Source organism: Oryza sativa, chromosome 7, assembly GCF_034140825.1.
Source record: "Oryza sativa Japonica Group chromosome 7, ASM3414082v1".
Lineage (NCBI taxonomy): Eukaryota > Viridiplantae > Streptophyta > Magnoliopsida > Poales > Poaceae > Oryza > Oryza sativa.
In genome coordinates this window covers 21967092-22105654 of record NC_089041.1, presented here as the reverse complement: position 1 = coordinate 22105654, position 138563 = coordinate 21967092, and the positions used below count along the sequence as shown (strand labels likewise).

Below are 138563 nucleotides of genomic sequence, written 5' to 3'. Positions count from 1 at the left end.
CGCCCATTGCGGAAAATTCCCCACTGCTGTCTCCCGTAGGAGTCTGGGCCGTGTCTCAGTCCCAGTGTGGCTGATCATCCTCTCGGACCAGCTACTAATCATCGCCTTGGTAAGCTATTGCCTCACCAACTAGCTAATCAGACGCGAGCCCCTCCTTGGGCTGATTTCTCCTTTTGCTCCTCAGCCTATGGGATATTAGCAACTGTTTCCAGTTGTTTTTCCTCTCCCAAGGGTAGGTTCTTACGCGTTACTCACCCGTTCGCCACTGGAAACACCACTTCCCGTTCGACTTGCATGTTTCCCAAGGTAAAGTTAAGGAGGAAGTCAAATGACCAAAATGTCTCTAATTAATAGGAAAGTTGTATTTATGGATGGGTAAGTGAAGGGTATTTAAAGGATAAAATTTTGTGATTTGCAAATCAGTGGTAGGTAAGAAGGTAGAAGTTAGTTTATTTTAGGATAAAATTCAAACCTAGAAGTTAATTTATTTTGGAACAGAGGGGTAAGTATTTGAGAAGTTATTGATGGAAAAAGTTTTAAAGTTTAGGCCCGGTTTAGTTCCAAAAAACTTTTTCCTAAAAACATCACATCGAATCTTTGGACACATGCATGAAGTATTAAATATATATAAATTAAAAACTAATTGCACAGTTGGAGGGGAAATCGCGAGACGAATCTTTTGAGTCTAATTAGTCCATGATTAACCATAAGTGCTACAGTAACCAATATGTGCTAATGACGGATTAATTAGGCTCAAAAGATTCGTCTTACGGTTTCCAGGCGAGTTATGAAATTAGTTTTTTCATTCGTGTCCGAAAACCCCTTCTAACATCTGGTCAAACGTCCGATGTGACACCCAAAATTTTTCTTTTCGCGAACTAAATAGACCCTTAACTGAATAATTTTTAAGCATCAAATATTTTTGACCGGAAAGAGTAGTATACCTTGCAAAAGACAAATGGCATTGTGAGGATTAATTAGTTTCTGGCAGCAATGCGAATACGGGTAAACCCATTTGATTAGCCTGGATATGCAGTTATGCACATCATGGAATCCGATGGTTTCTCCAAGAAGACAAAAACAATGGTCAAAGACGACGACGCAAAGACCATCGGTTGACGGAGTTTGAAACAGCTTCGCTTCCGGTCACGCAACTAGTCTACAATACTACAGTCCTACTCCAGCAACCATGACGAATCTCGCACCCTCCGCGCCCCCCAACTCTCCAACACCGAACGAATATTCACACACACCTCGTACCTGATTGGAACGAGACGGCCAACCGCAAAGGCCGACGTACTACACCCCAGGCTCCGCAACGCAGCAGGTGGCCCAACCAGGCAACCATCCAACTATCCAAGCCAGCCGCCACATGCAGCAACCCACCACGTCGTCCTCGTCACCCACCCATACGCCCAGCCTCCAACCTGGATGGCCTATCCTGCCGGGAGCAGCAGCCAGCAGCGGCAGCGTTGACACGAGTACACGACCGCACGCGACGCGCCCGGGGATAACGCGGCCAACCACTCCGCCTCGATCGTACGAGAGCACTATAGAATACCGCGCGCGAGAGAACCTTCGCCTCACCACCAAGTTCACCGTACGCCCCCGCGCGCGGCGCGCCCCCACAAACCCCGCGATTTTTCACCGGCTTCCAGGGGCGATTTTTCTCCTGCGCCGCTGCGCGTCGCGGTTGATAGCGCGGCCGCTTCAGCTTTTGACCCGTCCGTCCGTCGGCGCGGCGTGGCCCGTTGGTTTGGTCAGTCTCCCACCCGGGCGGCGGAGCACGTGCTCGATCGCCCTCGTCTCGTCGCGGTGACGTTTTTTACTTCTTTTCGTCGTCGGCGACCGTCGCGATCGGGCTCCTCCCGCGGCAGCGCCTGTCGCTGGACGGACTCTTCCGTGGTGGTGCATCGCATCGCATTTAGCAGCTGCGTTGCTTTCATCAACCGAGTGGAAAGAAGAAAAAAAGGAACACCGGTCAGTGATTCATGCCATGCCAGTGACACTGTTGACTGCAGCGGGGTCGTCGTTTCCAAAGGGGGTAGTGTAATTCTCGTCCCGGGGGTAAAGGCAAAACGATTTGTCGAACTGATGCCGATGGATTACGGCATTACGCACAACTTATTACTGTACCATTTACCAACCGTATAACAGCGACGGAACAAGACCATTCCTACAAGAGTAACCGAGGAGTACGGACCACTGTACCAGTGTCCTACTGTCCCGGTTAATTTATGGCGATCTCTATACTTTTCTAGCAACAGGACATGGCGGTGGACCCCAGGGGGTCAAGTGGTCAACCACCTTAGCAGCCACCTGCCTAGCGCCCTAGCCTGAGAGCTGATCTCAACTGTCGCTGGCGAATATGAAGCTGCGGTTGTGGCCGGAAGGCTTATCAGTGATCAGGTAACGGAATCTTAGATTTCATAATACATAATACGATCAATGAGTTTTAGTAATTCCTCCATTGTAAAATATATCTAACTCTTTTAATTTAATTTTAAACTAGAAAGGTAACTATATCTTAAGACGAATGGACAAATAAAATACTTCATACTGCCGTGGCTCTCGCTAGATATGCCTCCATTTCATAGCCTACTAAATCTTAACAACTACAACAATAAGCTTCCCTCACACTCAACACTGACTCATCATCCTACTCTCTTGACGCTAAGGCGGTGCCACGACCGCTTCACGGCGCCCCTCCTCAACCATCGGTCCACTGTGTACATATGTCGATGCTAAGGTGGTCATATCTCTGAGGCTGCGTTCAGGAGTGAGGGACTCCCTGACACACAAAACGAAGCATTGTTTAGCGCGTAATTAATTAAGCATTAGCTTTTTTAAAAAAATGGATTAATATGATTTTTAAGAAACTTTCGTATAGAAACTTTTTGCAAACAATACATCGTTTAGCAGTTTGAAAAGCGTGCGTGCGGAAAACGAGTAGGAGAGGATGGGAACAGGCAGCGCCGAACACAGCCTAGTCAGGAAGCACCTCCCACCTTCCTCATCCTGATCTCAACACTGAAATATAGGGTCTGTTTGGCACAGCTCCAGCTCTAGCTACACCCCTCCTGTAGCTAGAGCTCAGCCAAACAGTTTCAGCTCCACCAAAATTAGGAATATAGCTGGGTGGAGCTCTCTCACAAAATGAACTAGAGTTGTGGAGCTGGGTTTAGGCAGCTCCACAACTCCACTTCAGACCTAACTCCTGTAGCTAAATTTAGGAGTTGGAGCTGTACCAAACAGGCTTATAACCACTAGCAAGCTTGATCATTGAAGACAAAAGCTTGATCATTGAAACTTTTTTGACCTTGTGAGCATAATGAAGCAAATCACAAGGTCAAAAATTCATGTGATTTATATTCCAAAATATATCGGGTGATGTAAAGCATGTCTGCTTGTGATTTGTCTTGTAAGCTAATAAGTTATGCCCAAACAAGGAAAGTGGTATTGAGAATTTGTAAATGGCACATGAATATAACTTGAAAAGTATAAATCACATTCATTAATTGAATCTGATGAAAGGAGATTAAGTGCGCACGTAAAACGATACAAGTTATTAGCACAATAGCACATGATTAATTGAATTTTAATTGTTAGAAACTTGAAAAATGGATTCATTTGATTTTTTATAGCAACTTCTATGTAGAAAGTTTTCACACGAAACACATCGTTTAGAAGTATTCATAGAAAAATAGATTTCTTTAAGTTTGACCAAATTTATAGAGAAAATAGTAATATTTTCAACACAAAACAAATATATTATCAAAATATAATCAATATTATATTTAATGAAACTGATTCGATATTTTAGATTTTAATATTTTTTTTATAAACTTAATCAAACTTAATAAAATTTGACTAGGAAAAAAGTCAAAAATTTATAATATGAAACGGAGGTAGTAACAATTATATCTATAAAACGAACAATTAAATTAAAAGTCGTATACTAAATCTAATTTTACTTTTATCTACCATTTGTAAAGTTGTGCGGAACAATCCACTAGTTGAGGAGTTTATGAGAGGTACTCGCAACCTGGTTAAGTACTTCACCGCCCTCCTACTGCCTTCTCCGTGTGACACGTCCTGCATTTTACTGTTCTTTCTCCCCTCCAACTTGCTTTATTACCAGCTATGCATGGCTGGTTTGTTTCAGGTTCGTCTATCCGATAATGTAGCGGGTTACTGTTCCTCTCTCCTTTCTTCTTCTTCTTCTTCTTCTTCTTCTTCTTCTTCTTCTTCTTCTTCTTCTTCCTTTTTTTCCCCTGCCGACCGATGCCGTTTCTCTGTAAGATACATTTTTCTAGAAATCAAGAAAAAGAGAAGCAAAAAATGTACATATAGTCCAAGTCATATTGGTACACTACCTACCATATGAATTCTTGTAATACCCTATATGGCTATATGAGAAGAAGAAGAAGAAGAAGAAGAAGAAGAAGAACGTAACCACTACGATTTTAATCACATTGCCAGACCCGGTAACTTGCGAGTAAATCCTCTTTTGTTTTGTTCCTTAAACTGTGAGCGACTGAGCGTCTTACTCACGTTACGTGGTGCCCCTGACCAAAATCACTGAATATATATACCTGTATTACAAAACGAAGCCTTCCCATCACTAAAAGGGAAAAAAAGTTACTCTACAAAACTACTGTGCTGCATTCGTAAAACAAAGTGGGGACATATATACTTGAAAAGAAAAATGGAAATACACCAGCAGCACTTACCGCGCCGGACCTAACACGGGTTGCACACTTGAACTGCAGCCGCAGTCAGCAAAAATGTGAAAATCCAACGGTGGGCAGGTGCTGAAAGGAGTTGGAAAAACGGCAGTCTAAAAAAAAACAAAAACATTTTCTTTGTTCTAAAATATAGCAATATAAGAGAATGTACAAATAGTGAGTTTCATATAATCTCTTAGTTAATACTGTCGACGTTTGATATCGCGATTCCGGTTTTTGCATAGTATGGGGATCGTTGGTATTAGAATATATGCGAGATTGTAGTAAAAGAGATGGAGACGAGGATTTTTATACAGGTTCGGGCCCCTGAATTGTCAGGGAATAGCCCTACATCCTGTTGGCCGAAGCCGGTCGTTGCTCTTATTCATCATAATCACACCAGTACAATATTTGTGTTAGTCTATCTAACTGTTGTCGACATAGTGGTCTAAAGGTCTGACTCGTAGTCGACAAAAGGATAGCCTTCCTCCTCGAATCCGCATCCGGCGAGATCAGAGACAGCGCTATATCTCTCCTGACGGTATCCGTAGGGGACTAGCCATGCCCATCTCTGAAGTCGATATTCGGCGTCTTGTCTTGGCGTATGTTGGCTTGTATGTTGATTTTGTGTCTTGATCTATTGTTCCGTGTAGTCCTTGTCGTTTCCATGTAGAACTCTAGTCATCCTTCCCTATGCGGAACTTCTCCTATATCCGAAGGTTGTTTCCGTATAAGACATAATATGTGGTGGGTCCTGCCGAGATTTAGTCAACTACTATTAGGTATGTGGTATCCATAACTGTCGAGGAGTGATCCTCTCTAGCGGGTGATCGAGTGACCCCCCCCTTTTGTGAGTTCGGCCGGGGGAAAGGGCGCGCTGATCGAGAGCGTATATCCGCCTAGAGTCTTCCGAGACTGCGCGTGAGAGCTGGAATTATACAGGTTCGGGCCGCTACGGAGCGTAATACCCTACTCCTGTGTGTAAGATTTAGGGTTGAGTGTTACAAAGGTTCCTCAACTCCAGGGAGAACTCTAACTCTTCTTCCCCTGGGGCTTAGGCTAATCGAGAGTCGTCCCTTTTCGGTGGGTAAGGTCCTCCTTTTTTAGTTCAAGGGGATACCACATGCGCCGCCTCTACCTACTCCTTCACGGGAGGGGGACCCATGCCGCTTGGATCGGACCACCATTCGTGCCTTCGCCCGGAAGCTAAGCAGCCGTCCGTCCTCGAGTGGGGCCCAGCGCCGTCTCCCGCCTGACACAGGGGACACGCCCTTGTCATTCCCCTTTAAATGAATGGAGACTTTTGGCGGTTCAGCTCACGTGGAGGGAGCTCCAGATGATGCATTGATGGGACGGGGCATACTTGCCCCAACTCCGCCGAACACAGGGCGGAACGTGGGGGCACCGCCGCCTATCCGATCGGACGTGACCGGCCACAGACCGGTCACAATCCGGTCATGCCCGATTGACGCAGGTCAATCGGGCAGCGCCGCACGTCCGCCCTCACCACATTAAATGCGGTGAGGGACGGTTGGGGTGCTGCGCATTGATGGCGGTTCAGCTTCGACCACCGCCCCACTCACTCCTCCCGCCACGTGGCGGTCGGGCGTGGGCCATGGGGCGAGGTAGCCCGAGGGCCCGAGGGGCGTGATGTGGCACCCCGAGGCCCCCCGGGCGCCTCTGCGTCGTCCGAGATGTGGGGGGAGGGCCAGGTTGTATGGCCGCATGGCTGGACGGGAAGGAGACTTCCCCACACTTCGCATACCCCTGGGCCTATATCACCGACATGCAGCATCTAAGCTTCAGCATGCAAAATGCATTAGGTTCTTGTTCTCTTCACACTTTTATTCTCTTCCATGCAACAAAATTTTCTTTAGTAAATCCTAAGAGTCGTTGTTATGAGTAGCAATGATGTTTCCCTCCCCCCTTCTCTTTTCCACGTCACTAAGTTTACCTGTAAGCCAATAGAGAGAGCCCATTAATAAACATCATTATACATGTCTTAAGATGGGATTGGAAACAACCTAGTATAATAAATTTGGACATGAGATCCTCTTAGTTGTTATATTTTACTGAGGGATTAACTTTTTTACAAAGAGCCTTCATATTGCCCGATTGATTAGCTGTTATGTAACGATGGAGGTCTTGATGAATCCAAGCAGAAACAAACATGTAGATTATAATTTATTTTAGAATTGCTAAATAGCACTTAACAACTGTTTTGGGATATGTTTTTAGATTTTTATATTTGCTTAGTGATACATTCTCTGGTGACCCCGATGAATGGCATTGGAGTTAGGGTTTAAAGTCTCAAGTTCCAAATTGAAGTGGGGGACGGAGGAGGGATTTATTGGGCTTAGAGGGATGGTTGTGAGAGGTGTTAGCAGAGCAACGGACGATGGACATAGGTAGGCAGCGAGATGTCAACGGTAGTGCCAGAGCCATGAGGATAAAGAAGAGCGGTAGGCATTAGTGACATGGACAAAGTAAAACTTGTTTTTGGAAAGACGGGAGCTACTAGACAGTGGGACGGAGGTACCTCACCGCCACCACTTTGAGGAGGGTTTTGGGGGGTGGGGGGTGGGGCCGGGGCAAGAGGATGTCTGGCGGGCCTCACGAGCATCGTTTACGGCTTATGCCTGGGTGACGGTGTCGTTGCCTGAATGAGGGTGCCAAGAAGGAGATAAAGAGGATTCAAATAAAAGCGATCTGAAATTGTAAAATTATAAGGTGTTTTTTTTCCAAATATGCAATGGTCAGTCTTATTTTTTAACCGTTTAATCCACAAGTGATTTTACAATTCTCAAGAAAAGACCAGGAGGTATCATATTTTCTAGTGTAAAATTTGTACCTATGGTAACAGGATGTATCAAAATTTGTACTAAAAATATTGTTACGTCTTAGAGACTATAAAATTACACTTAATCTAATCCAACTGAAATCAATTAGCCTCTGCGAGTGAACTAAATCATGCAACCGTATTGCTGACCAGACCATTTTTTGCCACCATTAGTTTACCGGCCGTAAGCATGTCAACTGCCAGTTTTGTCTCTCCTGCCGTCGTTTTGTTTACGCCTTTAAACAATGTGAAGACCAGCTCTCCCGCCGTCCCCAACCTTCGCTGCCCCTTCCTTTCCAATCCCCCCGATTTCCACACCGCTTAGCCTAGTCGCGTCTCGCCTACTCGGCAAATTCGGCATCCGCTTAGTACTAGTACTAGTATAATCTTCTAGTTAAAATCTCCGGTTCAAAACCATGATGCGAACAAGTGCTCGCTCCGACCACGCCGCACCACGCGTCTCGCGCTCGCACACGTGAATACATATATTTTCTCGCGCCAAGAAGCCGCGAGCCCTCTAGCCTCTCGCGAACCTCTCGATCTTCTCGCCGCCATCGTCGTCGTCGTGGTCGATGGCTTCCACGGCCGCCATTGCTGCGCTCGCGTTGGTGTTCTTCGTGTTGCTGTGTGTGAGAGATGGTGGCGGCGTCGACGCGGCGGACACGCTGTCGCAGGGGCAGTCGCTGGGCGCGAACGACATGCTGGTGTCGGCGAACGGCACGTTCAAGGTGGGGTTCTTCACGCCGGCGGGTGGCGACCCGGGGAAGGTGTACCTCGGGGTGATGTACGCGACGTCGAACGTGCAGACGGTGATGTGGGTGGCGAACCGCGATGCCCCCGTGAGAACGGCGGCGGGGGCCGCCTCCGCCACCGTGACGGGCTCCGGCGAGCTGCTGGTGAAGGAGGGCGACCGCGTCGCGTGGCGGACGAACGCGTCGGCCGCGGGGCGCTCCAAACACACGCTGACGATCCGCGACGACGGGAACCTCGTGATCTCCGGCAGCGACGCCGCCGGCACGGACGTAGAGTGGGAGAGCTTCCACCACCCGACGGACACCTTCGTCCCGGGCATGGAGATCGCGCTCCGGCAGACCAACGGCGACCGCACGCTGTACACGTCGTGGAGGAGCGACGCCGACCCGGCCACCGGCGACTTCACGCTGGGGCTGGACGCGTCGGCGCAGCTCTACATCTGGCGGAGCCAGGGCGGCAAGAACTCAACCTACTGGAGGTCGGGGCAGTGGGCGAGCGGCAACTTCGTCGGCATCCCGTGGCGGGCGCTCTACGTCTACGGCTTCAAGTTGAACGGCGACCCGCCGCCGATCGCCGGCGACATGTCCATCGCGTTCACCCCCTTCAACTCGTCGCTCTACCGCTTCGTGCTCCGGCCGAACGGCGTCGAGACGTGCTACATGCTCCTCGGCTCCGGCGACTGGGAGCTCGTCTGGTCGCAGCCGACCATCCCCTGCCACCGCTACAACTTGTGCGGCGACAACGCCGAGTGCACCGCCGACGACAACGAGCCCATCTGCACCTGCTTCACAGGTAATTAAAAAACTCCTCACCGAATAATCCATTGATTCTGACTTTTCTCGCACATCACGTTCACATTTCACTGTACATTTTGATAGCTAAAATCCCTTAATTTTTAGTCATAACGACGTAACGTGGAGTCTGACCCACACGTCATTGACACATTATCCGTCAAATGTGTTCAGGTTTTGAGCCAAAATCTCCGCAAGAGTACAACAACGGCAACTGGACGCAGGGCTGCGTGAGGAGCGTTCCACTGACGTGCAGCAGCGAGAGGAACAACACGACCGCCGGTGGCGCCGGCGCCGGTGGCGGCGACGGGTTCACCGTCATCCGGGGCGTGAAGCTGCCGGACTTCGCCGTGTGGGGATCGCTGGTGGGCGACGCGAACTCGTGCGAGAAGGCGTGCCTGGGCAACTGCTCGTGCGGGGCGTACAGCTACAGCACCGGCAGCTGCCTCACCTGGGGGCAGGAGCTGGTGGACATCTTCCAGTTCCAAACCGGCACCGAGGGAGCGAAATACGACCTCTACGTCAAGGTCCCATCTTCTCTATTAGGTGAGAGTTTAATCTATATTTTACCAATATTTCGTACTCCTTTCGTCTAAGAAAAAACCAGCTTCTAACAACAATTTAAAAATAGATTATGTTTAGATTTATAACTAGAAGTTAGGTTTTTCTTTTCTTTTTCTTTTTACATATGGAGTATTTGTGTTGTGTGAAGTTTAATTTACAGTTTTAAGTTTTTTTTAAAAAAAATCATGAGTCGACATATAACACATACGTCGCACTCACACCATAACATACACTCACATGTGCATACACGCTTTATTAGAATTCAAAGACAGAAATTTCGCTGGAAAAATCCAAACGAGTTAAATGACTGACAGTTCCTGATCTGACAAATACACTACTAGATGCCAATTATTTGCTTGTTTTAAGAAAGAATAAGGCATCGCATTTCGTTTTCTAGAAAAATTAGAAAATTGTTCAGTTCACTGGAATCTTTGGCATGTGGTCGAACTGAAAATGGCATTAGAAAACGCAGCATCAATCCGGTGCAGATGCGTGTGAGGTTGTTGGATCCTGAATTCCTGATTAGGTAGATAAGCTCCCATTTATGCAGTCCACGGAATAAAATTCACCGGAGTAGACGAGTAAAAGATGGTGGCCAATTTGGATTGGTGAACAGTGAATGTTGAAAAGGGGGGTGAAAATTGAAGTCTGAAACAGCCAACGTTTCACATTTTCACCCCCCGGAAAACTCAAAAGCATATCCATTTTCGCCCAAATATATCTTTACATGACATATGCAATGGAGATAAGCATTTCAGATGCTAATGTCACCCATCTGTAACGCATTGTCACCTGTCATTGTTACCCAATGCATTATGAGATACGAGAGGCACGTCGAATCGTCGATTTGAAGGTCTATGTAAAAATTTTTCTGATGGTGACTTGTGGGATTTATTATGCAGTGCAGGCCGTTTGTTTCGGATGCCGACAGCTTCCGGAAAAGTACGGTGTATGCCTATTATTTTTGTTTGGTTTAAAGATTGTTCCGACAATGACAGATCTTTATCGCTCTAGATCAACTAGATTATCTCAAATTGGGAAAAGAATACCATCTTGCGGCTGGGCGAGAAGGACCTAACTGTTTTAAATTATTCCTTTTTCTTAGCTTTTTTAGATGAGGACATGAGGTGGCTACTTTCACGAATTTTTTGTCGTGGTTAGCAGTTTTAGCACACAGGGAACATGTGGGACAAATCGTGTGTTTGACCCATGTAGGTCAATCAGTCTGACCACACATGGTGATCATTAGTTTATCATATGACCTGATGATGTATGTGAATGCACGTGAGTATTTGGCTGAAACGCACGAAGGTCTTCAGAAATCAAATCTTTGAAACTGACCGATTCTTCAAACTGATTTTATCTTCTAATGACATTATGAATTCATTTGCCTGGCAGCTACACATTTCTGACAAATTTTGCTGTTATGTTTGACCTCAGATAAAAGCTCGGGGCGATGGAAAACCGTTGTCGTCGTCGTAGTTGTGGTCGTGGTGGTTGTATTGCTGGCATCAGGCCTTCTCATGTGGAAGTGCAGGAGACGAATTAAAGGTGAGTTAGGAATTAGTACATGCCTAAATCATCATTAAACTTGAATTGCACTAGAATTTGAGATGTAAAACTTTGAAACGAATATCAAATAGCGGCATGTCAGTTCACATGACGGAGTCGGTTTATCTTGTCGCAGAGAAACTTGGCATTGGTAGGAAAAAGGCACAACTCCCGTTGCTGCGTCCTGCGAGGGATGCAAAGCAGGATTTCTCAGGGCCAGCGCAATCTGAACACGAGAAATCAGAGGAGGGCAAGAACTGCGAGCTGCCGCTGTTCGCGTTCGAGACCTTAGCGACGGCCACCGACAACTTCAGCATCTCGAACAAGCTCGGAGAGGGAGGCTTCGGCCATGTCTACAAGGTACACGCAGCTAGAGATCGATATCATCATGTTCTAATCACATGCCAGAATTAATGCACCAATGTTGGAGAGTACTAATGAGGTTGCATGGATGATTGGTTTGGTTCTTTTCAGGGAAGGCTCCCTGGAGGAGAAGAGATCGCGGTGAAGAGGCTGTCCCGGAGCTCCGGGCAGGGGCTGGAGGAGTTCAAGAACGAGGTGATCCTGATCGCGAAGCTGCAGCACCGCAATCTTGTCAGGTTGCTGGGATGCTGCATCCAGGGCGAGGAGAAGATCCTGGTGTACGAATACATGCCCAACAAGAGCCTCGACGCCTTCCTCTTCGGTACGTACACCCTCAGAATCCAGCAACATTTTTCTTGCAAAATTCAGAGAGTTCAGAGAGACAGTAATAAGCTGACACTGGCAGTGTGTGACTGTTTTGCTATGTCATGTCAGATCCGGAGAGAAGAGGGCTCCTGGACTGGAGGACGAGGTTCCAGATCATCGAAGGCGTGGCGCGAGGGCTCCTGTACCTCCACCGCGACTCGAGGCTCCGCGTGGTGCACCGCGACCTCAAGGCCAGCAACATCCTCCTCGACCGCGACATGAACCCCAAGATCTCCGACTTCGGCATGGCCAGGATCTTCGGCGGCGACCAGAACCAGGTCAACACCAACCGCGTCGTCGGCACACTGTAAGCAAAAAAGCACCTGAGCACAACAGCAACTCTGACACTGTAACACACTGAGGTTAATTACTTTACATGTCGCCGTGACACAGGGGCTACATGTCACCGGAGTACGCGATGGAGGGGCTCTTCTCGGTGAGGTCGGACGTGTACAGCTTCGGCATCCTCATCCTGGAGATCATCACGGGCCAGAAGAACAGCAGCTTCCACCACATGGAGGGCTCCCTCAACATCGTCGGCTACGTAAGCGCACGCACACACACAAATCCTCCCTGCAATCTTACTCACATTCTTGTCAAAAAAAAGTTTGCTGATCGAGTTGCGTTGCGTCTTGGGATATTGACAGGCGTGGCAGCTGTGGAACGGGGACAGAGGGCAGGAGCTGATCGACCCGGCGATCCGGGGGACGTGCCCCGCGAAGGAGGCGCTGCGGTGCGTGCACATGGCGCTGCTGTGCGTGCAGGACCACGCGCACGACCGCCCGGACATCCCCTACGTGGTGCTCACGCTCGGCAGCGACTCCTCCGTGCTGCCCACGCCGCGCCCGCCGACGTTCACGCTGCAGTGCACGTCGTCGTCGTCGGGGCGGGACATGTACTACAGGGACAAGGAGGAGTCCTACTCCGCCAACGACCTCACCGTCACCATGCTCCAAGGCAGGTAGGAGTGCGTATACCACTAAGTACGTCTTAAAATATAGCAATTTAGAACTAGATTGGATATATTCTAGTCCAATAAATCTAGATAACCATTTTTTTCAGATTTATTAAATTAAGATATATTTTTTAAATTATTATATTTTGGAACGGAAGGAGCAGTAGGAGGTTGGGTGTACAAAACTGTACATAGACACGAAGAAACACGCGCTCTTCTCTCGATCGGGTGGACGATCGAGCTAGGGAGATGTACTGTGTGTTCCACATGTGTTGGGTGATTTGATAGCTCTGGGTGTAGAGATTGGTTTGCTTTTGCTTTGTACATGGCCCCAATTTTGTTACTGCCGGTTCCGGTTTTTTTTTTTTTACACTCAGTTCCAGTTCATTGATTGGTTGAAGTTTGTGTAATCCATCATCACTGTACAAACAAAACTATTTAACCAGGACGCGCCGATTAATTGGGCCGCGTGGGCCCTTCTCACAAGTTCCCCCAGGCCATCTGTTGGCAACAGGCCGAAATTTATGGGCTATGAGGTGAATGTACGGCCCTATTAAGCTATGCGGGCAGGAGTAAGTCTATAGTGGCTCCCTCATCTCTTGCCCTTCGCTGAATAACAACCCTCAACCGCAAAACCGGCTATATATAACACCTCCCCCATCTCCAAAAACTAGTGCAAATCGACTCCTCCGGTGGTTTTATAAGCGGTTTATGCTGATGTGGTATATTGACTTGCTCCAAATGTGCCGATGTGGTAGCCAGGTCATCAAAGGGATTGAAAATAGAAGTGGGTCCCACATGTAAATGATAAATGCTAAAACAAAACAAATGGTGGGGCCACTTGTCAGCCCCATTATTTCATATCTTCTTCCTACCTTCAATCTTTTTCTCACAGCCACACGCATGGAGACCGATTCGGCCGGGCGGCGGAGCCCTTCTCATCCCAGCGAGCTTCTCCCTCGCGCTCGGCCGGCCGCAGCCTCCCGGCAAGCTCCTCCAACACACACGGCCAGCCGTGGCCTCCCGGCAAGCTCCTCCCCCGCGCCCGCCCGGCCGTAGCCTCCCGGCGACCTCCTCCCCCGCGCCCGGCCAGCCGCGACTTCCCGGCGACCTCCTCCCCCACCGTCATCGCGGTGTTTCCCCCATCCAATCCGCCACCACCAGCGCCAGCCGATGCCCCCTCTCCCACCGCTGCCGCCTATGGGGAGATGATGTCGCCGGGAGGCCACACGAGAGGAGAGAAGCACGCCGGCCTGTCGCACACGGGGGAAGGGGCTCACCGGGAAGCCGGGTGGTGGGAAGGGAGCTCGCCGCCGGCCGCGCACGGGTAGAGCAGCTCGTCGACCAGCCGTGCGCAGATAGCTCCCGGCGGGCCACACGCGGGGAGAGGAGTCATCAGCCAGCTGTGCGCGGGGGAGGAGCTCGCCAGTCGGCCGCGCGCTGGGGATAGAGCTCGCAAGGCGGCCGCGCGCTGGGGTGGGAGCTCTCCAGGCCGACCTGCTGCTGTTGCTACTTGCCGTCGCTACCGTCTCCACTGCCTCCTCTCCTTGACCACCACAGGCGTCGGCTGCTACTTGGACCGCCGCCGCCGCCTCAACCTCCCATCCCGCCGCAGTAGCCACCTGCCTCCTCTCTCTTGCAGTCACAGTCGCCGCATGCTGCTATTACTTCTTCCACAATGCCGTCGCCGCCGTCTTCACAGCCTACTCTCCCTTCTTCCCTCGCCGTCGCTGCCACTGACACCCTCTGATCCGGCTCACTACGGCCGCAGCCCTCACGGCCTCTGTTGCTGCTGGAATGTGAGAGAGAGAGAGAGGAGAGAGAATGAAGATATGAGATGGGAGGTGAAAAAAAGATGAAATGCGGTGGAAGTCGCTGACATGCGGGTCCCAACTTCCAACTCAGCGAGTCAACCTCGGTCTAGCAGCCACGTCAATAAATACCGCTTGCCAAACCAATGAAGGAGATAATTTGCACCGTTTTTTGAAGATGGGGGATGTGTTATACCCAGTTTTGTGATTGAGCGAGGCAATTCAATCAAGAGGAAGAGATGAGGGAGGAAAAATATACCTATTCCTATGTGGGCAAGGAGCGTAGTACGCATGGCGCAGATTGGATCGTTACAGTTCCATCGACAAAGAGACGGCATCTCGTGGGCCAATTCGTGGTACCTCGGCTTTATTGAGTCGGAATAAGTTTGCTTAAGGTCCCTCAATTTGACGCCGAGTCTAAAATTCATCCATGAACCACAATACAAGATATGACGCATCACTTAACTTTTAAATAAGTGCAAATAAGGTCTCAAGGTGGTTTGAAAGGTGGTTTGAACGGTGGTTTTGGCTGACATCACACTTAAAGTTAGGAAAAACCATAGGATCCACATAATAGTGAGTGTTTGGTTAAAACAAATTGTAGTGGGTTCCACCTTCTTTATTTTTTGTCCTTTCTTTTTTATTTATCTTTTCTCCTTTCTTGCTTATTTTCCTTCCTGGCATCCGGTGACCGACCACAGACCGATGTTCTTCTCCTCGCCGATGAGCCACGAGGTTGGGGAGAGAATGGGACCTCGGTTTTAAGGTTAGACATGACGTGAATCAAATTCGCCCTATAGTAGAGGTAGGCAAAATGAACATTTTCCTTTGCGGAGATGTACGGCCCAAATGTTTTAGTATGTTGTTGTAATATACGAGAGAGGATTTTAAACTCTCAAGGTGGCGTCCCCTCGTTACTTAAACTAGGAAGGTAGCCCGCGTACATACGCAGGCATCTTATTTAATGTGTTTGCAATTTTATTACAAATTTTTACGATTACTCTATTATAAACATAGTTTTTTGAATAATTTGCTTAGGGTTTCTTTGAGTTCTAGTATTTTTTTTTTCTAATTACCACATGGTGTATGAATTCTAAACTAAAATTACTTAAAACCATTGTAGTTTTAAATTTATAAGAAACTATTGTGTCACAGTGGAGTTGTTACTTATGAAACTATAATATCATTTGTACACAATGCATTTCTTTTTTAATATTTAGTACATTTTATTTTTGCATGTACTAAACTCTGAGTAGCATTTTTCTTGTATACTATATCCTTAGAAAATATTCATAAATGACATATATGACTTTGCTATTTAAAATGGGTGTCAAATTCCAAAATAAAAGTTGGATTTAGAAAAAAAAAATAAATGTTCAGTTTTCAAATTTATTTCATGTTATTTTAATTTTTTTTCTAGATTTTCATTCCGTTAAGCATCCCTTAAATGTTTTGATCTCTGCAATTTGGAATGAACATATAAATGGGTTAAGGTCGTACAACTTGGCATGGGGTAATGACATCCTTTCTAAATTTCTCTCTCCAATTAAGAATAAAATATTAAAATAACAGTCATAATGTTTTTTAACTAAACTACCACTAAACTGGAGTGTTTCTAGATTTACCAAATAAATAAATATATAAATATACATGGTATTTAATTTCCATATAGAATTGATTTGATATATGTGGTTGTTTCACTGCTATAATTCCTTGGCACAAACCATGTGCTTGCTATGATCTTATATGATATTCAACGCACCATGTTGGTTATTTTCAATCTGTTACCTATATATGACAAATAGACCCTACACGGGGTACACATTACGACTAAAAAAATGATATAATCAAAAGCTTTTTCTCTAATCTATTAGTGACACCATATATCATATGTATAATTTATATGCTACGATCATCTTAGGAACATTTATTTAATTATCTCCTATAAAATAATTTATTCACAAAAGCACATCTAAGATCAAGTATAAGTAAATAGCCCCTATATGCCTATTAAGAGAAATTAATTACTTCCTCTTTTTTGGAAAAATATATCAATAATTACAACACCAAATTACTTTTAGTAAATTCAAAATTGAATATGTTTTTATGATATATTTGTTTTTTTTATAATATATTCAAAACAGAAGTAGTCGATAGAAAGACATTAGATGTCTAGTTTATTAAAAAAATAAGGTGGGATATTTGAATTTCTAATGAGAAAAATTTATTTTATTTTATTTAGTGGAGGCCTCAAGGTGGATATGTTCCACAATGTAAGTCAATACGCATATTAAATTATTGACTTAATTAAAAATTACAGTAGTTTATACATATTGTAAATTATATATAATTTAAGAAATTATGATTATTTTAAAGTCCTGTTTATGCTGCTTCTATAAGTGCTAGATAGAGGAGAAAGAGAAGAAAATCATGTGATAGAGAGAGAGCCAGCTACATGTGTTAGGTAGAGGTCCATTTTTGAGTCTTTTTTCCGTAAAGATAATTTTTATTTTAGTTGTTGCGTGGAGTGAAAAAAAAGAAGAAATGACATGGAGAGAGGAACGGGAGGATGGGTGAGGGAAGAAGGTTGGTTTGCGATTTTTTTTTAAAGATAGATCTAACCAGATAAAATAGTGGGTCCATCGATTTAAGTGAAAATCGATGGTTAGATGTTTTATTACCCATATTTATAGAATTTTTAATTTATTACAGTTCCTTGTAATGACTTTAGAGCGTTTATAGGCATACCATTAGACCTAGACGTTTGTAGTTAGAACGGTCGCATGATCTAATTTTTAAATAACAAAATATGAGCAATATGAATTTGGAATTATGTATTTAATTATAAATAACTCAACAATTGAAAAAAAAAATAAAAAAATGTAACTTGAGAGTTATGATCATTTAGATGCCTGAATTATTTTTTAATATATTGAGTGTTAGGTAGAAAATATGATAAATTAGCTAAAAGATAGGAGAGAAGGGGAGAGGAGGAGGGTGGGAGGGAGCACGTACGTACGCAATGGAGGTGGGGATACCACTTTTTTCCTTTTTCCTTTTAGATAAAGATCAAATGGTTAAAATTAATGGGTCTACCGATTTAAAGGAAAATCAATGGTTAGATATTTATTTGATTTTTTGTGATTAAATTAGAATGCCATATGGCGGTTTAGCTGCGCTTGTAGGAGACGACATGGCGGCTTGAGAGCGTTTATAGGAAGTTTAAAGGACTGTTAGTATATAACTAGGAAGGTAGCCCATGCAGATGCGCGTGCAATTTATTTATTGTTTACAAATTTAATTGGTAAATTTTGAGATAAATCTAATGGTTTAGAAAATTTGAAGATTTTTTTCCTAAGAGAGTAGGAAAGGAAAGAGGAGATGAGGAGAGTACGTCCGTACCAGGGAAGGGTGTGGAGAAGGTGGGAGCACATACTTTTTTTATTTGATCTAATAGTTAAAAATATTGGACCCACCAATTTAAAAGAAAATCAATGGATAGATTTTAGAGTGTCACTTGGCTTAATCCAAACAAATTAAAATTAAATCAGATCTACTTGAAAAAACACAACTAAATTGTTTTATTTTTTTCGCAATTACGTAGTACATTTATCAAGTGATATTTGACATCATAAAATATGATATGAAATTATTTAAAATTATCATAACATTAATTATTATATATTTGTCCAAGATGTGGTGATGTATTTAGAACTGCAATATAAATTTTATAAGACACAAATATTTTATTTAATTAAATAAATACAACGGGATCATAAATTGATTATACAATTTAAAATAATTTAAAAGATGAACGTTTAGAGATAATTGATTTGATATTTTTTATTTATATTATAGATCTAGTTTATATTTGCACATATTTGTGGAGTAATATATTTTTTATATGGTAAAAAGTTATATTTTAAAGACAATTGATTTTGTTCTGACGGTAATATGTATTATCGATTTTAATTTATTTTGAATCTTAAATTGTTGGTTTAATTATGATAGAGCAAAAGTTAGATTAGATATTATATGTGTAGCTTAAAATAACTGTGGTTGTTTCTCCTTATCATAACTACTAAAAACTATAGAGAGAAGTGGAGGGGGCAGAAAGTGTTGTGCGTATCTAATGGTGAGGGTGAGGTGGAGGGGACTTTGTTTTTCTATTTTTTTCTATTTTTTTCTAAATCATTTAGGTCAAAAACCAATTATCATGTATTTTTTTTAGAAAATCTTTTTTTAATTTTAAAGTCATCATAATGACTTAAAAAGTATCTTAGATACACCGATTTAAGCTGGACGATTTAACTGGAGATTGCTTGGTTCGAATTAGCTACGTAATATCACGGTAAAGCCATCTAAAGTGATTTAATTAGCTGTATATGTTATATTACCGTTAACTTCCTTCCACAAATCATGTATAATAACTAATTTAATTAGCTATGTATAATCTTCTTGTTAATCTCATAGCTTCCATATATATATTGCCGTGCATATAATAAATATAGCTATGATTAGTAGTAACACAATATGACAGCTAATTAATCTCAACTTCTAACAACCATAGTTACTAATCCTTCCGGCAAACCATACATACGTACGGGACAAAGGTAGATCTAATTCATTGGTATAAAATAATGGGTCCACCAATTTAAGTGAAAATCAACGGCATGTAAAGATCTAATCTAATTGTATAAAATAATGGGTCCACCAATTTAAGTGAAAATCGATGGTGAAATTATATTGTGCCACGGAGCATTTGTAGGAGCGTCACGTGGCGGCTTGAGAGCGTTTCTAGGAAGTTTAATGGACTTTTAGTATATAATAGATAGAAGATAGATAATAGATAGATAGATATCACTTAAGTATTTATAAAAAATATGTAAAAAGATGTATTAACATGTGATATATTAGTCCACAAACATGCAACTTAAAATTTAACTATTACATGTTGTAACTCCTATATTATATGCAGGAGTTACGTAGGACATAACAAAACATGCACATGGTGACATGAACAATATGAACGTATAGCATGTACGGATGTACCGAATCTAACAATCAACATAGAACATGTAGGAATGTATATATCGTTCAATGATTCAACGACATCTGCACGTCCAACTCGAGCCTTTCCATGGCCGGCGCCGGCAAGCACATCGGCACGGCGATCACCTCCTCCCCGCTCGCATCCTTCACCGTCAAGTGAAACGTCGCCAGCGTCGCCGCCGCCGGCCCGCCGTACGCCCCCTCCCCCCACCCGAAGTCGACGCCCTCGAACCCGGCCCGCGTCACGTCGGACACGAGGTACGCCCTCGCCGCGCGCCCGAACCGCGGCCGCCCGCGCTGCGCCATCAGGTCGGCCACCGACTGCAGGTTCCCCTCCGACGTCGCCCTGGCCTTCGCGCCGGCGACCATGCCCACCACGTCGGCGAGCGGGCTGTCACGGAGGCGCCCCGCCGTGCACGCCGCCACCGCGAAGGCGAACGCGTTGCCGTAGAACCCCGCGGGCAGCGGTGGGCTGCGCCCGCGCGCGTTCACCACGAACATGACGCGCACCTCGTCGTCGTCGTCGTACTCCAGCGCCGCCGCCCGGCGCTGCCAGAGGAAAGCGGCGAGCATGTCGAAGCGGGAGATCCTCTTGCCGGCGGCGGCGCCGGCTGGGGCGGCGAGCTCTCGCAATGCGGACATCTCCTTCGGCCCGAAGAAGAACGCGCGCTGCACGAGCGGCTCATGGTGGGCAAGCACGTCGTGGTTGCCGCCGGCCGCCGTCTCGTCGTACTCCGGGTGCCGGTGCGTGACCACCGGTGGCGACCGCGCCATGAGCAGCTCCCTCGCCCACACCGGCGGCACGGTCGGCGCGGGCATGCCCCGCGACATCTCGCCGATCGCTCGCAGGAGTTGCACCGTGCCAGCCGCGTCGGCGATGTTGTGGCATATCTGCAGGCCGAACACGAAGCCACCGCACCTGAGTCGCGTCACCTATCATTTCAACGTTCACAATATTAGCTTACACGTCGGGGAAAGTGTTTTCATCTATCCTCCTAAATAGTCATATTTTTTTAAAAAAAATAATAAAATAGATTAATATATAACATATAGTACTCCACAAATATGTAAGTTTAAATTCAACTTTAAAAAGTTGTAGCAAAAAATAGGTATGTTTGGCTGCTCTTTGCAACCGCACATATAAAATACTATGCATATAGGCTGCAACATAGTATAAATAAGGGCAGTCGAACAGGGCCATATAACTGCGAATGCACGATATTTTTAGTTAAATTTGTTTTTTTACGACTTGAAGAAGTTGAATTTAGTTATATATGTTTGTAGAGTGATATATTTTATATTAATCTATGTTATTAATATGTTATTAAGGTTTTTAAATTTTTTGATAAATATTTAGATGACATGCAATTAATGAGTGAACATGCCCTACACATCGTAAGTTGTAACGTGAATGCTTATGAAAGACAAAAAAAAAAATGGTGCACGTGCGCTGACGTGCAAGATGATCAGTGATCACCTGAATGAAGAGGAGCGGGCGGCCGACGACGGCGGCGCAGTTGCCGTCGGGCTCGCACAGGAGCTCCTGGTAGCACGGGAACGGCGGGCAGAGCACGTCGCCGAAGTCGGAGAGGGAGACGTCGGCGTCCGCCTCGACGAACACCACGCCGTCGCCGGTGCAATCCACCACCAGCTTCCGCGCCGGCGCCTCCACCTCACTGATCCTTCCGGCGACGGGGTAGTAGTGCACGAGCGCGTCGGCGAGCCCTCTCCTGACCACCGCGGCGGGGTCGGCGCCGCCGCCGCCGCGGCCCCGGAAGAAGTGGAGGCCCGACCGGTAGAACCGGAGGCCGTCCTGGTCGTCGATGTCGGACAGCGGCCGGAGCTCCCGCGGCGTCGCCCTCGACGGCGCGACGAGCTCCGGCGCCGACCTCTTCACGGTGAAGGCGAGGGTGGTGGCCATGCGTACGTGTGCACTTGTGATGAAAGGCAAAATGTACGTGTGCTAAGGTAGAAGAGACACGTGGCTTTATGGCTCTTTGGTGCTTCGGGCATCTTTGCGTGCATGGCATTTTATAGGGAGTTTGCATTTGCACGGACAGCAATTGGAACATTCAGAATTGGAGTAGGCCGTGGCATTCAGATTCGGATGCTGCGACGACTAGTAATCATTCAAAGCGGCGGTGACTCGATCGGGGGTCTTCCACTTGCGAATTTTAACGCGTGTGATGGATCGTGCCAAGAGTCTGCAAGAATATGAAGTGATGGCAAAGCCTGACCTGTCACAAGTCACAAAGCTTTTCATCCTAGTAGTGGATCGATCAAAATTTGTGGATGGCGCCAATGACATCTTGCGCGTTGAGCCTTGCTGACGTTGAATCATCAGAGAGAACAGTCATTTCGTTTGAATTTTCTGCCACTCGGAGGCCGAGTCAGTCTACAGCGAGTCGCTTCTACTGTTCTACCAGTTTATACTTTTCACCCATCCTGTGGGCTGCTTGATTGGGCTGAGGTGATAAGGTGACGCTCTCGGCGGCGTCACGTCACGCTCTCGTGGGCTGGGAATCGGGCCAATATTTTCATGTTAGCCTACTGCGGGTTGCGGCCTTTGTACCCATCCGGATGTTTTATTTCATATCGAAAAAATAAATCCCAATAGACCTGCTTTTTGTTAATTTAGCTCCTCCTCTAAAATTGCGTACTAAACATATTCTGGCCTGGTCCCTTTAAAAAATATATAATCAGCTTATTTTCTTTTTTTAAGAAACACAGTACAAATGCAAGTGCTCATAACGTGTGCACACTCATCCCTATAAATACACATACTCTATCCCTATGAGCACCTCCGGAAGACTAGGTTATAATCAGCTTATTTTCATTCAAACTAATCCCTAAACTTAAAATAACTTTTTTTCTAGCACAGAGTAAAATTCAATCCTTAAATACAAACCCATCCCTGCGTCACCCATCTCACACAACATGGGTGGGACTCGCCACCCACATTACAATGCCTCCCACCTCGTCCCATGCATCTCACCACCGCTAGAGGTCCGCACAGTTGCGAGGAAGGGCGATGGCTGTGATTCTTCTTTTTCATCATCTCTCGCCCTCAACGTTGTGATTCGGGTGCTCATGAATTCGGTGGCGGTTGCGGTGCCCTCGTTTGGGGGCCTACGACAGTGAAGTAGCTAAGTCTAGATCTGGCATCTCCTAGATTGTGGGTGATAGTGAGGCGCAGTGTCTAGAGGGGCGTTGATACAATGGTGGCGGGAGTGGCGCTGGTACGATGGTGGTAGGAGTGGAAGGCCCTAGTGAGGACCGTCTTGAGGTAACCAGGGGTAGTTGGCGGAGGTGCACTGGTATGGTGGTGTATAGCGAAGTTCAAAAGCCTAGCCTTGCGGTTCTTCCTAGCTAGCAACGACAATGCCTTTTGGCACCGTGATCCCTCTTGGGGGCATTCCCGAGATGCCTCCTTCGTCTTTGGCGGGATCCTCCGAGCGAGATCTTTGTCCATGATTTCTTGGATGCACGGTGCGGCACAATCTCCTTAGACGTGTCATCTAGGAGATCCCATTTGTAACTTTCCCGCCTCAAATCAGTATGATCTGCGTGGCATTATTGGTTGTCACCATAGTGTTTGCACGAGGCCAAGTAGATCTGATCTTATCTCTCTCACCCTCTCCCTCAACAACCATTCTCTGTGGGTTTAACTAGTAGTCTATGGCTGACCTTCTAGGGTGGTGCATTTGTGCCCCTATTGATGAGTTGATAGTAACCGGTCACACATAGTGGTAGCCGGCTTGGTGTTAGTTCTTTCCTTGTGAGTGTATGCATGAGCTTTTCTGCGTATGGATTTTTTTCCTGATCGTAACTTTCATGGACTATAATATTGTTTTTTTATGCTATATCAATATATGAAGCCTTGCACTGTGTGGTGCGACAGTTTTTTTTTTTCAAAAAGAAAAATTTTCTAGTCCAATTCGATCGGTTGATTTCGTGTGTTGCAATGTTGCATGTTTCTTGATATACTCCCTCCGTCCCCTAATATAAGGGATTTTGATATTTTGCTTGCACTGTTTGACTACTTGTCTTATTCAACAGATTTGTGCAAACATAAAAAATGAAAAGTTGTGCTTAAAGTATTTTGGATAATAAAGTAAGTCATAAATAAAATAAATAATAATTCTAATTTTTTTTGAATAAGACGAATGGTCAAACAGTGCAAACAAAATATCAAAATCTCTTTTTTATATATATATATATATATATATATATATATATATATATATATATATATATATATATATATATATATATATATATATATATATATATATATATATATATATATATATATATATATATATATATATATATATATATATATATATATATATATATATATATATATATATATATATATATATATATATATATATATATATATATATATATATATATATATATATATATATTAGGGGACGGAGGGAGTATAATTGTAGATGAAGTCGTACACCACAAGCATATAGGGTGAACTTTCTATTTTTTGTGGATTCATGACAAAAGATATCTCTACCCTTCGAAATAATCAAAACTATTCTGGGGAATTTTATTATCTACTTTGATGACTGGTAAGAAATTAGGCAGATAAACATGTTCTAGATATAGCACATTGGATTACTAGAGTCTGAAGTCTGAGCTACCGGGGTAGGTTCATGTGCCAAGTCAGAAGTCATACCGGTTTAGGTTTAGTTTACCACCATCTCAAAGATCTTCCATCTGATGCCGTAATGACTCTTCCAACACTAGAAAAATACACATTTTTTTTTATCATAAGTCGCCGTTGCGTCAACAAAGGAGACGCTGCCTCTCCATGAGAAAAATGCCATGGAAGTCGCCATCATGGGCCAAATCTTACCCCATAAGAACGACTCCTTTTTTGTTAGATAATATTTGCATGTACTATCTAAACATAGGATATCAAAATCAGTAAATCACCATCTCCTTTCCAAAAAGGCAGCAATGCAAGACCGCAAGTCGATCCATCGTGGAAAGTCACCGTAAAATATTTATCTTTGTGAAAACTTGATGTTAAAATATTTTGTCAATCAACACCAGTATGATGGTATTACAGTCAAGTACGACTTGGTAGGAGGATGGTTCATAATACCGGTTTGTTATAGTACTATAGGATACTGGCGCGTTATCAGGAATATCTAAAAAACTGTCGCAAACTTTTTGAGTCAAAAATTTTCAGATGTTACACTGTAACTACACCGTAACTACAATATAACTTATTAAAACATGTATTCAACAATGCTTTGATTAGATAGCACTGGAATCTTACGTATGACATTTCTTTGTAGCAATTTTTTTTCTTCATGTACAAATCTTGAGACCATTTGATAGTCACAAATCTGAAAGTTTTGGGGCAGAAAAAAAACTTGCGAAAGTTTTTTAGCAAATCCCTTTTTTTAATTAAAATCCCATTGCATGTGCCATATACTGGTGTCTAAAAATTGAAGAAATGGAGGTAGTACATCCAGCCAATAGCCGCCTCCTAGCCGGTCGCTGGCTCCTGGTCGGTTATCTGCCGGTCCACCTGTTTTTGGAACCATCGTGCTCAGTAGCCACAGTTCCTGGATGCGCGCGCGACAAAGCGAAAATGGCGAATGCAACATTCCATTGAATGAGTAGGCGAGTGTTCAATTTGCACAAGTATTCCAGCTAAAACAAGGTGCGGTTTTAAAATTTTTCTCGCCCATCTTAGTAGGAGCCGTGTGAGTGCGTGGTGCTTTCGGGCGCCACATGGTCACGATGGCCATGGCTGCGGCGAGCGCCATGCGGCCATTAGCTCCCCTCTTCCTTTTCTTCTTCTTCTCCCTTGCCGCCTCCGCGAGTGACAACATTCTTGCCAACTCATCTCTCGCCGATGGCCAGAAGCTTGTCTCGGCCGGTGGGGTCTTCGAGCTCGGGTTCTTCACCCCGCCGGGCTCGACGACGGCGGCGAGGTTCTTGGGAATATGGTACAGGGACATCGATCCGCCGACCGTGGTGTGGGTGGCCAACCGGGATGCTCCGGTGAGCGGCACGGCCGGGAGCTTGGCTGTCGTCGTCAACGGCGGCGGCGGCGGCGGCGGTGGTCGTCTGGTGCTCGGCGATGGGTCGGGGCGAGTGGTGTGGTCGTCGGCGCCGTCGAACGTAACCGCGAGTGATCCTGTGGCGGCGAGGCTGTTGGATAGTGGCAACTTCGTGCTCGCCGGCGGCGGTGGCTCCGGGGATGTGATCTGGCAGAGCTTCGATTACCCGTCGGACACTCTGCTCCCCGGCATGAAGTTTGGGTGGGACCTCACCACCGGGCTCGACCGCTACCTGACGACGTGGAGGAGCGCCGGCGACCCGTCGCCGGGCGACTACACGTTCAAGATCGACCCGCGCGGCGCGCCGGAGGGGTTCATCTGGTACAACGGCACGTCGCCGGTGTACCGGAACGGGCCGTGGGACGGGCTGCAGTTCAGCGGCGAGCCGGAGATGGAGCCCAACAACACCAGCTTCCGCTTCGAGTTCGTCGCCAACCGCACCGACGTCTACTACACCTTCGTCGTCGACGGCGGCGGCGGCGGCGGAGTCCTCTCGAGGTTCGTGCTGAACCAGTCGAGCGCGCAGCGGTACGTGTGGCTGCCGCAGGCCGGCGGGTGGAGCCTCTACTGGTCGCTGCCGCGGGACCAGTGCGACCAGTACGCGCACTGCGGCGCCTACGGCGTCTGCGACGTCGGCGCCGCGTCGATGTGCGGCTGCCCGGCCGGGTTCGCGCCGGCGTCGCCCAGGAACTGGGAGCTCAGGGACAGCTCCGCCGGGTGCGCGCGGCGGACGCGGCTCAACTGCACGGGCGACGGGTTCCTGCCGCTGCGCGGCGTGAAGCTTCCCGACACCACCAACGCGACGGTGGACGCGGCCATCGCCGTCGACCAGTGCAGGGCGAGGTGCCTGGCCAACTGCTCCTGCGTGGCGTACGCCGCGTCCGACGTCAGGGGAGGCGGGAGCGGCTGCATCATGTGGAGCTCGCCGCTCGTGGACATCAGGAAGTTCTCCTATGGCGGCGAGGACCTGTTCATGCGTCTCGCCGCATCCGATTTGCGTATGATTCTCCTCTCCTCTCTAGTTCGTATGCCATATACTTTCCTTCGTTTTTAATAGACGAGGTCATTAATTTTAAACACATTTTAACCATTTGACTTATTAAAAAAATTGTACGAATGTAGAAAATAAAAATTATGGTTAAAGTATTTTTTAAAAAAAGAACTTAAAAATAAATAATAATTATATAAATTTTTAAATAAGATAGATAGTAAAACATGTGTTTGAAAGTCAATGGTGTCATTGAAAAAAGTGGTAGTATTATGTAATTATTTCACTACACTTACAACATAACTTTTGAGGATGTAGTATGTTTTTTAATATAAAAAGTGATAGGTACATTAGTGGTCATAGAACTATTAGACAAATTTGGTCAACTTAGATCGTATGTAACATCTTCATATATACGATTTTCTTAAAGCTAGGTATTACTAGTTCTCAAAATCCATGGATCCATAATTATGATTATACTGATGACATTTGAATAAACTATTTTGCTTATATTAGAGAAATATAAAAATTTAAACCCTTGTACAACCTAAAAATCCAACATGATCTAGGATCTATAGATGTGTCAAATAGAATAGGGTCTTAGTCATCTGTTTGGTTACAACCACAATTATGATAAGATTTTCTTTTAACAAACTATCTCACATGTGTTTGTTTACTCATAAAAGTGTTGGCAATGATATTTTTAGACTTGCTATGGTGTGACAAGGATTTTAAGCACCTACCTTATATTAAGCATGTTTGGTAGCTTTTGTTGATAAATGGTGGCAACCAAATAGGCCATAATAAGTAAAGTTAAGGTATAGCAGATATTATTCGCTTAAAAAAGAATGTTTCAAGAAAACATCAGATATGTTCTGTCATACCTACATGATTTAATTTGCGTATATATATGTTAATTTGATGTAGAACAATATTGTAAAGAATCTGCAGTCTTAGTATAATTCAACCGTTTTGTCCTAGTAGAGACTGAATGAATTGCTTGGATTCGTCTCAAGAATGAATTGAAGTCTTTCTATAGAGAAAATCAGTCTTATTGTTCTATCTGATGTCCTGTGTGGTCACAATGCGCTGATCAGAAATGGTTCTTTAATTTGGCCTGAAGCGACTGTCCTGTACCTAAATCGAAGACATGCAGACTTTTGGTTTGCACTTGTTGCTTTCGTGGACAAGCACCTAAGATTGCTAGTTGTCATATTTATTTTGGATCTTGTTTTTAATTTTACATGGATTATCACTTCCATTATTTTTGGTGTTGGAAATCACGTTTGGCAGCACGAACCTTTCAGTGGTGTACCTGAAATTTGAAAAAAACATTGTCAGTACTAAAAAATCGTCGATAATCATTAAAGAAAAGGGAACTACTAAATCAAGGGGTTACTTGGTTTCAAAGCAAAATCTTCAGTCAATCTTCTACTAGCTGTTTCTGTAGTACAAACTTCACCTATCAGTCAAGCACAACTAATTTTTTAAAATATCTTCTAGTACATCTAATTTGACTTGCTGACACCTCCAAGATGACTCTGACAGCAACCAATGGGGATGATTCCAGCAGGAAAAACACAGTGCTCGCTGTTGTCCTAAGCCTATCTGGTGTTGTTCTTCTGGCGTTGGCTGCATTCTTCGTCTGGGACAAGTTATTCAGAAACAAAGGTTCTTCCAACTCCCAAGTCTTCCTTCTTCTGTCTGTCTGACAGGAGAAAAATGAGCATTTTTCAGTTAATCCATGTGCTAACCTGAATACTAACTACAGTTGCAAATCCAGTGAGATTTCAGAGTCCTCAAAGGTTCACCTCATTTGACTCAAGTATCCCTCTGAATCAAGTCCAAGACAGGAAAATGGAGGATGAAACCAGGCACAGCAACGAATTGAATGTCACTCTCTTTGACTTCAACACGATAGCCTTCTCCACTGACAATTTCGCGAACTTGGCTAAGCTCGGTGAAGGTGGTTTTGGTCCTGTCTACAAGGTAAAAAAAAACATAAAAAATCAAGGCAGATACATTTCTGATATCACACACATTGGTGATTTTGATTGAAAATTTGTGAACAATTTGCATGATGCGAAATTCATCAGGGAGAATTGGATGGAGGGCAGACAGTGGCAGTGAAGAGGCTGTCCAAATTCTCGACGCAGGGGCTGGACGAGTTCAAGAACGAGGTCATGCTCATCGCGAGGCTCCAGCATGTGAACCTTGTCAGGCTTCTCGGCTGCTGCATCCATGGCGAGGAGAGGATGCTGGTGTACGAGTACATGGAGAACAAGAGCCTCGACAACTTCATCTTCGGTACTGAACACCCAGATAATTGCCTGAACATTTTTGGCGCCATATTGATTCATTGCAGATGAAATTTGATGGGTGTGATTTTGTGCAGACAAGGCTCGATCAGCTCAGCTGAACTGGTCGAAGCGATTTAACATCATACTCGGCATCGCACGGGGCCTCCTGTATCTGCACCAGGACTCCCGGTTCAAGATCATCCACAGGGATCTCAAGGCCGGCAACATCCTGCTCGACGGAGACATGAACCCCAAGATCTCCGACTTCGGCGTCGCGAGGATCTTCGGCGACGACACCGACTCGCACACCAGAAAAGTCGTCGGGACATAGTGAGCACGACACTGACTCTGATGATCTTCAGATATACTCTACTACATAGCTGCTAAATTCTGAGCTGTGATGGTAACAACGGCGAATCGGCAGTGGGTACATGTCGCCGGAGTACGCGATGGACGGCGTGTTCTCGGTGAAGTCCGACGTGTTCAGCTTCGGCGTGCTGGTGCTGGAGCTCGTCAGCGGCCGGAAGAACCGCGGGATGTACAGCAGCGGCGAGCAGACGAGCCTGCTCAGCCACGTAAGCAGCGATCAAGAATTCGAAAAAGTTCGCTGAAAATTTGCTCGAGAACTGATCGAAACGTGCGTGCGTGCGCGGATGCAGGCGTGGAGGCTGTGGAGGGAGGGCAACGCGCTGGCGCTGCTCGACGAGGCGGTGGCCGGCGGCGGCGGCGGCGGGGGGTACAGCAGGTCGGAGGTGCTGCGGTGCGTGCAGGTGGGGCTCCTGTGCGTGCAGGAGCGGCCGGAGGACCGGCCGCACATGGCGGCGGTGTTCATGATGCTGGGCAACCTCAGCGCGGTGGTGCCGCAGCCGAGGCACCCGGGCTTCTGCAGCGACCGCGGCGGCGGCGGCGGCTCGACCGACGGCGAGTGGTCGTCCACCTGCACCGTCAACGACGTCACCGTCACCATCGTCGAAGGCCGGTGACCAGTGCACTGTACCGAACTTTGTGGAGTAAAAATGTAAATTAAATCACATTACATTACAGCATCAGCAAAGTTCAGGCTACTGTATATATGATGCATTTTTTCCGGAACACGCAAAAGAATTAATTGCACACCAAAATATGTTACAAGAAACTAAGAAAGCAAATTAATAATGTTCAAAAATGTCCGAGGTTGAGCACTATGCTTGTAGCTCTCGCCAAGGTGAGCAGATCGATCGGCAGCGCCTCCATCTTCTCTTCCCACTCTTCTTCTGGGCGCGCGCGCCGTGTCGTCGGCTGGCAACGAGAGGTTTAGCCGACGCACGTGCCGCTGCAAGGCGAAGATGTGAATATTAGAGAATAACCTAATATCAAATAAGTAGAACAGATGAGACTTCAAACCCAGATCGTCTAATTCACCATCTTATGAAGTTAGCCGGAAGATCCCTGGCTGTTTCTCCCGCTGCGAGGTGAAGTGTAGCCAGAGTCCGTGGGACGGAGGGAGTATTGAATAATGATTTAATTTCCAACAAAAGGCCGGTGACACCAATCGTCAAAACTTGTGGAATGTGGAGTAGATGTAAATTAATCACATTGTATTATCACCAGCATATCAAATGATGCATTTTTTTCCGTGAACACAAAAAAGAATTGCTCCCCCAAATTCACAACATAATCTCTCTCACAATATATATCTATACCAAAATTATCGTAGGTCGGCTACACGAGAAAAAAAATATATCTCTGAAAGAAATTGATTGCAAAGCTACGACTGATTTACTGAACACAAGACTGTCACATCCTTGCTTTGTGTAGTAGAGGCCAATTGCCTGAACTCGATTCTGGGATTTGAAAGATACATGCTGCGGACCTTCTCGTAGCCCTCCTGGTCTGGTCTAAATGGTGACTGCTGATAGACCACCTTCTTGAGCATGGCTGCATCCAGTCTGAATATCTGATCCACAAATTCTGCAACTACTCCCACAGGAGCTGATCCTATGGGACGGATCTCTACTTCTTCAAGGCAGTCGAGAGCAATGCCGTCGGTCTTGTAGATATCTGGCGAGCGACAGGGGCATGCTGTCGAGCAGAAACTGGATGGTGATAATGGAGGTGGGTCTCTGTGTTCAATAATCATTACCACAAGTTTCTTTACATGGCTGCATCTTCTCAGGAGATGTAGCATGCTTGGCACAAAGCCATGGAACTGCGCTATTAGAGCTACCACCAATGTCTCACACTTGGGAAGGTTGTCCATATCATCCATGAATGTCCTGTATGCCTCCACTCCCTGCCACAAACATATACTGGTTCAAGAATTGTATATACGACATATATAGACAACTTGGAAATTATGCCTTACTTATACCCGTTCCGGTTGGTCTCAAGTATTTGACGTAACTTGGTTAAAATTTTAGAACTTTCACTATTAATAACTTTTAAAATACTTAGTTTATAAAAAACAGCAATTGGTGGGCATACTATACTACAATAACTTTTAAAATACTTAGTTTATAAAAAACCGCAATTGGTGGGCATACTATAATATACCTAGCTACGGTGCAAAATAGTAAATATTGTACTATGCGCGCGTTCGAATCTCCAACAAAAGTTGGATGACACTTTTGATATTCGTGGCACACTTTTTAAATTGTTAATTACTCTAAAATATCAGATAAATCTATTTTTTAAGTTTGTAATAATTAATCGTACGTTAATATACCACCTTATTTTTGCGTAAAACACTTAATTTTCATCTTTATCTTGATTTACATGAGTTTCAAACACCACCTATGACTATTACATGATGAAAAGGTGCAGTAAGAGATATTTGAGAAAGATACAACTAGTGAAAAAAAAAATTATTAAGATGGTAAAAACAAAAAATGGCGTAAAGGTGAAATATTTATGAATCGAGCAAGTTTAACATGTCTAAATCCAGAACGGCATGCCGCATGCAGATTCCAGACTCACCTGAGGAACCGCGAGTGTCAGATCCAGCCAGTCGACGGCGTCGAATCTCTGCAGCAGATACCCGACCGAACAGGGTGACGTGATGCATAGCCGCCGCAGACTACGCGCGGCGCCGGCGATCTTGAGCGGGCGGCGGCGGACGCCATTGCTGAGGTAGGCACGATGGACGTCTTGCCAAGAGACCTCGGCCAGCATGGGGGCAGCGACGTGGAACCCGGTGTCGCCTGACGCGTGCAGCTTCTCCAACCTCGGGGCCACGACCTCCTCCAGGCTGGAGTCCCGGAGGTGGATGTACAGCGAGGTGAGCGAGTCGGAGCGTATGGAGAAGCTGGAGGCGGCGCCGCCGCCGCCGAGCAGCTTTACGCCGATGATGGAGAGTCTCTCGAGGCGAGGGCAATGCGAGGACACGAGGGCTTCCAGATCGCGGCTTTCCACGGCGGCGGTGATTATGGTCAGGGCGGTGAGCTTCGTGAACGCGCCGCTGCCGCCGGCCACCGGCGGCGGGATCATCATCAGCCGGAGGCGGAACCTGTGTCCGAGGTCGAGCACGATGCTTGTAGCTCTCTCCATGGCGAGCAGATCGATCGGCAGCGCCTCCATCGTCTTCTCCTCCCCTCCCCTCCCACTCTCCTCCTGGGCGCGCGCGCCGCCATGTCGTCGTCGGCTGGCAACGAGAGGTTGAGCCGGCGCACGCGCCGCCGCGAGGCGAAGCGTAGCCACGCGATCACGCGGTGGGCGGGGATGGCGGCGAGGGGGAGTTGTCGGGTTCGGTTCTCCTTTTCCACGGTGATGCAGAGGCTGTCGATGGCCAGGGCTTGGCTGGCGGCCATGGCGGCGTCGATGGAGTCGAGGACCGAGTCCACCGCCGCCGCCGGCGCACGGAAGTTTCCGTGTTCGAGGTCGGGTAGATGGGCCCAGACGCGGAGCCAGCGTCGGGACAGGACGCTGGTGCGGGCGGCGGCGGCGGTGGAGCGGAGGCGGAGGAGGATGTTGTGCAGGAGGTCGTCGGGGAGGCCGCTGATGTAGTCCTCGTCCACCTCGCAACTCCGGCCGGCGGCGTCCATGACGATCTCCGATCGGCGGCCGTCGTCGGGGTGCACCATCCCTAGTTCGAAAAGAGAGAGATATGGAGTAATTCGATCGGAGTCTGCGATATAAGGAGTCTTTTACGTCCTGTTAGTATAGATGGCCATATGGCCCGAGGACCGTGGCCCGGCTCAAGTACGGCACGGCCCGATAGCCGGGTTATGCTTGGGCTGTACTCTCGGCACGGTGGGCTGGCCCGGCACGGCAGGATCGAAGAAAAATATATAGGGACGCTAAATAGACTTAAATAACCATATAAGGCAAGACCCAAAGAGAAGAGTAATACAAAATAGACTTATTTTCCAGTCAAATGAACACAGCCCACAGAGTTGAGGGATGAAAAATAGACTTATTATATGGAGAAGAACGACGGGTTGTCGTGTCTTCGGGCTGGTCCGGCATGACCCTAGTCGTGTTGGGCAGTGCCTGGGCCGTGTATGCAACCCGTGGGCTGGCATGGCACGGCTCGGCGTGTCGGTCGGGCCGGGCCGGCCCGACTAACCTTGGCATAGGCACGGCCAGGCCTGGGTTGTACCTTGCTGGGCAGCCCATTTGGCCAACTATACCTGTTAGTATGATTTTTTTTATTTAATGTGCTGCTACATTAATTACTTGTGGGCTGTGTATGTGGGCTGAATGTTTGACAATGGGCTGTGTATATGGGCTATATGTGCTGCAGTAGTAGGCTGAAGAGTGGGCTAAAAATTAGTGGCGAATTTGGGCTGCAATATGCTGAAATGGGCTTGCAAAAATGGCTGGAAAATTGCTGCGAAAATGGCTGAAATTGGGCCAAAATTGGCCCATCTTTGATTCTGGCCTGTTAACAAATGGGCTGAGGTAGTGTCCATGTCATCATCCATGTAAGCAACCATGTAAGCATCTATGATGATGTGGCAATTCATCCGTGTCGGTTATTTTTCGTCACAGGAAATGGGCTTGGGCTGGACTAACTAGGCCTCGGGCAATATCGTGATGGTTTAAAACCATCACCGATTCTGGTACTCTGTGATGGTTTTTGACAAACCATCATGCAGGTCAATCCATGACTAGGGGTGGAAAAAAAGCTCGGGCTCGTGAGCTCAGTTCGGGCTTGGCTCGAGCTTGGTTGGCTCGGCTCGGCTCGTAAGCCAAACGAGCCAAGCCCAAGCCTCCTTTTCAGCTTGTTGCTGAAATGAGCTGAGCCGAGGTGACTCGCGAGCTACTTGTTTTGGCTCGCAAGCCTAGGCCATCATGTGTTTATATCGATTATTTCACTTTTTATAGCGTTATTATTTGTCAACTTGAAATTTATCATTAAAATTTTGAAGAATTGAATATATAAACTTATTTAGATTTTACATGTTGATGATTTGTTCTTGCTTCTTTTAATAATTATAAAATATATATGAAGAGGTATTTTAACAGGAAGACTTGCAAGCCAGCTCGAGCTGGCTCGAGCCAGGAAACGAGCCGACCCAAGCTCAAGTTTTAGCTTGTTTCTCTATCTGAGCTGAGCCAAGCCAAGCCAAGCCTAGTTTGTTGCGAGCCACTACAAGCCGAGCCGAGCCAGGCTTGGCTCGGCTCGTTTCCACCCCTATCCATGACGCTCAATCCGTGATGATTTGTTAAACCATCACATATGCTGTTTGGTGATGGTTTTCTAGTGATCCGTGACGGATATTTTCCATCACGGATTAACATGATTCTTGTAGTGTACCAATTGATGAGTAAAACTGTGGTGTCACGGTAAATTATACTTCCTCTGTCCACAAAAGTTACACCTATTTCACATTTGAGTTTTTCCAAATAAGTTGTTTCTATTTGTAGTCTTTATACATTCAAGACTTAAATGAAGAGATAAATTAAATGTTTTATTAGATCCCAAGGAGTCCTCTAAATACTTATTGGTTGCATGCTTGTATTCACTACTTGATTTTGTAACATCTAAGGTGATTTAATTTCTCTTTGGTCTTGGTGTCAAAAGTAATATGTGTAACTTTTGTTGATGGAGGGAGTAAAACTTACATTGTAAATTTCAACCTCGATTTTATTAATAACTACTTACGATACCTTCTTTGGTACATATCCCTTATCTCAAGTTTTTGATCAAATCAATCCATTGACACAAACGGTTCATGGGCGAAAAGTGAGTTGTTTGGGTCCTGGAGGATTGACGGGGAGAACTGCAAGTTTTCGGAGCCGAGATATCCATCCGAGTCACTATGGGCGTATTTGTCCAATTGACACGTCCGAAGGAATTCAAACTCATCATAATGTAGATTTCAAAGCTTGTTGGTTGTGTATATCCCTTGGATGTAGAGGCCGGGTTTTATTTAAATCCATTATCTAAAAAAAATTCAAAGCTTGTGCAGTTATTTTTCTGATACACTATACATAAAGATGTAGCAATCATATATGAAAAAAGTGACCCCAAATAAAAAAAAGTCCCTATATTTTTAGCAGAAATTATAAGTTTTTCAGTTGAGATGTTTTTTTAAAAAAAAAATTGCTGTCCATCACAGGGAGCGGCATGGTCAAGGGTATTGAGCTGGTCGACCACGAAGGAGAAACACGCACAAAGAAGGGAGGGGGGCTTCACTGGTGAGAAAACGAGTGAGGAGGGTAGGAGGAGGCGAGGGGGAGCAAAACAGGAGATAAGAGGCCGCTCACATTAACCATCCCGCACCTCAGATGGGAAGCCATCATGTACTTCCTCCGTTTCATATTATAAGACTTTCTAGCATTACCTATATTAATATAGATATTAATGAATCTAAACACATATATATGTCTAGATTCATTAACATATATATGAATATGGACAATGCTAGAAAGTCTTATAATATGAAACGGAGGAAGTAGATTTTTTTTCCTATGTTTGAGATTAAGTTAGAGTTCACTAGAAGATTTCCTGTTAACACTCAGTTTTGCATGCTTGCAGGTTTCTTTTTTTTTTTTACTCAAAGAGAAACTATCATTCAACACACATGGAAAGGGTGATTCCCCGTCCCAAAATATACAAGGTATCTTAACATTTAAAATTCGTCTCAAAGATTCTTAACATTTGAAATCTGTCTCCAAGCATGAGAACTTTCAGAGCACCAACCACATGATCTTACCTCAGCCACTCGCAATCCCCAACCACCGCTTATTCAATTGTAGTACTTTTGTTAACCACTCAGGAAATAATAGCTAAATTTCTCATATTTTGGGATGGAGGGAATACATCGCTAAAAGTAAATGAATCCCATCAACCCGATGAAAAAAGAACGATGCGATATAAAGCTACAGCCGGTATTACATAATTTCTATAGCTAGGAGTCATCACTCATCAGAGAAGCAATAATTTTTGCAGTAATTTCAGAAAGGTAGAGGTGCAAGGGATGTTTCACTTCCCACAGGAATAACAAAGTTATCCCATATATATATTCTAAAATGGGGCCTAAATTACTGTCCCACCGTTTCTGTTGCCACTACATAATCAAACAATTTGTGTTTTTACCACTTTCTTCCGAGGGCAGAGGATGCAATGATCGGCCAAGCTCCCTCACGACCATAACTTGAATTCAACATCAATCTCCGGATGACCATCAATAATGCTGCGAATTTTCTTGCTCTTCGTATTGCTGATGGACTTCACATCCTTTGGGATTCTGACATATACCTTCTTAAGGATTGGCGCTTGGCAATCGAGCAGCAGGTTGATAAATTTCATCTGATTAAATTCTCCCTGGAACTCCAATATTTCTACCTCTTTCAGCGAATCTAACTGAATCTTGTCAGTGTTGCAGCTATCCGTCAGAGAGCAAGGACAGCCCTCCGTGCAGCTTTTGTTCCCCTGAAAAAATAGTGTGAAGTACATTTTCAGAGAGAGAAGCTATTTTATGTTAATTTTACAATTTCAGTTCATAACTCTCTGAAATTACACTAGGAGATAAACTTGTAATGTACATGAAGGTACAATCTTTGTACAAACGAAAATCACAAGCTTGCAACCAAGAAACGGTTATTACATTGTTTCAATTGGTATACTAACTTGCATGCATAATTAAGGAACTTTGTCTTAGTTCAATTTCCAGGACATATATGTGTGTTCCTGACACAAATTTTGATTGTATATTCTCCTTAGTTAAAAGAGGTAATTGAGCTTACCATCCGAGGCAGACGAATCAGAAGCTTCGTCTCGTCGTCACCTGATTTCCTGAGGAGATGCAACACTGCTGATGAAAAGGCGTGCCGTCTCGTCGTCACCTGCACCTCCAAAACCTCACACTTTGCAATCATGCTCGTAGCATTCAGAAACGTCTTGTACCCTCTGATCCCCTACCAACAGCACATTCATATATGATTAAGATATGCATGTTTTGTATATAGTACATAAGTAATGAGAGATTTCCCTACGGTCGTTAAAAAGTGAGAGATAATACATATCCTCCTAGTTATTAAAAAGTGTTTTGGACACACGTTTTCCAAAATGAAGCTTTGATCATTAATTCTCAAGGAAATTACACTTTGCACCAAGTAAAATGCACCATGTAAATTACACTGTTGGTATACCAACTTACTAGGTGTGTGCGATTTAGTATATGAACTTATAAATTACTCATTTCGGTGCATAAACTTATCTAGTGTGTGCAAACCAAAGCCAAAACATAACTAACTAATCTCACAATTGATTCTGATGTAGGCTTGCATGTCAAGATGATGTTATCATAATAAGCATATGTTCAATCAAACATATAATAAGTCATGTTAATTATACATATTAAAAATGTATTTGAAGGAAGTATGCAATGGATACAAAATAATAGAAGAACAAACTAAACATATATAAATGTTAAATACACATACGACGTATCACATGCCCTCATATGTGTGCATGACATTTTATAATCAGACTAACTCAACATAATTAGTCACAATATATTTTTTTGGACTAGTTTGCATGTACTAGACTAGTTTTTTACTAAATTGCACCCATCTAACAAGTTTATATATCACCGACAAAATTTATTCATCAATTTACATAAGGTTTAGTGTATGCTTTCACTGAGTATGACAAATCATCAAAGAAACCTATGAAGGCCTAATGATTTATTATAACAATGATAAAAAAAAGACCATCCGAGACAAACCGATACGCATGAATTTCATAAAGCCAATCCAAGAATTTGAGAGGTGGTTCGTATTAAGTTCTAAAATTTTGACTAAAGGTGGAATGCTATTCCCTGCCAGTTGCATCTTGATACAATAATGGCCAAGGCTCTAGGAGATTGAAATTTTCTCCAATTTCAGTCACCTGATAATAGCAAAGGTGGAGAAAGAGCTAAGTGTGGCTCTGCCCTCTTCCCGCTGATTAGAGTTACGTTTAGCCGTCGTAGTAGTCTCTTCCTTTTCCTGCTTTCTTTTGTTGTTTGTTTTTTTTTCTCTATTCCCTTGGCATAAGTCAGTCCGACTGATTGCGTTGTGTAAATAAACTCTTATTTTTTCTAATATATTGACGTACAATTCTTTTATATGTTCGCAAAAAAAAAGAGAGAAAGAGCTAAGTAACCAAGGGACTCACCGGTGAAATTCCGAAGCTAAGCACGAGCTCGTCGACGATGTAGAAGCGCCGCATCAGCGCCGCCGTCGGCATGTCCATGACCATCAGCTTCCGCAGGCGGTGGCCGGCCTCTGCGAACCGGTGGCGGCGCGGGTCGAACTCCCCGTACCAAGCGACGTCCTCGAGCACCGGGGAGGCGACGCTGACATCCGAGACGTCGCCGGCGGCGGCCTTGGCTTCTGCCCGGAAGTACCGGAGCCTCGGGGCGGCGACCTCCAGCCGGCCGACGCCCTGCGCCATGAAGACCAGCCACTCCAGCGAGCCGGAGCGCACAGAGACGTCGGCGGCGCCTCCGACGAGCGTGACGCTGCGCACGGCGAGCCGCCGGAGGCGAGGGCACCGCGGCGAGCACACGGCCTCGAAGTCGCCGCCCTGCATGCGGGCGCCGACGATGGCCAGGGAGGCCAGCGCCGCGAATGAGCCGGCCGGCGGGAGGCGGAGGTGCCCGACGTGGAGGTTGATGCTCGTCGCCCGCTCGCAGGCGGGCAGCTCGAGGCCGCCGGCCACCGAGAAGTTGAGCGTGAGGTTGCCGGCGACGCGACGCGACGCGAACTCCAGCCACGGCGCGACGGTGGCGGCCTCGAGGGCGTGGGCCGCGGAGAGGGCGAGGCGGTTCAGCGCCGGCGCGGAGTAGGCGGCGAGCGCGGCGTCGATGGCGCCCGGCTTCTCGGAATCACACTGGAAGGAGAGGGACGGGAGGCGGGTCCAGACTCGGCGCCATCGCCGGGAGAGGACGCTGGTGCGCGCCGCCGCGTCGACGGACGGGAGGCGGACGAGGATGTTCTGGATGAGCTCCTCCGGGAGGTGGCTGATGCGGTCGACGCCCTCACCGCCGTCGCCGGAATTACGAGCGCTGCAGGTAGACATCGCGAGTTAGATTTCTTTTCGGAAAGTAATAGCTTATTTACAGGCCGGTCCTAAAACTTTGGAGGCCCAGGGCGAGAAAAAATATAGAGGCCCTACAATATTAGTGTGTTTATATAGATGTACAAGGGAAAAAATAATTTTCTTTTTATTATGTGGAAGACACATAGGCACATATTACTACACACGTATCCCATAAGTTCACGTACGCTCAAAGTGACCGAGATCAACGGAATATTCATAGCCTCACTAAATTCTTGTTTAAATTCCACCCCGCGTGTGTAATATCTATGGGCAATAAGTTTTTACTTCGAATAGGAAGAAATGTTTAGCTTTAACGCATCATTAACAATAAACTATTGTTTTAAATAGGAATTTATGAAAACCAAACTTCATCTATTATGGCTAAAAAAATTAAAAATCAAGCCATATGCAGAAAATTAGTGCAGTGTCATGAGATGAATGAATCAACCAGGAAGATGGTGCTACATATATACTAAGACACTAATTAGTAATTACTCTCCTAATTGAAATTTTTAGAACATAATATAATAGAAACGTCAAAGTTTTATCTGGTTTTAAAAGAGATTAACTAAGGCAGTAGCACAAAGTGAACTGTGTATGCACGTAGCTGTACATGGCCGTAGGGCCCCCTGATGCCTAGGGCTCAGGGCGGCAACACTGCCTGCCCTGCCCAGCGCCGGCCCTACTTATTTACCCATCATCAAATTTTATGCCGCCACGATATCCAAAACAACAATCGACCTCTTCAAGGATTGGGATTCCCGGAGGGGGGGCAGGGATTTTGATACACTTATGGTAACCCCTCCACAATTCAGCACTCAATTTAAACTTCCCTAAATTTCACCCCAATGCTAAATGGTGTTGGATGAAGATCGAACGGCTCATCCATCATAGTCCACATCTACCTGAGTGTGAGGGGGAGGGCTCACCGGCAACGTGGCGGCGACATCCTCTTCAAGCTTCCACGCAGACGACACCCGAACTTCGGCCAGATTCCTTCAGATAAGGGTTTCGGGATTAGAGATAGCAAAGATAGCTTCTGAGGAATGACCAAGAAGGTGGAAGACGGGTGGTGGGTGGGCACACTGGTGGCGACGCCGGAGCCATGAGGATGTAGGAGGGCGACAGGTGGGGTCGCGTTAGCGGATCTGGCCACCAGAGCCACCGGAGACAAAAGATTGGAGGCAGGGTGGGGGAACAACACTAAACTTGGAGACGGCTGCGTGATGGCGTTCGGGGAGGGGAGGAGGCAAGGGGAGGGAGAGGGGGAAGGGAGAGGGGAGAGGATTTGGCCGGGTAGCCACACCGGTGCAGAATCGTCAAGGCAAAGGGAAACGACGCAATATGTTGGGAGGGAGGGGTGCCGGCGGGCAGGCGAAGGGGGGGAGAGGGGAGGAATGGGGAGGCGTGGGTTAGGTATATATATATATATATATATATATATATATATATATATATATATATATATATATATATATATATATATATATATATATATATATATATATATATATATATATATATATATATATATATATATATATATATATATATATATATATATATATATATATATATATATATATATATATATATATATATATATATATATATATATATATATATATATATATATATATATATATATTCGCGCTACTATTCGCGCTGTCATTTATATACCTAACCCACTCCACCCCCTTCCTCCCCTCTCACCTCCTCTATCGGACCGCAAATTACTCTATATACCTAACCAACTCCTCCCCCTTCCTCCCCTCTCACCCCTCCATCTAACCGCAGGATTGCTCTAAGATTCGTGCATTCATTTACATATATATATATATATATATATATATATATATATATATATATATATATATATATATATATATATATATATATATATATATATATATATATATATATATATATATATATATATATATATATATATATATATATATATATATATATAAATGAATGCACGAATCTTAAAGCAATCCTGCGATCGGATAGAGGGGATGAGATGGGGAGGAGTGGGTTAGGTATATATATATATATATATATGTAAATGAATGCACGAATCTTAGAGCAATCCTGCGGTTAGATGGAGGGGTGAGAGGGGAGGAAGGGGGAGGAGTTGGTTAGGTATATAGAGTAATTTGCGGTCCGATAGAGGAGGTGAGAGGGGAGGAAGGGGGTGGAGTGGGTTAGGTATATAAATGACAGCGCGAATAGTAGAGCAATCCTGGCTCATTAATTTTTTACCTTTTTAGTTGATTGATGAATAGCAAGCTCCCTAACCGAAATAAACTACTCTCTAAAGAAGTTTGGAAGAATCCTGGTAAAATTTGCTCTAACACAAATCTAATATGCCCAATTGCAGATCCTATACAGCATCTATGACCATAGAAATCTGATCTCTACTTGTAAAGGATAAAAAGCAGTTGAGTGTTTCTTTCTCTTCAATGTGACCTACGAATGGAATAAACAAACCTGCCTTTTCTCTGAATATGTACTAAGCATTTTTTTTTCTTGCGACATGTGTACTACACATTTTCATCTGCGATAATGTGCTAAGCATTTTCACTTGCAATTATGTACCGAGCATTAATTAACCTAACAATTAGAAATAGCAACAAGGGACATCTGTGATGGAACTTGAGAACTATCACCAAGAACTAATCCCTCCGTTCTAAAATATAATTATTTCAATGTATCTTCTAAAATTATATCTGGACGGTGAGATGTATAGATACATTTGGAAAAGAGTAAATTACACACACGGTACAACAATTTGGCAAGTGGGTGCGATATAGTGCAAGAACTTGAGAATTGAATGTTTGAGTGCAATAACTTGATAAATAGGTGAGTTCTAGTATAAGAACTTAATAATTTAGTATTTTTGTACGTCAACTTGGCTAAGCATATGCTAGATGAGTTTTTATCACGATGTCAATATGTTATTACATAATAATCATACGGGTATTACCTTATAATATTGAATTTAATCTTAAGAATTATACTGCACATAGTAGTACAATTTACATCCAATTACCTTTAAGAATTTTTTTTGTCACCTTCTCAAATATCAACCGAAATATAATAATTTCTACATCCATTTTAATTGACTTTCAGTTATTAGTTATTAGGACGAAAATATAAATATACTTATACAAATCTGGGTTAGTATATTGTCAAAATAAGTACTTAAAATTGAATTTATATAAAAATGCTCCAAATAATTAAGTTGTCGCGTAGCTTATTAATTTATTGTATCAAAATCGCACCTACCTTACAAATTGTTGCATTTATATGATCACTTATAAAGTTCTTATACTAAATTACACCTAACTAATAAGTTGTTGCACTAGAACGCTCATTTCTCAAGTTATTGCACCAAATTGCACCCACATGCTAAGTTGATGCACCGTGAATGCAATTTACTCAAGTTCTTATACTAAATTGCACCTAACTACTAAGTTGTTGCACTAGAACGCTCATTTCTTAAGTTATTGCACCAAAATGCACCCACATGCTAAGTTGATGTATCGTGGATGCAATTTACTCTTTGAAAAAACGCACAAAAATAATTATCAGTGGACCGTGCTCTCAGTCATAGTGAATGGAGAAGTTGAGCTCCACACTCATTGGGCCTGCAAAGCAGGGATTGGTGGGTCTATGAACCAGCCCACTGTAAATAAATTCCAGTGAGATAAGGGAGCATTGCCATTGCCATGGCTAGACCTAGTCTCACTTCTTCTATCGTCTATGGCTCATCTTCCTAAATTTGCAGATAACACTAATTCTATTTCCTCTCTCCCATGATTAGGGTTTACATTTGTGATGAAATCTCGGTCCCCCGGTGATATGGTGGTTTTCATGAAAACCAGGCAAAAAAGGACAAATTTCGAAAACAATTTAAGAACAAAAATTTTAATTTGAATTCTCAAGTTTCGTCAGGCATCCACCCAAAACCAATCAAAATGGTTAAACTTTCAACCGGAAACACTAGAATTTTGATAGGGAATTGTCGGATTGTTTGGCTTTGAGAACCGAATTATTTGCACAACAAACTGTTAGGAATTAGAAAAACCGAGCATGCATGTCAAAATTATTTTTTCCTTTATGGAAATAGGGAAAACAGTGGAAAATTGTTAGAAATTTGAAGACGTGGTGAAAGTTATAGAAAACTATGGACGTGCTAGATAGGAGATAATGAAGGCAGCTTTTGACGAACGACAGGGGAGGTGGAAGACGGGCAAGCAACGAGGCACTATTAGTGATGCCTGAGCCCTAAAGATAAAGAAGGGTGATGGGTGGGATCGCAACGGTGGATCTAGTGATCTACTAATATATGCAATGTTCCTTTGAGATCGGAAATCGTATTAGGATAGTACTACGATTCTATGAAGATAAAGAGCAGAACCGCAAGTTGCTTTAAAACAAACAACGAGAACTGTATTCGGTGAGCATATATAAACACTTGGTGAATCCATCGCGCTGAATGCATCCATGGCCGCACACCATATATATGGGAAAATATATGGTGGAAATCATATATGTATTAGAAACCTGTAAACTATTATTAGATCGAAAAATGGATATCTGAGATTCGTCCACATGTCATCACGAGTAAAATTACTCGTAGAATTACTCATACGTAAAAAAAATTAATCGGTGACGTGGCATATCTCAAATGTACATTTTTCGATCTAATAGCAGTTTTCAGGTTTCCAAATATATATGGTTTTCACTACATATTATCTCCATACATAGCGAGCTAGCTAACTTACTTATATAGCTTACGTCTACCCAAGTAGAACTCGACTTTTGTATCATGGTGAAAGAGAGCAGCAGTCTCCTCGCGTAATAGGCCCGGCCCTAGGGGGTCGAGCTGTGTGCGGTGGCACAGGGCCCACGAAGTGAAGGGGCCCAACCCCATATATGTTGTACATAATAGCCCATAGAGGAATTAGAAAGCCCACCAGCCCAGGAGAGGAAGAGACACATCTGTCGTCCGTCGATTTGGCTTCCTTCCGTGATCGCTTGTTCTGTTCGCCTCATCACCTCGCCTGTTCGCTGTTCTGCTGCCACGGTGCCGCCCTTCCGCTTCCAGCCGCGTCGTCATGCTCCGAGGGATTAGGGCGCGTCGACGGCGTCATGCTCGGCAACCGCGTCGTCTTGTTCCGAGGGTTTAGGGCACGGCAGCGTCGTGCTCGGCGGCAGCCGGCAACTGGTTGCAATCTCTCCGTTCAGTTCCGGGAGGTACCCACTGCTCTCCCATTTGATATATGCTAAGTTTATATGTTTAAATTTTGGGATTTAAATTTTACTCCCCAATTGCTCCTCTTCTAATCTCTAAAATTCTGATTTTGGGGTTTAGGGATCCTTATGTTGCAGCTGTGCAAGTGTGCATCTAGGGCAAATACCAGCAATCATTTTAATTATAATGTTGAATTGAATTTAGTATGAAATAATTTCCATAAATTACTTACTAATTTCTAAATTTACAGTGAATGTTAGAAGAAATTTAAGGTAATATATATAACTTAAATGTATTTTATGCATTATATTTATCAGAAACATCGTTATATATTATAGTTGTATTAAAGAGCCTATTTTTCTAGCTTCGCTCTGGGCCACTAAATTGACAGGACCGGGCCTGTCGCGTATCTTCTCCCATGCGTCGTCGTTGAACGGAGTGTACATGGAACGGCATCCATTAACTAGAAGATCAGCGTTGTTCCTGATTTGATGCGAGAGATGGAAGGACACCCTCTTGGGAATCGGCTTGCACCTGAGCAGCAGCTTCACCGTGCCTAAATCATCGGTTGCTCCTGTGAAATTTCTCATCTCTACCTCTTGAAGCGAATCCAGGACGATGCCATCGATCCGTGATCTCAGCTGGTTCTCCGGCTGAGAGCATGGACAGTCGTGGTCTTCGTGGCTGGCTGCTGAGATTCCTCCCTGGACGAACCTCTCCTATCTGGGATTAGATATAAAACATGACTGATTAACACAGACTCTTTCCTTCTTAATTGTGAACTGGAGTAGTATATATAACTGATGGAATTCATGTGCTGCAAACTGCGAAACTATGAAACTACTAGTAATCTCTTTATTGTATATGTGAGCGTAGACAATGCTAAAGAGCGTAGTAATCTCTTTACCGTATATGTGAACTTACATGTTTGGTTGCGGCCACACTCTGCCCAACTGTGACAGCTAAAAATATGGTGGAGCAAAGTGTGGTCATAAACCAAACACCCCGTAAAGTGTGGTCATGAACCAAACACCCTGTAAAGTGTGGTCATAAACCAAACACCCCGGTAGTCCCCTGCCCATCCAAATATCCAGCTTTCTGATACCAGTGCATTTGTTGACGAGGTGAAGCACGATCGGTGCAGTGCAGTGATGCACCACCCCAAGTGTATCGAGAAAGTGTATCTTTAGAACCTTTCACTCGGGAAGTTTGGTCGTGTCCTTCAGAAATAGCATGTACGGGATCTTGCCCTGCCAAAAGCACAATGTTTTAGATAGGTAATAGAAAAACCGGTTAAAATACACAAAGCCAACGCAATGGAACAATTAATCGAACTACAAGATGGATTAAAAATAGTTAATATATATTAATAGTTATTAAAAAATTTAAAAATTGATAGAATATATATTAATATACAGGAATGCTAGGGAACGGTATACCGTTCCCCCAATGGGATGCTCCTCTTTCCCACAACTTGCTCGTTCGATGTAGCAAGATATCCCGACGTGGTGATGGTAGTGACACCGATGACGAGCTCCGCCGTGGAGAACGCGGCCACCGGCGAGCTACGGCGTGGGGCATGGTCGCATGGACGGCGGAGGATCCTACGTGGTGATAGAGACGGCGCCGGCGACGAGCTCTGGCGTGGGGCATGGACGGCGGAGGATCCTGCGGGGTGATGGCGGCGGCGCCGGCGACGAGCTCCGGCGTGAAGGACGCGGCCGCCGGCTGAGGCGTGGACGACGGGCACGGTCACCAGTGACGAGCTCCCGACGGAGGACACAGTCGTCGGCGACGAGCTTCGATGTGGACCGTGGACGGGGGAGGACGCGGCTGCCGGCAACGAGGTTCGGGTTCGGTGTGGAGCGTGGATGGAGGAGGACGCGGCCGCCGCCGACGACGCCTCGACGCCCAGCTCCTGATATCTAGTAGGTATCACCTGATACCTCGCAAGTATCACCCGATACGTCGTAGAAATCGAGGCGATGCCTGATAGGTATCACATGATACCTCGTGAGTATCACCTGATACGTGATAGGAATCGTCTGATACCTGATACGTGGTAGAATCGCATGATACTTGGTAGGTATCACCCGATACCGGCTAGGTATCAGGACCTGATACCTCGCAGGTATCACCCGATACCGGCTAGGTATCAGGACCTGATACCTCGCAGGTATCACCCTCTACGTGGATACATGATAGGTATCATCTGATACCTCGCAATTATTACTTGATACGTGGTAAGAATCGCATGATACTTATAGGTATCATCTGATACCTCGCAAGTATCACCTGATATGTGGTAGAAACGCATGATACCGGTTCCCGTTTTTTAACGGGATTCCGGTATATAGCAGCCCCATTAATATAAGATATATCACTACACAAATATGTGAGAAAAAAGTAAACTAAAACATAAATTCATAGTTATATTTATTTCTTTTTATTACAACTTACCAAAGCTAAATTTGATGCATATTTGTGAAGTGATATATCTCATGTTAATCTATATTATTAATATTTTTAATAACTATTTAAGATGAGATGTAAAAAAAATACTCCCTCTATTTCATATTATAAGTCGTTTGATTTTTTTTTCACAATTAACTTTATTAAGTTTGATCAAGTTTTAAAAAATTAGCAACATTTAAAATATCAAATTAGTTTCGTTAAACCTAGCATTAAAATATTTTGATAATATGTTTGTTTTGTGTTGAAAAAACTAGTACTAAATTTGGTTAAGTTTAAAAAGTTTGACAAACGACTTATAATATTAAATGGAGGGAGTAAAGACATATATTTCCAATCAATTAATCGTGTAATCAATTGATTCGTGCAGGGATGCACTCTCATCCTTAGGCTACGCTCGGCGGCAGGTGATATTCTTTCTCTCGTTTTCCACGCGCATGCTTCCCAAATTACTAAACGGTGTTTTTTTTTCAAAAACTTTTTATGGGAAAGTTGCTTTAAAAAATTATATTAATCTATTTTTAAATTTAAAATAATTAATACTCAATTAATTTTTTTTAGGAAATAATACGCAATTAATCATACACTAGCTCACCTCGTTTTGCGTATGTTCCCTATCTTCTTTTTCCCCTTCTGCTCAAACTCAACGTTAGGCCCATTCGATCTCTTTTCTTTCCCCTTCTCAAACTCAACGTTAGGCCCCGTTTGATCTCTTAGTTGGGAGAGAAATTTTCGGCACACATAAAATCAGAAAGCTCATTAGCATATAATTAATTAAATATTAATAAATATAAATTTAAAAATAGCTTTATTTGAATTTTTAAAACAACTTTTACATCGAAACTTTTTGTAAAAAAAAAGTATCATTTAATAGTTAAAAAGCGTGCTAAGGAAAAACAAGAAAATTGAAGTTTGGAGTTGAGAAAAAAAAAAACCGGGCCTTATGCGTGAACTCACCAGCGTAATTTCGAGGTTCAGCTCCAGCTCGTCGACGACGTCGAACCGTCGTAGCAGATCCGCGGCGAGCTCGTGCCAGTGTCTATTCTTCTCACTCAAGAAGCGCCGGCCACACCTTCAGCTTCCGGACATGGCGCGGGGCCTGGACGAACAGGTGGCGGCGAGGGTCGTAGATGTCTCGCCACGGCACGTCGCCGAGGTTCGGGGCGGCGACGCTCGCCGTGTTCTGGGCATCCCGGGGGGGGGGGGGACGTGGAAGCACTGGGACACCGCCAGCCGGACGAGCCTCTGGCGGCGCCTTGACGGTGAGCCGGCCGTTGACGCGGCCGCGAACGTCCAGTCGCGCGCTCCAGCGACCCGGAGCGCACGGTGAGGTCGGACCGTCGGAGACCTCGAGGAAGTAGGTGATGACCGTGAGATCCTGCAGCCGCGGGGGCACAGCGACGAGACGAGGCGTCGTTCCATCTCGAGCGAGTCGAAGGTGGAGCAGCGGATGGTCAGGGCACGCAGCGCCGCGAACACCGGTGCACCGGCGCCGGCGGGTGGCCGGATCCGCGGGATGTAGTGGTGGATGTCCATGGAGATGGCCGTCGCCCTCTCGCAGACCGGGCAGCTCGATCTCGTCCAACCCCTTCTCTTCTCAGATGATGCCTTTCGTCGCTCCACCCATTGGCGATTCGGAGGCTGAGCTAGCTCTCCCGCCGATGAGGCGCCGCGACGCGAACCGCAGCCACGGGTTGACGCGGGCGGCGCGCGTGGATAGGCCGACGGGTTTCGACGGAGATTGCCAGGCTATGCAGCGTCGGGGCGGCGTAGGCGGCGTCGACGGCGTCGGCGGCGCACGGTTGGGAGGGGTCGCGTCGTGCGCCGGACAACGAGGAGAGCTCGGGGAGGCTCGTCCAGACGCGGCGCCATCGGCGGGACAGGAGGCTCGTGCGCGCCGCGTCGGCGGTGGTCGGGAGAAGGATGCTGTGGAGGAGCTCTTCGGGGAGGTCGCTGATGCGGTCGTCGCCGCCATGGAGGTCGCTCATGACATCAATTTGCTTGTGTAAAAGGATGGACTTATCCTGATTTATCTGTGTGTAAATGTTGTGTTAGATTCAAAAAAACTACTCCCAGTTTGAGAAGCCAAATGGAGATGTACTCGACAATTTACAAGTCCAGCAAGGACTCTTTTTCGGCGAATTTCGTAGAAATGACTAGTTCAATGTATCTCCCAATTTTCTTCTCTTCTCTTTCTCTAGTAGTACATCCTAAGATGACCGACAAACTTGGAATTGATTCACATCAAAATGACCGCCAAAAAAAATTGCAAAAACTTGCATTAGATTAATAGCAACAAGGTGAATTTCAAACAAGTTTACTTGCAGTTCTTCACTGCCAGAATCTAAGTACTACATTGAAATCAGCAATCTACACAGGGCAACCAACACGCGACGCCTCGACACGAAGAGAGAGAAATATTTGGGGGGAGCCTAGCCGCCGAAGCCGTAGAGGGTGCGGCCCTGGCGCTTGAGCGCGTAGACGACGTCCATGGCGGTGACGGTCTTGCGGCGGGCGTGCTCGGTGTAGGTGACGGCGTCGCGGATGACGTTCTCGAGGAAGATCTTGAGCACCCCGCGGGTCTCCTCGTAGATGAGCCCCGAGATGCGCTTCACCCCGCCCCTCCTCGCCAGCCTCCGGATCGCCGGCTTCGTGATCCCCTGGATGTTGTCGCGGAGCACCTTCCGGTGGCGCTTCGCGCCTCCCTTGCCCAGGCCCTTCCCTCCCTTCCCGCGCCCAGACATCCTCGCGGCGACGGCGACGAAGACGACGGCGGAATTGGGGATTTTTTTGGTGGCGAGATTTGGATGTGGAGGATTTTTGGTTTGGGAGGGGTGGATATATATAGAGTTGGGAGGGGAGTGGGCAGCCGTCGGATCGGGGAGCGATCCGCGTGAGTGGTGCGGGGGGGCAGCGCCTGCCGTTGGATCGGGGAGCGATCCGCGTGTGAGTGGAGGAGGCGCGGATCTGGCGCGTTTGGCTGGGTTTTCGGTGGAGTGGAGCCCGCGCGCGGGGGCCGTGGAAAATTTCGCGTTTTGCGGTGTGGGGAGAGATTGAAAATTTCGTGGTTCCGGTAGGCGCGCACGGTTCTGCGTGATTTGGGCCGTGGCTACTGGCTAGTGATCTCCGCATGTTTTAGGCTTCGGCCTGGTTGGTTTGGTATTCTGACAGGTAATATAAGTCTATTTAACCTCTCCCTCATTTCTTGCTCCTAATTGAATCACCTCCCTCAACCCACAGAAATAGGTAGAACACATCCTCCATTTTCCAAAAGGGTATAAATCGACTCCTTTAATGGTTTGGGAATATAGTTCCTACTGACGTGACAGGCTGACCACGGTTGATTTGCCGAGTCAACAGGTGTACCCACATGTTAGGGACTCCTAGTCCCCTCATCTCTTTTCCATCTCTCCTGGCATCAGCGAGACAAGCGGCGGAGGAAGGACGTGGGAGCTTTGGGGAGACTGTAGCGGTGCCATTTTGGCTATGTTTGCATCCTTAGAAAGGCAGGGGCTGCAATAGCGGAGATGGCCTACTCAACGCGAACACATGCCGAGTGTGGGGAACATATCTGATGGAGACTAAGCCAAATGAGCGGCAAGGAGAAGCTTGACGGACGATGTGCAGCGATGGCCCCTCCCAATCCAATGCCACGACGACAAGCTAGTGGTGGCGATGATATCTCCTCTAAGATGCGGCAGCAGTAGCCCCTTCATACTCCAGTGGCACAACAACAAGCAATTGTGACGGCTCGAAGACACAACGGTGCCAAGTGACCCATCAGCAACTCTGCCTCTTTCCCACGTCGGCATCCATCGCTTCGCACTAGGTGTTGATATGTCGCTCTCGGCTCCTCCTCCCGACTCCTATCAGTGCCGGAGTTTTGTCTTCCCATCCCTTCCCCTCCTTAGCGGTGATCATCACCGCCTCCGTGGGAAACCGTCATCGGCTAGACTTCAAGGCCGCTATGCGAAGCCATCGATGACTACTTCATCCAGGCCTTCTGCGGCGTTGGTAGTTCGGTGACACATCCACCACCAATCACCGTTGATGGCTCGATCCGTGGGTCAACGAGAGCATCGACGCCGGCTAGACGGAGCGCCACCGTAATCTTGTCCCTATCTCACTCCACAAGGCCTCCCTTATGACAACACCGGTCCCGTCACACTACGCTAGGCCTCAGGGTGCGTTGCCTTTCTCGCACTATCCTCCTCTAGCTCCATAGGGCTTTGGGCAGCCGCCGCCTTCCAACTTGCTGTGGAAGAGGAGGAAGAAATAGTTGTGAGAGAGGGGGGTTATGACACTAACATGTGGCTCTAATAATTTTTTTATTATTTTTCTCTGTAATGCGCATACACATCGTGTTAGCCATCTTAGCAGCGGGTTGACCCAGTCAAGACACCATATTGGATGAAACTAGGATCCAACCCACGGAGGGAGTCCAGTTAAACGGTTTTGAGGATTGAGGGAAGCTCCATATGAAACCAGGATTCAAATCACGGAGGAAGTCTAGTTAAACCAGTTTTAAGAACTGAGGGAAGCTCCATACATGGTTTTTGCAGTTGAGGGATATAAATCAAACTGAGGCTACAGTGAAGAGACGCAAAATGGACTTTTTCCTTGTGACAGTTGTGGTTTCGGATGAGCACACCACGTTAGCTTTTCTTGTGAAGGCTACGAAGCTTAATACGAGGCCACCGAGTGTCTTCTTGGTTAGTAGTAGGCTTCCTGGAGGAAAACGATTGCAATACGTGCCTAATAGTTTTGATAACTTCTGGATCGTTAAAGTTGCAGCTCATAAAATACTGTAGTCTCAAAAATGAAGGCAGTTGTATAGTTACATAAGCTCACAGAGTACAGTCACCCAGCAGACAGTAGCAGACAAAACGGCACCGTAAGTTACTAAGGAGATGTTCATGCCGTGCACACTAAAATTTCTCCCTGACGAAATATCAAGGAGAGTGATTTTCAGTTTTCACATGGTAAAATAGCGAACAATATTGTCCAATAGAAGGTAATCCTGATCGTAGAGACAACTATCATTGGTTGGAGTATTGGTAACTAGTTGATGCTGCTGGTTGGGCCGGCTGCTGTGCTTCTCTCTGCTTGGCGTACTCGGCAAATATCACCCAACCATCGAGGAACTACACCAACATACATTAGTGTCAGCAGCAGATCAAGCTATGATGAGCAACAATCTCAGGTGTTCCTGACTTCATGAGAGCATAACTCTCTACTATAGATGTTCCTGACACCAGGTTTTACCGAGAACATCCTAGGTGGTTAATAGAATTTCTCACCTTTCCATCCATGCCTTTTATGCCCTCACCGGCTTCTTCAACAGTTGCATATTTGACAAAGCCAAATCCTCGAGAGTATCCAGATATTCTATCAGTGATTACTCTAGCTGCACATATAGCAATGTGTTTTAGTTGCTTGAAAAGAATTAGCAGCAGTACAACGGGGAGGAACTACAGATGTTAGAAGCAAATACCTTCAATAACCTGACCGAATTTCGAGAAGGCTTCCCTAAGTCCGTCAGATGTCGTGCGTTTATTCAACCCTGCATAAGTGCCATGTTATGCAGCTATGTTCGAAATTTGGCTCAAACAAAGCTTCATGCAAATGAAACAAGAAACTGGACTTTGCATCTCAGTAATTCAGAACTATGTAAAACCATACAGATAATATATGACTGTAATTTCTGTGACGACCTTATCTGAACTCTACAGAGAACATTTCAAAACAAACATCAAACAAATTATTGACCAGATTTAGATTTAACTGAGTTCTCAAAAGAAAAGATGGATTATGCTACTAAAAACTAGATGGATTATTAACACCCAAAAATGAACTCAAGGACGACAACCAATACTAATACATCAGCAATTAAACCATTAGCTACTTTACTTTATCATCTCACAAAGTAGAGTAGCAACATAAAGGGAAACACTTGATTTGTGTTACTTTACTTTGTACTGTGAGCTTCGTTCTAAAACTCTTGGTGCAATACCCAGAACAGTGCAGTACTGCAGTACCTTAGGTAAACTGTTTCACCAATACATCGATTTCATGTTTTTTTAAGTGGAAGTGTTTACTATTTATCAAGTACTAATATCAACACCTGCTTATTCCTGATACCTTGTGTACTAAAACACGCTCAGAAGCAATTAACTAGTCGTTGAACAATTTATTAATATCTTGTGATATCGAGATAGTTAAAAGATCAGTTAGACAGTTATTTCTATGAAACCTGAGTAGCGAGTCTTATATTCATTATAGTTGGTTACAAACAGCAACTGATCAATTTTCATTCTGAAGTAAACAATAGTTTAGTTATTTAATTTGGCAGTTGCTATGGACTGTAACCTGCAAATTAGAGGGTCACCACTCTCAACAGTACTCTGTTAGCTGGATACATACAAGCTATAGGACTCCTGAACTTTGCTGTCTCTCAGATACTAGATCCAAAGCTGATATTCAGATCAATATTCTCGAAAGCCTCCCTTTGTCTATCCTAGCTGATAAGTTTATAATTCAATCATTTGATGAGCATAATGTCCATGTTAGTGTTGATCCCAATATTATCAATGATCTTTTCAACAACTCATGCTAAGTCGCACCGAGCTGAACTATATCAGTTCTACAGGCGTACCACCACAAATCCACAATCCAGTAACCCACTAAGCCAGGGCGCAGGAGAAGAGCGTAAACGAGAGAGTACTACAGCCACAAGAGGAGAGAGGGACGAAGAGCCTGGCTACCTGAGACGAAGAGGTTGTTGCAGGGGTCCGCCAAGGGGCGGGCGGCGGGGGGAGGCGGCGGCGTGAAGCCCGAGACGGAGAACATCCGCCGGAACCCGGCGCGAGCAGCGGCCGCCGCCATACTCAGCCAGCGACCGACGGTGGCGGGGAAGAGAGCGGCGGTGCGGAACGGACGGAGGCTTTGCGGCGCGGCGGCGACCAAGGAAGGGTTTAGCGAAGATGGTCGAGACCATTCGAGAAGTCGAGAGAGCTCAATCATTCATTCGTACGGGCCAAATAGTGGGCTTTATCATGGGCTCATGGATCAGCAAAGCAATTTTAGGCCCAGTTTAAAATAGATTTGTTCGGATTCTTGAGACAGATTGTTTATACTTAATTAACGCGAAAATAGTATGTTGAGAAATGAACTTCGTAGATTCCACGAAGGAAACAAACAGCTGTCAAGAACAAGAGCAAAGGCCTAAGGTTGTGTTTGGTAGAAGAGGATTGAGTGAACGGTGTTTTTTTCCAAAAAGAAAAATATGAAAAATGCTTTAAAAATTATATTAATTTATTTTAAAATTTTAAAATAATCAATATTTAATTAATCGTACGCTGATGGTTCAGCTCATTTTACGTATTTCCCAATTTCTCCAATCTTCTCCTCTCGAAGATTCCCTAAGTCAACTTCTTTCCAAGAACAAACTTGCTGCTGAGACTACACTGGAAAGAATTTTACGATAATTTACTTCAGACACTTGTGATATTAGCAATGTTTCAGCATTATACAATGTTTCCTCGACTTGTGTTAACGAACTTCTGTCGGAAATGTAGAATGTCTCTTTCCAAGGTTCCATGAGTAAACAGAAGTCACAAGAAATTGAAGACATGAAATCACTAGTAAACAAAAAGGCTATAGTTAAACTGAATAGGAGAAAGTTGCAAAGTAAGGCTGAAACAACCATCTCACAGAAATTGAAAATTATTATACATAACCCGTGTGTGCTTCCTCGGACAAAAACATCTTCAGAGGAAAGGAAGAAACAAGCTCTGTGACACTTTATTACATCGAGCAAGGAATAGCTGATTATTTATTATACATCGGTTTAGTAAATGAAATAACGACAGGATATACTGGACAAGAATTTTCGAGGTCTGTCTTTCTCAATCATGGTTTTCACCATTTATGACAAATGGCCTGGTGTTTCTCTGGCTCTAAAGCATAAATACAAAACTTCAAGAGTTTCTTGTCTGGGTCTTAGGTCTGCAGGAAGCTCGCGTACTTCGCACCAAGGAAAAGCCTCTGCACGCAGAGCAGGGCATTCTTCCTCACTTCGGCGTTCTCGTGGTTCATGAGCTTCATCACTCGGTCCTTCGCCTTCAGATCTGCCACCACAATGCGCCCAGAAGGGTGGTACTGAAGGAACTGTGAGAGGTCATAGCAGGCGACAGCAAGAGCAGTCGTGTCGGCCGATGTGTCGATGATTGTCATAAGCACACGTAGAATCTGCAAAAATTGAAAGTTGACGGTGTTATTTCAAAATATTTATGTTTGAGTCCACTACTTAAAAAAATTACAGATAAATTAGGGTTTTCATTTGTTTGAATTATTATAGGCAAAGCTTTGATCGGGTGCTAACTGTGACCAGTCAATAACCACATGATGCGTGGTAGTATATACTGGTATATAAATATATTAAATAGAAGTGTCTGGGTTTAACTACATCCTGTATATAATCGTGTGCTACTTGGTCAATTCTTACAAGAGAAAACGAAGATCATAAGATTAATTAACCGCATCAAACGGCCGTAGAATCTGCAGGTATGAACATATGCTATACAGGGGTATTAACGTGCTCATAAGTATTTTGGCATTCATTTTGAATTGTATGTGAATTGGCTCAAGGAATGACCTGGAACAAGGGCAAGCATAAAGAATCTCCAATAGTCTTACTGAAGTTCCATAAAATATTGATTGGAATATTTCCCATCCAATAAAGGACAAAGCATACCTGGAAATCATTTTCTTCAAAATTATTAATGTTCTCGCGCCAGAAACTTGGGTCTTTGTGCATTGGAGACCAGTCAAGATGGCCAAGAAGAACTTGTTGCTTGTACTTCTCAAATGAACTCAACTTCTTAAGGTTGTCTTTGAGTCCTATTTCTAGCTGATTCAGCGCATCTAATAAATCCTGGGTGCATAGGTTGTAAAAAGAAGGTTGTCAGTTCAAAAGAGATAAAGACAAGCTCAAATGTGAATAAATAAACATATTTGACAGTTCAAGTGTAGATACACCCCTTTTGCCCTTGTATGATTTTTAAATATTCTGAAAGTATACATACATGTAAATCATGTTAAAACACGTTCACAGCAAAAAAAACTATACATGTTTCTTAAGGCATAGAAAGTCGTAGAAATTCATGTGCTTAATAATATTGTGAGACATAGCAAAAACGGAACTGTTCTGGACTCCTAAAGGATTATTTATTATGCTGGAGTAAATAACTCACAAAGTTCACTACGCAGCATACAGTTTGAAGTAAAGTAGTAACGAAGACAACACTTTATTATGCTGGAGTGCTGGACTCCTAAAGGGTTATTTATTTCAGATGGGACAGTATAAGAAAGGATATGCTTGTCTTTTAACTCCCTTGAAATATTTTGCTTCAAACTATGCTTCAGATATAAAGATGGTATGAATTATATCCTGTCAATGCAAAAATTGAAATCAAAAGCCTTGGTAAGCTCCTCACCTCATCAGTCCATGCTTGAGCTTTCAAATTCTGTACTATGTGTGGCAGTCCAAGATCAATCATTTGGGCAGCAAACGCACCCTTTGCAAGCAAGTTACGGATAGACATGATAACGACCCTGACAACCTGCAATTATTTTAGGAAAAACATGAATGGTATTTCTGATACAAAGGAGATGTGACAACACGACAAAACAACAATACTTCAAACCTCACCTTCTCTTTTGTTGAACCTTTCACAACCTCTACAAGTCTTGGCATAACCCTTGTAGTGGACAAATAATCAACGGCTGCATCATAAAAGGATAAAAGCCAGATGCAGAGGCAAGTTTCGTAGAGAAGCTGCAAATGACACAATAAGGGTAAGCAGAAGGTTGAGCAAATTAGTTCACAAAGTAAATGAGAGAACAGTTATGTTTGATGTCCGTGTATGTGCACAATCTTGTTAAATATGGCATCTCATCAAAGGTGAATATCCCGTTTGTTAATTAGCTCGTTAGTTTTGAAAAGCTCCCTTTTAAAACAAAAAAAAGGAAATTGATATATGTATCCTATATCAAGGAAAAGAATATAGCAATTTGGGGAAAGAAAAGTTCAGCTTTGGTTATTATTACAGGACTCAACAAATACCTGGATCGACTGTTGTGTGGAAGCTGGAGAAATTAAAGGAATGAGCAGTTTTACACCATCCGCCTGAACAAATAAAGCTCTAACATACTGCTCTCTTAGCAAAGTGGCAAGACAATGCATAGCAGTAGGAACAGAACAGTTTGGGTGGGTAGGATTCCTCAGCTGCAAAACACAACATTCTCAAAGTTCAGAACCCTTGAACACTAGTTTTGTAACATAGTATATGAAAGGGTAGAATAAATTAGGCCATTCGCAGGTTATACCTGAGAACAGAGCCAATCAACCAAACCTCTTAACACATCTTGAGTAGATGTTAGCTTGCTCTTTGAATTTGAAGCCTCTCCATTTGGAACTATGCCATTCTGCATCTTGGGTCGTGCACTATAATCGCATAAAAATTAGACTCTCCAGAACAAGACAACAAACACGCAGATATGGACAGAACATACCTTATTATTTGGGTCAATATCTTACAACTTTTTTCTTGCACAAACCAGTTACCTTTCAAGAGCAATCTGAAAACGACAATTTTGTTAGCTAAATATGACAATCAGAGATCAAACCTAAACAACAAAAATGCAAAGATTGTAAACAGTTAGACTGGTTGATTCATCCCAGTTTAGATGGTGTAAAATCACGTGTTTAACCAACGTAATGGTTTAGTATCTATAGTATAGTTGCCAGGATTGGATGGTGAAATCTTGGATGGCATAAGTTCATGGATAAATGTGAGATAACTGAGATTAGGAGAAGAAATATCTGACATTCTCAAATTATACCATTGAGGATAACAGCACACAGGTAAAAATTTATCCAAGTAACTGATCTGGAACTATGCCAAATGTTGATAATGACATCACATTGTATGATCAACTGATCATCTCTTTGGTTTTTATAGCCGCCACAGAATGATCCTATCCTACTGTAAGGTAGACCAATTCAACAATTACAAGATGTATCCTTCCCATGACAATGCCTCTTCAAAATATACAAGAAATCTGTCACAGTCTATGTTGGTTTATTTCTATCTTTACAACACATTAGATTACAGGTAAGATGGTATTATGAAAAAACTCATAATAGAACATATACAATTCTAGAATACTTAACTTAGGAAAGGGTCGTAGATGTCTTCACCAGAGAGAGAGTTATCATAGAACAGTGCTGCTCGTTTAGGATTTACTGAAAACAAAGGCAATTATTTAACAGGTGTAACTCATCAGAAGAGTTTTGTTTAACCATATCGCAGATAACTAGTTTCCCACCTGCAAGCATCTCATCAATCAGGGCAAGCACATATTCAACAGTATCTTCCTTGGAGATGTTCCGCAAGATATTCAGGAACACTCGAACATAGGATGGCCCATCCTAAAAGAATTTCCAGTGGACATTATGTCAAGAGAACAGTTGCAAATGCAAATTACCATAGCCAAACAGAAGTGCACAAAACAGCAAAATCAGCACTAAGAAGTCAATATGAAATCTCTTAAGGAAAAGCGATCACATGATGGTGCTTAAACTCATTTACCCACAGAAATTGTTGAGGATGAGAACGACACTCACCTCATCAAGCAAAGGACCTCGTTGGCTTTCTGGTTTGTGGTCATAACGTCGCAAAAGCTGAAGGCATGTCCCGGAAATCAGCTTATTTGCCATGTATGATTCCCATGGAATATCCCTCTTGAGAACCTTGAAATGCAAAGACAGAGTCCAGATCAGCATAAAGCAAGTTTTTCCCCCATAAAATGTAATGCAAATGAAAATTTTTCTACGCTCAAGAAGTTCTCATGGAAAAAGGAGCCCTATCTATCAAGGAACATGACAAGTATTCGGGGGAATGTGACAAATTTATACTTTCGCATGAACTTGATAGACACAAATTAGATAGCATCTGCAGTTCAGTGCCTAACAGGCTAACACTAAAATCTACAAAGCCTATAATGCATAATATATACTTCCTCCATTTCATAATGTAAGTCATTCTAGCATTGCCCACATTCATATAGATGTTAATGAATCTAAACATATATGTGTGTCTAGATTCATTAACATCTATATAAATGTGGATAATGCTAGAAAGTCTTACATTATGAAACGGAGGGAGTATGACAGAACACATATCAGCAGGTTCACTGTTGCCTAGAGCCAGAATTTATCCGTGGTACAAGAAAAAAGGAGGATTTTGTCCACCAGAAAAGTAACAATATTACAGTACGGAAAAGTTTGCCATTCCCAATTTGATGTTTACAGTTCCCTTCAATAAAAGCAAATTTTACATGTTACTGTGGCACATACATAAGAACTGAATGCGTCCATAAACCATAGGCATATCTCTGTGGAAGCAGAACAAAATTCTGTGCAATCTCTAATGAAGGACAGAGTCACGTAAGATGTTAGAATCGACCCATACTATACTTTACAAGCTGGTATTTTAGCTAAAAATCCTTAACAGGACAATCGCAGATTCTATCAATGAAACAGACCGCTTTTTAGCTAAAGAAAAAGTTCACAACTATAGTTTAGTTCGGACATGACTTGATAAAGTAGTATTCGGACAAACCCATGATTACCAGTCTAACCCCCAACATAAAAGCATGCATTGAAGTGAGAGGAAAAAAAACTGGTCAGCTTCCAAATACCACTACACCATAATCTACTCCGTTAAAATTCTCCTGACACTCTACTCAGTTGAAAAACACCTTATATGAAAAATCTTCTCACTTCCTAACACAATCACAACGGCATCTACTTCCACTCGAAAACCACGCTGGTTAACACTGATCGATCGCAAAGGGTATCCCATCTATGAGCGTAAGCATACTTATAATCTACTACAATGTAGACAGGTACTAAATCATAAACACTTTGAACACATGGAAGCTCGCAAGCATCAACAATTCGACAGTAGAACAGGTTTATCAGCACACCAAAGCTAAATCCGCCCCGCGGGGGAGGAGGCAAATCCCAATCACTAACTAACCTGCTCGGTGGTCAGCTCCGCGTGATCCATCACCGGGTGTCCAAAGAGCCCACCTGCAAGAGCAGACGAAAAATCAAGCCACGGATCAGATCAAAACGCCCCCCGGTTTCCTCAGCCCACGGATCCGATCGAACCCCCGGAAAATCCCCAACCACAGCGATCGGGGTGACGCCGCGCCGCACCGCGCGCGCGCTCGCAAGCGAGCGACTCGAGAGGAGTGGTGGGATCGCGGGCGTTGGCTCACCTGGCGCGATGGGCGAGCGAGCGGAGGGAGGGATCGGGAGGTGCGCGGCGACGGGGAAGAGAGGAGAAGAGAAGAGAAGAAGAGAGAGAGGAGAAGATCTGAGAGAGACGGGGGGCAAAAAAATTAGAGATGAGAGAGAGAGAGAGAGACACGAGTGGCCGAGTCCTGATGGGTGTGGGTCCCACGCCACACGGCCACGTGGAGGAGTAGTGGCCTGCCACCTGTTTGCCCGAATCTCAAAGCGTCTCTTCCCCGATCGTTTTGTTCTTCGCCTCGTCGCCGCCGCCGCCGCCGGTTGCCGGAGAAGAAGCCTCTTCGGCTGTTGCGGCGGCGTACCTCCGGCGGGATATAATGGAGGAGGTCTCTGCTGTTTCCTGCGAGGTGTTGGTTTTTTCTTTCTCCCCTTCCGTTTTCGACTAGGATCTGGACTTGAGTTCGACATGGATCTTTGCGATTTTCAGTGCAGGAATTCGTCTTTGCTAGATCTTACAAAATCCAAGCATTAACGAAATTTTTTACCGGATTAATTCTAATACACATGTTTACTAAATCTCCAGTTCTCCAGGGGTGAGTGAGTTCAAGAGCCTAAACTGAAAGCAATAAATGAATCAAACAACCAAGTCGTCAAGAAGATGAAAAGAACAGAAACTTTCACATGTTGCGAGTTCATTGTGCCACTGTGCTCAATTTCAACACAAAATTTAGTCCTTTTTTCCCCCTTCTATGTCATCAGTCATTCAGTCAAACATGTACCACTGTATTCTCCCTACAAAGAGAACTGCTACTGGAATTATTTCTTCCAGAGAAACATATGTGCTCTCTTAACATGAGTCATGTGAGTTTATTGTAGTCAGGAGTGTCTCAGATGCTTGGAACCTCCACAATGCTGGAGAGAAGGCTCCTCAGCTCCACCATCACAACATCCTGCTCACCCTTCACCTGCAGATGGAGACAGGAGTGAGTGGCCAACTTATCAGAAGACTAAAACTCACAAGAATGGGTTAAAAAGTTCAGCGAAATCTACATGCAATGCAATCTTGTGTCGTAGCAGGAAAATTTTGGCCATATTTAGTTTACCTCGATGGTGAAGAAACTCTCTGCGTAGCCGTAGAAGGATATGGTGTTCAGGCTGAGCACTTGCACTTTGTAGCTGCAGAGTGCTTCCAGCACCTTGGTGAAGAGGCCTGCCCTCTTGGTCCAGAAGATCTTCAGGTTATACTTGCATGACCCAAGAGAGATCAATTCCACCTGACCCTGTGTAAATGTAGATTGTTGAGAGACTGAGGAATCAGATATCAGAGGTAAATTTTGTCACAGAAAAATAGATGAATCTGTATCCAATATTTTTTGTGTTCATGTTAAGTCATTTCTGAGATCAAGCTCTGTCTGAATGTAAGTTGAAAAATTCTCACAAAAGTCCATGGCTAGTCTAACTGTGGATCAATGAAGTTGGACATTAGTCTACTAAACCAAATAAGGATTAGATTTTTCACCCTTCTTCAGGTGTGTTTATTGTCTATTAAGCGAAAAAGGTTAAGGAGCTTCAAATATCTGCCAATTGTCTGCGAGACTGCGACTTCATGTAATCGAATTGTGAAACAATCTGGGCCTAAAGTTGTATGAAGTTGAGTGATCATATTTTCCAGATTGCAGCATTGGTTGTTCAGAATTAGTCCCAGGGACGCACAGTGGGGTTCTAAAGAGTACAGACCACTACTCTCTGAAGTGTGAACTTTGATGGAAAACATAGACTACTTGAGAACAGCGGCTGCTACCTGATAATGGGCGTTCTCAGTGGGGACGAAGGATTCAGAGCAGGACGCGCTGCATTGCTTCTCCCAAGCCTCACCGGGTGAGTCGCCGAGCTGGCGCTGCAGCTCAAGAACCTCGTTCTGGAGATTCTTGATGTGTTCGATCGCGTCCGACAAGGTGGCCTCCTTGCTCATCTGCAACAGCAGAGAAAACCAACCATCAGAACATGTCAGGAATGACAAACCGGAATCAAGAAATCCTTTCCCCGGTGAAGCAATCACGATTTCCAGAGAATCGAGAGAGGGTTAGGTAAGTATAAACAGGTTCATATCTGATTATGCGAAGTTTGTATGATCAGTGCAAGAATCAGCTGGTGGTGGTCAGTAAAAGTGGGGAGGAAGCTCAAGAATGCATTTGCCTTGGTGATCTTGGGCACGACCGCCCTGAGCGCGAAGATGTTGCCGTTGAGCCTCCCCCTCCTCCGCCGCTCGGCCTCCAGGTTCTTGGACTTGAACTCCTTCCCCATCGCCGCCGCCGCCGCCTGCTGCTGCTGCTGCTCCTCCTCCCCGTCGTCGCCGTCCTCCTCTCCCCCACCACCTCCACCGAAATTCAGGACCGAGTCGATGAAGTCATCCTCCACCTTCACCTCCTCCCCGCCGCCGCCGCCGCCGCCCCTCGCCCTCGCGCGCCGCGGCATTGCTGCACCACCACCACCACCTTCTTCTTGCCTCCCACCGAACGACAGGTTCAGCGCAGCGCAGCCTCAAGTCTCAAACTCTCTCAACCACACTCGATGGCACTTGCTTCCTTCCTGTTCCTTCCCGGGGTTGCGGTTGCGGGTGGCTTATAAGGATGGAGGAGGAGGAGGAATCTCATGGAGAAAGCAATGCAAGGAAGGGGCTGAACGCAAGGGGAGAGGAGAGGAGGCGAGATGCTCTGCTTGGGTGGGTTTGTTTCCCTTCCCGGGGGTGGGGAGTTGGTTGGTTGTGGATGCCCCGCCCGCCCCGGTTTGTTGGTTGCACTGCGCCGCGTCGTGCCGCCGTTTGACGGAGAGGAGAAGATTATTGTTAGTTTTTTTTTCACCAACACGTAAAAGTATTATATACGTTAATATATTAAAACAAAGTAGAGTACTAGAGTTATACAATGCAACGATCAGAGGCTATTGCAGAGAGATTAACAACACGCTAAAAAGGACCAAAAAAAAGAAACTACTGCTACGGAAAAAAAAGAGAAAAAAAAAGATTATCATAAGTTTAATTTAACTTGCATAATATATCCCTACGTTATAATGCGCTAGGCCCATATAAGTAAGAATGGACTATAAATACGATTTAAATGATGAACATTTAATTTGGTGCTTATGTGCGCTACACGTGTAATCGTGTTACACACGGGAAGGAGGACGATTACACTTTTTAGTTGACATGAACAAGACATTTGCTCAACTAAAGCTATATAGGTTGTGTTTAGTTTGTGTGCCAAATTTTTTTTGAAATATACGGACACATATTTGAAGTATTAAACATAGAATAATAACAAAACAAATTATAGATTCCGCCTATAAACCGCGAGACGAATTTATTAAGCCTAATTAATCCATCATTAACAAATGTTTACTGTAGCATCACATTGTCAAATCATGGCGTAATTAGGCTCAAATGATTCGTCTCGTGATTTACATGCAAACAGTGCAATTTGCTTTTTTTCGTCCACATTTAGTGCTCCATGTATTTATCCAAACATTTGATGTGACGGAAAAGTTTAAAGTTTAAAGAAAAAAAATTGAATTAAACACAGCCATAAGCCTACAACCACTGTTACTCGAAATCTGAGTATAACAGAATTAAACAAAGATTTTTCTAATAATAAATAAAAACCTAGCATTTGCTTCGACTAAAGCTATATAACCATAAAAAAAAGATGAGACACCAATACTAACCAAAGAAAATAAATAACTTAACTCAAGTCTATTACTAAGTCTCCATCAGAAATATTCGGTGAAAATCTACGTGCAGTGTGTATTGTGATTGTGCAATTGTGAAAATAAACTGTGCAATTGTGATTCCTTCATGCAGTGTGTATGGCCTCATTAATATTAATAGCTCTGCTTTAAACAGTATTTGAGTTTAATTTTACTATATAAAAATTATATGAAATTTAAATTTACTCATAGCACGCCACACCAGTCTCTATAAACTTTGAAAAGAAAAACTTTGTGTATATAGTTTCATTAAAAAAAAACTACTACCTCTCGAAACCCGCACATGTTTCAACTAATAGTAAAGGAAGGAAATTATATCGATATGACCGGTGTGGTATGGAGCTTCCATCTTCCGGCTATATGCATGTGCCTTGCAAACTGTTTTTATTCAATTTAGTGAGAGGATTTACGTATAGTAAGATATTCGGTTTTCTTTATAATGGTTGGTTTTGTTTAGAAATCTATGTTTTAAGGGTGGACGTTTTTTATAAGGGAAAATATGTTTTTACATGTCTGTGGAGAAGAACGATTCTCTTTTTAGGCTACGTTCGGGAGGAGGGGTTGGGAACCCTTCCTCCCCGGCACGCAAAACGAAGTACGTATTATTGCATGATTAATTAAGTATTAACTAATTTTTTTAAAAAAATAGATTAATATGATTTTTTTAAACAACTTTCTTATAGATTTTTTTTTAAAAAAAACACACCGTTTAGCAGTTTTAAAAGCGTGTGCACGAAAAACGAAAGAAGTGAGTTGGGAAACTAAGGTTGTGTTCGGAGGTGGGAGTTGGGAACCCATCTCCCATACACGGAAAACAGAGCGGTCCATTAGCGCGTGATTAATTAAGTATTAGCTATTTTTTTAAAAAAAAATGGATTAATATGATTTTTTAAGCAACTTTCATATAGAAACTTTTTGCAAAAAACACACCGTTTAATAGTTTGAAAAGCGTGCGTGCGGAATACGAGAGAGAGGGGTTGGGAACCCCCTCATCCGAACGCAGCCTTAGGGAAGAACACAGCCTTAGGTAGTAAAGATAGAGATATGCTAGAGAGAGAAAGTGAAAAAACAGAGGAAGAAAGCTATTTTCCTTATCTTCTATCAATACTCCTATTGTTAGTTATTGGAGGGAGATCATGAAGAATAACTGAAGATATCAATCATGTACTGCGAGATCTCAAACTCTTCTCTTTCCTGGCCGGTACAGGTTGATTGGAATTCTCTCTCTTTGTGGATGGGTGGCTGAAGGTAGTTGGGTCAGAGTACTTTGTACATACAGTCAGGATCATGGGAATTCTCAAAAACGGTGAAAAGATATTCATATCGTTGGAGGCCCATGAGGCCATGACTGGAGCAAAGAGCACAGTACCATGTAAGTGTAACCGCGCAAATGATGCAACGAGATCTGATATCTCTGAAACAACTTTTGGTACCTCACAGTATTGTAATCTGAGCCATCCATTCAGTTTGATCTAACGGTCGACAGTCGTACTGCAAGAAAATGACTGCTTGCTTGTTGAAATTTGATGTACTGTCGTCAGTATTATTCTCTCAAAAGAAGTTGATCGACAGCTGCGGTCGATTCTCCTACTACCGTTCCCGTTCTTGTGCAGATCATTTTACGTGTTCGATTCCTCAACTAGTGTTCTTTGTTTTTTCCTCCTCATCTTCACTGAATCACGAGCCTCATCTGCGCTCGGCGCCGGAGGGGAAGGCGTTGGATCGAGGATTTGTCGTCGGTTGGCGGTGGCTAGGAGATTACTACGCATGAGGCTACTCCCTCCCTCCGTCCCACGAAAAACAATCTAAAATTATACATTAAGAAATTTGACATTATGCCATTGTCATCGAATGCTACTTTTCGAATGAGTTTCGATAAAATGTCACTCTTAACCTATAGCTACACACTACAATATTATCTGGGACCAAATTACCCCCACTCATCTTCTTTCTCATAGCAGCAGCTGTCCGGCAACGACGAGCTCATCCTCACGGCCTACCACGACGGCGGTGGTGGGCTCTTTGTCCCCGCATCACACGTATGCTCACCATGGGAGTCGGCTCCAACCTCCTGTCGTGGGTGCCCGTGCGGTCACTGCCCATCCCCAAGCAAGTTGTGTCGTTCGACGTCGTGCCGCACGGTTTCCACCTCGTCGGCGGCGTATCCAGCCACATCCATGCTATCATGCTCCCGTGATGTCGAGCGACATCGCATGCTCCTTCCGCGCCCACAAGCAAGTGAGGCGGCTGGTGGCACACCGCGTCGTGGTTTGAGAGCATGAGAAACAACAGCACGAAGGGATGAGTAGACGGCGGCGACAGCCTCCTCCGGCTTTCATGTCGCCGCCGCGTTCTTGATCCTTGGCATGATGGCTAGCCTCCTCCAACTCCAACGTGATGGTCGACATGCCTCAACTCCGAGGCTAGCGGCAACGGCCTCCTCTAGCTCCTTTATTTCTCTCCCTGGCAGCTCCTTTGCATCTGCCAATGAAGGAGGAAGGTAAGAAGCCGGGGTGGTCGGTGGCTCACCGGTGGCAATTATAGAGGGAGAGATGACGCCGGAGTTGGGGAGAGAAGATGGGGAAAGGAGGAGGCTAAGGGTAATTTGGTCCCATATAGTATTCTAGCATGTAACAACAGTTAAAGTGGCATTTTGTCGAAACGAAACTGCATGGTGGCATTTGGGTGAAACCCACTTGTGACAATAGCGTAATGTCAAATTTCTAGTCTAGATTCGTAATACTAGGATTCGGTTTTTTATGAGATGGAAGAAGTCGAAGATAGCAACGTCGGCGTGTGAGTAAATTGCGGCGTGGATAGCGCTTGTGTTGCATGCCCTCTTGCCGTTGTTCTGCTTAGGTTTTGTGACAGTCGACTCATGATGTTAGAAAAAAAAAAGAAATTCTAAGACTGCTTTCGTCGGTAGGGGATGGAAGCTAATCTCTTCGATATGTAAAACATCGCAAATTAGCACATGATAATTAGTATTAGTTAATAGGATTTAAAAGCAACTTTCGTATAATCTCTACTACTTAAAAAATTCGTAGTGGTGGTTTTGATTTCTGACATAGCAGACGCATCTTACAGACACACGTAATCTCATCCATCCGATTGCCATATCCAACGGCGTCAATCTCCTCCCCATCACGCGCTCGCTCCTCTCTTGAATCGACCTCCTCCCCACGCCCACTCCTCCTCCCACGCCGCGTCCTTCGCCCTCCTCCATGGGTGACGCTCGCCCCGCCGCCGCATCGCCTCCTCACCAGCCACGCCCGCCGGCCTCCTCCGCGATCGCCGCCGCCCTCTCCAACGCGCCTCCACCTCGCATCGGATCGATCATCCACCTTCGCCCTCCTCCCTGCGTCGCCTCCTCGCCTCGCCGCCGCATCGCCTCCTCAGCAGCCCCGTGCCCCGCGCCGCCCTCGACCGCCGACGCTGCGACCCGCGCCGTCTCCTCGCTGCCGTCGCCGCGCCCCGAGTCCCGCGTCCCGCGCCGCCCTCGACCGCCAACGCGGGAGCAGGAGGTCACGCCGCGTCAACACCGCCGAGGAGCCGCTTCCTCGCCGCCGTCGCGACGACCCACGCCGCCCTCGACTGCCGCCACCTCCGCCGGTCACGATCGCCGTCATCTGAAGGTATGTATCCCCTCCTGTCCCACCACTTCTGTCAGCCGCCGCTGCCGCAATAGCCGCACGCCACACCATCCCCGACCTGCAAACCGGCCATTGCCGCCCGCACGCCACACCACGCTGCTGCGAATCCCCGGTTGCTAGGTCTAGGTTACCATCTCCGTCGCCGCTGCCCAATCCCCAACCAGCCATCGCAGCCTGCACAACTCACAACATAGCCGCCGAATCCCCGCTGCTAGGTCACCGTCGCCGCTGCCCGATCCCCAACTGACCATTGCTGCCTCATCCCTAGCCTAGGTCACCGGGACTACTGCTCCCCCGTCCCCAGTTCAAAGCCCCCAACTAGGTTCTGTATATTGTTGATCACGAGATGTAAATGCCACTTTTCAATCCCAGGAAACCTAGATCCAGGAGGAATCAAGCGGGAGTTCAGGGACATGCACTTGGCATCTGCTGAATTTTTTTTGGCATTGATACGGTGAGTCTGTCTTTCTCTAAACATTAGAAAAAATGGAGAAAGAAATGGTTTATGTATGCCTTTCATGCTTTTACCATGTTTCGATTTCAGTCTTGATGTTCTGCCCCTGTCCGTTTGTTTGCTCCTGACTCCTGCTCAGAGATTGATAAAGGGTTCTTCCATTTGCATATTTCAGAGTAATTTTGAAAACTGAATTGAAATGGTGTGATTTTGTGTGAGATAGCAAACAACTCTTCTGATTGGCACATTGTAATTTAAGTGCACAGTTGTTATAAGTAAGTCGATAGTGTATTTTCATTCAATGTTCTGCAGTTTACTAGCAAATCAAACTCAGATTTTTCTGCTGAGCTGATTGCTGGGGAGATATTTTCTGTCAAATGGCATCCCATTAGATGAATTTGTGTACTATGTTCAGCAGGATTTGGCAGGAGACTAATGTGCATGCATGTTTAAACCACTGGGAATTATCATGTGATGGCATAAAGTATTTTTCTTCTGCCTGTTTAAACCACTGGGAAAGAATTATAATGCTTTTCACAAGTATTACTATTTCTAGTAGTCATAACCTTGCTATTTTGTGCTGAGCTATTCATTTAGCATTTGCGCTAAGTGTCTAATTTTATGTGTGTCTAGGCCGCCGACACCTCCGCTGGTCACGACCGCCACGGAGGTCGATCTGTCGCCTCTGCCTCCGCCTCCGTCCTCGACGCCACCGTCTCCCTCTATAGGTACAGCCGTACAGGTCCCCTCTTGCATCACCCCAACCTCCCCCTTCTCTCTCTACCCAACCCTAATTACTCGGCTGCTTCATTGATCTGCTCTGCGCCGCCAGAACAACCACGACTGCGCCGTCGGGTGACCGACGCTCGCCGTTGGCTACTTCGCCGATCTCCTCCATTTCGCCAGGAGACCGATGCTTGCTGCTTTTGCCTCTTGGCTCACTCTCCCCAATCCGCGCCGCTAGATCACCATCGCCCGGAGTCGCCTGGGTCTGCGTCGCCCACCAAGCTGATCTCCTCAGCGCCGTCCCAATATCTTCCTCGTCCGCCTCCTTCTCCGCCGCCACCAATCTCTGCCGCCGGAATAGCATCAGCATGAAACGCCTCGTCCCTTGCCTTGCTGATCTCCTCAGCGCTGCCAGAACAATGTCGCCCCGCCTCGATCTGATTCACCGAAAGGTACAAGATCATTCCCTTTTTTTTATCCACCATCAGTACTATGCTTCATCTCTCCCCTATCAGCCGCCGTTGATTTGATCAGACGAGATTCAACCAAAAGAAAATAACCAAAAACAACATTTTGGTAATGCATTCTGTGTTAGTGGTATGTTATGTGGTAGTATCACTGAAGAATTCATTTAGTTAGATAATAGGAGTAATAACTAAAGTATTCATGTCTATGAACAACGCATAACTGCCTGCACGTGTCTAAACATCTCCAAAGGACAATAGTATCTGGTTAATCAGGATTATTCTGGATGGTTTTTCTCTTACTGTAGAACCGACATGTATATTCTCATATAATTTTCTAACTGATGATAGAACTGACAGGCTAATAATTGTTTTAGTATGGTCACATTATGAACTAATAATTGTTCTGACTTCTGAACTGATAATTAATCAACTATACAGCTTCATAAACACCATTTGTGATGTCTCCTGCGATGTCTGTTTCAGCCTTTCAGGCTGATGATTCTTGATCATTTGGCAGGATGTGAAGTTGTCTTCCACACGTCTAAAAGAATGAACCTTAGTGGTCATGTATAATCCTGGACACTGTTTTTAGTTAATCTAAACTCTTGATACATGTACAGGGTTCAGATGCTTTTCTAGCTTCTCAATGAAATTATAACACCAGGTATGATCATCTATTTCCCTTGGTTTTGAATTAAATGAAAACCAGATAGGTATCAACCTTTGCATAGTAAACTCTATTTTCTAATTGTCATCTGCCATAATTCACTCCTATATTATGCACACATCGAATATCGAATAGTACTGACTATATTTTTTGGAACATAGTAATCGTTTAGCAGTTAAGAAATGGTTATTGATAGTCCACATTCTGTAGAACTGGACGGGGGATGGGGCTCCTTTTGGCATTATTAGTCAGAGGATGTTCTGCTCTGCATTTTCCTTTTCACTGTACTGAACTTATACCATCTGTTGCAATTCCTTCGCATAGTGACAATTTCAATGGCTTTTTTTTGCCATGAAATTTCAAAGGCCTTTACAAGGATAATATGACCTGACCTTCTATTAACATTGCATTTGGGACTGCTGCTTGTTGACCACTTTACTGTACTGGGCAATCTGATATCAATATGGAATTTAAATTTGATAAGGCAAAATTCATTCTCTTCGGAGATCAATATGGAGAGTCAAGAATCAAGATAGCTACATCATATTTTTGATAATTCATACTATTTCAATTGGATATGAAATTTACTTCTTGTGGATTTCTTTTATTCATAAAATATGCTAATTTTGTTTTTGCAGTTTGAGTAACCTTTATTTTGGTGACTACAGGTAAAAAAAAATCACTTACATGGGCTCATCAACATGTTAAATCTTTTCACGATCAACATTAGCTTTATCATCTTAGCTAGCCAAGCCCTGAAGGTACAGAGTAATCACTATCCCCTAACTCTGATGAAAATGCCATGTTCTTCACTCTCCATCTTTATCCCCTGCAAATCAGCAATGGCTGGCCCTTCTATTCATTTTTGTATCTAAGTTTAGAAATTACTCCAGGGTAAATCCATATGTTGAATTTCTTTACTGGGAGAGCTAATTAGTTGATGCGGGAAATATTTTTCCCTCCTGGACTCACTTCTGAACTCTCTGCAGGCAATGTACGTATTATTTAGGGATGATGGAACTCTAAAGTTACCATTCTTGTTACTTGTACTACTTGACAGTCAACTGACCATTTGGAATATGATACTGTAATTTATATATGTATATACATAAATATTGTGTTTATTTTGTTTCCATACAAGATATTGGAAATTTCCCTACAAGACATTGGAAAAGATTGAGGGAGCTAAATTGCAAAGAGCTGATTTGTGCTAGTAGTTATTTCAGTGCAGTAGGTCTTGGCTTGCTTAGTACATGCCACATTTTATGAGGAACATGATCTTTTCAGGCTCTACCGGAGTTCAACCGATAACAACGCAAAAAGAAAGAAAACATAATAATTATATATTACTTGCTTTTGCTAAGGCGTTATAGAATCGAGTGTTTATCAACGATAAATCATAAAATTTCTTAAAAAGTTATTTTTCCCGTTGCAATGAACGGGCACGTGACTAGTTTTTTTTTAAAAAACACATTGTTTATCATTGGGAAGCGTACGCTTGAAAACAAACCTAATGTTTTACAGTAAATATAGCACAATATGACAATATTTCCTCCGTTAAAAAAACAAACATAAAACTAGATGCAACCCATCCTACACCAATAAATGTAGACAGATTTGAATCCACGATTGCACTGCACAGTAGCCCAAACCGGCCGGAATTCAGCCCATTCTTCCGTCGCAAGAACAGGGTTGGACTCAACCACCTCGTGGGCTCGTCGTCGTCTCCACGGCGCCACCACTAAACCCAACCAACCCCAAAACGGAGACGGCGGCGAGGAGGAGGGTTTTGCACCCTTGCCCCCCCGCCATGGCCGCGGCCTCTCGGGCTCCCCTCGCTCGCCGCTCCCTCCTCCTCCTCCGCTACAAGGCCCTCCCTCTCTCCTCCCCCTCCTCCTCCTCCTCGTCGACCCACAGCCTCCTCCCGAGGCCCCCCGCGTTGTGGCCGCCTCCGCCTCCGCCGCCGCCCCACGGATGCGAGCGGCGGCGCGCGTTCCACGACGGGCGGCCGCGGGGCCCGCTGTGGCGGAGCAAGAAGCTGATCGGGAAGGAGGCCCTGTTCGCGATCCAGGGGCTGAAGCGGTTCAAGGGGGACGAGGAGAGGCTCGGGGAGTTCGTGAGGCGGTACGTGGCGCGGCTGCTCAAGGCCGACAAGCTCGCCGTGCTCGGGGAGCTGGAGCGCCAGGAGGAGGTCGATCTTGCCGTCAAGGTCAGGCTCCCCCCCCTTTTTTTTTTCTGCTCCCCTCTCGTTGCGGTTGATTGCGTTTAGCCGATATGCCCCAATTTGTCTGCGTGGGGGGGATGGATTATGTTGCGTGAAGCGAGTCGGGTGTGCAATTTTGGCTTGCAAAAAATGGAATCACGTTGGTGCTCATGGAAACTGGGCTGTATGTTTGATATTTGCTTGAGATTGATAGAGATATTAGGTTATTGATGAATGGATTGGAGATGGCATAGGAGGTAAGTTCCAACATTAGTAGTTTGTTGAGGTGATTTTTTTTTGGGGCTACTGTGCGGAGGCACAGAATGTTTGGTGAAGGTTTTAAGATTTTTGTTTGGCTGCTTGAGAAGGGTGAATTTATGATTTCTGTGACTCAATTTGTGAAGCACAAGGGCGCAGTAGATTTGCTCCATAAGGCGGATCATCACTATATTAGTAGCATTTCGCTATATGGAAAAATGGAAAATCAAGATAGATATATGGAGGGCCAATAGGCAGGGGTATTTTGTCATTGCAATAAAAACTCTAACACAGCTAACTGAGCTTCTTAGATGTGTACGTAATGACTATGGGCAATGGCATTTAGTGGATGTTTTTGGAAATGGCATACAGAGTATACACGCGATCTCACCTTTGATTGTTGAACGAGAACAAGCTCTGTAGCAACGGATTGATTTTCCGAGAAAGAAATTGCCATAACACCTGAAAATGATTATGCACCTCTAATAATACTAAATGTGGCTATGAAACTCATCTTGGCTTCATTCAGATCAAGATTGAGAAATGATTTTTGGTTATTTTAGCAACAGGTTGGTTTTCCTAGAAAGAAATGTTAGAAACCTCCTTCACCAAATTCAACAGAAACAACTTATAATGCGACTCACAAAGTATTTGAGTGGAACAAGGTGGAAGAAAGGTAGGGATACAAGTCTCTAGAAGGATCTAGGAACTCCTAGAACCAGGAAGAGGAAGAATGGAGGGTAAGGAAGTAGATAGACAAGGAGCCAAGCCCGCACCGCCAGCACCACTGTCACCGCCGTTCTCGGTTTCTGCTGTTTGTTGGTTGCCTCCTGGAATGAGCAGCTGCCATTGCTTTTGTTCTCTTCCTTGGGCCAGCTTGAGTGAATTGTTGTACTGGCCCATTGGCAGCCCACCTGGTCCTAACAAGAAATTGCCATAACACCTGAAAATGATTATGAACCTGTAATAATACTAAATGTGGCTACTGAACTCATCTTGGCTTTACAGATCAAGATTAGGAAATGATTTTTTTTAATGTTTGCTTATATTCGACTGGCCTGATTGCCTTGCAGATGTTTAGGATAATACAAAAAGAGGACTGGTACAAGCCAGATGTTTTCATGTACAAGGACTTGATTGTTGCTCTAGCCAAGTGTAAGAAGATGGATGAAGCAATGGTAATCTGGGGGAACATGACAGATGAGAACCTTTTCCCTGACGCACAGACATATGCTGAAGTCATAAGAGGATTCTTGAGATACGGTTCCCCATCAGACGCAATGAACATTTATGAGGAAATGAAAAAGTCACCTGATCCTCCGGAAGAATTACCTTTCAGGGTATTATTGAAGGGTCTTTTACCGCACCCACTTTTAAGGAACAGAGTGAAGCAAGATTTTGAAGAATTGTTTCCGGAAAGGCATATCTATGATCCCCCAGAAGAAATATTTGGTCTGCGCTGAGGTTGAGGATTCAACGACTTCATGCACCTTCTGCGTTTGGACTTCATTCGGATTACCTGCATCTCCAGAAGTTCTCCAGAATTTGATGTTTGGAGTGGAAATCTGTCAGGTGAAAGATTAAGTTATCGATGATCATGCTTAAGAGAGGTAGACAGAAACAAACAGACCATTCCATTAGCTGTACTGTAATATCTATGGTTACGGAAATTTTGTTGTTCAGGCAATCTCTTAAAATATCAGGCCTTTTATTCACAAATGCCACTTTGTGTATCTGTAATCCAGGATATTTTGAAAAGTAGCATAAAAAAAACTCTTTCATTGGGTCCTTGCTTCTCTTTTTCTGAGGGAAATATGTATGATTAGGTTGTTAGAATAGGACACTGGCCACATTCATGCTATTCCTTCCCTAACCACTTGAGCAACCTGATCTTCATGACCATGAGCATATATCTTCTGTGTCATGTAAGTTGTAACCTCCCATTACGTGCTTGCACAACACTGATCTAATTGGTTTTGATATGATAAGCAGCTTCTTCAGAAATCGAGAACAGGGATCAGAGCCACTAATGTAAAAATAAATGGAGGCAACTTGGTATATATTAGTAAGTTTGACAATGTTACATATGGTTTCATCTGGCTCTTCAAACCTTGAGTTGAGAATATTCCATTCATCTATGGCGTCAAACGTTTGATTTGTAGTACAACTTATATTTGAATTATCAAACATGGATCCATCTCCAGCTTATGTACGGCCGTACTCTCTACATGCTCCGTTAACAACGGTCCAGAACTGTGATATTCATTTCAAGCTAAGCCGATTACTGCTTAAACCATGAAACGCCAATGCACTAATGCTGACTAGTTTTACTGATTTGCAACCAGCGGTCAGCAGTGGAAGCTAGGAAAGTAACATACTAACATTTTCACCTGATATATCGAACCAGTTAGCTTGAACTAATGTTTGAGTTCCCTATTTTTCTTTAAGAAGGGACTAAAAGCTCTTATCACTCCAGTATGAGGAGATGGATATCCAAGTCAATCTAAGATTTGGACTCAGACAGAAATGGAGCAAGGAACGTTTGGACTCGGGCCTTACAGTTGACAATGGAACTTCACCTGAATAATAACTCCAAGTTGAGCACATGAATTAACAGCAACCACATGTTAAAAGTACAGTACAAGTACATCCATCTGAATCAGATGTAGTACTAGATATGAGCAGAATGCATTTAAGCTCATTGTCAACAGCTCAACACATCCCCCTGTAAAACATTTCATGGAAAAAAAAAAGGCCTGCTTGTGTCTGGAGTCTGAGTCAGCATCACCAAGGAATCTCTTGGAGCAGGAACAGAAAAAACAGTCATTAGTATTACTCTTAAAAACAATCAGCTAGAGGCAACAACAATGATAACGAGAAGATAGAATGGTCCTGACAAGATCTGCTCCTAATAATGATCTTAACAGAAAACCAATCACTCACTCGGCTATCTACTCCAAATACGCCAAAAATTTTCATGTCCTATGATTGAATCATTGATCCTGAAAACGAAGGACAACTCATGTTCACTGTTCCAGTTGTTCAGAGAGCAACCGGCACATTTGGTGTGCGATATGATAGAATTTTGGACAGTGTATCTGAAGATCTCTGCATTTCTGGTTGCACGAGGGGGTTGGTTGCCATGAATTGGTCGGTTTCAGAGAGCGTGCCGGCGTGCGTGCACCGTCGAGGGAAGCTTCATCTTGTCTCCAATGATTCTTGGTATGATTGACCCTGTGTTCGTGTTAGCCGACCTTGCTGATTACAGCTGACTCTAGAATTTGCTGATTTGGCCTTCATTGCTTCCAGTCATGGAGGGGGGAAACTCCTTAGATTCTTGCTTGAATCTAAGAAATGGAACAGCTGGATTGCCAAAGTGTGTATCACATGCATGGTTCAGAATTCAGACTTTAGAGTTGAGATTGTTTTTTCGCCTTGAAGTTTTCAGTTTTTATCTTGTTCCATGAAAACATGTTATACATCTAGTATTAATTTCCAAATGTTTTGCTGCCCTTTTTCGCGTATGCAGTACACTTGTTCTATGCAGGAATTGGGTGAAAAAAGGTTATCTTGCTGCAATTGTTCGGGATGAGTGATTCTACAGGTGTCAAAATTTATGCTAAAAATTATGGTATATCTCGGTATCTCCTTAAGTACTGTAAATAAGAAGTCTCGTTCACGATATGTAAACCTCTTTTTTTTTTTGGCGAAACACAGTACAGAACTACAGATGTAGGTCAGTAGGTGCACATATAATTATTTTACTTGGCACTTCTAGGCATCTATGTCATTTTGGTTCAATACAACTATACAAGACTTAGAAAGCAGAAATAATCAACTGAATGTGGTCACTTTCAACATGCAACACAAGGAGGAAATAAGGGAAGCAGATTGGTAGAAGAAGAGAGTAATTTGTGCTAGTTTTGACATGTAGTCTTCAGACAGAGCAATTCGGTCAGAACTCAGAAGCTTCTAACTCCTATCCTATGTTCCTAGAACAGGCAGAACGGCATCTTTCTGAAACCAAATGAGGCAGCGAATTCAGCAATGGTGTACCAGAGCAGCTCATCTCCTGCTATCTCTGCCTCCGCTGTTCGCTTTCTGCATGACACGGACACGGTATATTATATGAAATCCGCATTAAAAAATGAACGTTTGTTTAAACTCTGTCTGGTGATTCTTGCACACATGCAGTGGCACGAAGCTGCAATTAACAAGGAGGAAGCATCTCACATGATCATAGGTCAACTACCATAGGGGACACGAAATTCGTTGGTTTTGCTCACTGAAAAATCATTATCTGGCGTTTCTGTCATATATTTTCTTGTGAATTAATCATTCTTCTTCTCTGTTTTTTTTTTCAGTAGTGAGAAGAACAGCCAGATTTTACACTTCTTCAGATGAGATGTGAAGTTGTAAATCCAATGCAGTCACATTCCATGTCATTTTTCTGCGCTGTTCAGAAGCAAAGCATGTATTGTACTGAACATTCAATAAATTTAGTCTGCATTAACTAGTTCCAGAAAAATGAAATTCATATTTGATCATATTCCACGCCATTTTTCTGTGCTGTTCAGAAGCAAAGCATGTCTTGTTCTGAACATTCAATACATTTAGTCTGCATTAATTAGTTCCAGACAAATGAAACTCATAATTTCTCTGGTTAAGCTACTTTATTTTTTAAACCTTAACAATGCTTTGCTTCCTTTTGCGTCTACTTTTCTATCGAATCAAGAAATACCTCCTGCTCAAAAAGGAGATCAAGAAAATACTCAAGCCACAGCTCCCAAGAAAATTTCCCCCTCTCTGATCTACAACAAGTCCTTCTTTGTAAAAAACAAATACACGATCATCATCCATCTCAAGGTTTGCAAGTTGATATTAGTTCCATTTTCACCTTCCAAGAACCTGCCCCTGAAACCAAACTGTTAGAACAGAAACACAAGGTTTTACCTCCCTCTCACTGTAGTAGGCCTGGACACAGCTGTAGCTGCATGCTGATTGCTGAATCGAGTTGAGACTTCTCCTACCATCACATTCAGAGTTTGCATCCAAAATCCAGATGTCACTTGCTCAGTGCCTCTCCGAATTCAGAGCTCCGACCCAATTGATTCCTGGAAGCCACCAGCTCCCCCAATCATGTTTCTGGAGCCACCATCCACCAGCCATGAGACTGACAATTCTCTAGTTAGAAATCAAGATCCATAAAGAGTGGGTGCGTGCAGCATTTGCTCAACAGCACACTCTGCTGCTATTAATTAAATTATACTCCCTCTGTTTTTTAATAGATGATGCTGTTAACTTTTTCTCACATGTTTGACCATTCGTCTTATTAAAAATTTTATACAAATGTATAAGACATAAATCACACTTAAAGTGCTATGAGTGATAAAACAACTCATAACAAAATAAATTATAATTACGTAAAATTTTTGAATAAGACGAATGGTCAAACATGTGAGAAAAAAAAATTAAAGGCGTCATCTATTAAAAAACGGAGGTAGTATACTATATTGCTTTTGATTATTGAGCTAGTGAGCAAACTGAACTTGCAGAATCAGCACAGTGGCTCAGCCAAGCTCTATATAAGAAGCCCTCACTCGCATCGTCTTCTCCACATCAATCACCAGCTATCTCGATCGTGAGAGCTCCTCACAGCTTAGCATCTCTCTCTCTCTCTCTCTCTTTCTCTCTCTCTGAAGATGCCTCGCTTGCTGCTCTTCTGCTTGGTGTCGAGCCAGCTCGCCATGACCGCCGTGATGGGCCGGCCATTCCCTCTCTTCTACGGCGGCGGCGGCGGCGCGGCGGCGAGCATCGCAGATGCGCCTACTTCTTCTTCTTCTTCAGATGGTGGTGGTGGTGGTGGTCATCTACTGCATGTGTATTCTCTTCTCGAGTCGAGCTTCGCGGAGTCGCCGATGAGCTCGCACCACCGCAACCACAGCCCGTTCGACCGGAAGTTCGCCGGCGGCAAGGTGATACTGGGCGGCCTGGCGGCGGCCATCTTCGCCGCCGTCTTCTGCTACATCCGGATCACGAGGAGGAAGAAGATCGAGCCCAAATCTTGATTACTCTATCGCATCACGCCTCAAAAAAGAAAAAAAACAAACTCTTTAATTTTTTTCTTTTCTTACAGTGAGGAGACATGAACAAACGCATGTAACCCTCCTCATAGATTCGTTGCAAAACACTGTAAAGAATCCATTGCTGATGAAATAGGTGACAAATTTCCTCCTCTTTTTTCTTCTTGGATTAATTATGCATGTCTAGCACGCACACATGCATTCGGATAATCGGATGGCTGAGCTGTACGCTTTCCGAGGACATTGTTCTGGAGTTGGACGGCGAGAAAGCTAATCCGCGACCAGTTGGACGGTGGATCAGTTCATTGTGATAGCAGGGAGTTAATGCAGGCATGTGGCAGAAAAATGTTAGTAGCTTTTTGTACTCTAGAAAGCCCTAATTTCCAGCCAAACTACGGCTTTGCACCAAAAAGCCCCTCTTAAGCCGTTTTTCAGGATTAGGATCACTCTGTTTCACTAACCCAGCAGATAATTGCAGGCATCCCAAAAAGGGAGACTTCTTTTGAAGGATTAAAAGAAAAATGGGACTTGATCAATTATCTAACGTTGGTCGACTATGCAGGCATGAGGGCGCTTTTTTCAGTTTCACTTGCCCAGCAGATCACTCTCTCTTTTTAGTTGCACCAAATCTGTACTCCTAACTAAATGGAGATCTGCAGTTTCGTCCTTTTTGGGCCTTTTCTGTAAGAGTTTTTGAGGGAAACTTTTCTGTAAGAGTTATTGATGATTAATGAAGCTTCTATCCATGGCTTGGGAGTTGATAGTATTACTAATTACCGGCTGCTACATTGTTTTGCTTGTTTCCCTCTATATTCAATGAATGGGCAAGCTTCGCCTTTCGTTAAAAAAAAATGTTTTGCTTGTTGGTTTATCAGTCGCAACCAACATTTTAAATTTTGAAACTTAATTTAAAGTTGATTTTAAGCTTTTTCATCATAATTTATTCAAAAAACATTAGCTTTTGAATCACTAATAAGAGAGATCAAATTTTTACCCATATTTATTTTTGTTTCGTTTTTTTTTTCTACATCTTAATAGTAGAGATAAATTATCTCCTCCTAAGGCTGCTATATATAGAGTGGTAAGGTGAAATGTTTGAAGTTGCTTATACTCGAGAACATATCTATAAAGAGAGGACTTCATTCTATATCTGTGCCAATTTGTCTACTTCTGCAATGATTTTGAGGACAAACAGAAGAATGTGGGTGTTCTACATATCTTCTCACATCTCCTACTACCGCGGAAGGGATAAGAAACAGATCTGGTGATCTGCTAATAAACGTGTTGGTTAATAAAATGGCTATGCAATCTCTACTGAATAGCCCTAGGGCCTCATCGGATGGCATGAAGCTTTGCCTGATCAGCCAAATCTGCCATCAATTCAGCCAAAGAAAAACCATTGTTTGGCTTATTTTGCTGATATGGCTGGTGAAGGATTTTCTGTGTGCTGGTGGTATTGAGATTTTTAGTTTTTGTGTATGGTCACTAGAGAGTTCACATAATTAGCCACCACTGATGATCCAACTCCCTTGCGGGTCCTACTTGTTTGGCTGAAAAGCCTCAGCCCAAGCCTCAGCCAAACAAGCCATCCGTTGAGACCCCCATATTGTCAGAGACCATGACAAAGAAATGCTAAGGATGTGTTCTCCCCCATTCCTTCTCAAATTACATCCCTCTTTTTCCGCGCGCACGTTTTTCAAACTACTAAATGGTGTGTTTTTTTTGCAAAAGTTTTATATATGAAAGTTGCTTTTATAAATCGTATATTAATCATTTTTTTAAAAAAATTTAAGCTTACACTTAATTAATAACGCATTAATAGGCAACATCGTTTTCCATGCGGAGTGGAGTTCCCGAACACAGCCTAAGTCTATCGGGCCGGCCTAGCTAAAAGGCCTAAAATCCTAGCCTGATATTGCATTGGTTCTATTGATGGGCCTGGTCGGCCAGCTGACAAGTCGGCCTGCTTTCCAGGCTGCCGGCCCATTTCATCACTGCCTCACCGGTCAGCGGTAGGGATGAAAGTGATACGGATAATTTCCGAGTTCCATCCTGTTTTTTGGATGAGAATTGTTGCGGTCGGATTTTTTTTTTTGATATTTTCAGATTCGGATACGAATTCGGATAGTTTTTCTCGGATACGAATTCGAATACAGTACAGTAGCGATGGTATCCGTCGGAAATCGGATTCGGTCAGAAACTATCCGACCTTTTTTGCCGGATATCCGAATCAAAATAAACAGCAAAATTAAAATTAACAACATCGAAAAATGCTCGTCGCCGTCCGCCGCACGCCGTCGCCTCACGCCGCCGAGTTCCCGCCGTCGCCATCGCACATCGCACGCCGGATCCGCTCGTCGTTGTCCGCCGCACGTCGTCCACTCACGCCGCCGAGCCCCCTTCGTCGCCGTCGCCTCACGATGTCGGATCCGCGGCTTCAGGGCCGCCGACCTCGGATCCGGCCGCCCCAAGACCGGCATCGCCGTCCGCCGCACGCCGTCGCCATGACCCGGCCGCCCCGGCCGGTTCCGCTCGCCGCCGTCCGCCGCACGTCGTCGCCTCGCGCCGCCTCGCCCCCACCGTCGCCGTCCGCCGCACGCAACCCCGCCCCCGTCGTCGCCGTCGCCGTCCGCCGCACGCGGGCCCTGTCGCCGTCGCCGTCCGCCGCACGCCGTCCGTCGCCGTAGCCATCCGCCGCACGCGGTCGCTTGAGCCGGGAGGAAGGGTGGCGGCTGGCGGCTGGGAGGAGATTGGGAGGTGTGGGAGATTGGGAGGTAGAAACTAGGGTTAGGTTTATATATCCCTCCATCTAAATGGGCCAACGGGCCTAAGAATTAGCTATTAAGTCTATACGTCCTCCCTCAACTTCGAATTAAATTTTATGATACTAAATGCACTCATGTGAAAAAGTTATCAAAAACAAAGTTGTAGAATTTATTAAGATCTACCAATTTTATTTGGTTATTTCTTCATCTGAGTTTGATTGAATTATATAAATTTTGAATTTTAAAATATAAGAAATTCAAATAATTTTTCGGGTAGTAAATGTATTTCAAATGGAAAAATTGTCAACAACCAAGTTATACAACTCATCAAGATCAACAACCTTTGTTTGGGTCATTTTTCTATATGACTTTGTTTAAATAGTTAGAATTTGGATTTCAAAATATGACACCTTCAAACAACATTTTCAAATACTAAATGATTTCAACTAAAAAAGTCATCAACAACAAAGTTTTATAACTTATCAATATCTATAACTTTTATTTTAGTCATTTTTTCATCTGACAAAGCGATAGCAATATTGTTTACAAAATTACATATCTCGTATATGGTTTCATAAGATATAAGAGATATATGCAAATTTTATGAACAATGTTACTATCACTTGGTCGGATGAAGAAATGACTAAAATAAAAGTTTTAGCTCTTGATGAGTTTTACAACTTTTATATTCATAACTTTTTCAGTTGAAATTATTTACTACTTCAAAATATTATTTGAAGTTGCTATTTTTTGAAATTCAAAATTTTACTTGATAAAAACAAAGTCATAAGAAAATATGACCAAAATAATAACCAAAATAATAGTAGTAAGAACACAGTAACTTGATAGAACATGATTTTAAAACACAATAATAGCCTCGTAATGTCTTACTCTCGATTGAATTGTCTCCCTCGATCACAAAATCGGATATAACAAAATTATTAACACTAAAATTTGAAAATGTTGATATGTTCTATTAGAAAAAATAACGAGTTATATTTCTTCGTTGATTTGTGAAGGTCAGTTTGAAGGGCTTTTATGTTCCGATTAATATCCGTTACCATATTCGTTTCGATTCGTATTCGCTCCGTATTTGTATTCGATAATATTCGATTCCGTTTTCGTATCCGGGTTTTCGATTCCGAGAAAAAAAAATAAAAACGAATATGATAAAGCTAGTTTCCGACCGTATTCGATCCGTTTTCATCCTAGTCAGCGGTCAGAGCAGATATCAGATACTTGATGATTATATTTTTCTTCCTCGATCTTTGAATCAAATTCAGCCTTTTCTTTTCCGGGAAACCAAACAAAATTAGATTTATAATATCAAAAGGGAAATAAAATTAGGCTTACAATTTTTGTTCTATGGTAAATGCATATTACACCGGTGCCTTTTGCATTTGTTTTTGATAATTTTGTTTCTGATTTCAGCTATTCTTCTTCTTGCATCCCAAGAACGTGCTTCTATATGAATATAGGATGCTTCACCGTGACACTCACGCTAATGCAAAGTACTTCAGATTCGGCTTTTAATTAAAGAAGAATACACGAGCTTAATATATATACAGTCAATTCCTGGTTCACCAATCACCAGCGATGATGACTTCTTGATCTACGGTACGCCCAAATGCCCAATGTTTAACTGGACACATGGGTAAATATTTTTAATTAAGTTCACTTCTACTAGTATATTTATAAAATAAATAAACATTAATTTTATAAATTAATTTATAGAATTTAAAATCCGTATTTCCAGTATCATATTCATATGCTACTGGTATATTGCATTTGCATACTCTACGGTGTACGGAGCTGTGACTACAAAGATTTCTCTCGAAACCCCACGAACGCGACCACCGCCTCCCCTCCCCCTTCCCTCGACCGCCGTGACGCCGCCCGCGAATCGCGCGATGGTGACCGACGCCGCCGCGATGGCCGTCGTGAAGGCGGCGCGCCCGGCCTTCCGCGGCGCCCACGACGGGGTCGCCTTCGCCGCCAACGCCGCGTTCCTCGCCGCCGGCTACTCCCTCTGCGCCGTCGGCCCCGCCGCGCTCACCGACCCCCCGCCCTCAGGTGCGCGCGCGCTCCCTCGCTCCCGCCGCCCCTTCCGCCCTAGCCCTAGGGTTTCCTACTTTCCTTCCTCGTGTGTCGATTAGGTTTTTTTTGCACCTCCCAAGTTTAGAGTTCGCGCGTTTGGGTTTATGGAAATTGGAATACCCAGGTTGGTAGATGTCGATGTGCTACGAGTGGTACTCCGCTGTGTAGAATTAGGGCGTCGTGGTGTAAGGCCTGATTGAATTGGTAGCAATTCTAATGTGCGTGTGATTTTCTTCAGGATAACTTGTCACGGCGAGTTTAATGGGTTCCATGGATTGGATTTCTATAGATTCTAGTGGGTTTTGCATCAGTTCCTTGACTACAACTTAGCACTTACCTGGATCTGCTTATAGTACAGAAATTTTGGACTGGGAAATAGGAATCTCACTGAGTATCTCTGTTTGCTAATGGGTCTCCAAGTGTTTTGTGCATTTCTATGTATAGGATGGCTGTGGTATATACACATATTTAGATGTTCTGAAAACATTTCTCTCCCTTACTATTTCTCTTGTTCCACCATCCCCACTTATCCGATAATTAGTGGATAATGTGGATAGTATGCGTAAAATGCATAGTTTACATACACGTTTACCATAGTTACTCTCTTCTGTATGTTCGTCAGAAAATATAGCAGCTAGTTTAATCGAAGCATTAACTGAGATAAAATTAATACATATATGCAGGTGATTGAAATTTCTTTACCAATACTGCAATCTCAATGTGCGTTTATGTCCACCATAATGTATTTGGTTCCTTTGTTTAAATTCCAAATTCTTGCACTGAAGATTAGGGGTCAGACTGAAGATTTTAGTTCTGTGCTACAGCTTGCAGAGTAGGGGTTAGATAACCAAGGTGTGAAATATTTGGAAGCAAATGCTTTATCATAAATATGGTTTTGTGTATTTGACTCATAATTCTTAAATTCCGAATAATTTTAAGTCTTAGTCAGTCTTCACTAGTTAAATCTTGTTATGTGGTCAGAGAGATGTGACTTTAAGCAAACATCTTACCACCTGCTTGCATTTCATGGTTATGCTCAGTAATTCTCCTGAGTTCTTAGTCTTATAGTAAGTTTTGTATTGTACCTATAACTTTAGGTGAAGAGGAGGTGGGGATTGATGGTTGGAACAGCATGGATAATTGTTATGCATTTTTGTACATCAAGGAGGAGAGGGGCAAGAAGAAACGGGTATTGGTAAAATGTCTGGTGATCGGTGATGTCCTTGCCATTGATGTCCTGGATCTTGAGTCACAGAATAAAGGCCCTTATAATATCCAGATCAAGTATGTTTCAAAGCTGCACCTTCTTGCTTTGTTTTGTACCATACTTATGTTTCTGGTGCGATTTAAGTATGTAAAGAAGCAGAAGCAGTAATCTATTTCCTCCGTCCCAAAATATAAGAATTTCTAGCATTTGAAATTTGTCCCCAAATATAAGGACTTCTAGATATTATTTTGCCCAGCAACCACCCCTCATTTAGTTTTCATCACATCTTATCCCCAACGAGCCCTCATATGATAAGGGGCATCATAATCTTTTCCCTTCATCCTTAGTCTCTCCAAAAAATCCTGAAGTCCTTATATTTTGGGACGGATGGAGTGCAAATAAGTGTAGAACCATTATATGGTTATTAGCAACGAACACTGTCTCGTAATCTCGTATTATGCAGATGCATTATTTTGTTCACTCTGCGATTTGCCAGTTCCATTAAACTGTTCCTTTCTCATCTTGAAGGTTCTGGCTTATTTTTGGGTATCTTACTTTTGTTTCTTGTGTGCAGTGTGAAGGATTTCTTCTCCGAGGAGCAGCCAAAGAACTATGGGAACATGTACAAAAACTTTGCAGGCTTAATTGAGACCATGAACTCAAATGCATTGAGCAAATTGGATGAGAAGGATGCTGGTGCTGCCAAGAACCCTGAGGTTGAGACTAGCTCATCAATACACAGGTAATTGATAATTTTCTATGCTTCCTTTTTGGCAATACTCCCTCTTCTCCAAAACACATGTGTGTGCACGCGCGTGCATATTTTGTTCACGTACATTGGACTAGACGCTACTGTATTGCTTTGGACCTTTGGTCTTAAAACAATAAAATGGGAAACTGGTAATGATATTTCACATCATTAATATAAAATTATGTTATAATCTGAATATTCTTCTAATCTTAGCTGCCTGCTAGTTTAGGAAAATGCTAGTGAAATGTGTCATTGAAAGCTGAAGCTTCTCAAGGGATAAAATAACTTTTAATTAAGTGCCTTAACTGGTTGTCTCCAAGATTTTTTTTTCTAACATAAGGCACTTGTGTTCCAGATCTGAAAATCCAGGCCTGAGAACTACTGAACCTGGGTATGACCTCAAGACATTTGTATTTCTCCTTTTGCTTTTATATGTGCACATTCTTCATTATTCAGCCCGCCCTTTTTGCTTCTCTCTACATTGTTACAACTGTTATCAAACTTTACTATATTGTTCCTGCTTTTCCCACAGTTATTAATGGTATTTATACACGGATTAAATTCTGAAAACCATTGGCATATAGATAGAAATGAAGAGCCACAGTAATTCCTTTGCCTTTCTGGAATAGATTGCTAAATTGACCACCAGCAGTGTGATTCCTTTTTTAAGTTGCCACTAGCTGTATTATTTTCTCAAACTATTTTGGACAAGTTAACAACACAATGCTACATTATGTCAGTTAAGATTACAGATATATGAATGTTTGGACCTATTGTGAGCAGAATGCATTTTTAAGGTAGCCATGATTATGACAGATGTATCTGTTATTATTACCAAAATTATCTTAATCCATTGCCTTCTCATGTACCATCAAATTTTAATGTAGTCAATTCTAAGGTCATGTTGCCATTTTATGTCTTGTATTTCTTTCCTTGGTCATTTCTGTGATGCTTGTCTACGCAAATAATGAAAATAACATGAAAATATATGTTTGTAAATATTTAAATAAGGTGTGTGGTGTGCCTATTTTAGCACTGAACCAACATGTTGAGGCCCATATAGTGGTAGTAATGTGTACTCTGCAATTTTTCTCGCCCAAAATATCACAATTATAAGCTTATTTTCTAGGTTTCATTGAATGAATCATTGTTGGTTCTTTATATGAACTTGTCTCTTTTGCCGGGTCGGCGGAAGAATGCTGACCAAATTTCATTAAGATTGGGAGTATAATACATATATCCCGACATTAAACTGTCGAGTCAAGGCAAAAGCTTTGAAACAAAGCGAGAAAAAGCAAAGGGGAAAACTATTTACAGAAGCAGCAACTCAAAGGTCTACTCCTCACTAAACTGAAAAATACTGGCAGCTCTCCAGACCATCACATCTTCTTTAATGTCTGCAACCAGCGACTCCACAGTTTTCTCCTTTTGATCGAAGACTCGAGCATTTCGTTCTTTCCAAATCCGCCAGCAAACCAACATGAAGGAGTCAATATATGTTTATATGAACTTGTCTCTTCAGTGCATTACATTGACTGAACAAGTTGTGTTTTTGTTGAAAGTCAACTAAACATAAGCCAGAGCTGAGTAATTATTGATGGAATTTTTTGATTCATCATTAACCTACTGATATATATGCACTGATATGCCATGAACATCGAAGTTCATCATAGCATTAAAGAGATGTAAAAAAAAATGTACATATGCACTTAATAATTGTATTGCTATGTGTGTGCAAATTTAGTAAAGAGAGTAATTAGAGTGGTTTCATGATAGTTAATTAGTTGTTCTTTCTTGTGAATTCTGTTGTTACAGCTTGGTTTATCCTCCAATAGCTCCACTTGGTCATGATGATGCCTTCCCTGGCCCTGGCGCAGGCTTCTATCCTCATAGGTTTGTTTACGATTATGTAAAATATCAATGAAGCATATGCTAACATAATTAATAGTTTCTGTTTTTGTTTGCAGTGGTATTGGTGGGGGTGGCAGCATGCATGTTGGTAATATGACACCCACAGAACACACCCTAGAATCTTTCTGTTTTATCTTTGTGCATCTCGGCAGTCTGATTTACATTTGTTTCATACAACAGGTCCAAACGATCCACGCTTCTTTCCTTCTAATCCCTTCCCTGTGCCCTTTGGTGGCCCTGGGTAATCCACTTTATCTTCCACTTTGTCATTTCATTACCCATGCTGTCCTTTTTATTCTGTTATAAATGGACTTAATATTTGAAAATAGGAGTGTTCCACCAGGTGGTCGTTATGATCCAATTGGTCCACCAGATGTTCCAGGATTTGAACCTTCTCGCTTTGTGAGGTAAGATAGTTCAGCAACGTTTTTCATACAATTATTCTTAGCTTATCTCTGATTTCCAAGATCACCGACTACTGTACTCAACTCAGTTTTTAAAACCCATGACCAACAGATCAAACCGTAAACCTTCAGACACTGTCTCAGCTGCAGTTGTAACAATAGTTTTTTATTAACATAATGATATTAGATTAGTGATATCCTACATATTTTTATGTTCCTTTTGCATCGCAAAAGCTCTAAAACAGTGCATTTGCATCTAGTTAAAACTGTCAATGCTTACAGGCAATTCTATTTTAATTGGGAGATACTCTCTGACGCTCTGATCAACGGGCAATGCTAACCTATGAATTTCTTTTCACACAGGCGTCCGAGGCCTCCAGCTGGGACTACTCACCCAGACCTTGAGTTCTTCCAGCCGGGGCCGCACGGGCCCTTCTGAGATTCAGAGGCCCACCTCCTCCCCACCGTTTCTGAATAACCCTGCCTTGCTTCTCATGCTGATCCAAAGAGCAGTTTGTGAGATAGAACTGCTACAATTGCGAATAGCCGTACCAGACTCTGCCTGTAAAAAATTGGATGCGAACTCCTGTATCTGTCCTCAGTTGCAGTTTACCATATACTAGTAGTAGTATGCTATTGTATCAACCTATCTTTGTCACCCTTGCACACCTGTACTAATAGTGACCTGTGGGGTGGATTGCTGATGAAATGCAAACCCTCCTGTGGAAAAAAAAAGCTTCTCCTGTCGTCTCTCGCAGGTGCATCTTCAGCAATCAGCTGCTGGAATATACCAGCATCCTGTGGTGCCATCCAGGTTGGTGGTGTTAAATAATGTGGCTTGAGAAAGTAATGCACAGAGATTAGTGGCACAAACAGGCCAAAGTGATGGCATTAGTTTTTGTTCGGGTCAGGCCCTGGTCTGGGGTCTGCTCCGGTGGTTTTTTGCGGGAGGATGTTCTTTTGCTGCCCCAGGGTTTCCTCATCCTGACCCAGGGTCTTTTCGCTCTTTTTTTTTTCTCCCTTTGGTCTCGTCCTGTTGCGTTGTTGTGTGATGCCATGATTGTTCTCGCCTCCTCACCCCTGCACTGGTGCTCTCCTGGGCTCACACTCGCCCTGCCTTTTTGGTTTCCCAGTTTAATGTGTCGTAATAGTACAACTAATCACAAGCTTTCCGCGTGTAAACCCTTTGCTTTGGTCTGGTTTTTTTTTTTTTTTTTTTTTTTTTGCTTTGTGCTTGGGTCACACAAACCAGGCTACCTCTGCCACTAACACTGCCATGGCATGAGGCACGACACGAGCCCCATGCACACAGCCAGTGCTTGTGCTGCAGCCTGAATCATTGTACCCTTCTCTTTTTGGCATTCCTATGTTGGGAGAGGCTTTCGAGTTTCAAGGACTTGCTGCTGCTGCCGCCGCCTCAGGCTGGCTTGGTCCAGGGTCGCTTGCCATCATGGCCGCTGCGCCGTCAGCGGCGGACAGAATTATTTAGTGCGTGCCTGCAGAGTAGGCATGCCATTAGGATGCCGTATTAAAACGAGGTTTGCGATGGGGGTTAAGCACTTAGCAGCCTATCACCGCCTGCTGAACTGTATGTAGTGTACCTCTTTTTGGAGATGCTAAGACATACTTTTTTTAAGATGTGCAACAACACTATAGGGCGACTGCAAATGTGGAAAGCTTGTTTTGGACCAAGAATGGTTGAGGTATTGAGGAGAGCTTGGGTTGCCCCCAACCCCAAGCTTAGGCATTGTCATCTTGAATTTGCTCCGGTCAATCAACCTGTTGTTAGGATTAAAATTTAGCTTATTTAGTTGAATTAAAGTGATTCAGCTTGTACCCATGGGTCCAACCGGTTCGATTCCGTTAGTGTTTATACCTTTTTTACTGGGGCATCAGGTTTGATGTGGCAACAGAAATCTCTCATTCGTGTGATCGAGTTCTACACTCCATGGCCAAAAGACTCACTTTTCCATCGCAAAAACAGGCCCCGGCAAATGAATCACCGAAAGTGAAACAGATCCGGGCGAAAAATCGCAAGTGCGTAACTTGTCAAACAAGTGACCCATGCAATCGCTTGTCCACTAATTTTTTCTCTCCTCTCACCTCCATCCACATGATGACATCAACACGAACTAGCGATATTTTCTCAAAACCAATCGAAGTGACCCGTATTTAAAAAAAGCCAGGAAGAACAAAACGGGTACAGAGTAGGAGACAGCAGCAACGAAACAGCGAGAGAGAGAGATAGAGCACGTCTCTTTCGATCGCCTTATCATGTCGTCAATTCCATACGCATCGTAGATTGATTTATATTAGCTGGTTTCTCGTTGGCTGGATGGAGTCTTGAAGACGTTGATGAGCCTTTTCCCACTTAGGGTCCCTTTTGAATCACAGGTAGAAAAAACAGAGGAATAGGAAAATTATATGATTCTGACAGGAATTGAAGTGTAAAACAGAGAATTGCAGAACACAGGAAAAACATAGGAATGGTCGTTTGATTGGAGCGCAGGAAAAATGCAGGAATCAGATGAGAGAGATAGACTCAAAGGAAATTTTCCAAGAGGTTGAAGCTCTTACTAAATTTCCTCTAAAATCCACGTGCAATGTGTCATTCCATAGGAATTTCATAGGATTTGGAAAGCTTCAATCCTTTGAATCAAAGGGCTAAATAGAAAAATTTCCTATAGGATTTGAATACTATGAAATTCCTATATAAATCCTTTGATTCAAAGGGACCCTTAAGAGAGCAAATAATTTATTTTATCATGGATATAGATTGGAAAGACAGATGGAAAGATACTCATTGAGACTTGCACACCACATAAACAGATACTCCTACATGGAATGGAAGGAGATATAGGCCAAATAGTGATTATTATTATATTCTGTGCTAGCTCTACTATGAGCCTGTGACCCAGCCTAGTTGAAGAATAATTGAAGGGAGTAGCATATGGTATTGAAGGGAGTAGCATATGGTATTGTATGATTGTATATGTACTACTAATCTAATCATCTTAGGCAGGAGAAGAAGCATTCAACCACCAGCCAGCCAGCCAGCCAAACACAAACAAGCTCACATGCAGTGCAGGGAAGGCAATGCAAGCCTGTGTGCTGTACCCAGCTCACTCACTGCTGAGCTGGCACACACACATACATACACCAACACATACAGTACATACCAAAGAAAATTCCCTTCTCAAGAATCTCAAAAAAACCAGCCCCAATTGGCTTCTCACCCCACCTTTTCCTTGTTCTTTTCTTGCTTGTAACACATCACTGACAAACTTAATATCACACAGGTGCATGGACTAGAGAGAGAGGAAGAGAGAGAGAGAGAGGAGGCAAAAAAGGTAAAGAGAAAAAAAAACAGGTTGCAAAAGTACCCACATCTCCCTTAAGTAGATACACCCAAACCCTCTGCAGGCAGTAGCAGTTGTTGTTTGCAGCATCAGCAGCAATCTCACCACAGGATTTTTACACAAGGGGAAAACTGGCTCAGCCAATTGTCTCTGTCTTCTTGTCTGGATCTCACCCTCATTACATTTCCTTGTTTTAACTCCTCTCTTCACCTCTGGTCCTGGTGGTTTTCTGCTCCTGATGATGCCTCTCCCATGAACCTCAGGCCAGGAACATCTGCAATTCCACAGGAAAAAGAAGCAGCTTTTTTCAGTCCATGTGTTTATCAGTTATAGTTGCAGACATTTGGCTGCAGCAGTAATGGAGATTTAAAGCACTGTGCAAGTGTCCATGGAGGGAGTGAGTAACTACCAGTCTACCGTGGCTTTAGCTCAAGAAACAGTGAAATACAGTAGGAGTAGAAAGGAAAGGGAGGAAAGATTTCTCTTTTCTTCTTCTTTTAGGGGTGACTGTTTAAGGTTCACATCAATCATGTGAAGTATAGCAATTTGGGGAAACAAAGAGAGCCCTTGACAGTTACAACATCCTTGGTTCTATCCTTTCCTATCTACGGAGATGTGTTCTTCAAGTGTATGTAGGTAGTAGCTTCATCAGCTTTCCACCCTCTGATGGAGGCAGAGGTGAAAGAAGAAGGGTGAGAAAGAGACAGCAACAGCCATAGGCCAGAGAAGGACAGATGAGAAGACGAGACACACATTCTAACATGGGAAAGATAACAATCTGCAAAGGAGAGGGACATCGAAAAGCAACTAACCTGCCTGTGACAAACGGGAAAAGGTTTAAGGAAGGAAATTTGGCGTGTGATTTGATTCCTAAAGGAGATGGATCGATAGAATTGAGCATGCATCAGCCAAAAATCTTTGCTTGGAAAGCAAAGAAGAGTAGGAGTGCAAGCATCTAATGCTTACTCTTCCCCTCTCCACTTGTAACACTAGACTGACAACTTGCCTGCCTAACACATCATTGCAGAAATCAAATTATGATTAAGCTCCTAATCTAAACTTCTTCTCATATATCTATGTGAACCAATTGATCTGACCAAGAACAGAAACGATAGCTCTTGCCCTGAATCCACCGACACCGGATCCAGTCAATTATGCCAACATAGCTTGTCTAGTGAGCTATAATCCGCATCATAAAAGAATTGATTCAAACACTTAAGGGGCAAGAAAAGAAGAATCATGCAGAAGTCTCGGTACTAAATATATACTGCAGGAATATGTTTTTTTTTTCTTTTGTGTGTAATAAATGTCCCCTTAGTGCTCAGAAATCCACTGCCAAAGATCAGCTTTGATTTCCGAACACCAGATGAACCAATTTCCTGCGGAGTTAATGCCCCCAAATTCAGTTCTAACTGATGCCATTAATCACCCCCTCCAAGAATTACTCCTCCACAAGCTTCCAACTCCAAGAAGCCATAAAAATTCCAACTTTCCAGCTCTGCCACAAACTAAAGAACGTCCTGCTTGCCAACTTGTAACCGGCGTCCACTGATCCAAGACGATTGCGCAGTCGAAACCGAAGTCAAGAGATTAAATAACTCCACGCTAATTAATAATCAATCAATAAAACCCATGTTAGCCTTCTAACAAAGCTCTCGGAATCCAATGTTTGGAGGACCGCATCTCATCGAATTCGCGCCGATTTGGGATCGAATCGGCGAATCGCGGAAGCGATATGAAGTTCAAGCGAGAGATTGGGAAGGGCGAATTCGATCAAAACCCCCCTCACCGAGAGACGGAATCTTGTTCGAATTCCAGCGATTAGATGTCGAGACAAACGCCAGGGAAGAAGGTGAAACTACCAACCTACCAACCAACCAAAGAGGAGAGAGAGAGGAAAGACGAAGAGGAGAGGATCCTAACAAATCAAGAAACCATTCGAACAAATCTGAGGGCATCTCGAGGAGGAGGGAGGAGATGGGGGAATGAATGAATGAATGAATAGCGGCAATCTCACCTTGCCTGTCCTTCCACCTGGCGGCGTCGGCGGCGTCCGTGCCGGCGGAGGCGGAGGGCTTGCAGTCGGGTGGCTCCTCGAAGAGCGACCTGGAGAGCCGCTTGTGGGCGTAGCCGATGTCGAAGAGGATGACGCCGGAGCCCGGGTCGGCGACGACGATGCCCTTGACGGGGAGCCACACGAAGAGCTCCTCCTGGGACAGGCCCTCCACGCCGCGGAGCGCGCCGAAGCTGAGGTTGCCCCGCACCACGGTGTCGAAGAAGGCCAGGTCGCCGTCGTCGTACTTGGCGTAGCACGGCGCCGACAGCCGCGCCTCCAGCAGCCCGTTCGCCTCGTCGAGGCTGTACGACTCCACCCCTCGCGGCAGCAGCCCCCCCGGCAGCCCGTGCGTCCGCAGGAGCTCGTGTATCGTGTCGGCCGCCGCCGCGCCACCACCGCCACCCACGGCCGTTCTTGGCGCCGCGCGGGATCGAGCGAGCGGCAGCGCGCAGGCGGCGAGGAGGAGGAGGAGGAGGACGGCGAGAGGCCGTTGCGTGGCCATGGGAGTGGCGCGGCGGCGGCGGGGATGGGGTGGGGGTGGGGGGGGGGGGGAGGAGGGGGAGGAGGAGGAGGAAGAGGGAAGGTTTTTAAGGGAGAAGGAGAGGAGGGGGGATCGAAGGTTAGGAGGAGGAGGAGGAGGAAACAAAACCGGAAGGGGGTTAAAATAAAAAAGAAGGTGATCGGGGGGAGACCGGGAGAGGAGAAAAATGGGTTTCGTTCGGCTGATTTTTGCTGGAGTTTGTTTATGAGGGATGTGTTGGAATGACAGCTTTGCCCTTGGCTAACCAATACTAGTACATAATTATGGGGAATTTTACTTTAGAGGAATTTCCTTTATTATTATTATTATTATTATTATTATTATTGATAGATTACACACGAGTACTATTGACAAGTAATTTACAAATATGACGGAAAATAAGGTGTGTCGTTAAATAAATTATATGTTAGTCAAAGCCTTAAAATTTGAGCCGTTTATATTCTGCTAGAAGTCAAACAAGTACACGCCATCGAACCGTTGAGTAAACCATGACATTTAGTACATATAAAATTTTTTATTGGTTTGTCTCTTAATATTGTTTTTTGTCTCCAACGGAGTAGATGACTCCGCCTCCCAAGTGAGACGTAGGTGCATCGATGACCTTGCGCTCTAGTACACCGTTGCCCAGAGCGACTCCGCCTGTCTCTCAGCTCTTAGGTGAACAATCTTAGTGAACTAGGGAATACTTGAGACCCTCTCTTCCCCCCCCCCACACCCCCTGTAAATATCCTTAAACTTGTAATTGTACGCCTATATATTATCAATAAATGTTCAGGCTGGTGTTAATCACCTAGTGTAGTTTCCTTCAAAAAATATTGTTTTTGTTCAGACAACTTTTACTTTTTTTTCCTAGAATCAATTGTTTGTTGGTTTCGACCAAGTCAATCAACCGTTACTCCATTAGGCATGGTATTTTCCTATATGATAAACCATATTTCCGTTCGTCTGATTGTTGATAAACGATGATATTGCCATGCTTGGTGTATCGTTATGCTTTGTTTGTGCATTGCGTGTATGACTTTTTAACACCCAATTGGATTCTAAGATCACTAGTTTTGTCGGTTTCAACTATGTGACAAAACTAGAAGCATAGCTCATACATAACCATAGAATCTATCATAACAGTATAGAATATACTATGGACTAAAAAAATGAGGACTTGGAACATAAGAGCAAGTGTATTTAGTGAGCGAGTAGAACCATTCATTTCTCATGTGTCAAGTTTTTCTTTAATCGAGTGAGCCCCTATAAAGCTTGATTTCAATTTTACTCAACGGATGGAAGGGGCGTTCCAATGCCTACAACAACATAAGAAGTTGTATAGAAGCCTTTTGCATGATTGGGAGTTTTGAGCAACATGATATGGTATAGATTATGTGAATTTGTTGTAGATTGAAATTTATGATGTTTGTATTGTACATAGTATGGCAACTTCCTACTTGTATTCGAGGATCATCACCCTACCAGTTTCAACTATGTGATAAGCTATAAACATAGCTCGCATACATACATATTTAGAACTCCTTTTCAAACTATAATGGAAAAAAAAGTTCCCAACAAGACACACTGAAGTGCATTCCATGTATATGTCCACCTCAAGTAGGGATCATTGTGATCTTATTGTGATGTCTTCGCGATTATTCTAGAGAGCATTAGATATGCTTTGCCTCTATTATGAAAACAGTTTAGGTGGATATTTAATTGGTAAGGTAGGATTCCATGGAACAATGTCAAATTTGATACGATGGTAGCTAAAATGCATGCCTTATATTAGTAACTATCAAGGTTCTTTTATGTAGTAGGTTGCAAGTATTACCTAAGTTGAATGAGACACTATTTTGGTTGTTCTAGAACATGCTACTGATTTGTGCATGTTAAAATTTACTTGCCTGGACTTATTCCCTGAAAAGATTTTTAATGTACCCATTACATTTTGATAGTGACAAAAAAGTTGTGGCAATAATACCTCCTAGCTTTCAAGCTTGTTTGTGCTAGAAAAAAGATCAGGCAAATCTCCTGTAATCAAGGTAATTTGTTGCATCTAATCATGCCATGATGGGGTTGCAAGGATGTTTATCTTACAAGACTAGCAATGAAATACATCGTACATTTTCTTTTCTGTGGTTACCATTGTATCACCCAAAGTTTATGTACATCATTTTCGTGTATGTGAAATTGTTTGCGAAGTTACAAATGTCCATCACTCAAGTGGTAATTGCACTAGAAAAGCAAGCAGCAACCAGCTACAGCGATGTGTCAATGACAATAAACTTCAAGCTGAACAACTTGCCGGATTTCATTATGTCCATTTCATCACTTACATGTTAAATATTGTATAAATGCCTGCCACTATTTCTTGAAAAGTTTAATACTTTCTCCCTTAGAAAAAAGGCTAATAATTGTATGTATTCATCATATTATAAATAATTAAAACTAGAGATTTTAGACGTGTGCATTTTAAACGCCTCTTGGCAGGACACATTACACTATTCAATAATTAGTGTATTAATTGGTTCAATATGCCAATGACATATATACGGGACACCTGATAATTTTCGCTCTAGATTTGTCATTGGTTCATGGCACATATTCCACAAAGCAAATAAACTGATAGTCTTTTACCAAGTTCATATGAAATTCGATGGTCAAAATAGTTAACAATGCAGAGAAGGGCATAAAAGGCTAGGAGTAACAATTTCTTGAAAGATCAAAAACTAAACATCTAAAACAACAACCAAAAAAAACCCATCACAATAATAAAACTCCAAGACACAAACACATGCTGCCATGGTTCCTCCAAGACACAAACACATGCTGCCATGGTTCCTCCATCCAGGGGCATTTTCGTCCAAACAGCACTCCCCACCCCCTAATCCCCAGCTGGGCCCCACCTACCGCGCTCCAATCAGCAGCAAAAACCACAGCCAAAATTCGTGCGTATTATTTGCACAAGACGAAGAAGGGGATTTGTCATTGGCAGTGGCAGAGGCCATTCGCGAGGGGCGATGGGCCTCGCTGTTGGCGGAGCCCTCCGTTTTTTTCTTGGCGCGTCGCGTGATAACAGCCTCCTCGCCCCGGAGCCCGGAATCTGTCAACAGAGTGAGCGATCGATCCCTCTCCCTGACTCCCTCCCCCCGTCGCGCGCGGCCAAAACCTCACGCGGCGCGCCCGCGCGCGTCGCAACAAAACCGAAGCGAAGCGCTGCACCACCACCTCCCCGACCCCCCCCCCCTCCGTTTCCAGCGTTTTCCGGGGTTTTTCTCTTCTCTCTCGCTGGATGCTAGCTGTTCCGCCTGCCCATCCGACGCGCGCTCCGCCGCGTGCCCGCGTCGGTTAAAACTTTTATTTTTTATTTTTTATTTTTTGCTTCTCTCTTTTGTCCGTGGCCGTGCATGCGTGCGGAGCGAGGTTTTCGCTGCGCGGGTTGGGTGGGCAAAACGGGAGCCAAAGTGACCGTACGTTCTCGCACTTTTTTTTTTTGTTTTTCCATGTGATGGATGGTGAGGGACTGACTTCTGAGAGGGTGTGGCCAGCCAAAGTGTGGTGAGCGGCCGTACCTGTACACGATTCGGAGGATGTGTTCGGGAGAAGAGGTTGGAAACGTTTCTCTTCAGCACACAAAACAGATAACAATTAAGTATAAGCTATAAAATTAAAAATAAATTAATATAACCTTTTAGAATAAATTATACATGTAAAGTTTTATTAAAAAGAGTAAATTACACTTTGATCCACCTTTTATTACCCAAGTTTCATTTTTAGCAACACTTAAATCTATCTTTTCAATTTAGACTGGATAAATTTACTATTGTTGCGGTTTGGACTATTATGAACAGCTTTTCTCGTCATGTCTAACTTTCCTTTCGGCAAACATATTAACCATACATAGAGGAGTTTGTCCGTACACTAGAGTTGATGTGTTTATGGTCGTTGATTGCGCTAAAAAAATCGTTCGTGGTGATCCCAATCACAACAATGGCAAATTTATCCGGTTTAAAGTGAAAAGATATATTTAAGGGTGGTTCAAAGTGAAATTTAGGTAATAAAATGTAGCCAAAGTGTAATTCACTTAAAAAAAACTATATCATTTACTGTAGCACTGAAAAAAGAAGAGAATAGAAATTGAAAAGTGTAATGGAGAAAACACACTCGCCCACTGACACTCAGTCACTAGTGGTTGCAGCAAGCAGCCTAGGACGAGGCTGTTTTTATCTTGTCTTTGCTTGCTGCTTTTGTACCATTGTGTGTGTGTGTCAGCAAGAGCGTGAGGGGCGAGCCGTGTCACACGCTATGTGCTCTCTCGCTTCTGTTCTTTTCTGCCAGTTCGGAACTCTTGGTTCCGTAAAAGCATAAACGGGAGAGAATTTTAGTGGTCCCAATAAATAATAATAGGTACTTTTCGTTAATAAGGTTTTCTTTTTGTAAAAATTCCTATGTTCATTGTGTTTATTAGTGGTGCTTATTGCTGAATTGTTGATAATAATGGTTTTACGTGCACTGGAAATGGAGTTTTTAGATGAAGTGAAGAACACTCGTGTGATTTATAGTACTGTGCTGTGTTTGGCTCCCACACCATAGGACGAAATCTAAGGTTGTGTACCATGGACATGCTATTATTAATTAATCTTCTACCGTATTTGCTTAACGTCATGCTAAGGATTATACTGTTCAGAAGTTCACTCTCTGAACTTTTTGACTGACCTTGCGGATCTGCAATTATACTTTATGAAATTGATTTAGTTTAAGCATCGATTTCGTCCTATGAACTTTTCGTTAAGAACATGTTGACTTCAAGATAAATGTTTGTTTGATTTGTCCAATATATTATGAAGAAACCATTGTTTTTTCACAATCTCTGTAACGTTCATGATTTTGCTACATTAATGTAATTTTAGTGGCCTCCTTTTAAAGCTTTTCTACAGTCTAAATTTATTACTCCCTCTGACTCTAGCTGCTATAGTTCCAAACTATGGAAATGCAAGGTCCACGTAGCAAACTGGAAACTTGAATAAAAAATAGTAAAGTCTATCACCGGTCCCTAAACTTATACCGCTGTGTCACCCCGGTCCATAAACTCGCAAATCGACCGTTCAGGTCATCAAACTTGCTCGACTGTGTCATCCCGGTCCCTAAACTTGCAGATCACTCGTTTAGGTTCTCCAACTTGTTCAGTTGTGTCACCCCGGTCTCTAAACTTGGATTTGAATATCATCTGGGTCAAATACGACGGTAAAGACTTTATATTTAAAAATAATTCATAACTTTTTCATATGAACTCTAATGAAGATAAACTTTATGTCAAACTTGTAGCCCTCGACACGATACATTTGAGATAATTTGTATTTGTTTTCACATCCAAATTATATTCTTTTTGTATTCAGTAAAAAAACACAAAAATAAATATGATACAGGTATTATCCACTCCGTTTTCATCCCCAGCTAAACTAACCCGGTGTACGTCTGATTAGTGGCGCTTCCACGCACAATTACCCGTACCCCGGGTAATTTATCCAATCCTAACTAAAATATGCCACTTTAATTGATATACCAGATAATAATTACACAGTTATTATGTATTTGATCCCGGTAAATTTTTTTTCTACGTTCGCCACTACGCCTGACGCAAGAACCTTCGTTCTGACCGGCAAATAATTAGAAGGCACTGTGACGGAACGAAACCTCCAAGTCACCACCAAAAAGAAGATGCCAAGTTGATAAGCTTCAGAATTGAATAGCCATTTGCCCAAAGGCCACGCACATTCAGATAGCAATTAACGCTTGTTTAATCCACAAAAGCCGGGACACTTTGGGATCGAAATAGTAAAAGCCAGCCAGCCAGCTAGCTGCTGGGAGAGCATGGCAGCGGCAGCTAGGGGTAACCAACATTAGCTAGGGATTAATTAAGTAGTAGTACTTGATTAATTAGCTTAAGCATTTCACAAATGTGCATTATGAGCATGTACTGGTAGTACTAACCACTCACTAGGCACCAAGGGGTGTAATGGATCATTGTTTACGGCTGGCTCACAGCTCCAAGCATTGGCCTTTTCTTCTTTTGATTAGTCTACCTAATTGCCTAAGTACATATACTAATGGCGTCTAACGCATACGAGAGGCGTCTACTAAGAGAATGACAGGCGGGACCCACCGGAGATTAGCAACACTGGCCCCGCAGGTCAGTGAAGCATCACCGTGCTGTATTAGGAAGATGATTGGTAGCAACTGAAGTGGTTGGTCCCTGACCTCATGTGAGAACAAACTGTTTGATTTGATTTCTTTTTAATTTAGGTTATGCCTCAGGGCTCAAGTTTCCCTAATGATACACTTTGGACATCAATCATTGAGCTCCATGAAACGAATTCCATTTGTAGTTTAATCAATATCACTTTACCCATTCCCATCATACCCAATACCCTAGGTATGCCCTAAGTATGCTCTAATACCTAACCTAACAAGAATCCAAGATCCATTCATTCAGACACAAATCCAATTGCCAGGGCCTCACCTTAGTACTATAAGACTAAGCTAACCAATTGTTTATTTATGTAGAGTTGTTTATTTTTTATTAATAAATGACATGTATACCATAGCATATACTGCCAGGCCATTTTCATATGCAAAGTGTTCTCTTGTTAAATTAAATATATATATATAATAATCCATGCAAGAAATTAGTTGTTGGACCAGGACTCTAGAAAACCCGAGTGTTGTTTTGTCAAACATGACGACACATTGCTCTCCCGGAATCTTTTATCAAATTGTTCTTTTATAACTGAATAGTTTTTATCACATTATCACCAGAGCGACTTGATGGCAAGCCCATCGTCTCTAATTTGCAAATTAATTCCGTTCATGGAGATATTTTCTTATCAGCCATAAGAGTTTTTCCCTCTTAATTATTGTGAGTTTATGGTCTCCAGAGAAACAGTTGTCGTCACATTCCACCAAATGTACAACTAAATCATTGCCTTTGCACTCCTTTTCCAAAGAAAGCCATCATGCTTAGGTTTTCCTCTGCTTTTTTCCATGATATTTGAGTAACTCTATAATTAACCTGCATAATGGCCCTATTGCTTCTAGGCTTTAGCTGATGTTTACAGGCCATTTTTCCCGTAAATCCCCCCCCCCCCCCCCCCCCAAGTGCAAATACTTCCTCATGAATCGATGACCCTACCATACGGCAAGGCCATATATACGCTATCTTGCCAACTGTTGCATGGGCCAACATTAAACAGTACATCATCGTCTTCTTCCCTGACGATGGCACTGTTTGGAGAGTTGAAGATTTTAAGAAACATTTGAGTATCTGATGAGTGGTTAAGTGATTAGAATCTGAAGAAACTGATTTTAATTGGTTTTTCGAGCTTCCGGTTACTTATTTTCTAGACTACGCAGCTAATGATTCCAAGAATCTGAATGAAAATCTACATAGTTCGAGGGAACTGAAGATTGTGAGAAAACCTATAATTGCCAAAAAAAAAAAGAGAGAACATATCTTATATACACAAGATTCTTGTGCGTATCAATTAGTAAATGTCATGGAAAATTATAGAAACATTAGACTTATGTGTGAAATCTTGTCTTCAAATTCATTGTATTTTAGCTAAAAAATATAAAATTTTGATTTTCACTTAAAACGGTTAAATTTTCACTTTTTTACTCTTAAAACTGTTAGATTTTCACCTTTTTGTTATAGCTAAAAATAGTGAATTTGAATATGAGACTTTGCATACATATGTAATATATTAGGAGTACGTGTCCATTTTTTTTCTAAAATTTTTTCTTGCATTTGTTAGTTGATGTGCACGGAAAACGTATGTGCATAGGATATGTTACCAAAACAAAAATCCTCGAGGACCATATATGATCATCATGTCATCAACTATCTATTCCGGTAAAAGTTTACAATTATAAATAATGATTTTAGCATTTTTTTTAAAGCAATAACATAAGCTTTGCCATTCATTCCAAGAGTAATATAGCTAGGAAATTTATTAGTCTCTTACATCCGCCGCCAGAGGAAGGTTGTGTTAAACGGCCGTCGCTAAGGACAGTCCTGAGATTTTATCAAAGGCTCGAACCAAACTATAGGCTGTCTCGCGAGGCCACGAACTCGGTCTCATAAAACCTGTGCTACATAGTGACGAAGCGCGTACCATTGTTATTTGTAGTTTTGTACCGATGTTGGGGGCTATTGGCTCTATAGCTCCCCTCTCCTGCCTTCGCGGCTAGTTACGGCGCACGCACGCAACGCTACAGAAGACCCACAGCACAAGCCAGTACTGTGGTAATGTTAGCCGTCGATCTTATATATAGGTCGGCCTCATCGTCTTGTACTCGTGCCAAGTAGAGATGAAAATGGTTAAAAACGATATCCATTTTTATTTCATTTTATTTTTTCAAGAAATAATATAGATACGGTCATGATGTTTTCATTTATATATTTAACTGGACAGAAAAAATTAGAAGTAAATTTTATACGTGCCTACGAGCCGAAACGGTTAAAAATAGAAAGCACCAGTGGTGTGGTGGTGAAGTCGTGGGTGCATGACACCATCCACCAGAGTTCAAATCCTGGTGTCCACAAATATTACGCACATGCAGGTGGACTTTCAATAGGACTTTAGAAAGATCAGGGATACGTCGCTGGTTTCTATCTTTTCGAGCATGTGTTACATTCGTGAAGTGTGAGTGTGGTGTTGCGTATGTAGTGTGGCTGGAGGCTGGAGCCGAGCGAGCACAATACCACGCGGCGTCTGCGTCACCACAATGCGCCTGCCGTTTTGTCGAGCGTACCGTACTGTTCTACGTGCCCACTACGCAGTTTCAAGCACCGACCGAAGCCGGCCGTCAAGGCGTCAACCGGGTGGTACACGTACGTGAGCAGTGGTTTGGATCGCGCTCTGCATCGGCTGATCGTGTGTACGTATGCGATAGCTGCGTGACGGCAAGGAGTTTGACCTTGTGGTTAGAAGGCAATGCTAGAAAATAATCTATGATGAATGGAAAAGCTCAAAATCAACTTAAAATCAAGTTTTGAAATTAAAAATTTGGTTACAGTCGATAATAAGACAATAAGTAGACGATGAGAGGCCCCATGTGGCTCATTTACAGGGGGGCCTAATGGGCGATCGATCGCCAAGGCGATCGCCCAGCGATCGGTCCGCCCCCCCTCCCTCGCTCGCACTCCTCCCACTTCTCCCCTTCCTCCTCCCTTTCTTCTCTTTCTATTACAGTACACCACAAAAAAAATTAAAAAAAACAATAAGTTAGAAAAATTTATGTATAAAAAATTTGAATTCAATTTAAATTTAAATCGGGTATGTAAACTTTTGACTTATAAACTTTGGATCTATAAACTTTAGGTGTATAAACTTTAGATGTATAGAAATACTATATATAGAAAATATTTGAATTATTTGAATTCAAATTCAAATTTGAATCGGGTATATAAACTTTAGGTCTATAAACTTTAGGTGTATAAACTTTAGATGTATAGAAATACTATATATGAAAAATATTTGAATTCAAATTCAAATTTGAATAGGATATTTGAATTCAAATTCAAATTTGAATCGGATATATAAACTTTAGGTGTATAAACATTAGATGTATAGAAATACTATATATAAAAAATATTTGAATTCAAATTCAAATTTGAATCGGATATATAAACTTTTGGTCTCTAAACTTTAGATGTGTAAAATTGAGGTGTATAAACTTTAGTTATATAAAATTACTAAAATAGAAAAGTAATACAGTGATAAAAAAACCAACCAGGTGGAGAGAGGAGGAGGGGGGGGGGCATTGATCGCTCTGAGCGATCGAGGCCCAGTAGCATTTCCGTCATTTACACGAGTGATGGATCTTTTTACGGGAGAAGAATGTTGGAAAGGTATATTTGGTGGGACAAGCGGTTGCGTAATTAACTCGTTAAAATGTAAAATTTCATTTATAAATAGCTACATTAACTGTTCAGAATCGTCTAAATGTTACCCTTTGGAGTTGCTCATAGAGTTAGTATGCGTGCGTTTATACAAGCGTTCACGTATGCACTGTGTTTCAAATAAGAGAGAATACATTATATGCCATCGAGTTTGCTACGGGTATACGATTTATCACTGATTTTGTCACGTTCTACAAGATATCATCGACTTTTGCTTAACTTCTACTATTTACCATCACCGTCCGGTTAGTCTCTGTTATAATTTTGTCCAAATGACCAAAATACCCCTAGGACAAAAATTTTAAAATTTGGATATAAATTTAGAAACATCAGATTCTAAGTTTTTTTTGCTAAATTTTGGATGTTTACAATCTTATGTTTATAATATGATATTTTGGATTTTTTGTCCAAATTTTAGAAGTTTTTGTCTCAGAGGTATTTTGGTCATTTGGACAAAATTGTACAGTACTAACGGAGACTAACCAGACGACGATGGTAAATCATAGAAGTTTAGCAAAAGTCGATGGCATATTATAGAATACAACAAAATCAGTGGCAAATTGTAGACATGTGACAAACTCAATGGCATATAATGGATTCTCTCTTCAAATAAATATATATAAGTAACCAACTTTCCCTATCCCGTGTCACTTCAGGGCAGGGGCGACACGGCTGGCAACCGCCACCGGTGCGCCACCACCCCCGCTCCCCTCCCTCCTCCGCCTCGCCGCCACCCGAGCAGGCCACCGAAAACCGCGCGGCCACCGCAAGGACGGCGCCAACATGGCATCCTCCCCAAGGCCGCGAGGTCGGAGCCCACGACCCCGGCCAGCTCCTGGGACAGCGTCGGGCGTTGGGCGAAGAGCGCGACAGCCTGGCCGCCGGCATCGAAGGTGACAACATCAGCAGCTGGGTGGACTAGGTGGCGACGGCGAGGCGACGATGCCGGTCTAGCACCCTCCGCGCCAGATCCGGCACCCTGCCGTTCGGATCCTACCTCCCCGACGCGGGAGGCCGGCCCCCTGTGATGACGGCGATGGCGAGGCGCCAGGGTACGATGGTGTGGCGGTGGCACGACGCCGGGTCTGGTGCCCCTCGCCAGATCCGGCCCCCTTTCCGGTTCCAGCCTCCCTGACGCGGGAGGCCGACCCCCTGGGCCGGTGGTGGCGGCGAGGTGGCGTGGAGGCGGCGGCACGGATGTGGAGGATGCGGCACGAACATGGAGGCGGTGGGGCAACGGTAGAGGGTGGTGAGACAGCGGGACGCGGTTGTGGAGGTGACTGTGCAGACGTCTAAGGCAATAGCTTGGTGGGAGGATGTGACGACGCGACGGTGACGGTGGCCATGCCCATGCAGTGCCTTTGGCGGAAGGAGGAGACAACGGCGGGGATGGAAGAAGCTGGGTGCTGGCTGGGAACGCTGTCGGCTGAATGACGGGTACGACGAGAAGGCTTAAGGCGGCGGGTAGCGCAAGGAGGTCCAGCCGATGGCGAAGGCCGGCTTGGTACGAGGAAGCGTTGCAGATAGCGGAGGCCAGCTCGGCATGTGGAGCCGTGGCCGGCAGCAAAGGCCGGTATGGTGCGGAGGCTGACCGGCGAGGGGCACCGGTGCAGCGGTGTCCATGCGCTGATAGAGGATTGATGGTGGTGGAGCAATGGTGCATCAGCTGCGGGTAGGCAGGCGGTGGGTGGCGGGTAAAAACCTAGCCCGGTCTTTGCCGGGCCAGCAACAATGACGCTTTCGAGCGTCGCTCTCCCTATCGAGGGTGTTGTTGTGCCTCTCATCTCCTCTCATGGGGCTGTCGGGTGAAAACCTAATCTTGATTCTCTTTGGGACCTCGACGGATGACGGCGGCGACGGTTTTGTCGCTCCTCTCCTTGGAGATGTCGTCTTGGCAACCCCCTTGCTGAATTCCTCCTAGACTTCCGATGCAAACTCGCTCTAGATTCCGGTCCTGTTATATCGGTGCCCTAGTTTATGCAAGTTGGCAACGTCGGAGGGCCTAGAGGGGAGAGCGGTTCCATTCTTCTCTCTCAACCTCTCTCCCTGAATCCTAATGATGTGAATAGAGTGTAGTTTTGTGTCGGTTGTTAGCGTGAGTTTTTGGCCGATCTCGGCTGTAGCTTCTTTGTGGACCTAGTGGCGGTCGGTCTGGTGCTAGCCTTCTCCCGGGTTAGTGTTTTGGTGCTGTCAGCGCGTGGGTGATGGTCATTTTTTCTCCTTTTCCTAGTTATGACCTCCTAAGGTTGTAATCTTATAATTTTTTCCTACTCATCAATATGAACTTCGCACTGTCTCATGCGAGTCGTTAAAAAAATAAATATCTATATTATTTTTAACGTTGGTACTGCCGCTTTTTCATAGTACTACTTTTTCCCCCAAAGTTTCACCACAGATGAAAGAGTAAATTACACTCTCTATACAATACATGGTGCTAATATGAAATATGTGCAAAGACTAAAAAAGCACAAATTCCACTTCAACAACTTTCTTACTCCGTGCAAACTTAAGTAAAACAGGCCATACAAGCAAAATGATCTAATAACACGGCGCTCACCAATAACAATATATCTTGTCAGCTTGCTCCCGCCGCAGGTCCCAAACCCGTGCTGTCAATGGTAATTGCTACTCTCTACGTACTAAAATATAATTATATAAAACTGGATGGAATATTTACTAACACTATGAATATAGATAAACTGCTTTTCTAGATTAGTAGTAATAGAAAATGTTCCATCAAATTTTAGGTTTTTATGTTTTGGGACGGAGATAGTAATTTGCAAGGAAAAAACCCTTAACTTGTAAATTTTAAAATCAAGGCCTCTGTATTTTCCATTTTTTTTATTGGCGTTCTCCAAGCTAGCTATTCACGACCTCACTCTTAATCCAATCAATTTGGTGCTGCACTGAGAAAAGTCGGGTGGGTGAGGGTGATCGAAGAGAAGCTCGGGAAGTATCAATTTTCATTTTTCAGCCCGCCACGTAGATTCAAACGTGCATATTACTACAAGTTAGAGCTGGTTTGATTTTAAGCTAAAACCTATCATACCAAAATATTCACATTTTTAATAGTAACTTTGATAATGTTTGGTTTGCTACCAATACTAGTTAATCACAATTCACACAAATGTTACCAAAATATTGGTATTGGTGAAAACTTATCGACAATTTGGTATTACCAATATTTTGATATGGTTGTAAACCAAAAAGCTCTTAACTTGTGTGACCCATGTTAGATCATTCTACTTGTGTGACTCATTTCAAAACATTTTAATGTTTTAGTTTGTACAGATTAAGTAAGGCTGTGTTTAGATCTAAAGTTTAGATCCAAATTTCAGTACTTTTCCATTACATCAATCTGTCATACACACAACTTTTCAGTCACATCATCTTCAATTTCAACCAAAATCCAAACTTTGCGCTGAACTAAACACAGCCTAAGTCGCATCGCAACAACTGTTTTGGGAGCTGTTATACCTATTTCAACTTATTAACTCTATAAGTTTGTGCATCATGATCTCTTACCTCCACAATGTATAGATTGTTTTTCTTTTCTTTTCTTAAAACAGAGACTATTGCCGGAGATGTTTTTATCCATAGAGGTAGTATTTTCTCCTATTATATTTAATAAAAAAACACAATCTTATGCTGATTCCTATAAAAAAAATGTTTGTGCACCGCGGATGAAAGAAATTTCATAATAAACAGAGGGAAGAACAATCATTAATTAGGTAGCCAATGAGGCAGAGTGTGGGGTCGGCGTGGTACTGTGGTTGATGGCCGGCGTGGGCCAGCTTGTCATTGATTGGAGGCCAAACTGTTGGCATGCATACATTACTACTTCTTTTGTCCGAAAATAAACTAATCTCATACTAAAATGAATATATATGTGACACATTTTAGTACGACGCTGATTTAGTTTTGAGACAGATAGGGAAAAAAATAAACTAATCTCATACTAAAATGAATATATATGTGACATATTTTAGTACGACGCTGATTTAGTTTGGGGACAGATAGAGTACATTGATAGTGTTGGAATTAATGAATGGGCCTTAGCCCACTCGAAGATTAATTCTTTGGAAAATCACAAAAGCCCACCTCATGGGATGGCATGCATGTGGAGTTTAGTACCACCTTGCTTATTCTAGGAGAGGGGGACCTCCTTAAAAGGGAGGATGCCCTCCTAGCCACTTGAAGCATGTGTGGTGGAGAGAAGAGGGGAAACACAGGCGGCGCGCGTGCACGACGTACGCGTCGAATGGTCCGAAAAATTGGCTCCTCACCCTTGCGCAGATGCAGCCTCCTTTTGCAGTTTTGTTTTGCTGCAAATTCGGATTCGTTTTGTTTTGGAAACGTTCCGAAAAATCCGGTGCGTGCAAACGGCGTGGAGTCCGGATAAGTTACGCGCGACTTATCCGGTTCGGTTACGCGCAGTAGAGATCGTGCGGGCGCCCTGATCAAGCGACCCTTCTCTATATAAACCGACCCGCCGTCTTCACGCAATATATGCGAAAATCAATTTAGGGTTTGCCTACTACTCTGTACTGCGCCGTCGCTCGTAGACTACTCCATCCCGCTCGCCGGCGTGCACCAGCGATCGGGAGAGCAGGTCTCCGGAACCTCTACCTTTGACGTCCTGTACCGGGAGAAGGCGGCAATAAGGTTTTTGGGAAGCGCTTCGCGCGACTGCTCCCTGTTCGTTCGCGACGGCGCGCCTTCCTCTTCGCTCGCGTGTTTCGTGCCTTCGTAGACACCTGCGGCAAACGGCGTGGAGTCCGGATAAGTTACGCGCGACTTATCCGGTTCGGTTACGCGCAGTAGAGATCGTGCGGGCGCCCTGATCAAGCGACCCTTCTCTATATAAACCGACCCGCCGTCTTCACGCAATATATGCGAAAATCAATTTAGGGTTTGCCTACTACTCTGTACTGCGCCGTCGCTCGTAGACTACTCCATCCCGCTCGCCGGCGTGCACCAGCGATCGGGAGAGCAGGTCTCCGGAACCTCTACCTTTGACGTCCTGTACCGGGAGAAGGCGGCAATAAGGTTTTTGGGAAGCGCTTCGCGCGACTGCTCCCTGTTCGTTCGCGACGGCGCGCCTTCCTCTTCGCTCGCGTGTTTCGTGCCTTCGTAGACACCTGCGAAAAGTTTCGACCAAGCAGCCGGTCTTTTCGTCACCTCGGTACGTGTTCAATATGTTGCGCATATTTGATCTGTTCATGTTATTCTGCGTAGTTTACATGTGTAGATCTAATGATGCGTTCATGCTAGTTTTCATCTGTAATGTCATGATTTATTTATGGAATAAATTAAATCATTATATGCCCATAATCTCAACAGATAGTGAATAGTTGAAAGTTTGGAACATTAGTCAGCTCGATTTTTTTCTTTTCATTTTTTCTCCTTTCGATGATTCTACCCATATGTATGCGGAGATCCTATCCGTTCCTGTTCTAAGTTACTACAACTCTTAACTTTATATACTCGCTCCGGTTCTTAGCTACCACAACTCTTAATCGTCCGTCTTATTTAAAAAGTGTATAAATTTTTTTTAAAAAAATAGTCATATATAAAGTACTATTCATGTTTTATCATCTAATAATAATAAAAATATTAATAAAAAAATTTAAATAAGATAAATGGTCAAACGTTTAACATGAATAGTGCAAAACTGCACATATTTTTGGACGGAAGAAGTACTCCTTTTGGTTCCATAATTCTTAATGTTTTGAACAGTGTTAAGGTCAAACCTTGATAACATTGACCATTGATAACTTTAAAAATATTTAGTTTAAAGACATGAGAACAAATAGAAGTATATAGATTGTCTTATGAAGTACTATAATAAAAGTAAAAAAAATATATTATATTTAGAGACTATGCCATCATTCAAAACGTTAAAAATTGGATGGAGTACCGTAATTAAAGCTAGAACGGGGATTTTATGTTTTTGAACTGCTTCCGGCTCCCTCCGTCCCAAAATAAGTACAGTTTTGACGTTTGACCGTTCGTCTTATTTGAATTTTTTATGATTAGTATTTTTATTGCTATTAGATGATAATGCATGAATAGTACTTTATGTGTGACTAAATATTTTTAAATTTTTTACAAATTTTTTAAATAAGATAGATGGTCAAATGTTGGGCACGGATATCCACAGCTGTACTTATTTTAGGACGGAGGTATTACTTCTAATTCGTTTCTGAAGTTTCGATTTCGCTGGTGGGGCCAGCCCGGCCTCTGACAGCAACAGTCACTAGCCGGCACAGTTAATTAATTGGACCTGTTTTTTCTTTCTTATTGAGCCATCGTATCTCCTGTCACGTACGTAGCCCACAGATCGTACATACTACTACGTGAGCAAGCGTACAGCTCTGTGGCGTTCTTAGGGCACTGGTTATATATAAGCTCTCTACAAGAGATCTATGTCAGCATATTTTTCTATATAGAAGATATTAAATGAAGAGAGAGAGCAAAGTTATCTACTAGCTTAGGACATCCACAATGTGCTAAAAAGTAGGTAGTAAGAAGCCCTACTAGCTGGTTCACCATTGTGGGGCATGTAATAAAGTGGGCAATAGTATCATCTGGTTAGTAGCACTACTACCAGATAACAAGTAATAAACAAATATTAAAACTCTATTCTCTCTCATTCTTTCTCTCTACTTCACCCATCCACTCCTCTTAAATGTGGGACCCAGCTTACTACTTATACATTGTGAGATTCAAAATAACTACTGTCTAGTTTTGTGGGTCCCATCTTACTACCCACTTAGTAAATATACATTGAGGATGCCCTTAGAGATAGTCTATAGAGAAAAACGAGGCAATGCATGAGAGAGCTATAGATACCTATGTAGACATACTATTGATGTGGTTTACTATTAATCTAGTCTATTGCTGAGATATATATATTTTATAGAAAGCACCTTACTTTACCAATGCGGATGCTCTGAAAACCAAACAGGCTCCGCATGTGTAGCACTCCGTATATGCAAGCAGAACACATTTAATTGCAGAGACATAGATGTAGCTTGCAGCTTCTAAACCCAAAATTTAAATTATAAAATCACAAATTAATTGCAGAGGCATGGATGTAGCTTTCAGCTTCTAAACCACTCCCAAAATTCAAATTATAAAACTTAATTGTATTGATCTTTAAGTCGTTAAAACCAAAGATATATAAATTATGTTCATATATTATTTGTAGTTATCTCGTTTTTTTTTTTGCACGGCTTCTCCAGACATGTGCCGCCACACCGATTAGCGGAGACAGGCAGCCGCCGGGCAGCACTGAATCAGGCGAAGCAAGGCCGCCTGCAGCCATGGCTGCCCCGTCCTGGTCCCTCTCTCTCTCTCTCTCTCTCTCTCTCTCTCTCTCTCTCTCTCTCTCTCTCTCTCTCTCTCTCTTATCTTCCTGCAATCCGGCAAGACGCGCGCACCGTAGGCCCACATCGTCGTCGTATACGACCGCATGCCATGAACAATAATCCAGGGCTACTCCCTCCATCTCATAATATAGCAACTAGAATGTTCCGATTCGTACAGTGAATACGTCTCATCCAATTTTATTATATTCTGGGATGGATAGAGTAGCTATCAATATATTCGCCTCTCTCGTGCGTTTGCGTGCGGAAGATGATCGATCATACACCGCGCTCGTCGATAGGTACTAGTATGATATATCCGTGTATATGCATTGTACGCAACTACTATGAATCGTTCCATGATTCCATTCCATCTCTCCATCATAGGAGCTAGACTGCTGTACGCATACATGATAGGTGCGTGATGCATGATTGGCCAATTGGGCGATGCGGATGTATATATGTATTCATCTGCATACAAATTTGATCGCGTGATATATCGCCATTTAGACCGCGACCTGCGACGACGACGACAATGGGCTGGTCATGGGGATTTTTGCTGGAAGGCCCATATACAAAATATACAGTCCAAAGCCCAGTAGCTACCAATATGTGACGGAATAAGTTCACCTTGACTCCCTTAACTAGTGACCGAATCTGATTTGTATCCCTGAACCACAATACGGGATATCTCAACCCCCTCCCCAAGTCCCCAACTGTTAAAACCAGTGCAATTTTACTCCCTCGGTGGTTTTAGAGAGCGATTTCGCTGATGTGGTGCCTACGTTGTTGCTCCCGCCTACCGCTACTAGCCCGAAGAGAAAGAGAGAGAGAAAGAGATAAGGGAGAGAGATGTAGAAGGAAGAAGGGAAGAAGAGAGGATGACATGTTGGCCCCACAATAATTTTTTGTATGAATGACAAATGGGTTCCACACATATTTTTTTTGATTGTAATGCCACATAAGCACCACGTCAAACTCCACCTAGAAAGAAGAGCATGTCAATATCACGACGAAGGCGCCACGTCAGCAAAACCACTCTCTAAAACCGTTGAGGGTGTCAAATTGCACTAATTTTAATAGTTGAAGGGTCGAGATATCCGGTATCGTGGTTTAGGGATACGAATCAAATTCGATCACTTGTTAAGGTACCCAAAGTGAACTTATTCCATATGTGACTATGTTTGCCAACGCTGAGGCCCATGGGCCACTGGGGCAAGGCCCTTCGTCTAGCCTCCTTCTGCCTCCATGGCCTATGTGCCTTCTAGGTGGACGGCAAGGACGCTGTCTGTAAAATGGTCAGCCCGTTCCGCGCGACCGTTGATATACACCAACGGGCGGTGTGTCACATCATAAAACGGTGAGGAAGAGTCTCACATGCCAGCAAGACTGTGAGGAGGGATCATGGGAGCATGGGACATATGGAGAGGAAAGGTAATAATAATAGTTCTTCCTCCGTTTCAGTTATAAGACTTTTTAGCGTCGCCCATATTTATATATATGTTAATGAATTTAGACATATATGTGTGTCTAGATTCATTAACATTCATATAAATGTGGGGCAATGTTAGAAAGTCTTATAACTTGAAATGGAGATGGTACAAACAAAAAGAAAATCAGAAATGCGGCAGCGACTGTATTCTCAGCGCCTAAAACAACTAAATACAACTAAATATTACAATGCAGCAAATCAGAAATGCTATGCATACTCAGTGCAACCCTGCATGATCATTAGTAAAAGCAAACCACGAAAGGGCATGTAGCCTAGTGGTCTCAGTGACCTGAGTAGTACCCCAAGGTCCTGAGTTCAAATCTCCTATGGAGCGAATTTTAAATTGGGTTGTTTGCGGGGCTAAGTTCCCTATTTCAATGGCTGTATATATCCGGATATAGAGGCCGGGTAAAAGATACCCTTCTCTAAAAAATAATAATAAAATTAAAAAAAAATTAGTAAAAGCAAACCACAACTGCTATGTGCACCAAAGGTCCAGCTCACACTTTACTTCATCAGTTTTCAGTTCTGACCAAACTAAGCAACAAGTGCACCCTGCACCATACTAACAAAAGGCATTCCAGAATGTCAAATGCTAAGAATTGTTCATGAGGACAAACTACAATGGCAGCAAAATTGGCCGCAGCTAGATCAGTTTCTCTGTTCCTTTCTTTACAGCACAATCGGGCCAAAACATGCCAGGTACATCAAGGGTCGGCAGCCAACAAAGCTGCTTCTTCTTCTTCTTTTTTTAACAAAGCTTCTTCTTACTTCTCAGTTCACTGTCGCTGCAAAGAGGGAGGGGCTTGACTCACTTCCACAGAAGTCTCTGGTCTTGCAAAACTTCGTATGACTGCAGACAGTCTCTCCCAAGCAGCGAACGAACGATGGCAGGTTATTCTGATCCTCCTAATGCCTGTTGCTACCCTGACTAAGACCCTCAGAAGGTCAAGCTCATGTTCCTTTCCTCTGAAGTTGAGCATCTGCACTTCTCTTAGAGACCTCATCGAAATGTCCTTATTATCTCTCCAGTTCGGTGGCCGATCACAGCTGCAGTTCGGTGGACACACATCTTGATCCTGAAATTACAAGATCGGAACAAAATACGAGCTATTAATGAGATTCATATCCTAACACGTTGAGCAGATGTGAAAACTTCATTTTATATTGCAAAGCATGATTTCAGTGCTATAAATAAAAACTCTTAAACTTTCATGGATCTTTTTCATGGCAGATTGTATGATCTAAAGGACAACAGCAAAGAATAAATGATCAAAGTGGGATATAATGATAAGACAACTATATGAATTTGGTCACAAAAAAGCACTATTTATCTATTAACTCATATTAGGAGTTACTTTTGTGCCATCAATAGGGCATAATTGATAACTTCCTGCCTAAGCCGACGGATCATATGTGATTCCACTTGCTCAAGATTTATTACAAGCATATAAATTAGAGTTCAAAAACACAATCATTTTCATAGGAAATATAATTACCTTGTAACGATCTCCTCCGATTTTTAGGTTTGATATACCAGTACACATTGTCAGCATATACAACACACTAGCTCCATAAACATGCCCATGTGCTGAGAATTGTAGGTGCAAGAACCTAATGTCAGGGAGTCTGGTTATGCCTTCCATCAATGGATTAACGCCACCTAGGTGCTGTGAAATCATACAAAGTTAATTTACAAAGGCAACCTCACACAAAATGCAAAACTGACAGGAAAAGAATCAAATATGTACGACAAAGGGTTGTACTGTGAAGAATTAGTAATTTGGTCACAGACTAGTAAATATTTAAGTAATTTGCTTGAGGAGTAGTAAAGATTCAGTAATTTGCTTGCAGAATATCTAGCTTGAGCCAACATTTTCAGATTGGAAACCTTCCATATATGTCTGCTACTTTTGGGTCACCAGGAATAGAAATCAATAGTCTGAATTCAATGGTGCAAGTAAATTTAAATCATTAGATGCATCTGCATGATCATGTTCAACAACAGGATAATGCTGATTCTACTAAAAAAAGCAAGATAATGCTGAACTAACAGATAATGAGTGCTGATCTATATGGTAACAACTCAGAAACTGCATCAGTATATCCAGAATGAAAGCGTGACTTGCAATTATGCTAGCTTACCAAGACTCGTACTCCTATTAAGACAAAGACTAGACTGAATGCAAGTATGGGGCAATTGATCTTTTCTACAGAAATAAAGTATCAATTGAAAGAATCTTCTCCAAAGATCACATCTACAAAAAATAATTCTGAACTTCAGTTCAAGATTGTTCTGCTGGTCTGTGACTTAGTAGATTATTCTCCTGGCCTGTAACTTTCTTAACTAGTTGAGGACAATATTCAACATTCTGCTAGTGTGCGACAATTGATCTTTTCAACAGAAAGTATGATTAGGAAGAATCTTGTCCAAAGAACACATGCAAAAATTTCGACCTTCAGTTCAAGATTGTTCTTTCTGCAACAGAAAACATAGCCCAGTAAATACTACAGCAGAATCATTGAATCAAAGCATTCAGAATTGAGTTTACAACCCCCATGACCTGTGCACTTAATTATTCCAACTGATCTTCCATTAACAGTTTAAACTACTCTTGAACAATACACAGCTGATGACCATGCAATGATACAGAGAAAGAAGAAGCACTCACTGGTTCGATGAAAACCAACATCTCGAGACAACGAATGCGTGAAAATGTCTTGAGAAGCCTGTCACAGCTCGGATTGAATTTAGTATGCTGACGATGCCGTCCATAAGGATAAAATGGGGAGACGCTTAGCACATAGAGGCGCGGCATCTGGCTGAACTTGATCAATCTTGGACAGTACCAATCTAGCCACCTGAGCACCTGCAGCTCCTCTGCAACAATGCAGACGCCCGCCATTGCAACCAGCCATGTCGAAGAACAGAAGCAACAGGATACAGTCAAGAACTTGAGTCTCGGCACCACGGCATTGAGCCGAAGCAATCCCCGCACAGCGGACAGATTCATCCAGTTGAGATGCTTCAGCCTGAGCGTCAGGGAGGCCAAGACACGGGCACTGTAGATCTCTAGCCCTTCCAAGAACGGCATCACAGTATCGTCCAGGGTGAGTTCGCCATGGAACCGGACAAACGAAAGGCGCAGCTCCCTGAGCGCGGCGAAGACGCCCGACGGCGGCAGCGATAGGCCAAGAAACCCCAGGCGCAGCGCTATCTTGGTGGCTCTCGTGAAGCAGGGGAGCTCGAGCGCGCCTCTTTCTTCGATTGGATCGCTGAATACCTCGTCGAAGAGCATGTGGAACGGAACCGAGGCCCTGTTGCAGAAGGCGAGCTCTCCGGAGATGAGGGGCGCGGCGACGCGGATCCAGGAGGCGGTGGCGTCCGGCGTGGCGCTGCGGAGGCAGACGACGTAGAGCTTGTTGATGTTGGTGACCGCGTGCACGGCGTGGGCGGCGAGGGCGGCGCGCACGATGCTGGAGTCGTGGGGCTGGTAGTGATGCAAGAAGAGGCCGGACACCCATTTCCAGACGTGGCGCCAGCGGCGGGACAGCAAAGCTGGTCCTGGCGGCGGCGCGGGTGTCCAAGAGGCGGCGCAAAATGACGGCGAGGATGTCCTCGGGGAGATCGTTGAGGTGGCCGCGGCCCCGCCCGCGCCCGTTGCTGGTGGAGGCGACGAGCGCCGCTCCGTCGCCGTATCCGTCCCGGTCGCGGCCGCGGTCGCGGTCGAGGTCCATGGCCATGGGGGCGGGGGGCGAGGACGTCGAGTGCGCCGCGATCGCCGTCGATGTCCATGGGAGCGGGAACGGGGGCCGGGGCGGGGTCGGTGACGGCCTTGGCTCTACCTCCCTCTCCCTCTCCGTCGCCGTCGCCGTCGATCGGGACGAGAACCGCCATGGCCGTGGGTTGGGGGTGGTCTCTATGGATTTGTCAGTTCTCTTCTCGTGAGGACGACGAGTAGTTCTTGGCCTTATCCCAGCCGCTTATTGTGAAGCAACGGCAGGATGTGAGTGGATCATACGTGGGACCCACGCGCGTCACGTGTGGCCATCGCGGAAGAAAATTACACAGGACCTTGTCCCTCTACTTGACACCTGTCTTGCACGAATCTTTGACTCCCTTGTCCCTCCAAGTCCCCTTTGTGTTCTTCTAGGCGTCCGACCAGCAGCCATGGAGCTCGCGGCCGGCTGCCGCTGTCACCGGAATCGAGCGGCATCCACAGTGTGTCAGACTTACAAGGGTGCGTTTAGTTCATACCAAATTTGAAAGTTTAGTTAAAATTAGAACGGTGTGACAGAAAAATTAAAAGTTTATGTGTGTAGAAAAATTTTAATGTGATGGAAAAGTTGAAAGTTTGATAAAAAAAATTTAAAACTAAACTCGGCCTTAATTTTTTTGGAACGGCCGATCAAAATTGATTGGCCTTATATCGATAGATAGAAGAGGGTTAAATACAAATAGTCAAAGGCTAGGAAAGCAAGAAGAAGAGAAAATTACTGAACATACCTACATGCAAACAAGCTTGCACGTAGCTCTCCTAGCTCCTCATGTCAACATTCTTCCGATGTGTTTAACGCCAGCCATACTCCACCAACATAATTCCTCTTGGATGCAACTACTCATCTGGTGTACCGTCACCTCCTTTCCTCTGAAGATTCTTGCGTTCCACTCCTTCCAAATTTCCCAAGCGATGAGCAGGAAGAGAGTTCCGAATCCTTTATGTTTTGTTGCTCTCGGATCGCTTGTTCCTTGTGTCCACTAATACAGAAGGTTTCTACTATTATTCCATTTCACGATGATGTGCCCTTGGGGCAACCATGTGAGAACTCTAAACCAGATTTGCTTTGAGACCGGGCATTCGAACAATAAATGATCGAGGGCCGTTTATTCGGATTGTGAGACGCATTAAAATGCAATTTGCGCCCCGAATTGATTGACAGACAATTAAATTAATAAAAAGAAAACGGTTTCGAGATTCCGGAAGCATAACTGATAGAAATAATTTTTTGGCCATCCCCTGATCTGTAGCCGATCAGTCGTCCACACCCGGTTTTGAAGCACCAACCAGTGGAAGATATTGCATTTTGCCAGAGCCCATGCCTCCCAAGACAACTTTGTTGATGGCGAAAGCACCATTCCATTGAACTGAAATTGATATGCTGATTTTGCATTGTATTCCCCATTGGTTGTCCATCGCCAGATAATTGAGTCTTGTACCCCCTCTGTTAGCTGTGGGGGTGTCACGGGCTAGAATTTCTCAAACATGGAAGAATTCATCGAGGAGGGGGATAGTGAGGCTGTGGCGAATATTGTTGATCCATCTTCATTGTAGCAGGGCATCCTGGACGGTGCGGTTTTTCCTCTTGGAATGCCTACAGAGATTTGGCGCTTGACTTTTTAGACTTTCGCCTTTTGTCCATCACCAATTTGGACTTTCGTTGATGCCGCAAACAGATCCTTATCCAATTCATCACAAGGCGTTTCATTCCCTATCCAAGTTTTTATGGCGGCCTCCATTCAAACCATAGCCACCTTAGGCGAAGAGCTCTGATAATTTTTTTGATGTTCTCCTACTTCAGGTATTTTAGGATCGATGATCCACCAATGAAATGATCCCGTTTGTCATCGCCGCCGTCAAGCAGCAACAAACATGCTCAGGTGGACAGAATAAGACCGAACCGAAAAAACCGAGACCGAGAAATTCAGTTAGTAATTCGGTCTCAAAGACCGAAATTTATTCGGGTAATTCGGTTATTGGGCTCGGTTAACCGAATTAACCGAGAAAACCGAATTGTGGCCCAATAGGCACAGGAGGTCGAATAAGCCCAATACACCACTAAACCCTAGAGGCCACCAACTCCAACCCGCATGACGCATCCCCATCGCTCCGCCCTCCGATTCCGCATCCCCATCGCGCCGTCCTCCGCATCCCCTTCCATCTCGCGCCGCCTCCGCCTCCATCGCGCCGCGCTGCCGCCGCCGCCTCCGCCCTCCGCATCCCCATCCATCCCGTGCCACCGCCTTTGCCCTCCACCCTCCGCCTCCACATCGCCGGTGCCGTCTCCGCCCTCCGTGCCCACGCCGCCTCGCCGGTCGCGCCGGGCCGCCGGCCACCGGATCTATCCTCCGCCTCCACCACGACGCGTCGGCAACACCGTACTCCCACCAAGCACCGCCGCATCGGCATCGACGGCATGTGCCGCCTCCAGCCGGCCCCACCTCAGCTCCTCCAAATTCGGTCAGACCGAGACCGAGACCGAATTTATCGGTCCTGACTTTTTTTGGATGAAATTCGGTCCTAACTTTTCAAAAACCAAAATGACCGAAAAACCGAAGACCGAAGACCGAGACCGAAATTTTCGGTTAGACAGAACGCCCACCCCTACTCATAGTGGTAACAGGGAGACCTCCATAAATTATGACTTGTGTCATCGTCGTTCGGGCTCTTACAAGTTGGCTCATCTTGTCATCGTCCCTCAGTGTCAACGAGACCTTTCGGTAGCGGTTGATGATGGATCGTCGTTAGCCGCGGATAATATCAGGGCAAGGTTTCGGTGGTCACGCTACGTCCATCAGCGGTTCTTCGCACTTCCAATAGATATGAGGAAAGACTGGATATGGATGCAAATAGGGAAGAAGTGAAACTCAATGAGTTTCCATCAGTATGCCATATTAATCGTCAGGCTATTATCAGTTGTTGCTGTTAGATACGTAATCTCGTTCATTAGAGCACCCGCAATGGTAAAGTAAGGTGCTATCTATAAAACATGTACATCTCAGCAATAGACTAGATTAATAGTAAACCACCTCAATAGCATGTCTATATGGGTATCTATAGCTCTCTCATGCATTGCCTCGTTTTTCTCTATAGACTATCTCTAAGTTAGTAGATAGCTTTGCTCTCTCTCTTCATTTAATATCTTCCATGTAGGACAATATGCTGACATGGATATCTTATAGAGAGCCTATAGATAACCATTGTGGGTGCCCTTAGGGTGTCTGCTCTTAACATTTTAACATTGCATCTGTGTAAATCTTGTTTGAAATATGTGGCACCGCCATAATTTCTTCACTGTTAATTGTTCTATTCGGTCACAACTTTGGTATGCTTGAACCTCTTTATGATTAGCATGCGTGAAACTTGCTCATTTCCCACATTCCCTTCTGAATTAACAATATTATCGTGTCAGCCATTTCAAAATACGAATTCTGTTCTTAATGTTAAGTATATTATCATCCGTTTCTGAACCTTTCTGATTCTCTGAACTACCAGCTCTTTCTGAACCTCTTGAGCCTTCCACGTATTTACAGTCAATGGAAATAACATGTCAACATGATGTTACTTTTTGATGTGCTTAAACTTACATTCCAAATTTCTAATATGTTTTGTATTGCCATTCACAAATTCTAAAAGAATGTACATCTAAATACAATTTGGAAATCACCTGAAAAAAGTACCGTGTTACAGTTTCATCGTGTCAGGAAATACCATGGTTGGAACCATCGGCTAATATCAATTCCAAACATCCCATAATTTTGTGGTCGCCACAGACATTCCATGTATTTATTCTAATGCCAAGCTCCTCTTTCCTTTGTCTTTGTACTTAAGTCCCCATTCTTGTGGAAACAATCAAATTGCACTTTCTTATCCTTACTGATTAGGAAGAAATAGGCAGATATTGTGCGTTCGCGATTAATTCAACTTGCTTAAGAGAAGAGTCAGAAGCCAGAAGATGGAGATTCACCTGAGGAATATGCATCAGAAAGTCTCAGCAGAAAGTAGATAAACCATTGCCTTGAAAAAAAATCTAACAAAGTGCAAGAATTGGGGAAACACTGACCTTCCATTGAATGTTCAGAAAAATCGGCTGAAACATTTCTTCTCCCGTCAGGCATCAGCTATAAGTAATTTCGTCTAAATTTCCTATGCAACCCTCATGTGTTTCATGTATCTCAAAGCTGATCGCAGCATTGCTCTAGCTTTTCGATCAGGGGCACATCCTGATGTGATCATTTCTTCATAGATAACTGGAACCTGTAACATTATCAACAAACCACAACGTGCAACACCTTAGAACATGCTTGCTTTCTATGGAGCTTGCAGGCTTATACCTTTAAATCAGTCAGAAATTGCAGGTCTAGACAATCAAAGAAAACTATATGATTTATAACACTGTAGAACGAAGGAAGCTGTTTTGGTTATCAGAGTACAGTGAAAGCTATGATAGCAGACAAGTTTAATTTTATAGGTTCAGCAGATGTGCCTGAATGTAACTTAATAACTGCAACTGGAGAAGAGGTTCACAAATCACGAGTACGATACCTTTTCAAACTGCTCAACACGGATTAAAGCTTTCATTAGTGTAGTATATGTTATAACATCAGGCCTTAAACCCTGCAATCCAGAATACAGAATATATGACTTTTCATGAGATACAGATAAATTTCTAAGATAATGTGATCATCCAGAGGTAATACGATGTAAGACAAAACAGCAAAACAAAGAACAGCACAACTACTTACATTTTCCTTCATGAATTGCAACACAGAGAAGGCTTCAGCAATCCTTCTATCCTCACCAAAAGCATTGATCAAGGAGTTTAGAACTACTGTGCTAGCCTCTAGGCCATCTGCTCTCATGGCCTTGACAACATTTAACGCGTGGTCTGCTAAACCCTGGAGAAGTTCCATGCATGAATCATGAGGAGTTGAGAACCAATGTTTTAATTTAAATCTGCTAAGCTCACTTAATCTGGCAAAATTATGTTAACACTGCAACACTAATTTGTAAAACTCTTGCAACCAATAACGCAATCCCAAAAGAATAAGCTCAAATCCTATAGTATACTAACGCACAAGTCAATTAGTTCCCAAATCAGTAACTTACTATATAAAGTTAGATTATATAGGTTCAAATATTTCTTGATTGGGGTATTGCCTAGCATGAAGAAAATTTTAAAAAGACAGTGTAAAGCATGCTTCACTTTAACCTACCTATCAAGTCATCTAGGAAACTGCGCAGTAGAGAACTCACCCTTTGAGCGTATGCATTGACTAAGGCATGGTACATGGTAGGTGATGGTTTCAGGCCATCCGCTTTCATTGCCTCAATGCAATCAACTGCCTCCTTGAACCTGCCAGACCGACCATATACATCCACAAGTGTAGTGTATGTGATAATGTTTGGCACCAATCCCTGTTCCTTCATCTCTGCTAGCATTGCTTCTACCCCCTCCCATCGTTGCTCTTCACCAAGCAAGTTGATCATGATGTTATATGTGGTTGTGCCTAGCGGGCAGTTGCTTTCACGCATCTCATCAAACAGCTCTATGGCACGGTCATGCCGTCCTCCCTTACAGTGCGCATCAATAAGTGTGTTCCATGTGACAACATCCGGCTCAATCCCTTCTTCTCGCATCCGATCAAATGCATCCATGGCATGCCCAAGGCAGTTGTACTTCCCAAATGTATCTATCATAACATTGTAGAAATGGCGGTCAGGGCGAACCCCACTCGCATGCATCTCGCGGAGCACCGCAAATGCCTTTTGCCATTCCCCCCTATCACGGAAACCTGCAAGGATCCGGCTGAACACATATGAGCTTGGTTTGACTCCATCGGCCTCCATCTCCTTAAGAAGTATCCTTGCGCTCTCCCATCGCCCAGCCCTCGTATAGGCATCCACGAGTAGGCTGTACGTGGCCTCATCAGGCGCAACTCCGCATTGCGACATTTCGTCGAGCACTTGCTCGGCATTCTTGAGTGACCCAATCTTCACATACCCTTTCAGCAGCGCGTTGTAGGCACGCGTCCGTGGCTTGATCTCCCCGGCAAGGAAGAACTCGAGGAACAGAGCCTCAGCCTCGGCGACGCGCCTTGCGGACCCGAGGGAGGAGATGAGCGCGGTGACCGCGTTGGAGCGTGGCGTTAGCCCGATGGCCTGCGCGGAGGCGAGGAGCTCGAGCGCGGCGTCAGGCAGCCGGGCCCGCGCGAAGGCGGAGATGAGGTCGGAGAAGAGGGGCGCGTCGGGCTCGAGGCGGGACTCCCTGAGGTCGCCGAGGAGGCGGTCGAGGAGCGCGGCGTCGGGCGGGTCCCGGGTGTTGAGCAGCGACGCGAGGAGGTGGGAGTAGGAGGCGAGGTCCGGGAGGAAGCTGTGCTCGCGGAGGAGGCCGAGGAGGCGCAGCGCGACGGCGGGGCGCGACGCGGCGGCGGAGGCGGCGAGGAGGGAGTTGAGCAGCAGCGGCGACGGCGGGTCGGAGAGCGACGGCGGGAAGGAGAGCAGCAGCGAGTGCGGGAGCAGGCGGCCCGACACCGACAGCGAGTGGAGGAGCGACGACAGCAGCAGGTCGAGCGGGAAGCAGAGGCGGTGGCGGTGGAGGAACGGGAGCAGCGCGAAGGCGAGCGGCAGGGACGCGTCGGTGGCGGCGAGCTCCCGCAGCAGCGCGTGCCACTCCCGCGCGGGGACGGCCGCGTACGACGCCGCCAGCCTGCTCTCCGTCACGGGCAGCACGGAGGTCGGCGGCGGGGACGGCGAGGAGGAGGTGGTGGAGAGGTAGCTCAGGAGCGGGTCGAAGTCGTAGCGGGTCGCGGAGGGCGACGAGGAGGTGGAGCAGCCGGCGGGAGGGAGGCGGAGGCGGTGGCGGTGAGGGAGGAGGGTGGGGGGGAGGAGGGAGGAGGCGGGCATGGTGGAGGCGACGGACGGAGAGCGAGTGGTGGAGGCGGAGGCGCGGGAGGGCGTGGGGTTTATCTGGTTTTGAGATTTTTTTTTGTTGCGCTGCGCCCGCGCGGCGCGTCTAGGCTGGAACTGGCATGTGGACCTCACGCTGTCACGTACCGGTTTACACTGGACGGGGAGATTGCACGATTGAATTTTGTTGGAAAAAGGCCGGGGCCAGGCCGGTTTCCACGGCAGGCTGGCTAGGAAGGCGGAAGCCCAAGAGATGGGAGGGTCTTTTTTGACTATTTACTTTGCTTGCTTTGGATCGAAGTTAATCTATTGGTAATAACTAATAACTTAGGTTAGATTTGGCATCAATCTATAGCATTCTTCACTATAGTTTCTTCTTTTGGTTCTATGTTGGTAGCAACCCAAATATGACAAATACAAACTTACCCTCATAAAGTATTGGTAGTGCCAAAACTTATCTAGATTTTAACACTAACAAAGATTTGATAGGGTAACCATCCAAATACGTAGTAATCCCTTCGCTAAAAAAAGTTATGAGAATTCCTGTTAAATATATTATCCAAATTTCAGGTAGCAATATATTCAAATTATTTTACTAATAGGACTTTATATTATAGGATTATATTCCTACTAGGACTTAAAGTCTTTACCTATCAGGACTTCTAAATTTTCCCTTTTATATATATCCTATGTAAGTTGTATGGGAATGGTGTGACGCAATGACGGTCCATTGTATCCTTTGCGTTTGTATCCAAATCCTCAATAGTGATCATTACCAGTCAGCATCATGGTTTCTTTTCCCCGTAAGGGCTTTCCAGTAAAAAAATTTGTCTCTGTTGTGCATTTATTTTCCTAACAATTTCGTTCCATAGGTATATGATAAGAAATAGATATTTTGAGAACAATACATTCAAACTTTTGTGTACATGATATGTCCTCTTTTACGATAGTAGTATGTTGTTACATAGCCCCTATTTATTTTAGCATATCAAATGATGAGATCCTATTATATGGGAGCTTATTGTAACGATACGATGCAAGTGTAGTAATAAATTTGATACTTTTGGCTATTAGGTGAGTACCATACCTGATACATATATGGAGCCTAGAGCTAGGGATTAAGCCTATCAAAGCACTACCGCCACCTAGCCATGGAGGGGAGTGGCGACCGCCAACATACTCCATCTAGATAGGAGAGATGCGGGTTACGACAAATGGTGGTGAGGGCTTGCAGCGGTAGTGGTGGATATTGTCGAGGCCATTGACTCTACAAATCCACTTCCTCAACAACAAGACATAGCCACCCTCCAATGTTGATGACTGGTGGTTGGCGTTGGCTACCATTGCCGCCATCTTGGAGGTCCCTGCTCTTCTGGCGACGGGATAGATCCATAAAGGTGGGGAGGTATGGAGATTAGGTAGGAGATAATACATGTGACCGTGTGCCTCCGAGACGACAACTCCATTGCCTAAGAAGAGCAAGAGTACCATGTCCACACCAATCTATACCGTCTATAAAGTAAAAACCCTCTACATTCTAAAGCTTAACAAGTAAACATGCCACATCATCATCTACTAACAATTATTACATCTTAACATGCAAATATGTTAATCTATAATTTATTACCTTCAAGAGCTCAAGATGCAAGCATATCAAATCATCCTCATATTATTTTCACAGTATTTCAACATATATCTATCCAATCCTATGTTTCTTCTTCATTCAGTTTGATTTGGATCTATGCTTTTTTCGAAATAGAGGAACTTGAATTGAATAGTGTACTTGATTCAAGCATAACAATTACATCTATATTTTGTTACATTCCAAACCTTAACATGCAAGCATACTAAATTATCATTCCTTGAATCATTTTCACAATATTTTAACTCAAACCAAATCCTTCCATCATTTCTACCACATTTAGCATATATTCATTTGATATTCATTCATATATTTCGCACCAAAGCATGGGGACATCGTCTAGTTGTAGGGAATGGAATCCCGTGCGTTAGATTCCCCTACCAGTCAATCTGTCATCTCTTTACCAGTCTCATTGACATGTGGGCCTAATCTGCTAACCGGGTGTACGTGAAACGTGGGCAGTATCGGCGATGTCCGAAAGAAAATTGCTTAGGACTAAAGTCCTACCCTCGTAGGAAGGACTTGATTCCTCTACACGACACCTGTGCCGCACGAATCTCAGAATAGCCTTTCTCCCTCGTCTTTCCGATTCCCATTTATCTTCCTATCCTTGGAGAGGCTGTAGGAGAACTAATTAGATAACTAACCCAGTTTCATTGTATTCGGTTTTCACGAGCTACATGGTTGGTTGAGAAATGTTATGTCGTTGCACAACACCCATTTGTTTTCTTCAGAATTTTCCTTTTCTTTTTATACCCTATAGTAGTCCTAGGCATATACTACCCCTTTTCTTCTCCCAATTTCACTGACATATGGACCCACCTTGACTTGTCCGGCGGTGTACCTCAACACGTGGGCAGGTGTCGGAGATGGCCTCACACGACGCTCGTGCGAAGGATCCCGCTTCGCATCCCACCGTTTAATTCCAAACGAGCGACGGGGATAAAGCCAACACACGCTTCCCGTTCCCTTCGTCTTCAACATTTCGCCGTCTTCTCCTCCTCTCTCCAAAACCCAAATCCCCCAAACCCCGCCTCGCCTCGCCTCGCCTCCCCCCACCCCCAAGCAAACCAAACCCAAGGACGCCGAGTCGCCGACGGCCATGGCGCCCGCGGTGCTCGTCCCCATCGACGACAGCAGCGACGGGGAGGCCGGTAGCGCCACGGTCGTCGACGTCCCCTCCCCCGCCCCCGCCCCCGCCATGGACATCGACGGCGACGACGACGGGCGCGACCGCGGAGGAGAAGGCGATGGCGCTGCGGCGAGCGGAGGCGGCGTGGACCACCTCAGCGACCTCTCCAACGACATCCTCGCCAAAATTCTGGGCCATCTCAGGGACATCCGCAACGTCGCCACCACCGCCGTCCTCTCCAGGCGCTGGCTCGACCTCTGGACCCATGTCGACATCATCGTCTTGCAGTATGACGAGCCCCCCGACTCCAGAATCGTGCAGGAAGTTCTCGCCGCCCACGCGAGGAAGGGTTCCACGGACACGCACATCCGCCTGCTCGAGGTCACCTCCCTCAACAGCGCCACGGCGGACGCCACGGCCTCCTGGCTCCGCGTCGCCGAGCCCCGCCTCTCCGGCGAGCTCTTCTTCCGCAACAGGTCCTCGGTTCCGCTCGAAATTCTCAACGAGGAGATGGTCGTCGTGGAGCAGCTGGTCGACGAGTTTGGGGACTTGGTGGTGGACGAATCGGGCGCCTTCGAGCTGCCCTGCTTCATGAGGGTCACCAAGATAACGCTGCACCTGGGGTTTCTCGGCCTATCGCTGCCACCATCGGGTGTCTTCGCCGAGCTCAGGGAGCTGCACCTGGTGCACGTCCAGTTCAATGGCGAACTCACCATGGATGATGTCATGCTCCCCTCCTTGGAACGGCTAGATATTCGCCATTCCAGTGGCTTGGCCTCCCTGACGCTCAGGCTGCCGCCTCTGACCCAGATGACTCTGTACAATGTGCGGTGGTTGCGTCGGCTCAACGCCGAGCTTCCGGGGCTCGAGGTGTTGTCTGTGATCCGATGCTTCCGCGTGCATCTGGAGGGTGTGAGAATTTTGGCAGAGGAGCTGGAGCAGCTGCGGTGGCTAGATTTGTACTGGCCTGGATTGGTCTACTTCAACCGGATGCCGCGCCTGCGGACGTTGGTGCCCCCCGCTGTTTATCCTTATGGATTGCAGAGGGTTTTGTTCAATCGGAGCTGTCAGATGCTTCTCAATCTCTGTCCGAGCATTTACCGTGTCGTGCTGATGGTTGACATTGAACCAGTGAGTGCCTCTTCTTCCTCTGTTTCAGTCAAGTAATCAATTGTGTATTGCTCGAACTGCAATGTGGAGTATCAGATGATTATTCTTCAGAACATGCAATTTTCTGTTGCAAACTTGCAATTGTTAAGTTTAGATCATCTAGGCTCATGAGAGTTTAGGCTCAGTGCTCGATTCAGCTGCAGTCTTTTGTTGGCCTAACTTTTGCATTGTTGAGAGTTCAATATTATCCTCAACTAGTTAGAAAGTTGCAGAATAGGAGAACAATCTTGAACTGAACTTCAAAATTTATGTATACTTGACCTTAGGAAAATAATTTTATCAGCACATTTTCAAGTGATACTTGTTTCTGGACAAAGGATCAATTGCTGCATTCATGTTTACTGAGCTAGCATAATTGCGAGTCATGCATGCTTGCATTCTCGATATGCTGCAGTTTCTGAGTCGTCGTTACCAAAGAGATCGGCATTGATTATCAGTTGTTTCACCATTATGTGGTTGCTGAGCATGTTTACATAAGCCTGCAGATACATCTAATTCACTTGCACTACAATTGAATTCAGATTATATTAATTTCTATTACATGTGGCTGAAAAGCAGCATCCAAAGTTCCAAACTGAAAATGTTGACTCTAGTTAGCTATTCCGCAGCAAATTACTAGATCATTACTTGTCTGCAAACAAATTACTGATTCTTCAACTGTATTGCCTTATGTCAAACATTTCTTTGCTCTTTTCCAGTTAGTTTTGCATTTTGTCTGAGATTACCTCTGTTAACTTCCTACAAATTCATAGGAGCAAGGTGGCCATCATGGCGTTAGGCCTTTAATGGAAGGCATTACCCAACTCCCTCACATTAAGATCTTGTCCTTGAATTTACAAACACAAGGGCATGCTTATGGAGCTAGTGTGTTGCATATTCTGACAATGTGCACTGGTATAGCAAAGCTGTCCCTGAGAAACCAAGAAGATTTCCAGGTAATCATATTTCCTATGAATTTTGAACAACTGTGTTTTTTCATTCTAATTTCTATACCTGCAGTAAATTCTTGAGTAAGTGTAATTACAATTGCTCTGTTGGTTTAGGCAGGAAGTTACTCCCTCCGTCCCATGTTAAGTTCATTTTGGCTCATCCCATTTGTCTCCCAAAATAAGTTCATTTTTAAGCAATCATTGCATCAAAGTTTGTGAAAGTGAAAAATAATTGTATAGGAAGTATATAAAGTGAGAAATAATTGCATTGGAATTGGATAAAGTAGGGATATTCTAGTTTCTTGGTCTTTGTATTGGTATGTGTGGGATGAGTGAAAAATGAACTTATTTCGGGACATAGGTAGTATCAATTATGCCTATTTATGACATAGCAAAAGCTAACTCTTGATATGAATTAATTGATAACCCTATTCACATATTACTTGTCTTATCATCATAGCCCTCTTGGACAATATGTTTCCTACTGTCCTTTCAAATGATCCAGCCTGTCAGAGATGTAATAGATCCATGAAAGTTTTGGTAGAACTGAAAGTCATGCTTCATCGTGTGAACATATTATCCATCCTATGTGACATGCATTATAACCTGATTAGAAAAACAAAATCATCATAGGAAAAACTGTTGTTTCAATTTTCATCATTCCTTTTCCTAGGTGCCGAACAAAATGCCTTCCGCGGTTACTCAACGTGTCAGACGATGAATCTCACTAACACCTTGTACTTTGTTCTGATCTTGTAATTTCAGGTTGAAAATGCTTGTCCACCGAACTGCCTCTGTGACCGGCCACGAAACTGGAGAGATAAGGACATTTCAATGATGTCTCTAAGAGAAGTAGAGATCCTCAACTTCAGAGGGAGGCAACATGAGCTTGACCTTGTGAGGGTCTTAGTCCGGGTAGCACCAGCCCTTGACCTTGTAAGAATAATCTGTCACCCTTCGTCCACTGCTTTTGGGGTAGAGTCGCTACGTGCCTATGTACGAAGTTTTGCAAGCTTTAGGACTTCTGTGGAAGTGAGTCGAAGTAACTGAAGCAAGAAGAGCTATGCGACCGTAGCGAACTGAAGTAAGAAGAGCTCTACTGGCTACTGATCTTTGAAACACCTGACAAGTTTTGATCCTGCTATGCTGTAGAGAAACAGAGAAACTAGCTGGCTGCAACGAACTTAGTTGCCACGCGTTGTTCATTTGTCTTCATAAGCAAATTTACCATTTGTTAGCAATTTGGAATGCCTTTACCGTATGTTTGTCAGAGCTGAAGTAATGTGTTTGGCGCACCCGCTCACTGTAGCTTTTACGGCTTTACCGGTAATCCACCACGGATGCACTGGGTGTACATGGCATTTCTGATTTGCGTCGGGCGTTCTGCAGTTGCATATGTAACTGATCTTTTCAAGCGTTGGAAGTATTTTTTTTTAGATAATGGAATAAATAAATATTCCGGCCTTTACTCAAAAGAGCTACAGCCAATTATTACATAGAAGCGTTTGACAAACATAGTGTAGATCTAATTGAATAGAACACACCGCAAGGAACAATAAAGAATCCAGTCTAACAAAGGAGATTACAATTATTGAAATCTATTTGTAAATTTCCACCCATAATTGGCAAAAGGTTGCATAACCATAGTCTCCAACTTCCGACATGCAACTTTTAGAAACTCTTCATCATCTTTACACCTTTGTAGTTGTGCTCAAAACTGAAGCCAATGGGTTGCTCTGAAAATGACCTGCATATAGGAAAATGATGGTGATTTGTCAAAAACTATATTGTTCCTACTCAGCCATATTGCCCAACAAATGGCAGAAGCTCCAACAAGTATCAGTTTACTCATTTTCTTATCAACTTCCAAAAACCACCCATCAAAAATATGAGATACGCTAACTGGAAGATTAAATCCAAAAGAAAACTGAACTGCTCTCCACAAAAACTTCGCAACATGACAATCGAAAAAGAGATGTTGAATAGACTTATTCTTCAAACAAAACGAACACCTCAAGCTGCTATTCCAATTACGTCTTGCCAAGTTATCCTTAGTTAGCACAACCCCTTTAAGTAAGTACCACATAAAAATTTTAATCTTAAGTGGCATCTTAAGCTTCCAAATGCACTTATTCCTGTCTATATAACCATTATTAATTAAAGCTAGGTACATAGACCTCACCGAGAACAACCCATTCTGATGAAAATTCCATCTAAAAGTATCAAACGAATCATTCAATTGAATATGTACTATAGAGGAACATAATTCATGCCAACAATCAAGATTCTGACCAACTAAAACTCTTCTAAAAAAACATTAAGCGAAACAGAACCCATTACAGTAGCAATAGAAGATGTTTTCCTACGAGCAATTGCGTACAAAGATGGATACTTGTCCTTAAAAGCCCAGTTACGTAGCCACTTATCCTCCCAAAATCTAATTTGTTTCCTATTATTGACAATCCAAGAACCCATATTTAAGAAAGTACTTTTAACATTCATAAGACCAGACCAAAAATAGGAATCATCTTGTTTCTTGTCAACTTGGGTTATAGACTTATTATAAAGATATTTCCTCTTCAATAAGTCATGCCAAACCCCTTCCTCATTAATTAACTTAAACAACCATTTACTTAAAAGACATTTATTTTGTACCTTCAGATTATGAATCCCAAGACCCCCCTGGTCCTTGGGTTGACAAACAACATCCCACCTAGTGAGCCTGTATTTTTATTATGATCATCTCCTTGCCAAAAGAATCGCGATCTATAAAAATCAATTTTATGAAGAACCCTTTTCGGCACCTCAAAAAAAGATATCATAAACATGGCTAAACTTGAAAGAACTGAATTAATCAACACCAATCTACCCCCAACCGATAAATGCTTGCCTTTCCAACTAAGCGTTGGAAGTATATAGTACTAAAAGGCGTGTTTCAACCATGAGATTTATTCACAAATAATCCATCAACTGTCATAAACGGAAGTATATAATGCTTTAAGTACATTGTAGTACTCATCGTTGCTGCTGCTGGTGTTGCAAAATAACGTCCACGTCACGGTGATGGTCTTTATTTGCCGGTGTTCCCAGCTGAATGTCCGCGGTGAAGGTGATGATCCTTGCTGGTGTCGTCATCGTCATCATCGTGTCGTCGCAGGATCCACGACGAGGATTGTGTGTTGCGTGCCATCGGTGCCACCACTATCTTGGCAACTCCCATTCTTGCGGCTGCGGGAGCCGGACGTACGACGTCCCCGCCCTCCAGCGTGACGGAGCCGAAAATCCAACGCCAGCGGCGGCGGCTCCCACCGAGCCGCGTTCACGAATCACGCCGACGCGGGCGACCAGCCGCCCAGTTTCGCGTACGTGTGAGCTAACGAGCCCCGTACGTCCCACCACGTTATTCGATCGGGGCCTCGGCCTAATGCGTACCAGGGCGGCCCAATTTGTTATGGCTCATAGGCTCGAAGCCACCGTTTCGCCTTCCTCGTGAAATGTAAGCGCAACAGGGAAAGCATGTAAGAGCATCAGGGAAATCACGTAAGAGCATCTCCGAGAGATTCTCCGTTCCAACTCTTCAAGTTAAATTTTGGCCATCCAAGAGAAAAATTGCTCAATAAAAAACTAGCCATCCAGTTTGCTAAGCCATCCTACTAGCTAAAAGTGCCCTCGGCCTGGCCAAACTTGGCCATCCTATCTCGCTTGCCATTCATGAGTCCCACTACTTTTTTTTCTCTATCTTCTCTCATTCCCACCGAAGTGCAATAGGGAGGCGGGGGGCACAGGCGTTGTTGGCAGCGGCATGGTAGAGGGGGAGACTCCGGTGGCCGGCGACAGAAGCTTAGGGATAGTGTCATCTCTGGTGAGCAGACGAAAGCACGTGACACGGTGCTGTCGGCACTGCTCCAGGAGGATTTGGGTCCCGCAGGCGTAGTCTCCGTGGCATCGGCTACGGCAACGGTGGCGGCCGAGCGGTGGGACTTCAGCTCCGGCCAGATCGATGGTGCGCTCGTCACCCCTGTCGGTGTGAGCAAGAGGTCCCACGCCACCTGGCCAAGGTCCACCATTCTGTTCGCCTCCTGCCGATGTCGATGCCGTTCGCCTCCCGCATCGCTGTCGTCCACCCAAATTTATGCCGCCATCGTCTTCCTGGATCTGTGTCACCGCTGTCATCTCCCCGAATCCGCGCTGCTGTCGTTGCCCCCACATCATCTATGCTATCTACGGGTTGTTTCTAGGGGTAGACAAAAAACTCGAAACTCATGAGTAGCTGCCTAGCTCAACTCGTGTAAAACTCGGCTTGACTCGAGTCGAGTCGTTAATGAGTCGAGTTGAGTTTGAACTTTCACTCGCTTGCTTAACGAGACAACTCGAGCTAGCTCGTGAGTTACTCGGTTAGCTCATTGAGCTCATGATGCATTAAGATGGAAGTTAATTGTTCATGTAGGTATAAAAGTCGTAAACTCATAATTATACATTGTAGCACAATCTTGTGAGTCATGATATACATAGCATGTCAATTATAATCTTTGGTCATAGAATCACAAATTATACCGCATGTGAATTTTAAACCATGTATTTCGGTGTAACGAGTTTAATGAGTCAACTCGGACTTTTTAACGAGTCAAATTGAGTTCCATTTTTAACTCGTTATGTTAATGAGTCGAGCCAAGCTAGCTCGTCTACTTAACGAGTTTTTACAAGTCGAGTTGGCTTGTTAGCCACCCCTAGTTGTCTCCACCTCCAAACCCACACTTCCAGCTCTGCTACCCTCGCCTTTGCTAGCTGCTGCTGCTGCTCCCGGCCAAGGAAGTGGTGGTGGTGGCGGCACGGAGAAAGGGGGGAGCGGTGGCTGTGTGGAGGGGTGAAGAAGGGTAAGGAGGCTGACATATGGGACCCACTATCATAGACTCATATTTGAGAGTGTAGATGGAGAGACTGTTGAAGTGAATAATGAGTTTGACTTGCCAAATCAGATGGAGAGTTGGCTATATAAATGTTTGGAGAGTCATAATTTAAGTAGAGCGTTGAAGATGCTCTAACGGCAAGTCGACAAATACAACAGCCAACGTTTCCTCTATTTTGATTATGTTCTCCTCAATAATTAACAGAAGAATTTTTGTTCTTAAAAAACAAACACGTACAATTAATCCTAGCCCCTGCGGTATACGAATTAACCCTATACGGGTGGCATAAATCATGGCAAATTGGCAACCCCTCACCTGGTAGCCAACTCTAGGGGATTGACCCATTTTCTTCTCCCAGTTTCACTGACATATGGACCCACCTTGACTTGTCCGGTGCTGTACCTCAACACGTGGGCAGGTGTCGGAGATGGCCTCACATGGCGCTCGTGGGAAGGATCGCTTCGCATCCAACCGTTGCTTCCAAACGAGCGACGGGGATAAATCCAACACACACGCTTCCCGTTCCCTTCGTCTTCAACATTCGTTCTCCTCGCTGTCTTCTCCCCCCTCTCTCCAAAACCCAAATCCCCCAAACCACCCGCCTCGCCTCCCCCCTCGCCCAAGCAAATCAAACCCGAAGACGCCGAGTCGCCGACGGCCATGGCGCCGGCGGTGCTCGTCCCCATCGACGAAGGCAGCGACGGGGAGGGCGGTAGCGCCACGGACGTCGCAGCCCCCTCCCCCGCTCCCATGGACATCGACGGCGACGACGACGGGCGCGACCGCGGAGGAGAAGGCGATGGCGCTGCGGCGAGCGTCCCGGCCGCCGACGGAAGTAGCGCCGCGCTCTCCCTGACGCTGGGTCTCCACGTCCACGGCGACGGAGGCGGCGCGGACCGCCTCAGCGATCTCCACGAAGACATCCTCGCCAAAATTCTGGGCCATCTCAGGGACATCCGCAACGTCGCCACCACCGCCGTCCTCTCCAGGCGCTGGCTCGACCTCTGGACCCTGGTCGACATCATCGTCTTGCAGTATGACGAGCCCCCCGACTCCAGAATCGTGCAGGAAGTTCTCGCCGCCCGCGCGAGGAATGGTTCCACGGCCACGGACATCCGCCTGCTCGAGGTCACCTCCCTCAACAGCGCCACGCCGGACGCCACGGCCTCCTGGCTCCGCGTCGCCGCGCCCCGCCTCACCGGCGAGCTCTTCTTCCGCAACAGGTCCTCGGTTCCGTCCGAAATTCTCAACGAGGAGATGGACGTCGTGGAGCAGCTGGTCGAGGAGCTTGGGGACTTGGTGGTGGACGAATCGGGCGCCTTCGAGCTGCCCTGCTTCATGAGGGTCACCAAGATAACGCTGAGCCTGGGGTTTCTCGGCCTATCGCTACCACCATCGGGTGTCTTCGCCAAGCTCAGGGAGCTGCACCTGGTGCACGTCCAGTTCAATGGCGAACTCACCATGGAAGATGCCATGCTCCCGTCCTTGGAATGGCTAGAGATTCGCCATTCCAGTGGCTTGGCCTCCCTGACGCTCAGGCTGGCGCCTCTGACCCAGATGACTCTGTACAATGTGCGGCGGTTGCGTCGGCTCAACGCCGTGCTTCCAGGGCTCGAGGTGTTGTCTGTAACGGAATGCTTCCTCGAGGATCTGGAGGGTGTGAGCATTGTGGCAGAGGAGCTGGAGGACCTGCGGTGGCTAGATATGTAACAGCCTGGATTGGTCTACTTCAAGAGGATGCCGCGCCTGCAGATGTTGTTGCCCCCCGCTGTTTATCCTTATGGATTGCAGAACGTTTTCTTCAATCGGAGCTGTCAGATGCTTCTCAATCTCTGTCCAAGCATTGACGGTCTCCTGCTGTTCGTTGAAATTTGTGGAGATTATGGGTACCCCATACCCACACGGCATGGTTATCCGACTAGTTATAGGGGATAACTTATATTTTTGTAATATGTAACAGATCATGACTTGGGTGTTACGTTTCCTTGTATATTACGGAACGGCCTAAAGTCCTGGTTTGATAATATTGTAAAGTAGATTTAGGAAACCGATACCGTATTGGTTAAGGTTTCTATCTTGTAATCCTGCCCCCCATCCTATATAAGGTGGGTAGGAGGCCCTCTAGGGGGCATATGAGACAACCTGATCGTCAGATCAATACACACTCGGCGGATTCAAATCCCCAAACAGGAGTAGGGTATTACCTCTCATTGAGAGGGCCTGAACCTGTCTAAATCCTTTGTCTCCGCATCCATCCACTTTTAGGTCTCGTACGCTACCCCCTTTTATTATTGCCGAAATCATGTTTCGACAGTTGGCGCGCCAGGTAGGGGTTGCGTCGAGTTTCCTATCAACGAGCGCGATGGAATCAATTTCATGAGTCGCCGACTTCGTTTTCGCTTTGGGAGTTTTCACTTCCTTTCCGTCGACCACTTCTTCAAGCTCCTCTTCTCTGACTTGATCCAAATCAGTCAGGGGGAAACTCAATCTGATTTTTATCATTATTTATCATATTGATTTTTAATCTCAGATTAATTTTTTGCTATTTTTTGTTGTTGTTCGCATATAACTACGCGGCACTATTGAGGCGATTGATGCTGGTCATGGACTCGAGGCGTCTCAGCTTTCCGGTCGATCGGCCGCGAGTCCACTCCGCCGGCTTGTCCTCGCCACCGCCATTGCTGATAGCAACAACGACTTCACCGCCGGCCTGCCTCCGTCGCCGCCGACTGGTGTCATCGCCTATACGGTTGGTCGGTCACACCACCGTTCATGGGCGTCCATGTCTTCACCGACCGGCTGGCCTTCGCCGCCGCCGACTGGTGTTTCCGCCTGCACGGCTGGCCTATTATGCCGCCGCTGTTGGGCGTCTACGACTTCACCACCGGCCTGCCTCCGTCGCCGCCGAGTGGTGCCTCCGCCTACACGGCTGGCCTATTATGCCGCCGCTGTTGGGCGTCTACGACTTCACCACCGGCCTGCCTCCGTCGCCGCCGACTGGTGTCCCCGCCTATACGGTCGGTTGGTCACACCACCGTTGATGGGCGTCGTCATCTTCACCGCCGGCCTGCCTCCGTCGCCGCCGACTGGTGCCTCCGCCTACACGGCTGGCCTATTATGCCGCCGCTGTTGGGCGTCTTCGCTTTCACCACCGGCCTGCCTCCGTCGCCGCCGACTGGTGTCCCCGCCTATACGGTCGGTTGGTCACACCACCGTTGATGGGCATCGTCATCTTCACCGCCGGCCTGCCTCCGTCGCCGCCGACTGGTGCCTCCGCCTACACGGCTGGCCTATTATGCCGCCGCTGTTGGGCGTCTTCGCTTTCACCGTCGACCGCCTTCGTCGCCGCCGACTGGTGTCTTCATTGTTATTGATGGACGACTTTGTTCCCACATTGGCCACTTCTGCCATCACCAAGGGGAATATTACAAAGCTAAGTCATCATTTATTTTATTCTTTATATGATATTTTTCCTTTCCTCTGCCTCACTACACCAATTGGTCTTCCATTGAGTAGTGAGTCGGGGGCTACAGATGTTATATCATATTTTTTTATAATATTTATCTTGATTGCTTGCGACATAATCTGAGTACAAAAGTACCTATCGAGTTATGGAGTTCTATCTTCCTATGCTTTCCGTTTGGTTTGCCAATGGATGGTTGCCTTTGGGCCGATTCCTAGCACCCGGGGGCTCGTTGGATGGACCGAGTAACGCAAGGTGCTAAGTATTATTCGGAATAAATCAAAAGCATAGAGATGAGATAAATTTATTTTCTGCTCTTAATAATTGCAAAAGTACCCGAGTAGTAAACTCCGATCCGTGAAACTTTGTTCCATTAATGACGAACTCATGTCACTCATATGCATGTTTGGGAAGTGCTTAGGTCGACTCCCAGTGCTTGGGGGCTATGACTAGTTGGGCAGAGCGTTTAAACGTAATGAGTCATCTGCTCGGGGAAATCAAAATTGACAAGAGGAGAAATACATATTTATAAATATTTTAAAATACTTGATTTTTTCTCGAGTATTATATTTATATCAGATACTACTCATCCTATATGTTTGTTCTGCAGGATCCAGATCCAGATATGCATAAAAGGGATTCATGGCTTTAGGCTTATCTCTTACGCTCCAGGAATGGATCAGTCAGAACATCACCGACTGGCTTGCCTTCGCCGCTGCCGACTGGTGTTTCCGCCTGCACGGCTGGCCTTTATGCCGCCATTGTTGGGCGTCTACGTCTTCACCGACTGGCTTGCCATCGCCGCTACCGATTGGTGCTTCCGCCTGCACGGCAGACTTATTATGCTGCCGTTGTTGGGCGTCTACGTCTTCACCGACCGGCCGCCGCATCCGCCGCTGACTGGTGTCACCGCCTGCACGGCTGGCCTGTTATAACGCCAACTGATGCTACCTTCTTCACGGCTGGCTACATCGCTGTCACTACTAATAGGCATCAGTATCTTCAACACAAGCTGCCTACGTTTGCCATGGCTGCCGACTGGTTTCTTCACTTCCATGGCTGCATGATTCTGCCAGTGTTGATTGGCCTTATCTTCTTCACCGCCGGTCGTCTCGTCTGCTGTTGACTAGTGCCCTCACCTCTACGTCTGGTTTATACAGCTACCACTACTGATGGACATCATCGTCTTCCGTTGCCGACTGGTTATGCCGCCGCCGACTAGTGCTTTTATCTTCACAACTGCGCGTCTTCGCTACCAGTTTGCTTCTGTTGCCGCCGACTCGTGTTCACTTCATCACGGCGATGCAACTTTGTCATCATGGTGGAGCGACTTCATCTTTATTATCTTCGGCACTGGCAAACTCTATTGCTGCTACTTCACAAGTTTTACTACTTCACCAACCACGACGTCTTTGTGAACCTCGACATCTCGGCATGCAATGCCATGATATTTTACTACAACAAATGACTCTCCAATATTCAGGATTTCTACTTGGACACCTTCAACACATATCTTCAATCAAGCAATGACTACTCGACGACAAGAAGCTATAATTCTCGACTCTATGTTCAGTTGTTTCCCAACTAACCAAAGAGTCGGGGGCTACACAAATATAAGGCTCAAAATTTGACAAATTTTATGTCAAGCTGAAGAAATCAATTAATCAGCCAATGAGTCAACTCCAGGAGTCATTATCTTCATCTTTGCTTCGGAACAGACATTCTACTTC

The 138563-nt window shown here is 44.4% G+C and overlaps 17 protein-coding genes and 1 long non-coding RNA gene across 33 annotated transcripts; 8 read left to right on the top strand and 10 right to left on the bottom strand.

Annotated features, from left to right (window-relative positions):
- Window positions 1-7649: 7649 nt before the first annotated feature.
- Window positions 7650-13279, top strand: LOC4343546 (G-type lectin S-receptor-like serine/threonine-protein kinase B120). The gene is made up of 8 exons (XM_015791184.3): window positions 7650-9111; window positions 9285-9656; window positions 11115-11225; window positions 11362-11585; window positions 11700-11910; window positions 12024-12261; window positions 12348-12498; window positions 12602-13279. The coding sequence occupies exons 1-8, from the start codon at window positions 8139-8141 to the stop codon at window positions 12917-12919; spliced, it is 2598 nt and encodes an 865-aa protein (XP_015646670.1). The 5' UTR covers window positions 7650-8138; the 3' UTR covers window positions 12920-13279.
- Window positions 13280-19604: 6325 nt separating this feature from the next.
- On the bottom strand, window positions 19605-21773 carry LOC4343545 (benzyl alcohol O-benzoyltransferase). The gene is made up of 2 exons (XM_015791188.3): window positions 21250-21773; window positions 19605-20705 (listed from the first exon to the last, which is right to left on the bottom strand). Exons 1-2 carry the CDS (start codon window positions 21691-21693, stop codon window positions 19818-19820), a joined length of 1332 nt encoding a protein of 443 aa, XP_015646674.1. The 5' UTR covers window positions 21694-21773; the 3' UTR covers window positions 19605-19817.
- A 3735-nt stretch (window positions 21774-25508) lies between these two features.
- Window positions 25509-30229, top strand: LOC9272270 (receptor-like serine/threonine-protein kinase SD1-8). Of its 2 annotated transcripts, none has more exons than XM_015791186.3 (7): window positions 25509-26868; window positions 28407-28529; window positions 28642-28847; window positions 28955-29165; window positions 29254-29488; window positions 29583-29733; window positions 29818-30229. In XM_015791186.3, the coding sequence occupies exons 1-7, from the start codon at window positions 25539-25541 to the stop codon at window positions 30139-30141; spliced, it is 2580 nt and encodes an 859-aa protein (XP_015646672.1). In that variant the 5' UTR covers window positions 25509-25538; the 3' UTR covers window positions 30142-30229. The 2 variants fall into 2 exon arrangements, with proteins under 2 accessions (XP_015646672.1, XP_015646671.1); XM_015791185.3 differs by having other exon boundaries at window positions 28630-28847.
- Window positions 30230-30905: 676 nt separating this feature from the next.
- LOC107276222 (putative F-box/LRR-repeat protein At5g02700) lies at window positions 30906-33216 on the bottom strand. Its single transcript, XM_066312223.1, has 3 exons — window positions 32806-33216; window positions 32114-32746; window positions 30906-31430 (listed from the first exon to the last, which is right to left on the bottom strand). Exons 1-3 carry the CDS (start codon window positions 33214-33216, stop codon window positions 30906-30908), a joined length of 1569 nt encoding a protein of 522 aa, XP_066168320.1.
- A 3509-nt stretch (window positions 33217-36725) lies between these two features.
- Window positions 36726-39650, bottom strand: LOC107276182 (putative F-box/LRR-repeat protein At5g02930). The gene is made up of 3 exons (XM_015790536.1): window positions 38745-39650; window positions 37331-37501; window positions 36726-37016 (listed from the first exon to the last, which is right to left on the bottom strand). Exons 1-3 carry the CDS (start codon window positions 39648-39650, stop codon window positions 36726-36728), a joined length of 1368 nt encoding a protein of 455 aa, XP_015646022.1.
- A 10006-nt stretch (window positions 39651-49656) lies between these two features.
- Window positions 49657-50217, bottom strand: LOC9270544 (histone H4). Its single transcript, XM_015789756.3, has one exon. The coding sequence runs from the start codon at window positions 50148-50150 to the stop codon at window positions 49839-49841; it is 312 nt and encodes a 103-aa protein (XP_015645242.1). The 5' UTR covers window positions 50151-50217; the 3' UTR covers window positions 49657-49838.
- A 1977-nt stretch (window positions 50218-52194) lies between these two features.
- LOC4343540 (organelle RRM domain-containing protein 2, mitochondrial) lies at window positions 52195-54395 on the bottom strand. The gene is made up of 4 exons (XM_015789602.2): window positions 54171-54395; window positions 52901-52969; window positions 52707-52813; window positions 52195-52550 (listed from the first exon to the last, which is right to left on the bottom strand). The coding sequence occupies exons 1-4, from the start codon at window positions 54289-54291 to the stop codon at window positions 52446-52448; spliced, it is 402 nt and encodes a 133-aa protein (XP_015645088.1). The 5' UTR covers window positions 54292-54395; the 3' UTR covers window positions 52195-52445.
- A 661-nt stretch (window positions 54396-55056) lies between these two features.
- On the bottom strand, window positions 55057-60865 carry LOC9272111 (probable V-type proton ATPase subunit H). Of its 2 annotated transcripts, none has more exons than NM_001404929.1 (12): window positions 60757-60864; window positions 60513-60565; window positions 59096-59221; window positions 58798-58900; window positions 58642-58714; window positions 57982-58047; window positions 57796-57913; window positions 57533-57694; window positions 57119-57244; window positions 56904-57029; window positions 56162-56341; window positions 55057-55656 (listed from the first exon to the last, which is right to left on the bottom strand). In NM_001404929.1, exons 2-12 carry the CDS (start codon window positions 60540-60542, stop codon window positions 55408-55410), a joined length of 1359 nt encoding a protein of 452 aa, NP_001391858.1. In that variant the 5' UTR covers window positions 60543-60565; window positions 60757-60864; the 3' UTR covers window positions 55057-55407. The 2 variants fall into 2 exon arrangements, with proteins under 2 accessions (NP_001391858.1, XP_066168123.1); XM_066312026.1 differs by having other exon boundaries at window positions 55116-55656; window positions 57982-58049; window positions 58644-58714; window positions 60757-60865.
- Window positions 60866-60916: 51 nt separating this feature from the next.
- On the top strand, window positions 60917-61964 carry LOC112939648 (uncharacterized). Its single transcript, XR_003243459.2, has 2 exons — window positions 60917-61137; window positions 61314-61964. It is a non-coding gene; the product is annotated as an uncharacterized lncRNA (long non-coding RNA).
- On the bottom strand, window positions 61428-63493 carry LOC9269572 (transcription factor UDT1-like). The gene is made up of 4 exons (NM_001404924.1): window positions 62927-63493; window positions 62532-62702; window positions 61834-62010; window positions 61428-61695 (listed from the first exon to the last, which is right to left on the bottom strand). The coding sequence occupies exons 1-4, from the start codon at window positions 63203-63205 to the stop codon at window positions 61618-61620; spliced, it is 705 nt and encodes a 234-aa protein (NP_001391853.1). The 5' UTR covers window positions 63206-63493; the 3' UTR covers window positions 61428-61617.
- A 4191-nt stretch (window positions 63494-67684) lies between these two features.
- LOC4343537 (protein THYLAKOID ASSEMBLY 8-like, chloroplastic) lies at window positions 67685-74708 on the top strand. Of its 12 annotated transcripts, XM_066312480.1 has the most exons (8): window positions 67685-68127; window positions 68518-68599; window positions 69233-69327; window positions 69432-69777; window positions 70413-70456; window positions 71128-71220; window positions 71449-72668; window positions 73994-74708. In XM_066312480.1, the coding sequence occupies exons 7-8, from the start codon at window positions 72270-72272 to the stop codon at window positions 74381-74383; spliced, it is 789 nt and encodes a 262-aa protein (XP_066168577.1). In that variant the 5' UTR covers window positions 67685-68127; window positions 68518-68599; window positions 69233-69327; window positions 69432-69777; window positions 70413-70456; window positions 71128-71220; window positions 71449-72269; the 3' UTR covers window positions 74384-74708. The 12 variants fall into 12 exon arrangements, with proteins under 12 accessions (XP_066168577.1, XP_066168578.1, XP_066168579.1 ...); XM_066312481.1 differs by lacking the exon at window positions 70413-70456; XM_066312482.1 differs by lacking the exon at window positions 71128-71220.
- A 3828-nt stretch (window positions 74709-78536) lies between these two features.
- On the top strand, window positions 78537-79172 carry LOC4343536 (uncharacterized). Its single transcript, XM_015790822.3, has one exon. It carries the CDS (start codon window positions 78623-78625, stop codon window positions 78986-78988), a length of 366 nt encoding a protein of 121 aa, XP_015646308.1. The 5' UTR covers window positions 78537-78622; the 3' UTR covers window positions 78989-79172.
- A 4410-nt stretch (window positions 79173-83582) lies between these two features.
- Window positions 83583-88911, top strand: LOC4343535 (probable proteasome inhibitor). 3 transcript variants are annotated; one of them, XR_001547163.3, is made up of 9 exons: window positions 83583-83841; window positions 84963-85149; window positions 85647-85814; window positions 86179-86214; window positions 87639-87716; window positions 87791-87822; window positions 87915-87975; window positions 88078-88141; window positions 88502-88911. XR_001547163.3 is itself a non-coding variant. In XM_015789240.2 (9 exons), the coding sequence occupies exons 1-9, from the start codon at window positions 83679-83681 to the stop codon at window positions 88575-88577; spliced, it is 879 nt and encodes a 292-aa protein (XP_015644726.1). In that variant the 5' UTR covers window positions 83583-83678; the 3' UTR covers window positions 88578-88911. The 3 variants fall into 3 exon arrangements, 2 of the variants coding, with proteins under 2 accessions (XP_015644726.1, XP_015644727.1); XM_015789240.2 differs by having other exon boundaries at window positions 88064-88141; XM_015789241.3 differs by lacking the exon at window positions 86179-86214 and having other exon boundaries at window positions 88064-88141.
- Window positions 88912-91314: 2403 nt separating this feature from the next.
- On the bottom strand, window positions 91315-94263 carry LOC4343534 (uncharacterized). Its single transcript, XM_015792159.3, has 2 exons — window positions 93515-94263; window positions 91315-91771 (listed from the first exon to the last, which is right to left on the bottom strand). Exons 1-2 carry the CDS (start codon window positions 94053-94055, stop codon window positions 91704-91706), a joined length of 609 nt encoding a protein of 202 aa, XP_015647645.1. The 5' UTR covers window positions 94056-94263; the 3' UTR covers window positions 91315-91703.
- Window positions 94264-113385: 19122 nt separating this feature from the next.
- Window positions 113386-116858, bottom strand: LOC4343533 (uncharacterized). The gene is given in 4 exon segments (XM_015789781.2): window positions 113386-113981; window positions 114402-114572; window positions 115575-116459; window positions 116461-116858. Coding segments are annotated over 4 exon segments (1542 nt in total). The 5' UTR covers window positions 116647-116858; the 3' UTR covers window positions 113386-113681.
- A 3259-nt stretch (window positions 116859-120117) lies between these two features.
- On the bottom strand, window positions 120118-123618 carry LOC4343532 (pentatricopeptide repeat-containing protein CRP1 homolog, chloroplastic-like). The gene is made up of 5 exons (NM_001422186.1): window positions 121938-123618; window positions 121427-121579; window positions 121227-121298; window positions 120745-120938; window positions 120118-120648 (listed from the first exon to the last, which is right to left on the bottom strand). The coding sequence occupies exons 1-4, from the start codon at window positions 123585-123587 to the stop codon at window positions 120828-120830; spliced, it is 1986 nt and encodes a 661-aa protein (NP_001409115.1). The 5' UTR covers window positions 123588-123618; the 3' UTR covers window positions 120118-120648; window positions 120745-120827.
- A 2634-nt stretch (window positions 123619-126252) lies between these two features.
- LOC9267496 (uncharacterized) lies at window positions 126253-129929 on the top strand. Its single transcript, XM_015790854.3, has 3 exons — window positions 126253-127495; window positions 128287-128469; window positions 129229-129929. The coding sequence occupies exons 1-3, from the start codon at window positions 126335-126337 to the stop codon at window positions 129511-129513; spliced, it is 1629 nt and encodes a 542-aa protein (XP_015646340.2). The 5' UTR covers window positions 126253-126334; the 3' UTR covers window positions 129514-129929.
- A 3801-nt stretch (window positions 129930-133730) lies between these two features.
- LOC136357303 (putative F-box/FBD/LRR-repeat protein At3g49030) lies at window positions 133731-138131 on the top strand. Its single transcript, XM_066312365.1, has 2 exons — window positions 133731-135076; window positions 137444-138131. The coding sequence occupies exons 1-2, from the start codon at window positions 134031-134033 to the stop codon at window positions 137766-137768; spliced, it is 1371 nt and encodes a 456-aa protein (XP_066168462.1). The 5' UTR covers window positions 133731-134030; the 3' UTR covers window positions 137769-138131.
- The last annotated feature ends 432 nt before the right edge of the window (window positions 138132-138563 follow it).

Coding starts and splice junctions, on each gene's coding strand:
- LOC4343546 (XM_015791184.3), top strand. CDS start 8,139: ATGGCTTCCACGGCCGCCATTGCTGCGCTCGCGTTGGTGTTCTTCGTG. Junction 11,586..11,699: donor GCTTCGGCCATGTCTACAAG/GTACACGCAGCT, acceptor GGTTCTTTTCAG/GGAAGGCTCCCTGGAGGAGA. Junction 11,911..12,023: donor CCTCGACGCCTTCCTCTTCG/GTACGTACACCC, acceptor ATGTCATGTCAG/ATCCGGAGAGAAGAGGGCTC.
- LOC4343545 (XM_015791188.3), bottom strand. CDS start 21,693: ATGGCCACCACCCTCGCCTTCACCGTGAAGAGGTCGGCGCCGGAGCTC. Junction 20,706..21,249: donor GCCCGCTCCTCTTCATTCAG/GTGATCACTGAT, acceptor TTGAAATGATAG/GTGACGCGACTCAGGTGCGG.
- LOC9272270 (XM_015791185.3), top strand. CDS start 25,539: ATGGTCACGATGGCCATGGCTGCGGCGAGCGCCATGCGGCCATTAGCT. Junction 29,166..29,253: donor CCTCGACAACTTCATCTTCG/GTACTGAACACC, acceptor GATTTTGTGCAG/ACAAGGCTCGATCAGCTCAG. Junction 29,734..29,817: donor AGACGAGCCTGCTCAGCCAC/GTAAGCAGCGAT, acceptor GCGCGGATGCAG/GCGTGGAGGCTGTGGAGGGA.
- LOC107276222 (XM_066312223.1), bottom strand. CDS start 33,216: ATGGTGCACCCCGACGACGGCCGCCGATCGGAGATCGTCATGGACGCC. Junction 32,747..32,805: donor GCTTCGCCTCGCGGCGGCGC/GTGCGCCGGCTC, acceptor GCGCGCGCCCAG/GAGGAGAGTGGGAGGGGAGG. Junction 31,431..32,113: donor TGACACTCGCGGTTCCTCAG/GTGAGTCTGGAA, acceptor TGTTTGTGGCAG/GGAGTGGAGGCATACAGGAC.
- LOC107276182 (XM_015790536.1), bottom strand. CDS start 39,650: ATGTCTACCTGCAGCGCTCGTAATTCCGGCGACGGCGGTGAGGGCGTC. Junction 37,502..38,744: donor TTAGCTTCGGAATTTCACCG/GTGAGTCCCTTG, acceptor TGCTGTTGGTAG/GGGATCAGAGGGTACAAGAC. Junction 37,017..37,330: donor TGATTCGTCTGCCTCGGATG/GTAAGCTCAATT, acceptor CTATTTTTTCAG/GGGAACAAAAGCTGCACGGA.
- LOC9270544 (XM_015789756.3), bottom strand. CDS start 50,150: ATGTCTGGGCGCGGGAAGGGAGGGAAGGGCCTGGGCAAGGGAGGCGCG.
- LOC4343540 (XM_015789602.2), bottom strand. CDS start 54,291: ATGGCGGCGGCCGCTGCTCGCGCCGGGTTCCGGCGGATGTTCTCCGTC. Junction 52,970..54,170: donor CAACAACCTCTTCGTCTCAG/GTAGCCAGGCTC, acceptor GCACTTATGCAG/GGTTGAATAAACGCACGACA. Junction 52,814..52,900: donor ATTCGGTCAGGTTATTGAAG/GTATTTGCTTCT, acceptor CTATATGTGCAG/CTAGAGTAATCACTGATAGA.
- LOC9272111 (XM_066312026.1), bottom strand. CDS start 60,542: ATGGATCACGCGGAGCTGACCACCGAGCAG. Junction 56,342..56,903: donor CTCAAGCATGGACTGATGAG/GTGAGGAGCTTA, acceptor CTATGCACCCAG/GATTTATTAGATGCGCTGAA. Junction 55,657..56,161: donor TTGAAGAAAATGATTTCCAG/GTATGCTTTGTC, acceptor CAATTTTTGCAG/ATTCTACGTGTGCTTATGAC.
- LOC9269572 (NM_001404924.1), bottom strand. CDS start 63,205: ATGCCGCGGCGCGCGAGGGCGAGGGGCGGCGGCGGCGGCGGCGGGGAG. Junction 62,011..62,531: donor CTGAGAACGCCCATTATCAG/GTAGCAGCCGCT, acceptor ACATTTACACAG/GGTCAGGTGGAATTGATCTC. Junction 61,696..61,833: donor AGAGTTTCTTCACCATCGAG/GTAAACTAAATA, acceptor CTCCATCTGCAG/GTGAAGGGTGAGCAGGATGT.
- LOC4343537 (XM_066312481.1), top strand. CDS start 72,270: ATGGCCGCGGCCTCTCGGGCTCCCCTCGCTCGCCGCTCCCTCCTCCTC. Junction 72,669..73,993: donor AGGTCGATCTTGCCGTCAAG/GTCAGGCTCCCC, acceptor ATTGCCTTGCAG/ATGTTTAGGATAATACAAAA.
- LOC4343536 (XM_015790822.3), top strand. CDS start 78,623: ATGCCTCGCTTGCTGCTCTTCTGCTTGGTGTCGAGCCAGCTCGCCATG.
- LOC4343535 (XM_015789240.2), top strand. CDS start 83,679: ATGGTGACCGACGCCGCCGCGATGGCCGTCGTGAAGGCGGCGCGCCCG. Junction 86,215..87,638: donor CTGAGAACTACTGAACCTGG/GTATGACCTCAA, acceptor CTGTTGTTACAG/CTTGGTTTATCCTCCAATAG. Junction 87,717..87,790: donor GCAGGCTTCTATCCTCATAG/GTTTGTTTACGA, acceptor TTTTGTTTGCAG/TGGTATTGGTGGGGGTGGCA.
- LOC4343534 (XM_015792159.3), bottom strand. CDS start 94,055: ATGGCCACGCAACGGCCTCTCGCCGTCCTCCTCCTCCTCCTCCTCGCC. Junction 91,772..93,514: donor CAGGTGGAAGGACAGGCAAG/GTGAGATTGCCG, acceptor GTGGAATTGCAG/ATGTTCCTGGCCTGAGGTTC.
- LOC4343532 (NM_001422186.1), bottom strand. CDS start 123,587: ATGCCCGCCTCCTCCCTCCTCCCCCCCACCCTCCTCCCTCACCGCCAC. Junction 121,580..121,937: donor TCAATGCATACGCTCAAAGG/GTGAGTTCTCTA, acceptor GAACTTCTCCAG/GGTTTAGCAGACCACGCGTT. Junction 120,939..121,226: donor GTGTTGAGCAGTTTGAAAAG/GTATCGTACTCG, acceptor ATAATGTTACAG/GTTCCAGTTATCTATGAAGA.
- LOC9267496 (XM_015790854.3), top strand. CDS start 126,335: ATGGCGCCCGCGGTGCTCGTCCCCATCGACGACAGCAGCGACGGGGAG. Junction 127,496..128,286: donor TGATGGTTGACATTGAACCA/GTGAGTGCCTCT, acceptor ACAAATTCATAG/GAGCAAGGTGGCCATCATGG. Junction 128,470..129,228: donor GAAACCAAGAAGATTTCCAG/GTAATCATATTT, acceptor TTGTAATTTCAG/GTTGAAAATGCTTGTCCACC.
- LOC136357303 (XM_066312365.1), top strand. CDS start 134,031: ATGGCGCCGGCGGTGCTCGTCCCCATCGACGAAGGCAGCGACGGGGAG. Junction 135,077..137,443: donor GACCTGCGGTGGCTAGATAT/GTAACAGCCTGG, acceptor TTTGTTCTGCAG/GATCCAGATCCAGATATGCA.